At 37.7% G+C, this 144,179-nt stretch overlaps 3 protein-coding genes across 5 annotated transcripts; all 3 read left to right on the top strand.

Annotated features, from left to right (window-relative positions):
- The first annotated feature begins 2,919 nt into the window (after nt 1-2,919).
- On the top strand, nt 2,920-7,630 carry dusp5 (dual specificity phosphatase 5). The gene is made up of 4 exons (XM_038291233.1): nt 2,920-3,429; nt 4,363-4,502; nt 5,026-5,245; nt 6,877-7,630. Exons 1-4 carry the CDS (start codon nt 3,066-3,068, stop codon nt 7,281-7,283), a joined length of 1,131 nt encoding a protein of 376 aa, XP_038147161.1. The 5' UTR covers nt 2,920-3,065; the 3' UTR covers nt 7,284-7,630.
- A 2,574-nt stretch (nt 7,631-10,204) lies between these two features.
- On the top strand, nt 10,205-51,697 carry smc3 (structural maintenance of chromosomes 3). Its single transcript, XM_038291221.1, has 29 exons — nt 10,205-10,219; nt 10,776-10,851; nt 11,149-11,187; nt 11,264-11,331; nt 11,536-11,607; nt 11,997-12,076; nt 12,186-12,264; nt 12,479-12,596; nt 12,866-13,041; nt 13,149-13,229; nt 13,766-13,930; nt 17,284-17,405; nt 17,676-17,889; nt 18,064-18,167; nt 20,671-20,770; nt 21,829-21,989; nt 23,833-23,974; nt 24,203-24,353; nt 24,528-24,680; nt 30,515-30,666; nt 31,540-31,698; nt 33,802-33,909; nt 34,440-34,548; nt 35,945-36,192; nt 39,453-39,665; nt 39,782-39,970; nt 40,473-40,650; nt 45,565-45,671; nt 50,744-51,697. The coding sequence occupies exons 1-29, from the start codon at nt 10,205-10,207 to the stop codon at nt 50,813-50,815; spliced, it is 3,651 nt and encodes a 1,216-aa protein (XP_038147149.1). The 3' UTR covers nt 50,816-51,697.
- A 27,650-nt stretch (nt 51,698-79,347) lies between these two features.
- On the top strand, nt 79,348-141,906 carry rbm20 (RNA binding motif protein 20). Of its 3 annotated transcripts, XM_038291192.1 has the most exons (15): nt 79,348-80,014; nt 117,344-118,355; nt 120,314-120,378; nt 120,647-120,756; nt 122,830-122,930; nt 130,692-130,838; nt 132,151-132,282; nt 132,366-132,445; nt 132,544-133,216; nt 133,293-133,379; nt 135,318-135,903; nt 137,396-137,461; nt 139,025-139,146; nt 140,503-140,609; nt 140,658-141,906. In XM_038291192.1, exons 1-14 carry the CDS (start codon nt 79,899-79,901, stop codon nt 140,569-140,571), a joined length of 3,366 nt encoding a protein of 1,121 aa, XP_038147120.1. In that variant the 5' UTR covers nt 79,348-79,898; the 3' UTR covers nt 140,572-140,609; nt 140,658-141,906. The 3 variants fall into 3 exon arrangements, with proteins under 3 accessions (XP_038147120.1, XP_038147128.1, XP_038147135.1); XM_038291200.1 differs by lacking the exon at nt 140,658-141,906 and having other exon boundaries at nt 79,349-80,014; nt 135,321-135,903; nt 140,503-140,623; XM_038291207.1 differs by lacking the exons at nt 79,348-80,014; nt 140,658-141,906 and adding an exon at nt 107,189-107,437 and having other exon boundaries at nt 140,503-140,623.
- The last annotated feature ends 2,273 nt before the right edge of the window (nt 141,907-144,179 follow it).

Genomic DNA, 144,179 nt, shown 5'->3' with positions numbered 1-144,179 from the left:
AAATCCATTATTTTCACATTTTATTGTTTTATATTTTACCTGAAAACAGATTTTTTGTTTTTCAGCTGAACTGAACCGCATGTTCTTTATCTTAATGCTAGAAAGGCTTTCAAGCAAGCGCGTTTTATCTCAACTTTGGTAGGGACACTATTGGTCTTAAGTTGAATTGATCTGATGTCGTTGGTCCTACGCATTATGTATGCTCCTATTTTTTTTATGCTTGACGTGAGCATCAGGGCGCATTTCTTTTAAAGAGAAAATAGCATTTTTCTGCTACATTTATACAAATATTATAAGCACTACACACACAAGATGCTGTTTATCAATGTTTGAAGCATCAGTGGCTCGGAATAATGTAAAATTAGGACAACTTAACTTAAGGTTACATTTGAACTTACCAGTGACTAAGTCGGAAGGTAAATACATGCCTTTTTAACCAAAAATAATCTGAATATGTCTGTTGTATGTGTATACATCCGGTGTTTTCTTTTGAAGAAATAGAATTGTGCATAGGTAAACAAAGGTAAAACCCACTCTTATTTTTTTTTATCTGATTGGCTGATATTCTCTATATTTTAAAACAAAGCAAAATAACATATTCAAGGGACTGCAAATAGATTTATTGTATTTACATAGGTGTGGGAACTATAAGAGGAACTGATACTGAGCATTTAAAATATTGACTTCAATATACAAGTTGTGAGAAAAGAAGCGACTGCTGCAACAACACTGTATTGTAAATTATAAACATGCTGTTCACATAGAATTATTGGTAGGGACAAGTAGTTTTGGGCCAAAATTTGGTAGGGACATATTCCTATGGTCTCTATGCAAACCTACGCAGAGGAATAGCCAGAACATTTTTATAAGGGTGCCCAGGCAATACCCAATATACAATGAAGGGTGGCCGAAAGCAGATCAGCACCAGAACCTTAGGGTCAATCTATACTGATCCAACAGGAAAATGAACAATCACATCATTCATATTTTCCAAATAAAGACTAATTATACCTTCCTACAGCTTTTGCTAACAGACAGACACATAGGCTATATTTAAACATTCATCTAGATTAAAGGTACAGTGGATAAAGTTCTTTCAGGTTTGAGTTCTAGGTCCAACATCTTTTTCATTGTCATTACTTACCTACTTTTATCAATAATCATCCTGCATAAAATAGATATTTACAAGTATCAATATCTACAAAAGTTTCCTTATTTACTAAGTTTTTATTAAAATAGTTATTTATCGATGATTTAACTAAAGACTCTTATATGACTTGATTTCTCTTTACCCCATAAAACAAAATCCAGCTCTGAAAAGAGCATGAATTCTATCATCTATAATGTTTGTATATTTATGTGCATAATTAACCACAGTGTTTTGTTGTCAGGTAATTGTTAATCTATGAAAAATGTAAATTTTTTGAATATTGAGAACATTACTGTAGTATTACTTGAGAGTATTACTGCTGCCACTGTCAGTATTATGGGGTGGCCACAGAGATAGTCAACGATTGGGTAAGGGTGGCCATGGCATATTAACCCTTTAGCTTTACTTTCTAACTTTCAATCAGCTTTTTACCTTTTTTTCTTGACTTGTAATTCTTTTTTCCAACTTAATTTACAGTAGGTAATATATCATTCACTGGCTCATCTAATTGGTCAAATGCAAAAATAAGATGTACAGCCATGTAGCAGTATCTGCTGAATGTCTGGATATAGATCTTTTCCTTCTAGACCTCACTGAGGGACAGGAGGGGGCTCCATTTCCAAGGGGAATGCAAGCAGAGGCGTAGCCAGAAAATCCTAATAGGGGTGTCCAGTCAATAACCAATGTACATTGAGGGGTGGCTGAAAGGCACCAGAACCTCGGGGTCAATCTACACTGTTCCAACAGGAACGAACACAACATCCATCCATCCATCATCTGATACGCTTGTCCCAATTGGGGTTGCGAGGGGTGCTGGTGCCTATCTCCAGCAGTCAATGGGAGAGAGGCGGGGTACACCCTGGACAGGTCACCAGTGCAGGACAATGCACCATTCATGCTTACACTCACCTAAAGACAATTTAGAGAAGACAATTAACCTAACAGTCATGTTTTTGGACTGTGGGAGGAAAGCGGAGTACCTGGAGAGAACCCATGCATGCTCAGGGAGAACATGCAAACTCCATGCAGAAAGACCCTGAGCCAGGAATCAAACCCAGAACCTTCTTGCTGCAAGGCAGCAGTGCTACCCACTGTTCCACTGAGCAGCCCTCACAACATCCATATGTTCTAAATAAAGACAAAATATACGTTCCTGCATTTTATCTTTACCGCAAATAATTAAAAATTTAGTTCTGAAAAGAGCATGAATTCTGTATCTATCATCTTTAATGTTTGTATATTCATGTGCATAATTAACCACAAAGTTTCTGTTGTCAAGTAGCTGTTAATATATGAACAATTTTAATGTTTAATAAGTTTAAACATTCCCCTTCAGAGTATTACTGATGCCACAGTCTGTATTAGAGGGGAAAATGTTAGGGGTGGTCAATGATTGGCTAAGGGTGGCCATGGCCACCCCTGGCCCCCCATCTAGCTCCGCCCCTGACGATCAAAAACGTTAACTTGCCCAATAAAGGGTTAAGATTATTCTTGCAGGAATGTACACAAACAACAGCATGCTGCAATGGCTCTATATTTTAATATCAAAAACGCTGTCTGTCTGAATCATATTTAGAAATCGTTGCACTGAGAGCTTTCAACATGAAGGAGCCGCAGATGAAAACACCAGCCAGTGAATAATGGCTGGATCAGTGGTAGTTTCTGCACCAGGGCCGCGGGCGGAGTCACATCGGAGTCACGGACGTGGGCGGGATTTTTCCTGCCAACACGCCAACGTCGATGTCCATATATGGTTCGCAGCGTCACGCGCCGGAGGTCCCATTCACATAAAACCGATCGGCCGGAATCCCCTTGGAGGAAATGTAGACACAGACGCGACCGGGGCTCGTTACTCGCCCGCTTTCAAACACGACCGACTTTTTTGAGGCAATAATAAGAACAATAAGTGTTCGGGATGAAGGTCTCCAGCATCGACTGCCGGCGTCTTAAGAAGATCATCAGGAAGGAGTGCGGCAGCTGCCTTATAGTGGACTGTCGGCCCTATTTCTCTTTCACCAACTCCAGCATTAAAGGCTCCGTCAACGTCAATCTGAACTCTCTGGTGGTCCGGAGGTCCCGAGGAGGACCGGTTCCTCTGCAGTTTGTCATTCCGGACGAGAGAGCTTTGTTTCGGCTCAGGGAAGGCAGCATATCGGCCATCGTGGCTCTGGATGACCGGACGTCCCACCTGCAGAAACTGAAAAAGGACAGTGTAGCACAGATAGTAATAAACACCCTGTCGCATCTAGCGAGTGGGGCCAGCATCTGCTTCCTAAAAGGTAAGAAATAAATCAGAACATTAATAATATTAACCTTCTTCTGCATTTGAATTAGTAAAAATGATTTGTTTTTTTTCAGTTGTGCGCCTCAAAAATAATTAAAATTTTACAATAATTTCAGAATAAATACATTTCTGAATATAGCCTATGATATCCATATTTTTTTTTACTTTTTTTTTTAGTAAATATCCTCTATGTGCTTTAACATATTTAAATTATATGCGGGGATTGTCTGAAAAAAAATCAATAAAATGCAATGTTCCCATAATATATATATATATATATATATATATATTTTTTTTTTTTTTTTCTTATGGACATAGTCTTTAATTTTGGTAACGTCACCATCACTTCATAGCATCGATTTTAAATATTATTCTCATGCCATCCCTGGTTTTCTCTCACTTCTTCTTGGAGAGATAAATGTCCTGCATGCGTCAGTGGCTCGCATGAGTCAGATACACTGAAAAAAAAATGGCATTTACTTAAACATATTTACTTACTTTAACACAATTGTTTCATGTTAGCAGGGTATGACATAAAACTATTGTGTTAAAGTAAATACATTTGATTAAGTAAATGCCGAATGCGGATGCATAATTTTTTTGAGTGTATCAAAATAATCTCTCAGTCCCCTCCATCCTTTATTATAGTAATCGCAGGTTTATCTGAGGTGGGGAAAATGTCTGTCAGGATGTTGGCCCTAACGAATTACCGGTTGGTCCCCCTAAGTGCGGGCTCCAGAAATTAAATACGGGTCTATAATCAGGTTATAAACACTCAAATCCGGCGCTAAGACTGTTTCATAAACACTACCATTTCACAAGAGGTGCCGTCATGTGTGAATACTTAACCTCGTTAGAGGTTATAAGCCTCTTTTCTAAAAATGCGTATTCCTAACACCTATTTTCTCTCTCTCTTTGTCTCTCTCAGGAGGATATGAAAACTTCCACTCTCAATACCCAGAACTTTGCAATGAGGTGAAAACCATTGACCAGAGCGGAACTGAAACCGAGAAAAGAGTCAACAGCCACAGCGAGAAGCTTTCTCACCACAAACCAGATTATGATCAGGTATGGAAACACCCCTTCCCACGCAGCTGTAGGCTTTAACACTGCAACTGTCGCACGGCGCATGCACCCAAACCACTCTGGGATTCAGAGAGGTTTATATTTGGCATCAAAGGCACATTCACGATATTCCCTGACCTTACCTGCTCCCTAGTTCTTTTTATATCAACCAAAGAAAAAAAAAAGAAGAGCAGCCTCTCAGTCAGGCTTTTATCTGTGACCTTTTCTCTTATCATGTCAACCATAAATAGAAAACCTGAGAAAGATTCGGATCTCAATGAGGACCTGTGTCTCTAATTGACACATTGTATATAACTGCCCCTAATGGACCCATCCCTCCATTTTCCAGAGCACTAAATGGACGTAATGTTCACCGCTGCTGTAGCTTGGACAATAAGTGCATTTTCTCAGCTTTAGGTGTGGGTAAAAGCAGATGAAATAGGCTTGCGACTGTTGTTTTGTCTCCTCCGAGAATGTTCTTGCCCTTTTACTCTAGACTCATGTCTCTGTTTTCTCTGTCCTCCAGGGCAAACCTGTGGAGATCCTGCCTTTCCTCTACCTTGGCAGTGCCTACCACGCTTCTAGACAGGACTATCTCAGTGACCTTCACATCACGGCCTTGCTCAACGTGTCGCGCCGGGATCTCCATCCGACCAAGGGTCACTACGACTACAAGTGGATCCCGGTTGAGGATAGCCCCATGGCCGATATAAGCTCACACTTCCAGGAGGCTATCGAGTTTATAGGTGAGTGAGGAATTCTGCATATCATCGTAAACATAGAGGTTTAATCATCAAAGCCTGCAAGGATACTAAACTGAGGTGCTGTACAGGTTTAATCCCCATTTCATTCAAGTGTTAAAACTTATACATAGCCATGACCTATACATAGACATGGCTATTTTTGAATAGCATCTACAAATAAGTCTTGCTCTGTCTCAGCCTGCTGCCATTCACAAATAGAAAGCTCTCAAGAACCCTGCTGTAATCAGTTTAAGTTCATCACAAGCCTTCAATCCCTCACCAACATAAGCGAGCCAGGCTTCTGTCAGTCAGGATTTCCTCCCTTATCCCCCACCAATCTCCGTCCCTCCCCCTTCGCTTTAATGCATAGAGAGCTCTCCGATGTCGTCATCAGATCTTTGTGAGAACGGTGTCGGCTGTGGTCAGTCCGTGTGAAAACTAGGTAAGCCTTAGCAAAGGGGTCAGAGTTTGGAGGGTGGCTGAGAACACAAAAAGCAGGTATTTATGATGATTAGTATATACTAGGTGACTAATGCATAATAACAGCGGGGTGTTTGCCTGCAGGAGATGAAAATTACTGATTGGCCTGAGGCCAGGAGGGCAGCAGATTTGCTACATAGGAAGAGACAGTGTGTGGGATAGGTAATGGGGATGCTGTTTAATAACATCAGAAAAGATTATAAAAAAAAAAACAATGAGATATTTATAGCCAGGAATATCCAAAGATGGAGCCAGCTATTGTTGTTTGATGTGCATTGTTTGGGGTTGCAGATTATGTTTAAGCCCAATTGTTGCATAAGGTTGCAAAAGGGTTCCCGGAAGCAGGATTAGCCCATATTCAAACACAACTTCCGAAATCCATCGATCATCAGAGTGCTCAAATAGTCGCAGCTGCTGGTTTCGGATTAAAATCAATCAGCAAATCACAATCGTGTCTGACTGATGTAACGGTGAGAGGAGGGAGGAGAATGAATGTTGCTGACGTACTGAAATATATCCAGTGTATTCAAAACAAACACTGGTCATTAAAACTCGAACACGTCGTGAGCAGCGTGATTCAGACTGGTGCTGCTCTCTCTTTAGAGCAGCTCTCTGGAACAGACGGAAGTGGCCCTCATAGCCCCTGTGCTACACAGAGAGAGACGCGTAGGTGTCCGCGGTGCCTAATGAAACTAGCGTCTGCAACGTGGGTAGATAAGACCTACATGTGAAGCAGATGAAAATAAAGACTTGGAGGTGTTTGGAGAATTTCTAAGAATTCTTGAAGGGTTTTAAGGGGGACATTTACAAAGATGGGTGAAAGTAGATATGTGTGGAGGCGGTAGAAAGTACAGGTAAGCCTGTAGGAGGGTGGCACTTATAGCCTAGGACACACATCTGTGACTGTTGAGCGCCCCCACAGCGGTGCAGGAGCAGGTGTGCTTTGTGACTAATACCAGCCTCAGAAGTTTAGGTGTTTGCACCATGGAGCATGCTGCCTCTGTTTGTCTGCAATATCCTACAGTTATTGCTGGGTAGAGTACTCGGGGCCACTAGGATAATTACATGGCTAAGCTGTGATTCTGATGTGTTTTGATGTTAAGTGAAATTAAACCAGATTTTTAACAAGGATTTTCTTTTCTTTCACCTTTCAGATCAAGTGAAGCAATCTGGAGGGAAGGTTCTGGTACACTGCGAAGCAGGCATCTCACGCTCGCCTACCATCTGCATGGCGTACATCATGAGGACCCAGAAACTCCAGATAGACGAAGCCTTCGAGATCATCAAGCAGCGCCGGTCTGTCATTTCACCAAACTTCAGCTTTATGGGCCAGCTGCTGCAGTTTGAGTCTGAGGTCCTGTCCAACGCCCCGGCTCTCGCTACCACGCCCGAGCCAGCTACTCCTTGTGTCAAGGGGTCGGCCTCGTTTTTTGCCAATGACTTCTCCGCCGTTATCAGCACCAAAAACTTTGAGCCACCCATGTTCACCCTTCCTACCTCTTGCCTGCAGTCCCCAGTACACCACCCGTTGAAACTGAGCCCAATAACTGCACTGCCTTAAAAAATGAACTGTGACTGCTTGGTAGTATTACTTGAAACGTTAAGAATCAACGCTCTCTGTGTGCCTGGTGTTGAAACTAGCAGAGCAGGTAGAGACTGAGATCAGCAAGAGATGAAATGAAGAACTGGATTTAATTGAAGGGTTTTCCTATCGTCTTAGCTGCTGGGATGAAACAACACAGCACATTGATAAACTGCAATATACAAGCCTTAGGTTAATATTGTGATTCATTTGCCTATTCACAATTAAGGTTAGGCATTTAAACCTAATTTATTTAAAAACTATGGTCTGTTTTTTCAATAATGTGGGAAATGAAATGTGTTTAATAAATGTTTTCACTACTGAAACCTTGTTATGTTATAATTCTTTATGACTATTAAGTAACAAGTAAAAAACTAAAATCCGTCATATCTGAATGTTGCTTGGTTCTAATAATGCAGAATAAAAATACCACTTCCTTTGAACCAGCAACCATCTTATTTCAGCTGGTTTCAGATCTTTTGATACGTTAACTTTTCGTTGCTAAAGACTGTACACTTTTTTGCACATTGCAAAAACAATCTAGAAATAAGTAACATTTTCTTAAATTAAATTTATTTACCCTTAATTTGAACAGGTAATAAGATTATTTAGCAAATAAATTCCTATTTTTACTGTTAATTTATGATAATTAGATAATATTCACTTGAAATAAGAGAATGCTTTTTTTTCTTATTTTAAATGTAAATTGTCTTATTCCATTGGTCAAATGTCTCACCTCCTAAATTCAAGTAAAATGCACTTATTTTTAAGAAAAAATTACTTATTTAGATTTCAATTTTTTTGCAGTGCATCAATTAAGGATTTTTGTCAGATGAAAAAGAAAATCACATAAATTACTGCTGGTTGAATGCATTGATTGTCGTTTTTAGTACATTTTAGTAAAATGTTTTTAACCATCCAATGACCAACCAAAGCCATTTTCAAATGGCTGAGTTATAGGTGCATCCATAGCGTTACCGCAGTGAAAAAGTGTCAGAAGCTCAAAACAACTAAAGATCAATGAGTTGGATAAAAGAGCTAGCTGCGGAATAAGCTATATCTGAATATAAATCAATGAAAAAAAGGTTTTGTTTCTCCTGCAATACATATTTTTCTGTTTTATATTTAGCATTAATTATCTACGTACTATATCCTCAATTTTATTTTTTTCTTAGTCATAAAGACCTGTAAAAAAGGTCTCATTAGTTTCACTTCTTGTCCCAACTTAATATTCTTGGAGAGCAGAAGGTTTTGTGGATGAAAAAGATTTTTTCACTGGGTTCATTTTTTTGTTAGAAGTTGGGCTGAAATTCCTCATTGGAAAATGTGTGGATTCATGACTTCTAACAGTTAGTGAATACGTTGAGTTATACAAGCTGATTATAACATGTTTTTTTCATTTAATGACACCAAATAACCATAATCAGAAATACTATGTAAGCTGCTTTCTTTATGAAATAAAAAACAGAGGTTCCTATTAACAAATCACTCCTACTGATGTAATAATTTTTAACATGCATAGCTGTTAAAAAAGACTATTGAGCAGGAATTAGTTTTGGGACATCAAAATCACTGACTTTGGTATATGTTCTGTTTTCATTTTCCAGATTGCAATTTGGACCATCTCTCTTATAAATATATATCACAGTAGGTACCGTCCTGTACACATCCCTGTCACCATACAGTAGCTGTAAAACACATCTTTAACAAAGGTGTGGAATATTTTATTATCAATTCATACATTTCAGCTATTTCTACAAGCAGGTGTGGGTGGTAACTAGTTACATTTATAAAAAAAACTTACCCATTCTAAGTAACTTAATCTTACAAAGGTGTGGTCTATAATATAATTTTTCAAATTCTTTTATAGAACTATATATTTTTCACCAGGTGTTACTACTCTTACTTGAGTAATTTCTAGATGCCTAATTTTTATTTTTGCTTGAGTAAAATTTGAAGTAATGCTTCTCTCATTTGAGTACAATTTGTAGGTCCTCTGCCCAACTCTGTCTGCAGCTACATAGTTTGCCTTATAATTCTACTGTCATTAACTCATAACAGATTTGTTTGGGACTCCCATCACTCTATTTACTTTCCAGTTTTTGGACAAGATGACACAAATAGTTTGTATAGTTGGCATTTTATCTCTCTGGAAGATTTAAACAGCTATAAATGATCAGAGAAGCAGAAAAGTTTATTTTTTAAATTTAGTTATCACCAAACTGTCTTTTTGAAATACTTATTTAATTTCCCTATGGGATTAACAAGGTATATTTGAATTTTATTATAACTATTCTTGAATCCTACTTGTAATCTTTTTTTTAAGTCTCCATAATATGCAAACATTAACTGTTTCATGCAGGAATGTGTCACGATTCTTTAGTGAAATTACAAATTATAAAAATAATCTTTGTTAAATTTATAAAAGATCTTCAAGACACACACTAAGCATCTAGTTTTATGAACAGTACAGGAAGTACACTTCTAAGGATTTTGTTTGGCGCCCAGAGGAGAAAAGATGGATTGTACTAACTGTGCAAAGAACGACAAGTGAAAAACTGATACGGAATTTTGAACATTTCAAGGTACAAAAATGTCCTTGTTAGGATGCTACGGATATGAATGAGTTTTGTTTTCCCTTGTTAACAGCAAGGCTTTCCAAATAAACACAAAGTATAAATGATTTTTCAGTAGTCTGGACCCTGTTTTCATTTAATGGTATGACCCATGCTATCCCGCCCCCGCCGCCATTTTCCATGTTATTCTCTTTTAGCATAAACTCTGATTATTTTTCATTTGCAACAGTTATTCTATTTTTTTCTCCAATTAACAGGTCGAAATTAGTTTTGGGGGATATTTTTCTCCAAGTTTTACCCAGGAGACGCCCTGTTTAGGTTACAATGTACATAAAACAGGTAAGCTAAAGGCCTAAATGCATCTGCACGGGGAGCCGAACAAGGCTAGCTCAACGATATGCTTTTTCTAGTAACCGTTGTCGAGATATCCAAATAGTTTGATAATTGTACTAGAAATCCAGACTAACTGACTAAAAATGCTGCGTATTTTTTATATGCTAAGGTAGATTTTTCGATTTCCAAATGCTGCATGCACGCTTTTCAAAAAAGCTAAGCTAACGCTACAAGAATAACTGTGTTGAGTGTGTTTTTTATAATTTGCTTTACTATGACATACTGCTGGTAAACAGCGTTATGCTGATTAATAATGTGCAATTCGAGCTTGAGATTAGTAGTATTTTGCGTGTTATAACAACCAGGCTATTGTGTGTATAGATGACAATGTTCTGAATGAAATGTACCGTTAGCCCTAATGTCAGAAGGCCCAGTCCCGCTTTTAGGATAACCTATTTGGTGATAAAATCCCCACATTTAAGTTAAACATATTGCGTCCACTTTGCAAAATGCCTCTCTTGCTGTGGTCAGTTTATAATAATGGGTTTCTTGGAATTGGCAGGTTATTATCCAGGGGTTCAGAAGTTACAGGGATCAAACTGTTGTGGACCCCTTTAGTCCCAAGCATAATGTGATTGGTAAGGTTCTGCTATCATACTTAGATACAGAAATAAAAAATTTAACAGTTTTGAATAGTTGTTTGTGTGTCTTTCCTCTAACATTATAAAAAAAACTGCTTGGTATTGAGCAGAAACCTGTAGAAAATATAAATGTTACCTTTGTTATCGGGGAGCTTAGATGGTTGTTTTGAACAACTCTTAATGGTGGTGGTGTGGAATTAATGCTACAACATTAAAATATGTGTCTAAAATGTTTTACTTGTTTAGATTTGTTCTCTTCAATATTTTCACTTTACCTACCTTTTTTTGTTTCAGTCGGCAGAAATGGGTCCGGAAAAAGTAACTTTTTCTACGGTATGTGAGCCTTGAGTGAAACAGTCTCCAGCATGTGTTTAACATAATGGTTACAATGATCAATTGTCTTCTACAGCTATCCAGTTTGTGCTCAGTGATGAATTCAGCCACCTGCGACCTGAACAGCGCTTGGCCCTACTTCACGTAAGTTCGTACAACACTCCCCTGAATTTAGCTTCGTTGGGAATTTAACATGATATAATGAAAATAGTATAAAGTAAAGAAAAAAAAATCTACATCCCTGAATTTAACTATAAAGCATAAAAGTAAAAATTTGTGGATTTAAACTGTGAAGGTCTGAAATGTGATTGTTGTCTTGATTATGTTTATTTTCTTCTGTTGCTGTAGGAGGGAACTGGTCCACGCGTCATTTCAGCTTTTGTGGAGATTATATTTGATAACTCTGACAACCGGCTGCCGGTATTAAACATTTTCACTTTTTTTTCTTTCAATTCTCCTCAAATGTTTTTTTTTTGTCATTTCTCCTCAAATGTAAGCTCCTTTTATAGTTCTTTTTGGAACATAACCATTAATATTGTTTAGAATGAACAATGTTTTGCTATAATTATATTATGTATGACTCTTTGAATTTTGACAAAATCAAACAAACAGATCAGACTTTGTATATTTGGAAAGAAGCAGTATTCAGCCTGTGTGATTGTACTTTTCTTTAAAGTACAGCAGAAATCAGAGTGCAGCAGAGTTTTTTACTGGAGTCAGCCTTGTTGCATAATTGTATTGTAAAAGCACAATAAATCTGTTATGGGGGAGTTTTTAACATAATTAGTGAGAAATTTCTCTTCCCCCAGATCGACAAAGAGGAGGTCTCCCTTCGCCGTGTCATCGGTGCAAAGAAGGACCAGTACTTCTTGGACAAGAAGATGGTGACGTACGTATTGCTGTGGTTTGACTGTGTGTGTACCTGTAAATACCCCGTGTCCCACAGAAAATTCCATCCCTTCCTCCTTTATGGTTTTCATGCCCGTCTCTTTTTGCAGTAAGAATGACGTCATGAACCTTCTGGAGAGTGCCGGCTTCTCTCGCAGTAACCCGTACTACATTGTCAAGCAGGGAAAGGTGAGAAAACAGTGGGTGGTCTTGTTGCACTTGTGTACTTTCTTGTTTCATGTTTTTCCACAGTTCTTTACTGAGAATCACTGTTTTAAAGCAAGCAAAATGACAGGCACTACTTAACATTGTCATTTTCAGAATTATGATTATTATTTTTTTCTTTGCTTAAGTCACTATTTTGTTGTCCCGTCTTCATTGCATATTTTATTTCCTCAAACAGATCAACCAAATGGCCACAGCCCCTGATTCTCAGCGTCTCAAGCTTCTGAGAGAGGTGGCTGGAACACGAGTGTACGATGAACGAAAGGAGGAGAGTATTTCTCTCATGAAGGAGACAGGTCAGCCTAAAAAACATTGCTGTAATGAAATGTAATAAAGCTACAAAATCTAGAAATAGGGTTGGTGTTATGTTGTAGCAGTGAACCAACATCCTGCTGCTCTTTTAGATTATTCCACACAACATTTCTTTATAGCTGTGGTTATTTTATAATTGTTGGACATTTTGCGGCAACTAAAACAACAGTAAAATAATGGTAAAGTGGTGCATTTAGTGAATATTTTGACATATATCTTTTTGACTCACCAACCTGCTTTTTGTGTTTTCCAGAGGGGAAGCGAGAGAAGATCAATGAGCTTTTGAAGTACATCGAGGAGCGTCTGCATACCCTGGAAGATGAGAAGGAAGAGCTGGCTCAGTACCAGAAATGGGACAAGATGAGGAGAGCTCTGGAGTATACCATTTACAACCAGGAGCTCAACGAAACCCGGGCCAAACTGGATGAGGTGGTGTATTTCCACTGCTCTCAAACACTGCATAGTTAATTAGCTTAAATCTTTGAATGAGAGCCCCATAGGGAAAATATTATTGTACCTTTTTTTTTTTTTTCCAGTTGTCCAGCAAGAGGGAGACCTGTGGAGACAAATCCAGACAGCTGCGTGATGCTCAGCAAGATGCCCGAGACAAAGTGGAGGTAAAAATGTGAAGACTAGTGCTTAAAAACAACTTTTTTTTAATATATATATATATATATATATATATATATATATATATATATATATATATATATAAATGTAAAATCCCTTTCCAAGATGTTCAAATGTTTTTATTCTTTAGTTGTAAAATACATTTTTGATTTATAGGTCACAATAATTATTATGATCAACATCCTAAAACCATAATTGCTTGTGAGTCTTTTATTAATGTAAATTGATCTTAAGAGAATATCTGTAATATTGAAGATGTTTTTTTTCTTTTTATTGTGGGTGTTGAAAAGGAGAAAAATTATACATTTAAGCATTTATTTTTATATCCAAACTCCTTGTTTATTTTTTGGCAGCAGCTTCTATAATGTGTGATAAGTTGTTTATTTTTATGTCAATTAATTTAAGTCTGTGCAGTAACCTCATTTGATTAGATTTTTTTTAATCTGAGTGTTGAGTTAAAAAAACAAATTCCTCTGAAAAGAATCTCAAAGCCTGTTTCTGTGTTTTCATTTCCTCTTTGTAGGAGACGGAGCGCGTTGTGCGCGAGCTGAAGTCCAAGGTCTCTGCCATGAAGGAGGAGAGAGAGCAACTGTCGGCAGAGCGCCAGGAGCAGATCAAGCAGAGGACCAAGCTCGAGCTGAAGGCCAAGGACCTGCAGGATGAGCTGGCAGGCAACAGTGAACAGAGGGTACGGAAGCCTCCAATCTGCGTCACTCCGAATACGTGATGGTGCACCAACACCCCTCATATTCACCAGCATCACTGTGGGAAAGGAGGCAGGGTTGTTTCAGTCCTCTAACTCACTTTGCTCACACCAGATATTAATGGAGAACACAGCTACTTAGAAATGTAATTCAACCATTTGTGTTTGGCTTTTCTTTTCTATCGAACATTATCAGAAAAATAGTGACTAAGCATTTCACAGTATTTCTTTGTGTCTGGAAAAATATGGAATTAATTCAAGTATTTTCCAGATCTGGATGAGTGTGAAAAAGGAGATTATCTACGCTATTGCCAAAAACCTCCATATAGTTTTAAATTGAATCCTTGTAATTCTTTATCCATCCACAGATTTGTATTAATTTTTTACCATCACCCTACAACCTACATCCAGCCTTTCTTTATTGTGTTTTTTTTTTTTTATCTTTTATACTCCACCTTCCATCTCTACATTTTTTCATATCTCTGTATGTTTATACATTAGGACTAAACAATTAACTGTATTAATCAGTTTAATCAATATCGATGATTAGAATAATTTTAAGCAAATTTGGTAACTAATTGTTATCTGGAGTAGAGGGACTCTAAAATCTGCCTTCGGCTGACAGAGCAACCCACTTAGAGCAGGGATTATACCAAAATTGTACAAAAAAAAAAAGCTCTATGCAGAACTCCTCAAGTGGAAAAGTTTTCGTTTCACCTGGTTTAAATTCTGTAAAAAGTCTTTTAGGGACCCTTTTCTATCCGATTTATTAATCGAAAAATAATAGACAGATCAATCAATTTTCAAAATCATTGTTAGTTGCTGCCTTAGTTCTAGTGATGTGGTAACCGACACTATATGTTTCCCCATTGTTTGGACACCATGAAAGTCAGACCACAGCGCTGACATCGCTTCTCACAATCCTTTGCTGCATTAACGTCATTGTCACATGACCAAACAAACAACACATGACCCACTTTTTCCTCTGGAAACAAAAACAACAACAAGAAAATTAAGCATTGGCTCAGTTTTGCTTATCAGACCGATAACAATATGCTTAAAAATGACCAATAATGGAAGATAATAATGCTAATGGCGATATAATGCGCATCCACAATTTACATTCATTCATCATTTTGTCTTTCCTCCCATTTGCTTTTTCATCCTTTCTTTTCTGGTTCATGCAGGTCTGGTTTTGAAAGAATTTTACTGCCATGAAAATTAGTGTTGCGCCGATGCCATTTTTTGGCCCCGATACCGATACCCGATACCTGGCTGTGCAGTATCGGCCGATAGCGATACCATAATAATGTAAAATAATTGCCATCATGGCTTTGTCAAGCTGCTGCCTACCTTTGTGAAGCAGGAAAAAATCTAATACAAAGTGAATCCAGTAGAACTTTTTATTTCCTACCAGGAGTGGGTGACAATAGTTGAAGAAACTTATGGTTCTCAAAATGGTATCGGTGCCCTATTTGTTGGTACTCGCCGATACCGATACCACCATTTTAGGGCAGTATCGGGGCCCCGTCCGATACTGGTATCGGTATCGGTACAACTATAATGAAAATGCATGTTTAAGTTTAAAAAAATAATCATTATTTAGATTTAAAGATGATCATAACATAAGAGTGGAATAGATGGTGGGAAAATTGTTGATTCTTTTTATTATCTAATTGTTTTATCAATGTTTAGGGAAGTAGCAAATTGTTGCACATATGAAGTGATTAAATTATCACTTCATATGTGATCACTTCAATGATGATGACATAAAGTGAACAAATGATCAACCATTTGGTTGGTCGAGCAATTGCAGGTTTAATAATCTTTTATTTGTTTCTTTTATTGAAAAATAATTTATTTATATTCAGATTTCAATGTTTTTTTTTTTTTCTGTAAATGATTGAACCTAAAGCTAAAGTCAATGGAGCTAATTGAATCCCTTGGGTTTACCCCTGTAATCTAAGGGACTAACCATAATCCTAACATTTGTGGATGCAAATTGCAGTCATTCAGGTCATAGTCATTTCAAAAAAGTAAAACAAAATATCTTTTTCAATTCAAAATGTCAGAATTAGCGTTGAGTTTCTAGCTTTATAGAGTAGCCCAAACAAATGGCTTAGAAAACATGCAAATTGAACCGGAAGAACAGATCTACCCCTTAGGAATGTCCTTGAGTTAGCCTGTTAGCCTGCAATACCCAGTACTGGTCTATGCCCCTGAAAGGGGGTTGTTAGGGGGAATTGTTGGCCTGGCTGAACAGGCGGGATGTTCTGGTCCTCTGTATCGGGGTGGGGGTTGTGATGATGGTGGGAAGGAATCAACTCTGTTGTCTTCTTTGTCCGAAACGTGGACATTCTGGTCCTCAGACAAATGTCCTTTGTCCGTAAGGTGTAGATGTACAGCAGAGTCTTGTCCAGAAGAGGTAGCTCTGCTGTGTTGGGCCATGCATCTGTGCAGAGTTTGTTTGGTTGCTAAAATATAAAGATCAGAGCATTCCTCTCTGCTTTGAACTGCATACACCACTCTGCTCATCTTAGGTCCGGGGGTTTTGTCTCTCAATTTTGTCTTACAGTTTGCATGTTTTCTAAGCCAAAACTAGGCTTTGTTTGGGCTACCCTATAAAGATTGGAACTCCATGCTGATTCTGACATTTCGAATTAAAAAAGATTCCTGGATGGGAATGAAAAAGATCTTCAAACGTGAAAACAATCCAGTAGATTTTTTTTTTCTTACTTTTTTTTTAAATGGATGCAAAACCCAGAGCTTTATTAAGTTAATTTTATATATCTTCATTAAATTCTTGTTGGGACCAACTTCCAACATGTAATTCTGGGAATGACTGTTAAAATGGCATCGTCCTTTCTCTGTAGAAAGGCACTCTTTGAAATTTGTGTCCAATTTTTAAACTTTGTTCAGATAAAAGGCAAAAAAAATAAAACAAACAAATGTGAGCATCCATTTTGGGATGAGTTGAGAAGGGAAATGAGTTATCAGCAGAATCTATACATTCCTTTTGGCATAAATTGATGTATGCACAGTTGGCATTGATCACTCTCCATATGGCCTTGTGTAAAATGGTTGTGTAGTGTGAGAATAGGGATGGGAGTCATAGAAGAAGGGATTGTTGGCCCAGTCTTTGAAATGTGAGCTTCATGCTGGCTGTTGGTGCTTGGACTGAGCCCATCTGGCTATGGCAGGCTCAACACTCGTCTAAAGTGGTGGAAAAATAAAAAGCTTGTTAGTTTTCATGGTGGAAAACTGGGTCATGTATCTAAAGGCAGTTCACTAATAAAATTTGAAGGGAGTTTAACTTGCTTGAATGCTTTGTTTGTCAGAAACGTTTGCTGAAGGAGCGTCAGAAGCTGTTGGAGAAGATTGAGGAGAAACAAAAAGAGCTGCAGGAGACTGAACCCAAATTCAACATGGTGAAGGAAAAGGAGGAGCGGGGTATCTCTAGGTAGGGATGACTCATAACTATGCAGCTGATGATCAAGCATTGCTGGATGAGTAATTCAGCACACACTGAAAGCCTATAATAGAATATCTCTGCAAAACTTGGTTCAAGAAAATGTGGGTAGGACCTTTTTTTTCTATAAATCAGATCCATTTCAGTCAGTTGAATCCCAGCAACCAATTTTCAGGTTGATTTATCATTTATTTTGTGATTAATGTGATTTATTGGTTTGACAGAATTGTATCCTTGGTGTTTTTCTTTTCCTCTCTCTAGACTAGCTCAAGCTACCCAAGAGAGGACTGACTTGTATGCTAAGCAGGGCCGTGGTAGTCAGTTTACTTCAAAGGAGGAGAGGGATAAGTGGATCAAGAAAGAGTTAAAGTCCCTGGACCAGGCCATAAATGACAAGAAGAGGCAGATTGCAGCCATCCACAAAGACCTGGAGGACACAGAGATGAATAAGGAGAAGAACCTGGAGCAGTACGGCGTAAGACTGGTCTTATAAAGGCTACTAACTTCTGTGGTGCCTCTTGTCCTTTCACGTGTCTTTTAGTGTCAAAACATTTGATCTCTCTATATTAGTTGGAGTTTAAATGCTGTCTCTTTTATCTGAGCCCTCAACAAGGCATTGGTCTGAACTTTGATCAATTTGTGTCTTCAGAAACTTGATCAAGATTTAAATGAGGTCAAGACCCGCGTTGAGGAGCTGGACAAGAAATATTATGAAGTGAAGAACAGGAAAGATGAACTCCAAAGTGAAAGAAAGTAAGAAACTTCACCATTGTTCTGCCTTGCTCTGCATTTTGCTCTTATTTCGCACATAATTTTCTTCATGCTGTATAATCATATGAATATGCTATGGTTAATGATGTACAGACATATTCTACATAAGATATTATTGTACTACAAAAAATAGTTCTTTAGTTTTAATCTTTTCTCTCCTGTATTTTAGACCTCTCTCTCTTCTACATTTGCATCTTGTCCTTATCACAGCTGAACATACAGATCTGACTATTTTAAATATCAATTATAAATCATCACTGGTAAAGAAAATAAACCCCTTTGTTGTTATTCCAATAATATTTGCTGACAAGTAGCTTATTGCCTGTAACTTTTATGTTCAAATTGAAATATTCCTCCATTAAGCTATTACACTGTTATGCCGAAATATTTATCAGTTTTTATAGTTTACTGAAATCACCCCTCCTGATATGTTTTCCTTTCTGATACTATTCTGATATTGCAGCTTTGAGTATTGACCGATACTGATACTGATATTGACCTGATGAGATGTCAACATGAGTCATACGTGCTTATTTTTTATTTTATAGTGTGCATTGATAGAAAAGGCTTGATCAAGTGATATTTCTCAGAGAACAACACTTAACAACATCACGTACAAGAACTGACTCCTTTCTTATTCATCAAAGAGTTAAACTTTAAACAAAAGTGGATGAAAGTAAAGTCTTTCTGATAAGAGATTTTAAAGACAGACTGATATATTCCAATATTCATCTTTTGGCTTATATATATATCACCATTTTCTGTTATCAGTATTGCATCAGAACACCCCTAATTAAAACAGCAGATTTAGCTTTAATCAGAGGCCTCACTTTTGCAGAACAAAAATAATCTTTAAATTCACGTTTCTTGGAGAAGTAATATCCATGGAACAACTCACTGAATATAGATTTAAAAACAATGGTTTTAAAGATGCATATTCTAAATACTTTTTTTTTGTGAGGTGCATGTGACAGAAACTTTAACATTGATCTTTTTGTCACCTTAATAAAACCCCCAACCCTGACCAGATTTACTTTTATATGTGGTCGTATATTGGATTTGTATTCAGTACTTTTCAAAGCCTAAGCAGCCACCATCAAACTTTTTAGACTTCAGCATCACCACAGACTTCTCTGCTCCACCAAAGGCCTTGTTAATAAAATATGGGTGACCAAGCAACAAAATGTGTCTTCAGTAACTAAAAAAAATCGCAATATAGCACTAAGGCACGTGCTGTGTAAATGTAGCCTTAGACTTTAAGCAGATCTCTCAGCAGCCTTTGCTGCCTACAGTAACCTAACATTGAAGTAGAACCTTCCAAAGGATCTACTCTTCATCTTGTTTTCTCATTATTCATTCCTTCACAGTTTGGTTTGGCTCATCTGCAAAGCAGGACAGGCCTAAAGGGCTGGTTATCCTCCCACAGCAATGTGTCGCAGTGAGCTTGTCGCAGATATTTTTGATTTATGCCCAATATTGAGGCATGACGGATTGTATCCAAGGCGGACAATCAGGAACTAGCAGTGGGGCTAGATACGGCCGAGGTGGTGAGGAAGTGGGGACAAATTTGTGTGACCATGGAAGGACACAAGGCCAAAAAATAGGGAGGATCAAGGTGTAAAAAGGGACCCAGCATTCTAGCGCACCTCGCTGTTCTAGCTGGGCCAACTTTACGAGTCGTTTTCCACAATGGTGGTCATACAAACAAAACAAGCCACTAAGGTACGAAACAGGAAATGCGCATAGTGTAGAGTGGATGTAAATCTAACCAATCAGTAGCCTCCTGTCTTCGGCCACCTACAATTTTGGAGAGGTGCAGCAGAGTGTCTTCGGAAGGAGTGGGGGCGACACGCCCAGACGACCTGGTTTCTGAGCATAAACCAGCCTTTAGACTATAACGATCAATTAGGGATAGATGATCAGGACTGACCTTCTTTTCATCCAGGACTTGTAGAGGTTTAGGAAAACAGCTTCTAATGTCATCATCCTGGACAAAAACTGTTCAGACTTTTCAATTCAGTTTGGAAACACTTTATTGATCTCAAAGGGAAATGGACTATAGGTAAACGTGTTTTGCTAAATAGTGGTTTCTTCCTCAAGGCTGACAGTCTGATAAAAAAGATCTGTACAAGACTTTTTTGGATCGATCTAACCATGTCTTCCATTTTTATAGTGCAAATATTTATTAGGAAAATATTTTGTGTTGACCTTTTTTGTATATATTAGTACTTCAGATGTCTTCACTGACAGTGAAGAGAATCAGAAGTCAAATATCTTATTCTTTGGAGGAACGTTGCTGTAGGTTTCCAAGGTTTTGTTATGCAAATATTATTGTAATAGTTCCTAAGCAGTTTTCAATGAATGTAGAAAATAATTTGTTTCAAAGTCATGGCATTATTTTTACATCTCAGTGTCATTGCCGCAGTAGAGCCTGAATCTTTCTAGTGACATAAGTGTAACAGTGTGACTGTCTGTGTCCCTCCAGCTACCTGTGGCGTGAGGAGAACGCAGAGCAACAGGCCCTGGCAGCCAAGCGAGAGGACCTGGAGAAGAAGCAGCAGCTCCTCAGAGCAGCCACAGGCAAGGTGTGTCACTCTGCATGACTTAGTAATTATTGACTTGTATTATAGAAGTCAAGGCTAATTTTCCTATCTGACCACTTAGACTTGGCAGGGGATCTATTTTTGTCGTCTAAAACTGTCAGGTTACACGGTAATCTGTCCCAATCTTCACATTCTCTATGGAAAAAAAGCAAGCAAGGATATCAGCAAGGACTGATAATTTCAGATTGAAGTTCTTTGGCCTCTAAGTGAGCCCACCTGAATGCCGCCAAGAATTCACTTTGTGACTCACCCGCTTGTCAGGATAGGTATATCAAATGAAATCATTCATCTGCTTCAACAGTCACAACTTATGAAGGCTTGCTAAATTTACATATGACTCACTCGTCTGGCTCATCCAGTCATTTCTTCTGGATATATCCATCAATCAAATATCACCTCTGAATAATATCTGCTGAGATGAAAGGGGGCTGCTCAGAGCTTCACGGACAAATGTCATGCATTCATTTATTCCCTTCTCATTGGTCCCAGCTGATTCAGTCTCTTTCCTGTGTTTAATGGACTCGCCCTTATCTCATCTCTGCTCCAGCCTTTTAGATTTGCTGAGCATAGAGCAGTCTTTTTGTTTTTCACTGTATTGAATTGACATTTTTGTGTCTCTTTTTCATCAGGGCTTCACGTCATATATATATTATATTATATTATTTTGGCTGTTATTTATTTAAAAACAGGTTTTTATTTTTAAACTCATGCAAAATTCATAAAAAAGCTCCACAGCAAGAGATTTTTTGGGGGATTTCCTTGGTAAATAATGTAAAACATAATGGTGTAGAAAAACATTGTTGTTTCCAGACTTTTGCCTCCTCCATTTTTAGGAAATAGAAATTTGCATTGATTAAAAACCAACTGTTCACACTACAGTCACCGTTTGAGGCAGAAATCATTCTAAGCATGAACTGCTGGTTTAAGAGAAATTGTCTGGATAAAAACAATGAAAAAAAAAATTGGGACTCTGGGGAAAGTCTTGAATGGTTTTAAAACCTCTCATCTAGATACAATCATTCCTCTTTCTTCTCTTGCAGGCCATCCTGAATGGCATCGACAGCATAAACAAAGTTCTGGAGCATTTTAGGAGGAAGGGGATTAACCAGCATGTCATCAATGGTTACCATGGCATTGTCATGAATAATTTTGAGTGTGAGCCAGCTTTTTACACCTGCGTGGAAGTGACAGCAGGGACAAGGTGAGAAATGTTTCTTTTGAAAGAAATGTCCTACCATCAAATGTAGATTAATGTCAGGTATTCTTAGTTCCTCCAATGCTACTTGAATAGAGAGGTGGCTGATGGGGGAAAAAAACATCGCCTAAAGCCACATAAATCAGCATTAGAGTCTAGAAGCAAATGCTTTTGTTTTTTGCTGTTTTGTTGCCTGATTCTCTCCATTCTTTGTTAGTTAACATGCTTAGTGTGGCTTAACTTAAGGGGTTTAACCATATTTAGAAGCAGAAGTTCAACAAGGCTTGCTTTGCTTTAGAGATTCAGACGTTCACAGAACTTCCTCTACAAATCTGGTGTTTGGCCAGTTCTTTTGTTGTTATGGTTTATCTTGGCAAAAGGTTTTATGATATTACCCCGTTTATTTATCTCTAAAGGGACCTAGTTATGTACTACGACTATCAGAAACACTAATAACCTTAACATTTCTCTTTATATAAAAAAATATATGGCAAGCTTTCATTCTGATAGTGATTACTTTGTCCATTTTGATCCTGTAAAGAAAGTTTGCACTGGGACACATCAGCAGGCATCATGATTGTTGTGGCTTATATTATCAAACTGGAAATAATAATAAAAAAAAAAACTGTAAATAATGTACCCGTGACATTCCCTCACACAACCAGCTTTAAAGCTGCAGCTTTAACATAGCTCATGTGGTATACTGAGCGCTTTCTTATCCCTACTTACATCATATAATTAATTTTTCTTTTTTTTCCTTTTCAAACTTATTCTTAGACTTTTATCTTTTTGTAACTCACGTAAACCTCTCATTCAGATGATTGAAAAGTGCTTTGCAATGAACCTTTTTCATAGCAAAAAAAGAATCCATCAAACTCCCTTATTTTGGTTGCTAGTCTATAAAAGCCAGGTGAATGATAGTTGTCAATAAACTTCATGTGGTTTGCACTATACAGGGGTAACTTGGGTTTTTTAGTGATTATTATTATTTATTTATTTTTTGGTTTATGAATATTGAATAAAAAATGTTTTTGTTGTTTTCCCAACTAATGCATTTAATGGGCTTTCATTATTAAGGGTGACATTGATTGTAATATTTTGTTGTTAAATATAAATAAAACTTATAAACTATAAACTAACTTAGTGGGTAACACACCACTAGCATTTTGTCATTGACTATAATGGCAGGACCTAACAGCCATTATGTTTCATTTTCCACTTCATTCCCAGAAGGAATTTGTTAAAATTAAAGCACTTGTTTTAAAAGTTGTTTCTGTTATTTTTATTTTGCTCTCATAAAACAAATGGAAGAAGACAATAATCCATTGATTTGGTGTAATAAAATCTTTTATGCTAATTTCTATGCTACATTGCCCAGTCCTAGTTTTAGGTAATAAATATTTAGAGTTTAGAAAGTTTAAACTTTAATGGGAAATGCTGATAGCTAAATATTTTTACAGACAAATACAGATTTCAAGATGACTTAATACTCGTTTAGTCAATCTATTGGTGTTTGTTTACTTTTGTCATTGTTATTTCTTAAATGGTATGAAATATTTTAAGCTTGTTTTGCCCTATATATAATCATCTGAATAAAGGTTTTAATTGTATTTAGCATTAAAAGAATAAAAGTTGACATAACATTTGATGCTTTTCTTCCTTCGTTTTGGAGGTAATTTGTGTTCAGTTCTGCCCTAAATAAAATAAATGAAATATACACAGAAATAATTTCTGTTAGTCTTAATTCGTTTACCACATATTGTCATGACCTGAATCTAATTGGATTGTTTTTAATGGGATGTGTTTAATGTAGCGAGCAGTTTTAGTAAAATGATAACTTGTCTTCCAGACTGTTTTACCACATTGTGGAAACTGATGAGGTGAGCACAAAAATCCTGATGGAGTTCAACAAAATGAACTTACCTGGAGAAGTGACGTTCCTTCCCCTCAGCAAGCTGGACGTCAGAGACACGGCCTACCCAGAGACAAACGTGAGAGCCTCGCTTTATTTCCGACTTTTCATGTAGTTTCTGGGAAAAGATCCACTCCGAGTAGCTAATCCATAATTTAGCTGATTTTGCATTTGGTGGTGAAACGGCAATTAACACTTATCAGTCTACCTGGATCTACCTAGTGTATCATTTTTGTCTACAATGCATTTTTTGCTCAGGTGAAGATCCTTTTAGTTATGTTTCTGTCTACTTATCTTTTGCCTCAAGGATGCCATTCCCATGATCAGTAAGCTGCGCTACAGTCCCAACTTTGACAAGGCTTTTAAGCACGTTTTTGGAAAGACGCTGATTTGCCGTAGCATGGAGGTTTCCACCCAGCTGGCTCGAGCTTTCACCATGGATTGTATAACTTTGGAAGGTAAGCTAACCTTTAGCATAGCTTTGTAACTCTGAAGCTCTGTATTGGATGATCTGTGCAGTCGCTTAAATTTGGAACATCATGGTGCAATCATCCAATCTATTTCCCCCATTTATTGATAAATGAAAGGATCATATTGTGGTAGCCCTTCCTTATACTGTTAAATTTTTCTAGGGGACCAGGTAAGCCACAGAGGGGCTCTTACTGGAGGCTATTATGATACAAGAAAATCTCGCCTGGAGCTACAGAAAGACATGAGAAAGGCTGAGGAGGAGCTGGCAGAGCTGGAGGCGAAGCTCAACGAGAACCTGCGGAGGAACATCGAACATATCCTTGTTATTACAACAGTCGGAGGGTGAAAACAGGGTGATTTTATGGTTTTATCCTGAGGAAGAAATGAAGCAGAATAAAAAAAAAATAGAGGACTATACAGGATTACAGAAACAAAATGTGCTTGAGTGTCTGTTGACAGAAGTTCAAAAACATCTCATCCCCTTCCCATTGTTGACCAATCACTGGATGAGTTTACTGGAAAATGAGTCATGTAGTTTTGTAAAGTCTCCAGCAAATGGTTGCTTGATAAATCAGATGATACCCCATCCTCCACCCCACCCACATATTTATTGATTATAGTAAAATGACTCACGCTGGAATCCCGCTAATGGAGAGAGTGAATGAGATCAGCCCCTGTGTTTGTGTCTTTAGAAAGTGGATCTGTGACTAAAGCCAACTGAGATTGAATTACCCAGACTTTTAAAATCATAGATGCATTGTTTGTTTTTTTCAGCTGTCTCTTCCAGGACTTTTAAATAAATCACTGCTTTCCATGAAGCTGAAGTATTCCATGAAGCGACTGGCTCGCTCAAGTGGTAATTCACCCATCCTGCAAACAGGAAGCCGGTGTGGGTCCTTAGGAAAGACCCTTCATGCTTATACCTGCTTTGGGAAGTGGCTACCTAGTGGTTAGGGCAGTGCGCTTGGCATCCTGAGGTTCTGAGTTCAACTTCCCCACTCCCACAGACTGCCACTCTGGCTCCCTGAGTAAGAACCTTAACCCCACACTGCTCCCCGGGGGCCGAACAATGACAGCCCACTGCTCCAAAAGGGGTGGGTGAAATGCAGAGAGTTAGTCTTTTACAATGACTTCTTAAGGCGTAATAAAATGTCTCGTCCACCTCCTCCATTTTCAAATAGTAAGTGTCATTAATACGACTAAAATATATATTTTTAGCACATGCCTTCCTTTTGGGAATAAGTGAAAAATATCTATAAGCCCATCTAATCTCATATCTCCCTATTTCTAATATCTCTGTGATTTATTTCCACTTAAGATTTGCAAGAAAGAGCAGCTGGAAAGGATGCTTTACTCCTCTCCTCTTGTTGATAGAGCTACAGTAGGCAGCTTCCTCTACTTTTTAGTTAATTATGCTTTATAACAAGACTCAGTAAGACTTTGAGTGTTGGGTGATTGGTAAAACAGCTACAGGTCCAGTCTGAAGGATCTTAGGACCATGATTTGGGATTTTCATGGTATGAGTTTTTTTTTGTTTTTTTCTTCCCTGAACCTGATAGCATCATATCTGATTAAATGAATATTGAAAAGAGACCGTTTATGTAATAGTTTGAGTTCGATTTAGAAAATCAAAAATATAGGGTCAAATCTCTAATATTTAGTGTTGCAGCTTTCCATTGTTTTAATAAATAATCCACCAATTTTTTTTCAGCTGATTTAAAAAGAGATGCTCCTAGTGAATAAACATACCTCAATAAACAGTCACTTGTGCACGTTAAATACATTATAAATAGCCACTAAATCAGTGGCTATTTTAAATAGGACATTCTTTACATTAAAGAGTTTTCATCTTTAATGTTAAACCCAGAGATTTACTGTAGATCTTTTTTTTTAAATCTAATTACTGCTCTTAGCTCTTCTTTTAGCACATGGGTTTTTTTACTCTGTATGCTCCAGTTAAAGCTACAGTGTGTAATTTTCAGCGACATCTAACGTCCAGACTGCAGACCGCAGCAACATGAACATCTCCCCCCCACCGCTTCTCCCCCCCAACAGTACGGCGAGCGTTACGGGACAAAATGTCTTCCACGACGTCCGCATCACCTACCTTCTCAAGTGATGAGGTTTGTTTACATAGATAATTTTACAGATAGTATTTCATTAGTCTGTGTAGGGTATAGATTTCAGTACCGTCTCAGTTAATCTCTCTCAACTTGCCGTTGTTACTTTCGAGCGTAATGGGCGATCTCGCAATCGCTAGTTTGTTGGCTCTGCGCTGCCGTAGCGCAAAGATGTCTGCCTCCATGGCTGCGAGACCCGCTCCTATGTAATTATAAATAACGAATTCTAAGGCAACGCAAATATTAAGGTTAAGAGGCTGAGCTCGTAGATGATGATAAATAACATAGTTATGTATAATATATTACATTTCTGACTGTATATCCCTATAATTATTACACACTGTAGCTTTAAGTGTTTCAGATTGTAAATATACATAATTGATCAATTATCTTATTATTTGAGGTGTAATTAAATGGAAGATTTGCATCTTGACCATATGTGTTTTTAACCATCAAAACTTTTGTAATGGCTAAATAATTCTGGCGAAGCATTTGATCCAACTGCCCATTTATTTTTGTTGGGTCCATGGTTACGGTAAACTGGCTTCACTAGGTGGTGACACTGGTAATTCAACATCTTTTTAGCAGATTATAAGCATTTATATTTGAGTTCTGAGTGTGCTAGCATGCAAATGATCTACAAATACTTGGCAAAACTGGTTTTGGGTTAGACAAACAGGCTAACGGCTTTTAAAATTGCTCTTACTTATCCTCCTGTTAATAAAGCTGGGTCTTTGGCAGGTAACCAGCTGATCTAAATGAACCCTACTGGTTTTATCAGGAAAGACGGATGGACATCCTGCCAGAAATGGGTCAGAAGCTTGTTTACGGCTTCAAAAAAACCAAACAGCTCAAATCAAATCCAAATTTACTTCTAACAATACACTGCATTAACCATAAGGCTTTACAGTTAAAGAAAAAATAATACAAATATATAAACAAACAATATAAACAAATGTATAATAAATACAAAATGCTTTAAAATTAAAATAAAAAATGACGTTGAAAGCAAGAAATAAAAAGGATTCAAAAATAAAAACATCAAAATACTAAAAGATGATCCTAAAGGATTCTAAAGATCTTTTGTTATTATATTCCTTTTTTTTTTCTTACCAGTATTGGATGCCTTGTTTGATTAACTGCTGCATGAGATAGTAAATAAATTAAAAATCAGATTAGTATATGCTAAAAAAAAAAAAATAATTCTGATATGAGTTACTGTTTTGGAAGGCTGTGCATAAAAGCGTTTTTAATGAGTAGACAGCCTGTTTGGGGGGAAAGTGAGAACACTGGCTTCATTATAGTGGGATCTCACATGGCTGAGCCTATATTTTGGATGTGGAGATGCGGATTAAATCCACTGTGGACTTGTAGCTACCTCAGAGCCAGAAGGACCAGGGTTTAAGCAGGTCGTGAAGGATTAGTGTATATTGGGTCATATCTGCCAGAGCCATGACTCATTCACGACAGCACATGAAGGCATAACAAGCGGATTGGAGGGGATTTGAATGTGCAGTATGGTTGAATACGGTAACTTTATCTGCTGGTATAATTTAAAATGTGTGCTGTGTTTAAGCCTCACACAGGCAGTAATGGGGTATGGTGGGGGAAATCTGCTGTTGATTCTTAAGGTGTAGGTGTCGATAGGCAGGTTGTTGTCCTTTATCCCTGCAGTGAGTCAGAGTGGATCAATTATTTAAAAGCCTCTTGTTGTCCACTCTCCTCCTCCTGCCCTGTACAGGATTATAAAATGATGCACTTTGCTTTCTTTTCTGTTTCCTTTTCACTGCATCTTCCATTAGAGCTTGTCATGTTACTTCAGGGTTCCCGCAGGTCCTTAAAAAGTCTTAAAAGGCATTGAATTCTTCAAAATAAATCTAAGGCCTTAATTGGTATTAAAATGTCTTAAATCAGTCTTTCGTAGGTCTTAATTTTTAAAACATAAATAGGATTATTTTTATTACGATTAATTTTTGTAATCTAAATAAACTGTTAAAATTGACAATTTTCGTTTTTTTATAAATAAAAAAAAATAACGGCTCGCCATCATTATTGGTTCCGTCCCGATAGTGGAACCAATAAAAGCGTTGTTGCAGCCGGGACATTTGGGAGTTGCACCATTAACTTTTTGTCTGGAAAATATGAGCAAGTGTAAATGTAACCAAAATTGTCTATCCAGCCAAGAGTTTTCTCCATGGCTAAAACCAGTACCAGGGAACATACATGAGGCACAGTGCATTTTGTGCAAGAATTCATTCAAGCTCGGAATGATGGGAATTGTGGCAGTGGAGTCGCACATGCGAAGCATGAAACACAAATCGTCAAAATTGAGTTACAGAGAGACAGCCGGTATTTCTCAGTTTAGTTCCACCCTTGTCTCTGCAACGCCTCCACTTATCACCAAATCAAACATACTAAGAAAACCATACAAAGAAAAATGGCTGAAAAAAAGACTTAGCACTGGTTATGTTTTGGCTTTAAAACTGATTTGTTTTGTTCCCTGCTAAAACAAAGTTTGTGAATTCAGTTAAATAATTGTTAAATTATATCTGTCATTTGTCTGTTTTTTGCTTTCTTCCTGTATGGAAAGTTTTTCAAAATTTGAAACATTAGTGCAGTGGTTTATGTTAAAATAAACCTTTGGGTAAAATTTTTGCAAGCAGGTTTTTCTTGTGTTTCTTGTGAATTTGGTCTTAAATTTTTATTTCAAGTGGTATTAAAAAGTCTTAAAAAGTCTTGAATTTAACTTTCCTTATGCTGTAGGAACCCTGTACTTGCTGATACTGCTACAGCTCGGTAAAGTTAGCATGATAACTCGGTTTTATTTTTTCTCTCATATGATCTGTGTGGTCCTAAACCATAAATCAAAAACCTGCTTTCTTTACTATATCAGAGAAACACATTCTTAGTTTTAGTTTTTTACTGATTTGTTTGTTTAAATGGTTGGCTGCTGTTTAACCAAATGGGTTCAGCAGGTTAGTTAACCTCTGCTAATTTAGCCCAGTCAGGATGGTTTGTTGCTCTTTCTAATCTTTTGCCTTCATATCTCGTTTGAAAGTATCTCCCTTCAGAAGTCTGGTTGCTTTAAGTCTTGACGTGGCCCTAAAAAGCCCACAGTCTGCCCCTTTACTGCACCTGCTAATAAGATTAACTTCTGCAAATCAATGTCTGCCCTACTGCTGGACATAAATCTGATCAAAAGATGGCACATTATATTGAAATGTAAAAATAAAACATTTCATGATTGTGTTTTGATTACACATTTTCTTTTCATCTAAAATAATCTGTCAATCTTCAGGGGTCTAAAACATACAGCCCATGAAATTCGACAAAATTGAAAGATATACCGAATGGCTCCAACAGATATTGACAATTGGCAAGTAGACGAATTGTTTTAAAGGAGAGCAGCTGCAGAACCATTAGTCAGGAGTCCCATTGACCAAGTTCACTCCTGTTCCTGTAAAACGGGCTGAATGTTGCCATAGTAACCAGTTTTTACTATTTCAGGGCCCTTTTTGCATTAGTCCAGGAACCTGGGCTACATGTTTAAAATCCTCTTTCCCCTACATTCTGTCCAGCTATGATCATGTAGAGCACCCTCTAGATGATGTTTATACATATTTAAAAGCAAACCTAATGGTTCTTACACACTGGAAATACTGGAGGTTTGATACATGGGAGCCTTTTAGCAATAGCATAAAGAGAAAATTAATGATTTTTTTTTTTGTTTTTTAACAGAACTTTTCTATTCCTGAAATCTTAGAGCCTTGCTCTTACTTTAGTTCAAATAATAAGCTTAAAGTCTGTGTATTCACTTAATATCGTTTAGTTTTTTCCTGTTTTGTCAAAATGTTTTATATCATGTTGCAATAATTATTATAGGAGAAATAAATGGAGAGAGGTTTTTATTATCATTTTTACTATCAAGTTGAAAAATGCCTTTAGAAATATACCGATAACTGTTTAGCTCAGAAATGTATTAGACATATTAAAGACCGAGACGATTATCCCCTTAATGTCTGCTCCACGTATCAACAATGAGATCGACCAGCTGATGAACCAGATGCAGCAGATAGAAACCCAGCAGAGGAAGTTTAAGGCCTCCAGAGATAGTATTCTGTCAGAGATGAAGATGCTGAAGGAGAAGAGGCAACAGTCCGAGAAGACCTACATGCCCAAGGTTAATCATTCATTCATTTATCCTTTTTTATATCAAGTGCTTTACAAACCAAATCCAACCAAAAGGCTGCACAGCTAAATAAAACGTTTTTACCAGAATGATTTAAAGTGGCAGAGCATTTATTGTTTGATCCCACAACAGCTAGCTACTGCAGTCCAGTCTAGAAGTAAACAAAACATGAAAACCCCTCCTGGACAAAGGAAAATAATCTTAGATGTTATTTGGATTTTAATGATGTGTTTATTGAACTTTTTTTTTTTTTTTTTTATCAAGGATCATCCAAAGACTCCTGATAGAAATCCCATTTCACCCCTTGGCCCCTTTCCTCCATTTTACATGTTCATGTGTAGGGGTAGGGGTTTCCCAATACCCGTTAGGATGGAGGGATAGGGGTACTTTATACTCTCCTTCAAACAATGATCTTAGAGCAAGCTTCAATAGGAGCAGTAAGATTTTCATGCCAACGTAGTTAAACATCAGGTTTTTGGAGATGATGCCATAACATCACCAACATTTGTAAATTCTGTAAGATGACAAAGGAAGCAGCTCATTTGTAGTTTGTTTAAATACTTTTTTGTAGTAATATTTGGGATTCTGAGGAGCAAAAACATGTACTGAGCTTAACCACTGTTACTGATCTTACTACTTTTACTTTGCAAACCCTTCTCTCACATTAGTGCATCCATCTGATCTTGACTAAATAAATGACAATATATGTTAAGCAGAAACTAAATGTGTAAAATAGGTTGAAGATGCACTGAGATTTATGACTCAAAGTTGAGACTTTTGGAAAATGCGCAAGTAACAGTGCTGGAAAATGTCTGCCTTGTCTGTGAGTCTATGTGTTGATTGTCTGTTTTCTCATGTCTTCAGCAACGCAGTCTCCAAAGCTTGGAGGCCAGCCTCCACGCCATGGAGTCCACCAGGGAGTCGCTGAAGGCAGAGCTTGGCACTGATCTCCTCTCTCAGCTCAGCTTGGAGGATCAGAGACGTGTTGATGACCTCAACGACGAGATCCGTCAGTTACAGCAGGTCAGGAGAAAACATGATGTATAGCTGCACATAAAGCTGTGGAAACACTCATGCCTTCAATTAGCTGCCATGTCATAAACTCAGCCTGTTTTTTGACCTGTGTCTTTGAGCATTTTTAGTCACATTGATACTTTGTTACATCTGTAAATATTGGTGGGTTTCTCTTAAGCACATCTCAACCACTCAGCAGCCACTTAGCCTGAGCTGGAGTAGATCTCCCATGTTTGTTTACATGCATATCGTCCTGCTCCTTCTCAAACACACAGCTGGATGCACATCTGTGCCTCCGGTTTCCAGCGCTGTGGAAATTACTACAGGTGACGATTGATTGTTTTGAAGCCTGGTGGTTAATAGATTTTTTTTGTTTGTCCAGCATTTTTTGTATTGTCATTACACTGACACAGCAGTGGGCTGCCATTGTGTGGCCCCCAGAGAGCAGTGTGGGGGTTAAGGATCTTTTGCTCAGGGACCCACAGTGGCAGTCTGTGGAAGTTGGGTTTTAACCTCTGGATTCCAAGCACAATGCCCTAAGCACCAGGCCACCATTCCCCAGATCTACAGTACATTTGTCAAACTTTTAGCCTGGGTACCAATCCGAACTTAGTCCCCCCCACAACGTTTGAGGTCGGGAAGTTCGGTCTGGCATTGCTCAATAGTAGCGTGAGTATGCTTGCACAATATCTGCCGGGCCAATCAAATTGTCAGGGCGGGCTTTATACGATGATGGACAGATGATAAACAGTAACGTAATCAACCACGTGACCAAAGCGCGCTTTGGTGACAACAATAATGGCTGCCGCTGGAGAGTTGAGGTGTGTAGATTCTGCTATTAGGTCTGTTCTAGAAGATATCGACAGCAAATTAATTTTAAAAGAGGAACAGAGAAACGCGATCAAGGCTCATCTTCTTATTCTAGGCGTGCAACTGCACGCTTTGATTTTTGTTGACAACAGCTATGCGTTGCTTAACATACGTCACGCACTCCGTTGCTCTTATTGGTTGTAGGTCTATCCAATTGCGTGCAGAGGCATTTTTTTTTCCTGGTTCGTTCGAAACACACCCCATAATCACAGCTCTATGGAGCAGTATCAGACTCATATTCTGACTAGAATTGAGTAGGACTACGTCAGGCTATCAAACTGTAGGCCCGCAGGCAAAATACAACCCACCAAGGCAATTTATCTGACTTTCGTCGGATCTAAAAGTAGAGGCTTGTGTTCTTTTGAATGTGAATAGATGCTGAACAGCAAGTAAACGTATGATACTAGCAGTTTGCTCTTTGTAAATGAGATTTGAAATAAAAAGTTTAATTAAAAATACTTCTTTTTTTTTTTTTTTAAGAACCCTCGAATCAGTGTTAAAATGGGCCAGTTTTATCAATTGGTTTGCTAACAATGTCCTGATGTTTCATCTATATACTTGGTTTTGATCATATTACTATAAAAAGATGACTTTAAAATTTGAAACATGACATGATAATTGAATTCCAGTGTTTATTGTGTGAAATTGTTGTTATTGTTTTGTTTTTGTCTTTGATTGAAGCGCTTCTGACCTGAAATCAAAAAGCCCATTTAGAATGTAATTGTTGAATAGAAAATGGAGAGCTCCTCTTCTGATGGAGGGGATTCAGAACAACCATCTGTTTCCTCCAACTCTATTGTTTTCCACCATTGTTCTGGAGCTGCTGCTGCGGCTGCATTGAGATGATCGGGGTGAGGCTGCAGCTGTGTGTGGGATGCAGCTGTGATCTTTTTCCATCTCACTGCCTGCTGCTCACAGCTCTCACTGAGCTCCTCTTATCTCTGTACAACAACTCCGACTTCTCAATGGGAACCTTTTATCACGAATTTCACTGTTTGCAGCTGCCCAATTATATTTCCTGTGATATAACCCACAGTTTTTTTTAATAAAAGAACTATTTTTATCATGGCATTTAGCTGGACCTGATTTAAGGTTTACTGTGATGTTGTAGGGGTTGTTGATGAAGGCAAGTAGTTTCCTATAATACATAAAGGAAGCAAAGACTTTAACATAATTTATTGTAAATGAAACGACAGCCTAAATGACTAATGGATGAGCTCTGATCCCTTTGTTCTCCCTCAGGACAACAGGCAGCTGTTAAACGAGAGGATCAAGCTGGAGGGAATCATGACCAGAGTGGAAACGTATCTTAATGAGAACTTACGGAAACGTCTCGATCAAGTAGAGCAGGTAACCATGTTTGTTTCTCTTTAGCCTGTTTTCATGTGTACTTTGTTGTAATGCTGTATAAATATAATTCATTTGAAATTAAGGCTTTGTATAACGAAACATCTGCTGGAGTAAACTGAAGTTCTGGAATATCTGAAGATTCTGTCATCCAGGTCATGGTCAAGCTTGAAAAGTTCAGTTTAGACAACTGGATGTGAAGATGCAGAAGGTCTAACGACCATTAACCCTTTCAGGTGACCTCCATGCCCAATCCAGTAGGAGGGATCAGCGCCACCTTTTTTTCTCCCTAATTCTTGTTTCCACCTGCAGTATATTAACCTCAGTGCTCCTAACTCTAGTTAGAACTGAAGAAACCTCTTGGATGAGAGGTGAAACGTCTTCTAGAAAACTTCACATCCAGTTGCCTAGACTGAACCTTTTCAGGCCTCAAGTTCTTGAATTATTTTAATATTATTACTATTTCAGACCTGCAAAAATCAGAATGGTATAAAGGCTCCATGATTCTTTCTCCTTTGTTTTTGATAATACAGGAGCTGAATGAGCTGCGTGAGACAGAAGGAGGTACAGTGCTGACGGCGACTACATCTGAGCTGGATGGCATCAACAAACGAGTAAAAGATACCTTGGCTCGATCTGATGGTGGGTTTCATTGTAAAAGGTTTTTTAGACTTTTTTTCTTTAGTCCTATATAATTATTTTTTTTATTGGTAATAGTATCGGGTCTAATTAAAACCCAAGTACATTTTGAAATTGTATTTGGTTTTGTTAATTTTATTCTTAAAAAGGAAAGGCATCCACAGCAGCTTAGCTATGGAGGCCATCCCTCCAGAGGCAGAAGCCGCTGACGGTTCTGCTGGATGACACTTCCTGTTAGAAGGGAGGGTTTTCCTCTCCATTGTAGCCACATGCATGGTCAGTGTGAGGGATTGCTGCAAATACAACAACACATTGGGAGCGACTGACCACTACCATCCCATGGTCATCCAGGAGGAGTTAATTTTTTAACTTAATGCCATCAGCTTGGTTTCTTTTAATAGCCATTTTTTTTAACAATCTATCTTTAGGGTTTCATTACAGATTCTTAGATAATTGGCTTAAGAGGACATGTGTTTTCAACTTATATGAATAAACTGAACCACACTGAAAGAGAAATCCTAAATCATATTTATATTTAATCACTATTGGAAGAGGAATTATTTTCCAGGATGAGTGAATGTGGAAAAACTAACAATTTCTAAAATGAAAACTAAAGTTAAGAGGCCATCAATTTCCTACTAGGAAGTTAAGTGCATTTAACAAGGAGTTCATGCGGTGGATTAACAAAAGCAGCACATAACAGAAGTATCTAATAAAGGGTTTTCTCTCATATTCAGGGGATTTTACACCTAATGCCCCTCCTATCCTTACCTGATTCCAACCCGGACCCTCTGCATTACAGTTAAAGGGCTCAATCGACTCACCCTGGGGACTTGTAGATTTCCCATAGCATAGCATAGCATAGCATGCTTTTATATCTATTTCCTCTCCTCTGAAATAAAATCCAGTGTACTCACTGACCTTTGGAAGTCCCCTAAATAATGAGTAGTTCCACTGTGGGTTGCATAAAATCAACTGGTGTGAAAACAAGAAGAAAGTCATTGAGAGTCACAGTGGGTTTCTTCAACATTGGGAGATGTTGAGAGACACCCATAATAAAATCCCATCAGTAGCTCGTCAGAGACCATGTTGTAGACATAGATGATGGTGCCCTCTTCAGGTAGGACCAAACACCTCTCCCTGAACACATTTCCTACAGTAAAACATAGTGGTGGAAGCCTCATCCTGTGGGAATTATGCTGTGTGCAGTTTCGACAGGACAGCTGATCTGATGAGGATGCAGGAGATGTAAACCTGGAAACATTTAAGGGGCAATACATACCTTTTAAATCAACTATAGGAGTTGATCTGAGTTACTGTTCTGGAAACCCACTGAAAGAGTTTTCTAATCATGGTGCTTCTTCTCTAAATAAACTGTCAACCTATTTTCTGTTACCAGATCTGGACGGTCTCATCGACAAGACGGAAGCAGAGATCAAGGATCACATCAAGAGCATGGAGCGTTGGAAGAACATCGAGAAGGAGCAGAATGACGCCATCAACCACGACACCAAGGAGCTGGAGAAGATGACCAACAGGCAGGGAATGCTGCTGAAGAAGAAAGAGGAGTGCATGAAGAAAATCCGAGAACTGGGCTCCCTGCCTCAGGAGGCCTTTGAGAAGTACCAGACCCTCACACTCAAACAGGTACGCTCACACTCCTCTGTTATATGTTGTGAGGACTGTCTGTTGATTTTTAAGTCCCTGACAATAACCCTAACATTATCAGTAATACCTAACCTAAATTCAATTCATACCTTCGTCTTAAACCTAACTATAAGCAAAATGTCCTCACTTTGGTTCAAACGTTCCTCACTCTGATGCCAAGGCGGGAGCAAACACACACCGCCTTAGCGGCACATTTTCTGTAGACTTTAGTGCCTCTTGGTTTAAATGGGAGTTTTTCTAATGTTTATGTTAAAAATTAAATAATTATTTTCGTTGGATAGTCTTATAGTTTCAAAAATTATAGCGGATATTATTATTCTTTTCAGAGAAAACCCCTAGGTAAATGAGGAGACAAAGGTGAATGGAATTTAATAATTAACACAAGGCTTTGGCTGAGGGAGAAGTGATTAAAATGCGTAAAACATGGAAAATACATTGAATAAACCATGAGAACAAATCTAACAATACCAAAATAAGCATTTGAAAAGTAAAGGCAGAACCTTCTAAAAGCACTTTGTTTGAACCCCTGAGGGGCTTTAAAAACAAAAAGGCCTGTCTTTTTTTGCGCTTTATGAAACAAAGTAGCCTATATTTTGTGGATGTACAGCTACATTTCAGTTAATGAGCAACCTGTACTTGTGTGCTTGCTTGTTCTGTCTAAAATGTTTATTTTGGAATAAAGAGGTTAATATAAAAAAAATATTTTTTGTCCGATTCATCGATTAATCGAAAAAATAATCGGCCGATTCATAGATTTTTAAAATAATCGTTAGTTGCAGCCCTAATCTACACATTTAAATGAGAAAAGGCCTCCAACTGATATTAGCGTAATTTTTCTATTTCAGTTTTTTTCTTTTGTCTTTGCCTAGGTGTTTCATCACCTCAGGCCTCCATCAGTTTTCTTTGTTTCCACTATTTTAAAGGACACTGCAGTCTGTTAGTCACTAAAAAGCTTCATTTTTTTTTAGTTGTTCAGGATTTGTTTCTGAAAAAAGAGGGTTTTGCAGAGTACTATTTAAGATGATGAACAAAAAGAAGATTTGTCAAGGGGCCTAAAAATTTGCAGATAAACAGGATTGAGAGGACGAGTTTTTTTTTTTTTTTTTTTGAGACAGGCGGCTAGAAATAGAGAGAAACGATCTAAGATTGTTAGTTTTCAGTATGGGGGTGCAACAGTGACAGAACTCTGGGTTATCCCTTGAATTATGTCTGAATGACTCATACAGCCTGGTTTGATTAGCTTAACAAAGGAACTTATGGGGTGTTAGAGCACAGCTAAGTAAAAACAGAAAAACTTTGAAGGAATCTACAGACGGCAACCCATTTTGAACGTAACAAGAAAGCCTGAAACAAAATACAGGTTTTAAAACTGTAACTTTATTGACTGAGATTTCTAGGAATAGACTAGCATTAATGAGAGGTAAAAACTTGATTAATTTCTTACGAAATGGAAAAAAAAAAATGCTGACTTCATTAATTTACCCCTGATGTCTCTAAATATAATCCAATCAGACGTGTTAAATATATAGATATTTAAAGCCACAGTAGTTCTTTGGAGAAGATTAGTGAATAAACCGCTTCCTGGTTAGGGAGAAGGTTGTGGAGAAGTTAAAGCAGGTTTCAACTTGGATACAAAACATCCCAATCTTTGTTGATGTCACTGAGAGCTGTTTAGTCCATCATGAGAAAAGAGCTTTGTAGGACTGCAAACCTACCAGAATATGGACCGCTAACTAAACTAGCAGCACAGGCACTACAAAAAAAGTTAAGATTTATCAAAAGAATATTTACCCTTAATTTAAGGAGGTAAATAATATGCCAACCTACCAATGGAATTAGTATTTTTACTCTTAAAATAAGATGGTTAGATATTTTGTATGTGAAATATAATTGCCTTTGTTTTTAAATGTTGTCTTATTCAACTGACAAAGTGTCTCATTTACCAGCTTTATTCAAGAAGAAATGCTCTTATTTTAAGAAAATGTGACTATTTTTGCAGAGGGAAAGGAGGGCTTTGGTTAAAAGAAGCTTTAAAGAGGCACATGGTACATCTGTAGGAGCTGCAGAGATCCACAGCTCAATCAATCATGAACTGTTATTAGCAATGCTAACTGCTAATCCTGCCTCTTTTACAGAGTTTGCTCAAAAGAAAAGCACTGATGGGGGGGAAAAAACACAATAATACAGATATCATCTGCAGTTATTTACAAAATGTTTAAAATGCACAACAAACACTTGGAATTTGACCAAAAAGATCAAATGCTGGAACCATGACAGCGGTGCGACCGAAATTTAGGAGTAAAAAGTTCAAACCGGAAGTTTTCATATGGGAAACCTCATTTAATAACGGTTTAATTTGATTTTACTAATGACAACATTCAACGATAACTAACTGGCTGTGCTAGAGGGCTTGTTGTGTTTCCCCAAGTCTGACCTGGAAATGTGCGCAGAGACACAGGCTACAGCCACGTTTCTTTGGGAATAAAGTGGAGGACCATCACCTTCCACCCACCCACTCACCAGTGACTCAGACACAAGTGCTCTGTCTAATTTTTGCTCTCTGCCTTTGGGAGAAAAGTCTGTGATGAGTGGACTTGGCTGCGTCTTTCATAAGTGTCTGAGTGTCCGCTGTGTGTGTGTGTCTGTGTGTATCTTTACCCGCACACCCCCTTCAACAAAGCCCAGAATAGCTTCACACTTTCTCATAAACATTTCATCTCGTTAATGTTGCTCCTCAGGAAGCCACATCGGGGGCAGGATGCTACTGCTGATTGCACAAGTGGAGGAGAGGACTGAGCACTAATGGCAACTCGTGTCGCTTTGCCCGTCGGCTTTAAACTGACGGATTTATGGCTTGAGAGCTTAGAATAATTGTCTGCCTAAATAGCTGCTGCTTTAAAAATAAAAACTTCTCCTACTGAAATTAATAATTTCATGTAAACAGAATGTTTATGAGGAAATCAATGATTTTCTAGCACTAACAAATCAGAGTTTTTGTTGAGCTTCAGTAAAAGCTTTAGTTTTTTTTAGAATGATTGCAAAGAAGTGACTGAATTATTGCTCTTTTATGGAGTATATATGTGTTTTATACAACATTTATATCTTCTGTAAATGTATTAGAATAAAAGGAAGCAGAGCTTAAAAAGATAAACCATCATTAACCTGAGAAGACTTTTTACAGACTGCCAGTCTGCTCTGCTAATGGTGACAGGATGTGATGTGATGATCTGCCTCCACAGTTGTTCAGAAAGCTGGAGCAGTGCAACACGGAGCTGAAGAAGTACAGCCACGTCAACAAGAAGGCCCTGGATCAGTTTGTCAACTTCTCCGAGCAGAAGGAGAAACTAATCAAGCGTCAGGACGAGCTCGACCGAGGCTACAAATCCATCATGGAGCTCATGAACGTGTTGGAGCTGCGCAAGTACGAGGCCATCCAGCTCACCTTCAAACAGGTACGACCAGCTAGACTCCATGAAGGAGCAGACGCAAATATTCTGCTGCATTAAAAGCACAACCAGATCAGAGCCTGTTGTGACTCTCTTGTCATTTCCCCCCACCCGCCGTGAAGGTGTCCAAGAACTTCAGCGAGGTCTTCCAGAAACTGGTTCCTGGAGGCAAGGCTACACTGGTGATGAAGAAGGGCGATGCTGAAGGCGGCCAGTCCCAGGACGAGGAGGGGGGAGCGGACAGCGAGCGGGGATCTGGCTCCCAGAGCAGTGTCCCTTCAGTGGACCAGTTCACAGGAGTCGGCATCAGAGTAAGGATCCGCATCTCATCCTGGTTTACTGAGAGCCGATGTATCAGGTTATCTGATCCAGTAGAGACAAACATTTCTGGTTATCAGCATTAGCAGTCTAGAAATGTCTGATGTTGTCCATGTTTAGTATTTTCAGACTTAAAGCCTTTCCGTCTGTCCTGAAGGCTCACCACTGCAGAACTATCTCTCTTTAACCAGTAGATAAAACAATTTGTTTCTATGTCTATTAGAAATATATTACGTTTTCCCAAGAGATGTTGGAGGTGGATGTAGTTTTGTTTTTGTTAGAATAAAAATCCCCCCATCGCTGGATCCCTCCCCATCAACCAGAGCCAAGGTGAAGTTAGTCATGCACTGAGTAATACAGGCTAAATTTATCCTGACCAGAATGAAAGCTATCTTAACGGTTCCCATTCCTTAACTGAGCCCCCAGAGCCGATTAATGTGCTTTAACAATGAAGCCGTTTGGTAAGATGGATGGATCTGTGCGTCTGCCTGGCAGGTGTCTTTCACTGGGAAGCAAGGGGAGATGAGGGAGATGCAGCAACTGTCTGGAGGCCAGAAGTCTCTGGTGGCCTTGGCTCTGATCTTTGCCATCCAGAAGTGTGACCCAGCTCCTTTCTACCTGTTTGATGAGATCGACCAGGCCCTCGATGCCCAGCACAGGAAGGCCGTCTCAGGTAAACCACGTAAAAGGCTCAATCATTAGAAGGAGATAGAATCCAATCACATCATATTTTATCTGGGATTACTTTTGAGGTTACCTCAATATTGTTTTTACTACTTATTTCAAGCTAACTTAAAACTAACTGATTCTATTTTACACAAGTGGTGAATAAAACTGAATTAAATTGTACTCCTATCCTCCTGAGATGGACTTTAATTAAAGATTAGTTTTTTTTTTAGATTCAGATAAAGGATACTTAAAAATCATTAAAAGCCATTTTGTTTTAAAACTGTAATAAATAGCCATTTGACATCATGGATCCCAATATGGGACGAGCAAAGTGTTTGATGTTTATCGTTTTCAGGAAAAGAAATAATTTATGAAGATAATCAGAAACCTCTACTGGGTGTTTATTGCTCTCATAAAATCCAACAGCATAATTGGGATTTATCACTTTTCCGTGTTGAATTATATTTCCCCTCCTTTGGTTTTATGAGATATTCATGGATTCTGTAGATATGATTGGAGGCTGTGGTTTTAAAATGTGGGGCTGTTTATTAGCAGTACAGCTGCACGGAGGTGGCTGGATTAAAACAAAATGAACGCCATTTATCGCATCCGCTAAGTTACACGATCGTTTAAAGTCTGTAACAGTTTCTTTCTCAGGCACAAGAATTTAACTCTACATCAAGTTTAAGCAACTAGTTGAGAAACTAAAAATATGAGGCTTAAGGTTGCAGAATGCATCAGTTTGCAATCATAACCACAGTATTAGGTGAGTGCAGATTTTCATTAGTCATAGACTGTTGGATGTGTTTGATCATTTGGACGAAGTTTAATGTAACTAAAACTCACAGAGACGTTTAGGAGGATTGCCTAAATGAGAGAAAATTTTGGGTGAATCCAAACCAATATGCTAACTCTGTTCCTGGCAGCCTTAAATGTGTCGCAACCCTTCGATTAAGTCTGATGTTACTCCGACCCAAAGGGAACCTCACCAGCCACATTATTATTGACGGTCCTGACTTTCTGTATTTTTACACAACTGATTTGTTGTAGTTGTAGTTTAACACACATCTCTGCAGCTTCTCTACTGTTACCCACTCTTTACTCCATCCAGACAGTGTCTTGCCCACGACCAAAATCTAATAAATTAGCAAAGATTCCCAAAGGAGTAAATCATGATAATCTAATTAAAATCAAAATAACTCAAATTGGGGAAAAAGTTAAAACAATTAAATGCGGTCTGTTTAACATAAGATCGCTTTCCTCTAAAAGTCTACTAGTTAATGACTTGATTTGTGATAATCACATTGACTTGTTTTGCCTTACAGAAACCTGGCTGCAGCAAGAGGATTATGTGAGCATAAATGAGGCAACTCCTTCAAGCTATTTAAATTTTCACATCCCCAGAAGTTCTGGGCGAGGAGGAGGAGTAGCAACAATCTTCCAGTCTGACTTACTGATTACTCCCAAAACAGTTAATACCTACAACTCTTTTGAACATTTAACCCTTAATTTCCCTGATCCAAATTTCAAGGCAAGAAAACCTCTTCTTTTTGTAACTTTGTATCGTCCACCAGGTCCTTACTCTGAATTTTTAGATGAGTTTTCAGAGTTCCTTTCTGATTTGGTATTAAATACTGACAGGGTCATCATAGTGGGAGATTTTAACATCCATGCTGACATTGAAGGCGATAGCTTAAGAGCAGCCTTTAATGCTATCTTAGACACTATTGGCTTTGTTCAAAATGTGAATAGTCCCACGCATTCTCATCTTCATACTTTGGATCTTGTGCTGACATACGGCATAGAATGTGAAGAAATAACAGTATTTCCTCACAACCCTGTCCTCTCTGACCACTTTCTAATAACCTTCAGGATTACTTTAACAGAGTTCTCCTCCCCCAAAAGAAGGTTCAATTTTAGTAGATCTTTATCAGATAGTGCAGTTATAAATTTTAAAGAATCTGCTTCACTTTCTCTCTCCTCTGTGTCACTGAGCAGTGCTGCAGAGTGCAAAAGTTTAGCTTATTCCCCTTCACAGGTTGATGATTTTGTTGATGGGGTTGCTAGTTCTCTGCGTATTGCCTTAGACAACGCAGCTCCTTTGAAAATGAAAACCGTTAAAAATAGAAAGCTTGCTCCTTGGTTTAATGCAGAGCTGCGTACTTTGAAGCAAAATGCTAGGAAACTGGAGAGAAAATATCGCTCCACAGGCCTGCGAGAGTCCTTCCTAGTCTGGAAAAATGGTTTACTGCTGTATAAGAGGACCCTTTGTAAAGCAAGAGCAGCATACTTCTCCTCATTAATAGAGGAGAATAAGAATAATCCTAGATTTCTTTTTAATACAGTTGCCAAACTCACCCAGAGCCATAGCTCTGTTGAACCGTCCATTCCACCTGCTCTTAGCAGCAATGACTTTATGGGATTCTTTATAAATAAGATTGATCTTATTAAAAATAAGATCATAAGCACTCCTCTATCCGCGATTGTACCTGAGGTAGTCATGGAATCTGAACTGGGTTTAGACTGCTTTGATCCAGTTGAACTCTCTGAATTAGCAAAATTATTGTCTTCATCTAAGCCTTCAACTTGTATGTTAGATCCAGTTCCAACCAGGTTATTTAAGGAGGTATTCCCTTTGATCTCCTCCTCCATTTTAGATGTGATTAATCTATCTCTGTTACAGGGATATGTACCTAAAGCTTTTAAGGTTGCTGTAATTAAACCTCTGCTTAAGAAACCGTCTCTTGACCCAGATGACTTGGTCAATTATAGACCTATATCCAATCTTCCTTTCTTATCCAAAATTCTTGAGAAAGTAGTTGCCAAACAAGTTTGCGATCACTTCCACCATAATGAACTTTTTGAAGAGTTTCAGTCTGGCTTTAGAGCTCATCATAGCACTGAAACAGCTCTGGTGAAAGTCACTAATGATATTCTCATGGCCTCAGATAATGGACTTGTATCTGTGCTCGTCCTGTTGGATCTTAGTGCTGCATTTGATACAGTTGACCATAATATTCTTTTAGAAAGACTTGAATATTTTGTTGGAATTAAAGGAACAGCACTAGACTGGTTTAAATCTTATCTATCTGATCGAATTCAGTTTGTTCATGTTAATGATAGATCTTCAACACGCTCAAAGGTTACCTGTGGAGTACCACAGGGATCAGTGCTAGGACCAATTCTCTTTACTTTATACATGCTCCCAATTGGTAGAATTATTAGACAGCATGGGATTAATTTCCACTGTTATGCTGATGATACCCAGCTATATCTGTCTATAAATCCAGATGAAGCTAACCCATTACATAGATTACAGGCATGTCTTGAAGACATAAAAACCTGGATGACTCTTAACTTTCTGCTTCTGAATGCAGACAAAACAGAAGTTATAGTCTTTGGACCAGAGTCTCTGAAAAAGAAACTGATTAGCCAGTCACTTCATTTGGATGGGATTAAACTGATTTCAGATAATAAAGTAAAAAATCTTGGTGTTGTTTTTGATCAGGACCTGTCATTTAGGTCCCATATCAAGGAGGTTTCTAGAATTTCCTTCTTTCATCTGAGGAACATTGCAAAAATTAGAAATATCCTGTCCAGGGGTGATGCTGAGAAACTAGTCCATGCATTTGTTACTTCAAGGCTGGGCTATTGTAATTCTTTACTATCAGGAAGTCCACAAACTGTAGTTAAAAGCCTTCAGCTGATCCAAAATGCTGCAGCCAGAGTTCTAATGAAAATTAAAAAGAGAGATCATATCTCGCCTATCCTGGCTTCTCTTCATTGGCTTCCTGTTAAATCAAGAATAGAATTTAAAATCCTCCTTCTCACATATAAAGCCTTAAATGGCCAAGCTCCATCTTATATCAGAGATCTGATTGTTCCTTATGTTCCTAACAGAGCACTTCGCTCTCAATCTGCAGGTTTACTAGTGGTTCCTAGAATTTCTAAAAGTAGAATGGGAGGCAGATCTTTTAGTTATCAGGCTCCTCTCCTGTGGAACCAACTACCAGTTTTAGTCCGTGAGGCAGACACCCTGTCTACTTTTAAGGCTAGGCTTAAAACTTTCCTTTTTGATAAAGCTTATAGTTAGAGTGGCTCAGGTTATCCTGAGCTATCTCTATAGTTATGCTGCTATAGGCTTAGACTTCTGGAGGACATAGGGACCCCCATTTCATCATTCTGCTTCATTCTCTCTCTGTTCTCCTATTCTGCAGAATCTGTTAGTTCAATCTCTAACCTTCTGCTCTCTCTGCTTTTCCTCAGAGTAGCTTTGCCTCGTCTGTTCCTGTTTGGCTGTGACGTCATCCTGGAAAGAAACATCAGCTGTGCTGCTTCTATCAACACCCTTGTTTATAGATGTTGGAGATCGGCCTGTTTTCCAGTGTGGTCCTGTTTCTCTGACCGTGACTGAGTGGATGTGCTTTCTTCGTCCTCTGGCATGGGAGCTGCCTTGGAGCTCGTCTGCCTGGCTGTGTGTTTCCTGGACGGGGCCGCCTTTTACAGCTGCTTTTTGTATCTCTGCTTCTGTCTCCTTGAACCCCAGTCGGCCTCGGCAGATGGCCGCTCACACTGAGCCTGGTTCTGCTGGAGGTTTCTTCCTGTTAAAAGGGAGTTTTTCCTCTCCACTGTCGCTACAAGCATGCTTAGTGTGGGGGATTGTATTTGAGTCAATGAGTCAATGCAATCAACTGGTTTTCCTTAGATAGAAAACTTTGTATCAATTTGATCTGGTTGAACTGTAAAGTGCCTTGAGATGACATGTGTTGTGAATTTGGCGCTATATAAATAAACTGAATTGAATTGAATTGAATTTGCAAAAACAAATATAGCGATATTATTTTCCAAAAAAAGCAGCAGGAGTAGTAGCAGTTTTCCTGCTCTGGTTTATTCTTTTTTTCTCTCCTGTGTGTCTCAGACATGATCGTGGAGCTGGCCGGCCATGCTCAGTTCATCACCACCACCTTCAGGCCGGAGCTGCTCGAATCTGCAGACAAATTCTACGGCGTCAAATTCAGGAACAAGGTGAGCCTCTCCTCTCAACTTTGATTTTTTTTTTCCTGGGAGACATTGATTTTCAGGCAGATCTTTTCTGCTTGATGAAAAAAATAGACCAGATCATTAGGTTTATTTCATTCTAAATGCTGTTGAGCCAAATAAGCCAAGAAACGGGCCATAACACATGGGTTACTCAGGTGAAATTCTTTTATATATATATATATATATATATATATATATATATATATATATATATATATATATTAGGGCTGCAACAACGAATCGATAAAAATCGACTTTTAAAAGCGTTGGCAACGAATTTCATCATCGATTAGTTGTGTCGCGCGATTATTGCGTCATCCGCTGCGCCGTCATCACTGCCTCTTGACTGAAAGAGGAAGGAAAAAAAATACGGCAGAGCGAGTCAGCGCCGCAGGAGCAGTGTTGCCAACTCCACGACTTTTCAGACCCCTCCAGCGACTATTTTTCAAAAAAGCGACTAGCGACAAATCTGGCGACTTTTTTCGGTGTCACTGGTGGCTTTTGGAGACTCTTACGTGAAAGCATGTATCATTCCTACTCTGCCGTGGGGCGCCTCCCCCACCCCAACCGCGTTTTCCCGCAGGAGTCCCTCTCAGTCAGAGCCTCAGCGTCCAGACTGCAAATGAAGCACGCATGCACCGGGATTGACGGCGCAAATTGATCACAATAATTAAAATAGCCTGCGCTTTGTAAAGTGAAAAAAGTGATAACATGCAACTTTTTTCAAAAGAAATTAACATGGCACGGAACCACCATGTTTGTTTGGTTTTAAAGTGGGGAAACGTTACGTTAGTTTCTCAGGTAGCTCATCTGATGCTTTCCTTATCTTGTTAGTAGGTTACAGACAGTGATAAGGTTGGCTACTTATTTTACTTTAAATTTCATTTGAACTAGCGTAAGCAGCGTTTACATTTACTTTATAAATAAATTAACTTGCAAATTATGAGGGCAAGACTTTTAAAGTTTAAATCTGGCAAAGATAAAGTAAAGATGATCCTGCAATTTATAGAAGTAAAGCAGAATAAAATCCAGCAAGATCAGTAATATGTCAATTAATTATATGCCACATTCCCATGTAAATATCTGTCTTTGGAGGATGTGTTTTTTAGCACCCCTAGTTCTCTCATTTTTATTCCAAATACAATTTATAATTTGAATCACAGGGCTATTTTTATCTCTATGGTTCAGTATTTTCTCAAGTAGCAACTTTAACTGCTATACTTTCCTGTCTTAAAAGGCAGAACTCTTCTAGTCTAAAAAAAACTCATTTGTTGAAATGGGGGGGCCTATTGTTTGAACCCCTTAGAGGCTTTTAAAAACAAAAATGTCTTTTTTTGCGCTTTATGAAACAAAGTACCCTATATTTTGTGGATGTACATCTACATTTCTCATGTAAGTTTGCGTAGTTTTAACACAAACATTTATTTTTCATATTGCACCAGTACAGTTAATGAGCAACCTGTACTTGTGTGCTTGTTTGTTCTGTCTATAATGTTTATTTTGGAATAAAGAGGTTAATATAAAAAATATTTTTTGTCCGATTCATCGATTAATCGAAAAAATAATCGTCCGATTCATCGATTTTTAAAATAATCGTTAGTTGCAGCCCTAATATATATATAAAAAACTTGGTTTTATATTGTTTTTATACCTTTGATATTTACAAGTGAATATATGCTGATGAAGATTCTCAGTCATCCAGGTCATAGTCATTCCGTAAAAGTTTGAAAAAAACAATCCAGTGGATTCGATCCAAGGTTTGAAGACGTTTCGCTTCCCCTCCAGGAAGCTTTCTCAATTCAAATTTTGAATTGGGAAACGTCTTCAAACCTTGGAAACCAAGTCCAGTGGATTGTTTCTAAACTTTTACGGAACAAGTGAATATAGTTAATGTCTTTTTTTCCCCTGATTTTGGGACTTTGCTGCCTCTATCCTTCACCTTAGCAGCAGTTGGAAGCTTCAAAAGTTATAAAACATCTTTTATGATGTTTTATATGAACATAATACAAAAAAAAAAGCCCGGATTTCTGAAAGATCGTCCTGGATGTGATGTTGCTGATGTCCGAGCTTTAAGAGTCTTCAAAGGCTCTGATATTCCATACTAGCTCTGATGTTATGGTTTTAACCACATCCGAACATTTATTCTGTATTTTTTAAATCAGTTTTTAAGAGTTATAGCTTTTTATTTCTTTTTATATTTGTAATTGTTTTGTAAAATGCTTCCTGTTTTGATTTTTTTAGGTAGACAATTTTAAGATCTGTCCAGGGGCAACAGATGAAAAATAGCCTTTTGGGTAATTCTGGTGCATTTGCAGGAATGCTTTTTAATGTACACAGTCCCTTTCAAATAAATTAATGAATAAAATAAAAATTAAATCCACACTCCTGAGAGGCCAAATGAAACGGTTCAAGTCTGCATGTGTATATTTAACATTTGGCATGGAGGTGAGATTTAATTTATTCACAGCTGTTAAAATGTAGCATATTCTGTAAGAGGGCACTAAGGTGTAAAAAACAATGGAATCATAGCCTTGAACAAAAAGGATCAACTAAAACGGACACATTTCATTTTAATTAGCTTAATTCAGCAGTTTACTCTTAAATTAAAATGTCCTATAAAGCCTATCATATGGACCTGTTTGTTAGGACTAGGGCTGCAACTAACGATTATTTAAAAAATCGATGAATCGGCCGATTATTTTTTCGATTAATCGATGAATCGGACAAAAAATATTTTTTATATTAACCTCTTTATTCCAAAATAAACATTTTAGACAGAACAAACAAGCACACAAGTACAGGTTGCTCATTAACTGTACTGGTGCAATATGAAAAATAAATGTTTGTGTTAAAACTACACAAACTTACATGAGAAATGTAGCTGTACATCCACAAAATATAGGGTACTTTGTTTCATAAAGCGCAAAAAAAGACACTTTTGTTTTTTAAAGCCCCTAAGGGGTTCAAACAATAGGTCCCCCCATTTCAACAAATTAGTTTTTTTTAGACTAGAAGAGTTCTGCCTTTTAAGACAGGAAAGTATAGCAGTTAAAGGTGGTACTTGAGAAAATACTGAACCATAGAGATAAAAATAGCCCTGTGATTCAAATTATAAATTGTATTTGAAATAAAACTGAGAGAACTAGGGGTGTTAAAAAACCCATCCTCCAAAGACAGATATTTACATGGAAATGTGGCATATAATTAATTGACATATTACTGATCTTGCTGGATTTTATTCTGCTTTACTTCCATAAATTGCAGGATCTTCTTTACTTTATCTTTGCCAGAAGATTTAAACTCTAAAAGCCTTGCCCTCATAATTTGCAAGTTAATTGATTTATAAAGTAAATATAAACGCTGCTTAAGCTAATTCAAATGAAATTAAAAGTAAAATAAGTAGCCAACCGTATCACTGTCTGTAACCTACTAACACGGTAAGGAAAGCATCAGATGAGCTACCTGAGAAACTAACGTTACGTTTCCCCACTTTAAAACCAAACAAACATGGTGGTTCCGTGCCATGTTAATTTCTTTTGAAAAAAGTTGCATGTTATCACTTTTTTCACTTTACAAAGCGCAGGCTATTTTAATTATTGTGATCAATTTGCGCCTTCAATCCCGGCGCATGCGCGCTTCATTTGCAGTCTGGACGCTGAGGCTAAACATCCTGCTGCTCTGACTGCAGTGCTGAGAGGGACTCCTGCGGGAGGCGCCCCGCGGGAGAGTAGGAACGATGCATGCTTTCACTTAAAAGTCTCCAAAAGCCGCCAGTGACACCGTAAAAAGTCGCCAGATTTGTCACTAGTCGCTTTTTTTTTAAATAGTCGCTGGAGGGGTCTGAAAAGTCGCTGAGTTGGCAACACTGCGCCCTGCAGCGCTGGCTCGCTCTGCCGTATTTTTTTTTCTTCCCCCGTTTCAGTCAAGTGGATGTGATGACGGCGGCCGCGGATGACGCATTAATCACGCGACACAACTAATCGATGATAAAATTTGTTGCCAACGCTTTTAAAAATCGATTTTGTATCGATTTTATCGATTCGTTGTTGCAGCATACATAGAGTATTCATAATGAGTCCAGAACTTATGTCCAGCGACAGCCTAACTGATGCATAACGCCCAGCAGCGTGATGCCCATGAAATGCCACAAGCCAGTGTCCTGAGGGGGGCTATTAACCTAGCTGCTGTTTACCGCCTGTCAAAAAAAAATAAAGAGAAAAAGAAAGATGGTTTGTAGTCGCGGTAGATTCAGTGTCTTGTCTGCTAGGAAGTTTGTTGGTCGTGGGCGTTAATACAGCGAGGATCCATCACACTCATCTTCTCGCTCACCCTACGATGGGAACGCAGCCTGGAGAGGAATTGACGGTTTCTTCCTGTGAACCCCCTTTTATACCAAAACGCTGCCAATATGCCATTAAACATAAGCTGTAAGTTAGAAACATGTACAGCGGTCGTCTGGAACACGTCAAATACGTTGATATGCATCGGAGATAAGTTCTTCATTAGTAATGCACAAGTTACTTAGAGGTTTTGGATAGGCTAGGCACTACGACTTATGAGTAACTTACAATTAACTTATGTCAACCATAAGATAACTTACCTGGAACTTATGGCCCACGTATGGCAAATGCTGGCATACGTCGGGACATTTTTAGCATGCCAATGTTCTTCAGCGTGCTCATGACTTGTTCAAAACGTACCCATAACTTAATCCAACGTATGCCAGCATTTTTGGCAGATTTTCTGTACGTCAGGAATACACTGGTCTAAATCGTCAAGGTGTGACGGGCATTAAGAGCTTACATAAACCCTCCTTTATCCAGTCTCAGGCTGCATAACTAGCCTTATTCCGTATCCTGTTTTAATTGTCTGTCCAGAAGCAGCAAATAATTCACTATCAGCCGCAATGGCGTTAATTTCCCTCCATACACAAGGTTTTCCATCTGTTCATTTCAATAGACTCTTCATCTTTGAATGTTTCATAACCTGAATTATGGGTGCTTAGTCAGAGTGACATTGATTGGTTGTTAAGTGTCTGCATGTCTTTGTGTTTTAAGGTGAGTCACATTGATGTGATCACAGCAGAGCAGGCCAAAGACTTTGTGGAGGACGACACCACCCATGGTTAAAGCACTCTTCCTCCTCATCATCATCATCATCCTCCTCGTCCATTCCTCCTCTGCCTTCACAGAGAGCGCCGCTGAAAGCCTCCAAAGCTGAGGGTCACAGGCACAAAAAAATCCAACATACCTTAAAGCATAACTGCTTGGTTTTTAAAAGAAAAATGTCCATCAGGGTGGAAAAAAATGAAGAACGGGGAGTTCTTATTTCTTGTTTTCCTCAGTCCTGATTTCACACTGGATCTACGGCTTAATAGTTTGGTTTTAGGAGAGAATCTCAAGTTTCTGTTGCTGTGATAGATTTTCATTTAAGCTAAAGTTAGGTGACCTTTGTGATGCAGACGGAGTCAGGAAACCTGAGGGGTCTGACCAGAAAATAGCTCCTCTTTGTAAATATGAAGCCGTTTTTATACATCTTGTGTTAAAATAGTTGCTTTTGATAAGATGTGCTTGGAAGAGACGGGACAGGGGTTCGTTTTTGTTTGTTGTTGGCCTTGAAATAACAGCATTTTTTCTAAATTTTGTGTAATGTATATTGCTTGTACTCACAATGAGTGTTTATAGATTGTTGTTCTTTCCTCTGGTTGTTATTCTACTGTGCAACGTCTTGTTTTAGGTCATTGGAATAAAAGTTAATATTCCTCATCAACTAATTACCCTTTCTGGACTCAAAGTTCACCTTCTGAGTCATCTAAGCAGGGTTACTGAGTCCTGTAGGATTAGTTATGCAGTTAATGTTGCAACAAGTCCAAGTTTTCATTCACTGGCTGTTCATAATCAGACGTCTTATTTTGTTCTTCTTGTTTTACTTTTCTTCCACCGCAAACTTTAAGTTTCTTTTTACATAATTGAAAAACCTGGCTTATTAAATGAATAAAAGGTTTTAAAAATTACTTTCCGAGTTGTCATTTATTTTACCAATAGGTGGTGCTGCAGTTCACACCGGACTCCCTCACACAGTAGCTAAAGTAATGTTTCTGCATCATGAAGCTTTTCTCTTTAAGAAGAATTAGTTAAACCTGAAGATATTTTAGTTTGTTTTTCTTTTTTAATTCAAGAGAAAAATACATTTCTGAGTGTACTGTGTACTGTTTATTCAATATCCAAGTGGAAAGATGATCTAGTTTATTTTTCGACAATGAAATCTTAAATTTAACATGGATATAAATTCTTTACAAGCTAATAGTTATATATTATATAGATATATTTCCTCTAAATTCTACATGTAAATTAACTGCTTTAGTGAAGCTCTTCGATTCGTTGTATTGTCTGTGTTTAAGCAACATGGCGGTGTTTTTAAAAGCTTTCCCCCCTACTGTACTCGGGCCTAATTTGCTAATGTTTGAATTAAAACTTAGAAATGTCTTAACTGGCGAGAGACTTTTAAAACCTGAGATTTAAAATAAGAATCCAATCAATGAAAAACTGAGCTGTGGCTGCTGGTTGTTAACTCTTATCGGAGCTGTAGTCCTCCGGTGTTTGGAGGTGGCTATACTGTGACCTTCACTTCCTGCTCTCTCCATTCGCCTTCATTTCTTACACTTAACCTTTGTATTTAAACTCTATGTCATACTCATTTAATACAGTTAAAATAAAATGTAAAGTGTTAAACTCAACTAACTCTTTAAGATAAAAAAAATATATATATATATTCAGAAACCAATAACAAAAATTATTGGTCACAGCAATTCAGAAAATGACTGTAACCCAGCTGTGTTTAAAAATAAAACCCTGCGGTTTAACGTGAGTTGATTACAAATAAAACAAAATTTCCTTTACATCCCTGCTCTATAAACATTGACATTTTTTATGTTAAATAAAAGGACATATAGACAGTTGGAAAAAATTCTAAATTTAAAGAGCAAACATAATTTTTGAAGAGCACCGTGTTATAAAAATTTGTTTTCTTTGTTCTCCACTATTATCTGGAAAACAAAGTTTTTTTTATTATAGCTTTTTATTTGTATGAAGTTTAAATGAATAAATTTATTTAATAGAACCAAATTAAAACTGTTAGTTCTTTACATAGATATTTTAGCATGATGAGAAAGAAAAGGCGGTAAGCCTTCAGGTTCTGGTAAAAGCAGGAGAGTAACGCCTCACATGGTCTGCTGCAATGGCTGCTATAACTCCTGAAGGCTGCAATGTGACCGATGCTCCTCTGCATGAGGAGAATCCAGTCAGAACTCTTTTGTGACACTAAATCCTTTCTAGTAATGATTACAGCGGCTTCATGACTGCTTTCCATCTGATACTTGATACTGGAGGAAATGGAAGAGAAGTCGATGGCTGTCAATTCAGAATCAGAAATACTTTAATAATCCCAGAGGGAAATTGCTTTTGTTACACGCTCCAGTTACAGTTTTATATATATATATATATATATACACACATCCAACTACACAAGATAATAAAGATATATATATATATATATATATATATATATATATATATATATGCATATGTAAAACGAAATCCAAGTAAAGTTTTCAATTTAGCAACAGATTAGAGAAAAAGCAAAACTATGAAGCTTGATTTTATTTCCAAACAAAAATGAGCTTTTAACAGAGGATTTAATGGTCAGGGCAAGTTATCGTTTTTTGATAACTTTGATGACTTGCATCCTCCCACATCCCTCAGTGAAGTCTAGAAGCACAAGATCTATATCCAGTCATTCAGCAAATGTAGTTTTGGCATTAACCAATTAGATTAGACCTTGAATGATATATTACCTGCTGTAAATGAAGATGAAAAAAGTTAAGATAAATAGCTGAATGAAAAAGTTAAAAGTCGAAAATATAAGTGCCTGTATCAGCATTAATGCTCTTATGTTATAAAATAGAAAATGTGTTTCTTTCAATCTAACTTTCATGAATTTCTTTTATTTTTCTTTATTTATTAGGACAAGTAGCCGTTTCTTGTTATGACATTGAACTTATTTTTTCCCATCAAAATATACAATTTTTTTTATGTTAAAAAAGTAATAGGGTCTTGTCCTGTCATCAAATAACTCTTGGCTTGTAATTTTGATTTTCAAAGTATTTCACTAACTGCCCTATGATGGGTTAAAAAAAACACAAACTTATCTTCATACAGATATTGAGGCTAGATATGCATTCCTGCTAATTTTAGGAAATCCAAGAGATTTTGAAGTGAGTTTACTCTGAATACCTACATTGTATAACATAGTTAAAGATGGGTAGAGTACATAGAAATTTAACTTGAGTAAGAACAACACTACCTCATAATTTAACTCAAGTAAAAGGAAAAAGATGCCATCTGAGAAATTACTCAAGAGTAAAAAATGAATCTATAACCTGCAGTAATTACACAGTCCAGTTTCAGGTGGAAGAACACATTGAAAATATAAATTTCTATATTGTTTAGTTAAAAATTATGAAATCAATATTTATAGTATTTTTTTGTATATAGGTTAGAAAAGAATACGTTACTTCCAGTAACAGGATATAGTATATAGTTTACTGTATGCTCCCTTGAATTTTCAAATGAAAACATAATAAACAGATAAAAATAACCAGGGCTGCAACTAACGATAATTTTACAAAGCGATAAATTTGTTAATTTTTTTTCCTGATTAATTGATTAATAATCAGATAGCAAAAGTTTCCTTTTTAAACAATTTTAAGCAGGTGAAACTAAAGCTTTTCCACATGAGGAGTTCTGGAAAGAGAATATTGAAAGACAAAGGCATTTTTTTTTCATCTTAAATGCAAAATGTTTAGATATTCTTTTTACAATTTTAACATAATTACAGCTCTAAGTGAGCTGCTCTGTTAGTTAAAGGCATGTTTTAGAGTCTCTATTCTCCAGTTAACGATTACTCGATTACTAAATTAGATCGATGATTATTTCAATAATTGATTAATCACAACTAATCTTATAATTGTTTCAGCCCTAATACTAACATTAAATAAATATTGTCTACTTTGTGGGTCACTTTGGATAAAAAAGTGTCTACGAAATGCATGAACATAAATAGACCTTGAGCATGTAAAAAAAACTTAAAACTAAAGGTGTTCGTTTCTCAAACTTATTTCTTTTTTAGTAAAAATGCTCACATTATATAGAGCCGGCAGAAAGCTTACTCCAATAAGAGTAGTGACACTTCATCATATAAGTATATATTTAAAGTATATATAGAAGTAAAGCTTACTCTAAAAAGGGTTTTGTAAAAAGGAATAAAAAAAGTTAGTGAAGTAAATTTAACTTTTGATTCTGTGAAAGGTTCTGCAGATCCCGTTAGCAGGGTAGCCTTAAAAAATGAGTCCTGGGAAAAAAACTTCTGATGGATCAGGAGTGGCTCAATGCAAACTTCATGTCCTGTGTGTGTGTGTGTGTGTGTGTGTGTGTGCGTGCGCTGCTTCTCCAAACTCTCGCTCCAGCTGGGAAGTCTCTGATTACCTTCGCTTCTAGATCCTCTAAAGGCTGCAGTTTTTCTTTCCCATTTTTATGCCTTACCAGCAGTGTTGGGCACGTTACTTTGAAAAAGTAATTAGTTATAGTTACTAGTTACTTCTCCCAAAAAGTAACTGAGTTACTAACTGAGTTACTCCACAATAAAAGTAACTAGTTACTTGTAAAAGTAACTATTGCGTTACTTTTGCGTTTCTCGCCCCCGTAAACCTCACCACCCGGCCCCCACCTTCTCGCCATGTGTTTCCAAAGCCAGCTGAATAGAGCGGACGACAAAGACAAGAACCTGCAGACAGTTTAGCATTTATTGCAACTCAACGCAAATGACATCAGGGGGGAACGCGATGTAAAGTTTTATAACAGGACATTCAGATCCGGTGAGTATATGAAATTAATAACTGGGGATGTCTAATTCTGAAATCCTGTGTGTTTGGGTTGTTATAGATACTGCAACATCTATCTATCCATATCTATCTAGATGTATACTCTGTGTGTGACATAAAATATGGATCTCCATCCCTGCCACAAAGGCCATCAAATAATGTTTAAAATAAAAAATACAGTAGGTTGAGAAGGCAGAGTATCCATCCATCCATCCATCCATCCATCCATCCATCCATCCATCCATCCAGATTTCTCCCTTTCTCCATATAGGCTATCATTTCTGGCTGTTGTCAGGTTCATTTGATCGTTCACGCTCTCCATAGTTCTCCTGTGGCGCGAGCACAGGGCGACTGTTGCGCGCCTTTAGCGAGCATGCGCGTTTCCTGTCGCTTGCGCGGTGACTCTTGCCGCCTGCGCTGTGTGGAGATGCAGAGGAAACCGTTATGTGATGGGGAAACGCAGCTCTACGTAACACCGGTATTTCCATGTGGAAAACGCTGTTTTGCTGCTGGATCCTCCTCACTCTCCATCTCTCTGTGTGTGCTGTACGTTAACACCCACCAGCAGAAACACCCACCTATTCAACTGACAGACGGAATCTCATCCTCCCCTCTCTCATGACAAGGCGCGCACCTCTGGATGACTTAAAAAATAATCTTTAATATCTCTTAAACAAAAGTAGCACAAACAATATTTTTTTCTGCACAAATCTGCACTAACGTTGCACTAACCATTCAGTCTATTTGCAGAGTTTTTTGACGTGGGTGGGGTGTCAGCTTCACGCAGCTGCGCACGAGTCCTATCATGAAAAAAGGTTCATTGTGCGACCTGAGTAACGCGCAGTAACGGGGTGCCTGCAATGGTAACTGCGTTATAGTTACAGTCAAAGTAATTAGTTAGATTACTCGTTACTAAAACAAGGTAACGGCGTTAGTAACGCCGTTAGTTTCAACGCCGTTAGTCCCATCACTGCTTACCAGACCTTATTTTGAGCTTTTCAGAGGAGGTTTATTAACAGAAGAAGCATTAAAAGTGCATAAAATTGTCAGCTGATAGATATTCTGATATTTTTATGTTTACAGACTAATTCAAGCTGGAGGGACTGACACAGAGAAAAGCTGCAATTAGAAATATTTAATTCATTTATACAAGTAACACAATCATATTCTTCTAAATTTTTCTGTCAAAAGAATACAAGCTGATTGCATCGATTCATTGACTCTCTGCAATCCCTCCCACTGAGCATGCTTGTAGCGACAGTGGAGAGGAAAGACTCCCTTTCAACAGGAAGAAACCTCCAGCAGAACCAGGTTCAGTGTGAGCGACCTTCTGCCGAGGCTGACTGGGGTTCAAGGAGACATAAGCAGAGATACACATAAGTTCTTTGGCGCCCAGGACCCGGCAGAAGACTTTGATGCTGTAAATCAATGTATGCTTGGATGAGTAATCTGGAAAAGCATTACAGTAGAGTAGTGCGGCCCTGAGTTGATTGGCTGAAGCTGAATGAGGGACATTGCAGCTGGTTCAGGTGATGCTGATAAGAGTCTTCCTGATGGAATTTACACTTAGTGAAAAAGGGTATCTGTTACGCCTTTCACCATAGGGCAGAAATGATAGCATTTAACTTGACATTTTTCAGGAACAGGTAAATATCCACAGATTCAGTTTTCTTTCTTTCTTTCTTTGGCATTTACAGCCTTTGATAAATCACAGCTTTTTAAAATCAGTTTATCTGGTGATCAAACATTTCACATTATACATAGTAACTCTCTGCTTCATTTCTCATGGTGTTTCTATGTAGTTCACCTCACAGTATTTTTTTAAGAGTTGAGATTGACGACAGACAATCATGGGAAAGGTTTATTTTGTGTCGGAACGATCTTATCCTGACTCATCCTGACTTTGGGGCAATTTCCCTGCTGAAACGACCCAACGAGGATAATTTTTCTTTTTTCCACATTCATAATTTTGCTTCTTTATATTCTAAAGGCTCCTGTGATCCCTGTTTTAATGCCGTTTTCTTTCCAATCAAATTTTTATTAACATGCATTGATTCACTTTTTATCAGAGGCTTTTTTTAACCTTCTTATGGAGGTTGTCAGTGACCCTCTAATGGACAAGCACCTAGTCAGTTTTGGCCAAAACAGTTTTTAATCCTTTATAGGGCACTCAGTGAAATACTTGAAAATCAAAATGTCAATAGTGTTATTGGAATCCAGGACAAACCTTATTACCTTTGTAACAATAAAAAAAAAAATGGATATTTTGATGGAAAATGTGAATTTCAATCTAACAACAAAAAACTCCAACTTGCCCGAATATATTAAGAAAAATAACAAAAGTGCTTCTATAAGAAATTCATAAAAAAAACACTGAGAGTAAATTAAACAATTCTTTTGGTACAACATAACATTACAGGCCTTAATGCTGATACTGACACTTACATTTTTAAGTTTATAAACCTAAATATAATTGTTAACTAGGCTTATTAACTTTTTTACTTTACTTTGTAACTTTTCAACTAGCTTTTTACCTTTCTTTCTGGAGTTCACTTTGTTTTTTTTTTTACTTAATTTACAGTAGGTAATTTATTATTAAAGGGCTTATCTAATTGGTCAAATGCAAAATAAGATGTACAGCCATGTAGTAGCATCTTTGCTGAAGGACTGGACATAGATCTTGTGCTTCTAGATCTTACTGAGGGACGGGGGGGACTCCATTTGTAAGGGGTATGCAAGTGCTAAATAATGATAACTTGCCCTATTATTAGATGTAAGCCATGATTATTAAAAATAAACAGCTATCTATAAATTAATCTATGTAATCTGAGTTTCACTTTTTCAATTTATTACTTAAGCAAATTTTTTAAATGTTCTTAATTAACTGAGTTTCACTTGTGTTGCCTAAAATGTGTTAAAATTTAAACGGAGTTGGGTAGTGTGGATTTAAACTATGTACCTGCCTTCTCTAGCTTCACTTCTCAGGTTCTCATAGATATAATCCTATACTTTCACTGCCAGATGAATTTAATCTGAATGAAACTTGGTCCCCATTAGCCAGACTCACCATCAGGACTTTTTAAAATGTGTCCTGCGTCTGGTGCACATTTTGCAGCCTTTAAAGTGGTGTTATATTTTGATAATTAGTTCCATGATCCTGCTGACTCAAAGTGTGCCAGTGGAGATCCTTTCGCTCTAGTGTAACATCACCCTGCACTGGCAGCTGCTCTGAAAGGTTGTGACCTCCAGAGAGCTCTGCTGTTATACCACAGACCTTCAGATTATCTGGGCCTGCAGCGCACGCCAGAGTCTCCATAGAGTTTAAGGTGTGAAGGTAACCAGTGAACAAGGTTTGAATTTCATTATCCACCTGATGAAAACCTCTTAATGCACATTGATCATTATTTTACAAATATAAACTTTCTAGCCTTATACTGTCGGATAAACCAGGAAAGGGAAAAAAAAGGAAACTTTTTTTTTACTTTGTACCTTGTCATATTACACACATAAAAACAAACCTGGTCTCATCTGCCACTTCTTTACATATTATTGCTGTTTTTATATCTTTATCAATTACATTAGAGTCTTTTAAAACTACTTAAATTCAAATAGACTAAAATTATCTCATAATTTAATAAGAAATCAAGACAGGGAGACTTTTTATCCATGTCCAGCTGCCTAACATGGAATATGACTTAAAGGTATAGTGAATATAGCGAATAAAAAAAAAAAAAGAAGACCCGTGCTCTTACTTAAAAAAAAAAAGCACATGCACAACCCTGTACCCGCTCCCGAGAGGGAACGCCTATTAAATGCGTGCGAGAGCGTGAACGAACCCATTTCTCCTCGAGGAGGTACTGGGATGCACGCAATGATAAAACGGTCGCTCAGATGGATCTCATCTCACTCATATTTATATATAAAACTGTTTCCTTGCAAATAAGACTACTGATACATTAAAAAAATCATCACATGCTTGCAGTGGAAATTTGCACATGTTTGCAGGTTAAATAAGGATCTTTGGCCACCATTTGGCTACCAGCAATGCAAATTACAAAATAAATAAACTTATCTTCCCTGGGAAGTTACAATATAGAGAGGTAGATAACTTGTACCAGTAGTGATGTGAAATGGATTTCTACAAAAGCATGCCATACTTTACCTGTCGAGTAGACACTTTGCAACCGTTGTATCAGTAGGAAGCCGCCAGGCTTTTGCTTTCAATGACAATTAGGAGGACCACTTATTTAGATGATCCACCTGGAAATAAAACAAACAAAAAAAATCCTTTAAAGGTGAAGTCCTTTTAAGAAGATCTTAAATTTATCTTTAAAATGTCTTACCTGGAGTAGATGATTTGTATTTTCCTACAGGTCAAAGCAAACAGTAACTGATAGTGGGACCAAGAGCGAAGCAAATGCTATCGTTTTTATTAAAGTGAGGAATTATTACAGTTTGCAGTAGCTGTAAAAAATAAACCAAAGGAAAAAAACATTAGCTGCTTTGGTTTTAATCAGAGATGGCAAAAGTACTCACTTTCCGTACTTGAGTAAAAGTACAGATACTTGTGTTAAAAAATACTCTAGTAAAAGTGGAAGTACTGATTAAACTTATTTACTCAAGTAAAAGTAACAAAGTACAGGCTTGTAAATTTACTTAAAGTATAAAAGTAAAAGTAGAAACCACTTTTTTCATGCCGTTGCCTACATTTTAAATGGATGTCTGCCAATAGGACTAGATCTCCGTTGTGTTCATTTTCAATCATCTCGTCGTCCATACTACTATGCTAACACCACCGCCACCAACCTGCAATGATTTGCCGCGAATGAATACCGGTGAATCTGTCGATTCATCTTGTAGTGGTGCGTCAAATGCAACGTAGATTCCCATCCAATTAGATTGAATTTGGTATTGATGACGTGAAAAATAATAACGGTAACTCCATTGAAATGATTCAAAACTAAAGTAACGAGCCAATTTTTTAAAATGTAAGGAGTAGAAAGTACAGATATATGTGTAAAAATGTAAGGAGTAGAAGTAAAAAGTCGCCATAAAAATAAGTAGTAAAGTAAAGTAAAAATATCAGAAAAATCTACTTGAGTACAGTAACGAAGTATTTGTACCTCGTTACTTCCCATCTCTGGTTTTAATACACTAAGAAACAAACTAAAGCGACAATGTGATTGGGCTGCTGTTGAAATGTTACCGTATTCAAAACAAATAGAAGTTTATTTGAGTTAAAAACTAACACCTGCTAAACACTGTGCAGGCGGCGCAGTGTTTAACAGGCAGTACCCATGTACAGAGGCCTTAGTCCTCTACGCGGCCCACCTGGGTTCAAATCTGACCTGTGGTCCTTTGCTGCATTTCCCCCCCTCTCTCTCATACCCCTTTCCTGTCAGCCTACTGTCAAAAAAGCGAGCCACTAGTGCAGTAAAAACTCACGGCCAGAGTGGATTTCTCCTATTTAGGAATCATCCCTTATTCACATTATCCCTTGAAGAGTTGTGATATGATAGAATCAGCAGTAATGCATGTTGTTTTAGTACTGAAGTATCGGATAAGCAGCTCACCTAAGGGTGTTTATTTCTACCTGTTACAACAAACAAACACCTACAGCTCTGTCCTTTTGAATGTTGGACATTTCAGAACATGCCTCATTGTTGTGATGTCTGTGGTTACATCTTTGATTAGACGCTTATAATTTTTAGTATGTCTATTACTTTATAACAGAAGAACTAAAAAAATCAGTGCTGAAGATTATAGATTTAAAAGGAAGTCCTTGCAGGTGTGTATAAACTCGTAAATGAAATGTGCAAATAAATCCTAGCCCCACTGCTTGGGCTATGATGATTGGCAAACAAAAATATCCATAGAAGTATTTAGAATATTTTCAGCTAATCAGATATCTTTTCAGGTTTAAGAATCAATGAGGAATTCATTTTACAGAGACAATTCACTGAGATTATACGGTCAGAATGGTAACAAGTTGTTCTATCTAAGGAAACTCAGCTGACTGCATTTTGTATAAGTTAGTAAAACAGTAAAATAGCTGCGGCTCTGTCTAGGAAAGAAACAGGCAGACAAGCTCTGAGTTTTAATGCAAAAGGGATGAAAGAGAGCGCAAAGCTAGTCATAGAGGGTTTTGTTTCTATTTATGTCCAGGTGAATTTAGTTAGTTTGGAAGTTTGTGTTTGGTATGGTGGATGTTAACTAGTCTCTCTTGTGTGTATTTTGTTGATTCATTTATTGTTGTTTGTCAAATTGTCTGAAAGAAAATCCTACTCAAAATTTCCTATTGATTCATAGTAAAAGATGAGTGCATAGCTATGTATAGGAGAGAAACAGGACTAAGCACTGAAAAACAGGTCCAATTCTAGCCTAGCTGATGCCTCCTGGTGACAAGCCAGATGAAGCTGCTATGCAGAGAGAATATAAAGCTAAGGGTTAAACTAACAAGTAATGCAAAACTGGAAAATAGAAATATGTAGCTCACGGAGAAAACTGTTCCCTATGTCCTCCAGCAGTCTAAGCTTATAGCAGCAACTATAGAGATTGCTCTTCTCTAACTATAAGCTTTATTAAAAAGGACATTTTAAAGCCTTGGCTTAAAAGTAGACAGGGTGTCTGCCTCAAGGACTAAAACTGACGGACAAAAACACATCATATATCATGTGATCTAGGAATAAGGTGGACTACCACTTCATTCTGTTAACAGCCTATGATGACCAACAGCAAAATGTACAATTGGGAAAGAAGTTTGACCCAAAAGTAGGCAGTAAAATGGCAGTCTCAGTCTCATGTAGATGGTAACAATATGTCTCAATCTGAATACTACAAATTGGTAAGGAGACTTAAGCCAAAGTGTTGTCCAAACAGTTCTGGCAGTAATTTGGGAGGTCCGGAAATAAAGCAGGATACTTCCTATCATTAGTTCATTTCACATAGAGACTATATCAGAAATACCTTGTTAGATTGGTTAAAATGCTCCTCGGATCAAAAACATTTAATAAGAGCAGCAAAAAGATGGGACTATTTTCATAGCTCATACACATTTTGGGTAATTTATTGCCTTACATTTTGAAGAAACCATCTGGAATATCATTTTAGGTTACACATGATGTCTGGTATTGTGAGTCATAAATTCAGAACCAGTTTATATGTAGGCCTATGCTGGAGGAAATGGTGGAAACAGACTTTAAGGTTTGATCAGTGTAACTACAGAGAATCTGGCTGATATAAGAAAAAAACTTTAGAACAATAAGGAAATACTAACAGAATTTGGGCTGAAGCTTGACTGAGTTGAACCTTTTTCCTAATATTTCTAATCCCTTTAGACCTGCAGACAGAGTTTGGATGATCCTGAGGGTTGCCATGAACTTAAGAGGCGATCCTTGGCTGTAAACTCACTGCCGAAGGAACTAAGTCTGGTATGTCATCACCACCGACACTTCTAACATGTTCCACCATTAATAACTGGAAGGTTTTTATTTTGATATCAGTATGTTAAGCTCAGTGATGAACAGATAATGCCAAACCATAATCAAGCTGCTCATCCTGAACAAGGCATAAAACTGTCCTGATTTATGCAGCAACAAGTTAATTTGTTGTCTAACAGGTGCTGATTAATGGCCCTGGAGGGGAGGAGGAGGAGAAGCCAGGAGGAGGGGGGAGGCGTGTGAAAGGTTCTGTTCATGCTCTACATGGTGGTCCATCTGCTGTGCAGGCCTGAAACACTCACTGATTATATTTTTATTCCCCGTCAAAATCCACCCAAAACCATGCATCTGTTTTAAGTCCCCGTCTGCCGATCTGCCAGCCTGTCCTCCGTCTGCCTGTTACTTCACAACACAGAGATTTAACTGCAACCAATACAAACATGCAGCAGATCCAGAAGCTGATTTTGGGGTGTTAGTGTGCGGAGAGATGTTCAAACCCGATGAGATCAACATAATTAAATGTTGAATTTGTGAACAACCAGAGCAATCAGGTTCATAGGGGGCTAGCATCCATCTCCAGCAGGCTGTGGGTGAAATGCAGGGTCCACCTTGGACCGGTCGCTAGTTCTGTTATTCAAAAGGACTTCATTAAATCGAATCAAATCATGGGTAGTTAAATTACACATGATTGTATTGTTCTTTGTATCTCTTCTATTTGTCGTTGCATCTTTTCCTGCTGCTCTTTGTCTATGCACAAATATACATACATTTTGCCAATCAGGTGCTAATTTAATTGGTAGACTGTTTCTTTGATTGTTTATTTTTACCTGCTGCTAAAACACCAACATTTCCTCATTGTGGGACAATAATAAATAGTTGTATTCTAAGACTAGCCATCCAGAATGCTGCTGCCAGATTTCTGTCATGCTCCAGAAGGCCAGATCACACCACCCCCATGTTCTATTCATTGCACTGCCCACCAATAGATTTTAGTACCTGCTTTAAAATTATCACGCTTACATAGACCGTTAAAAAACCAGGCCCAAGATTACTCAAATGTACAGATTACATTTATTATAATGTATGAACTGTTTTAATCATAGATTGAATCAATTCATATCATATGGCAGATTGTTTTATTGCTTTTCTGTAAAACTCTGTGGTGGTTTTGTCTTTTCAAGGTGCTTAATAAATACACTTTATTATGCTCATAAAGCAAAATTAAAGTGTATCAGATTATTTGATCAAGACTAATGGACCTCATCCACAAGACTATGTAGTGGATGTGTTTCTGCTCTTTCACATGGAAAAATATTATATTCATTTAGGGCATAAAAAGAACAGGTTTTGATGTCAACAATAAAAAAAAAAAATAATAAAACAAAAAAACAAAACAGTCCTCTTCCTCCTGATCTTACTTGTGTGGCTGTTCTTTGAGCACCTTTAAACATTCAGGAATCCCTGTAAAAAAAATTATATTCAAAATAGGTTTCAACAATACTAAAATAAATAAATAAAAATCATTGCCCATCTAAAATGGTGAAAATAACTTAGTTATAAAAAAATCAGGTAGACAAGATGAGAACATGATTATTCAGGTTTGCTCAGTTTAAATCTCCAACATTTAGTTAGCTGAGATTTAAACTAAATAATGAACAGACAGATTCTTCATAATAGGATAAAATGAGCTGAGATAAAGACCAACAAGTGCACTACATACAGATACAAATCAAACAGTGTGTGGCCTGCTGACTTTAAATGTAAATAAAATTTATGCATGCCTTTCAAACTGGAAAGGCTCACAAGGAGACAAAAGGAAATTAGTTTATTAACATGCATGATTGAATATTTTGGCATTAATTCTGTGGCAGGAGACATAGAGATGGGGATTGCTTATCATGATAAGAAAGGGCAGATTTATGAACTTGGAGACGCCGTCCCTCCTGTACAGGACGATGAAGGAAGGGAGCTGGGGGGAGTCAAAGGTAGACTGGGGCTTTGAAGGCGATAGTTATCATACTTCACTTTTAAAATCTAAGCTAACCTCTTTGGATATTTAGATGTTAAATATTATATATATCTTTTTAACACACAAATTTGTTTCTTTTCTTCCTTTTATTATAGTCCTAAATATCAGTTCATTCAGGTAAATGTTATTGGGTTACTTTTTCTCTTGAAGAAATGTGTCCCCTCCATCCTACCTGTAAATGTTAGACTTATTAAGGCAAACGCATTCTGCAGAACGTATTAGAGTGGGCAGCGATTGAGCTATTTGGTTAGGAGCAGCCAAGGCAAGGCTTTTAAACCTGAAACACCGCTCAGTATGGTGGAGGCAGCATCATGCACTGGGTTGTTTTGCCAGCAGATTAAACATGTACTGCACAAAGTGGATGAAACAATGAGGCATGAGAGCCACTTCATTTTAAATAGGAAAAAAAAGATCTCTCAAATTTCACCAAGTCTAATGTTCAAACAGAATCATAATCAACTCTGCATTGTTTCTTTATTGTATTTTAATCTTACAAAGTGTAAATGCTTCTGTGTTTATTAAAATTTCGAAAAAAACTATTAAAAGGTATTTGAAAGAAAGGATAATAAACAGCACTATTAGGAACAGGTTTAAGGTCACATTTCTACAAGCAATTAGATTAATCAGTGTAAGCACCCTAGGTGCACTAAAAAGTGTTCCTGCTAACTTTTTAACATTCAATACTTTCAACAATCACAAGTTCTTTATGTCTCTGTGACTGTTTTTCATCATTTAGTACATTTTTTATCCATCCTTATTTGCTGAACATTTTATTTATTTGATCTGACTGTTTTTTAATAACTGTACTGGATTTTTTCTTCTTTTGTAAAATGATACCTTTGCTACTAAATTGTCTAAATTCTATTCTATTCTATTCTATTCTATTCTATTCTATTCTATTCTATTCTATTCTATTCTATTCTATTCTATTCTCATACTCTTTCCAACCTGTACACCTGTTTATTTGAGTGAGGTATTTTAATGCTTAAGTAATTGTTATTACAAATAAACGACAACTATGGGATTTTATATACATTCTTTTGCTTCCATTTATCTTTAGACAATTTAACAACAGCAAGCTGCTTGATTTTACTAGACTGACTGATTGCTCTCTGATGCCTGGACTGGTTGTGTGTGTAAAATGTGAGCGTGTTAAACTCCCTAATCTCAGCTGTTTAGAGCTTCTCAGGATTCATGGAGGATCTGTTGCTGGTGTCGGTGTCGTTCAGGTCCATAAAACCCTTGGGTGATCATAAACTCCTTTCTACTTTGGGCTGCTGGAAATGGACCCTCTGGTCTGTATAAAGGCAGCTATATGATTGGATGCGGGGCGACCTTGTGCGGTGACGTGGCTGTATGTTAATTTTAGTCCATCAATAAAATAATGTAACACCCGTCCTGCTGTGAAGGGCGAAATTTACAGGCTACGGTAGTCTCAGTCAGTTCCTTTTTTAAACCATGGTGTGTGAAGTCAGACGTTATATGTGTTCTTGGCCAAATGATCAAAGTAAAGCATTTAAATAAAGCCAAAATAAACCCTATGTAAATAAACTACCAGGTTTCAAAGTTTTGTCGTGGGTTTGAATAGATGTGTTTGGGTCTGGGGGGGATCTTTCGTTCATAGTTGTGAGGACTTGAAGTTTAGATGCAGGCTATATTGGAAAGAATATCATTAATGTTGGGCTTTTAATAGAGTTGGAGATTATATAATCAAGCTCAAATATGTGCACAAACATCAGATAATATGTTGTTGAATTTTTTTTCAACAGATGTCTTGGATATTCCTGGCAGAAGATTTAATCATTTTTCTTGGCAGAAAGTTGATATGATTTTTTTTTCCTGTTTCATAACACGCTGCTGAGGAATATATTTCAGTGGGGTCTATTTTATTCAGCTTCTCTGTGCAGCATGAGGAACTGTAATATTTTTTTGAATTTCTTCTTTTCTATTCATGTATTTACTTTCTTTAAAGTAATTTTTAACTTGTCACATTGTAGATTATGAACCGCGTCTGGCTGATTTTATAAAAAGCTGTCAAAATAACCCTCTGTAATCGTGTCCTGCAAGGAAAACTTTGGGTTAAGGAGTTAACCCCGGTTCTCTGAAACATGAGTGAGGTATCTCACTATGGGACACGCCCCCCAGCGCTGTCTCCAGAAGCACTATAACATTACGCCAGCCCTGACTGGCTCACAGAGGTGACGTCTGCTACTGGGGAGGGACTTATCCCCAGTATAGAAACAGACGTCACGCTGGTGATCCTCAGTCTCGTAAGCACACCTCTTCCTCGCTCCAGGCAAGGAGGGTGATCTGGTGAGATACCTCACTCATGTTTCAGAGAACCGGGGTTAACTCCTTAACCCAAAGTTCTCTTTCAACATTCGTTTCGGTATCTCACTATGGGATGTTGTAACTCCCGTATTGCCAGATAAGCTTACTCGAGGACCTAACTTATAAAGGTGAAGATCCTACACCCAGAACCGCGTGGGCCAGTGAGGGTGTAGTAACATCCAACCTATAGAACCTAGTGAAGGTGTGAGGAGTTGCCCAACTGGCAGCCCCACAAATGTCCTCCAAAGGTGTACCCTGAAACATTGCCTAGGATGATGCCATCCCACGAGTGGAATGAGCTCGCAGGCCTACAGGGGGTGGGAGGCCCTTAACCTCATAGGCCATGATAATAGCCCCCACTATCCAATGTGAGAGACGTTGTTTAGTGAGGGGCTTCCCTTTATGTGGCGGGGACCATGATACAAACAGCTGATCCGATTTGCGGAAACCAGCCGTTTTCTCCACATACACCCTCAGAGCTCGTACTGGGCAGAGTGAGTGGAGTCGCTCATGCTCCTGAGAGGCAAATGGTGGAGGGTAGAAAGCCACCAACTCAAGGGGGCGGCATGACAGAGCGGGGTTAATAACCTTTGGTATAAACGCAGGGTTAGGTTTCAGTACCACCTTAGAGTCCCCACTGAAGAACTGCATACAGGACGGATTCACTGAAAGCGCGTAGAGGTCGCTCACACGCTTAGCAGAGACCAGAGCAATTAACAGAGCCGTCTTAAACGACAGTATTTTAAGCTCAGCCTGATGCAATGGTTCGAACGGTGCACATGATAGGGCCTCAAGTACCACCGGTAGGTCCCATGGGGGAGTTAAGCTCCTTGACACTGGGCGGAGTCGTCGGGCGCCCTTCATAAACTGGCACACCAATGGGTGCTGCCCTACTGTTTTGTCACCAAAACCAATATGGCAAGCTGAGATAGCGGCAAGGTACACCTTCACAGTGGAAAATGCCAAGCCTTTATCCAGCAGCTCCTGCAGGAATGTCAGGATGAGTGGCACAGGGCTCTGCATGGCGCTCACCATGGTTTTTGTGCACCAGCTTTCAAATGCACGCCATTTACCTTCTTATGCGCTGTTCGTGGAAACAGCTCTTGCACTCTGAATAGTTTTAATGACGTTCGAAGGGAGCCCATTGGCAGTCAGATTCACCCTCTGACAGGCCAGGCCCAAAGAGCTAAACGTTCTGGATGAGGATGAAATATCTCTCCACGAGCCTGCGTCAGCAGATCTCTGCGAAGAGGAAGCCGCCATGGCTCGCCGTACAGTGACTGGAAGATCTCTGCTAGCCAGTGTTTCCCCGCCCAACGGGGGGCTATAAGAATGAGTACATGTTTCCCCGCCCGTACTCTGGCGAGTGTAGGAGTAATGAGCTCCAGTGGGGGAAAGGCATACAGTAGAGCCTGTGGCCACTTGTGTGCCAGTGCATCCAGTCCCAGGGGAGCACCTTCTCTGGTCAGGGAAAAAAACCTTGGACAGTGAGCATTCTCCTCCGATGCAAAGAGGTCGATCTCCGCATGGCCGTATCTCTCCCAAATTTGAGCTACAACCTCGCTGTGGAGTTTCCACTCCCTGTAGCGGGGATTGCCTCTTGATAGCAAGTCTGCGCCCCTGTTCATGACTCCTGGTACATGGATCGCTCTCAGTGACAGCAGGCGTGAGCTGGTCCAGACTATCAGTCTGTGTGCCAGCGTGTGTAACTGATGAGAGCGCAGACCACCCTGTCTGTTGATGTAAGCGACCACCGTTGTATTGTCTGTCCTCACTAAAACATGGTGCCCTCTGATGAAGGGCAGAAAGTGTCTTAGTGCCAGCATCACGGCCAGAAGCTCCAGACAATTTATGTGAGCTGTCTGTGTCAGAGAGCTCCATGTGCCATTCACCATCCTGCCCTCGTGCGTGGCACCCCAGCCTGTCAACGAGGCATCTGTGGTGATAACCTTCCTTGTTTGGATGGTTCCCATGGTAACCCCGGTATTGAGAAATGTGGGGCTTTTCCACGGGCTCAAAGCTCGTGCGCATGTTGGAGAAATCATCACCTTGCGGTGAGCGTGTCGGACCGGGTTCAGCCGAAGGGACGCAACCCAGCGTTGAAAAGGGCGCATATGCAAACGGCCTAACTGGATGACGGCCAGCGCTGACGCCATCAGACCCAACAGTCTGTGGCAGAGCCTGAGTTTCACATGCGCGCCTCTGCGAAAGAGTGCCAGACAAGCCCGAAAGGCTTCCTCTCTTTCCACCGAAAGGCGCGCTCTGAACTCGTTGGAGTTCAGGGACAGACCAATAAAAGTGATTGTTTGCACCGGGGTTAAAATGCTCTTTTCCCGGTTTATCGAGAAACCTAGAGCCGCCAGATGAGACGTAAGCATCTCTGTGTGCGTCATGAGCTCCGCTGGGGACTGAGCTGCAATAAGCCAGTCGTCTATATAAGTTGCCAGGCGTACGCCTTTCTCCCTCAGAGGAGCGACTGCAGGCTCGGTGCATTTTACAAACACCCGTGGGCTGAGCGACAGGCCAAAGGGAAGTACGAGATACTCGTACATCTTTCCCTGAAATGCAAACCTGAGATATTTTCTGTGAGGAGGGTATATAGGGATGTGAAAGTACGCGTCTTTTAAATCGACGGAGATAAACCAGTCTCCGCGGCGAACAAACCGTATCAGAGCTGCATGGGTCAGCATCCTGAACGTATACTTTCTCAGATATGTGTTCAGAGCTCGCAGATCCAATATAGGTCGCAGGCCCCTGTCCTTTTTCGGGACGAGGAAGTACCTGGAGTAAAATCCCTCCTCGCTTTCCTCCTGGGAAAGCAGCCGGATTGCGTTTTTGTTCTGCAGGGAAATTATCTCCTCCTGCAAGATGTGTGCATGTTCCCCCCGAGCATGAGATTGTACTATGCCCCTGAAACGGGGTGGGGCTGCGGCAAACTGGAGCCTGTATCCTCTGGACACAGTCTTTATTACCCAGTCCGATGCCCCGCACGCTCGCCACAGCTGGCTTTTGCCGGCTAGTGGGCCAAGGTGTGTTCCTGACCGAGCTCTTGGCGGTACTAGCTGAGGGAGCTGTGGTGTTCATCCGCGGCTGCCCTGAATCCGCTTCCTCTTTTGCAGAGATAGCGGCCGGTTGTGCCAAACGTGGAGCGAGGGCTCCACCTTGTGGCCTCATGTGCAGCCGCACGGCTGTGTTCTGTTCCTGTGTCATTTTCAATATGTTTCCCATATTTTTTGGTTGTGGCTGCACCCTCGGCTCTTGGCCTGGTTGTGCGCCAGGATATATTTTTATTAAACATTTTCTGAAGGGGGGAAAAAGAGTGTTTGGGCACTGGTGTGTGCTTGTAAACCACTGTGGCTCCAACGAGCTCTCCGGGTGGGTCACCTTCCTCCTCTTCAACCGGCTCTGAACTGTGAGCTCTAACTCTGGCTCTGCAGGCCGTTTCAGTAGCCCTGAACAAGGCTTCGTTAACGGGAACAGAACATCTCTGTGTGGGGTTGCAGGTGTCTGGCAGTGCCTGCTCCCCGACCCCAAAGCCAGCTCCCTAGGTAGCGCGCCTCTTTTTCTTTGCGCTTGTTGCGACGGGAGAGGCAGTTTGGTTGTCCGGTGCAGCCGGCGGAACGAAGGGTTTCCTTCCCCACGATCCTTTAGGCTCGATGTGCTTCACACGGTCGCGGTCAGCTGACTGCGACTGGGGTGTTCGCTTTGGAATGCGGTAAGCCGGACGGGCCGCTACCTGGGCGGAAGCTTGGCGGGGCATCGCTGCCGGAGGAGGCTGCGTTCTTCTGGGCAGGCAGAGTTTGAGCGCTTCGCCTTCTCTTTTTTTCTCCTCACAGCGCTTTTGCATGGCCGCAACGGTAGGACCGAACAATCCCTTCGGGTCCACCGGTGTGTCGAGGAGATGGTTTTTCTCTCTCTGTGACAGGCTGGACAGGTTGAGCCACCTGGCCCTCTCTTGGGTGACCATCAGGGCCATGGCTCTTCTGGAGGCCTGGACAGCGCTTCTGTGGAGGCGAAGGCATAGGTCTGTCACCACGCACACTTCTTCCCACAGACTTTCGCTCGGTGTCCCCGTCATCTGCTCCTGTAGCTCTGCTTGGTAAGCGAGAAGGAGAGATGAAGCGTTAAGCGCCTTCACCGATGCAGCCACCGCCTTGTAGCTCTTATCATTCAGAGCGGATTGAAAGGAATCTGCTTTGAAAGGGAAAGCGGGTCCTGCCGCTGCCACTGCAGGTTTCTGTGATGGGTGCAGGTGGGAAGCAAGCAGCGGTTCCACAGTAGGTAAATGTGAGAAGCCGCTGTCCTCCATGCCAACCCAATCCAGCGCTGACCCTCCCAGGACGGGGTTCTTAGCGGTGAGAGGTTTGGACCAGGACCGGGTCGCTTCTTCAATGCACTCCGGAAAAACCGGCAGGAGCTGCCTGGTGGAAGATTTGGCCTTGGGGAGCCTTTTCCCTTCATACCGGGATGTGGTGGTCTCCGTGAAGGTCTCAGGCCATTCAATGCCTAGCTTTACAGCCGCTCTTCTACAGACATCGTGTAGGTCCATTGCAGACGGGTTTGGGGAGCCGCTGCGAGTGTCACCCCCCTCCACTGGCTTTGCAGCCAGTGGGATGATGAAAGGCCCGCAGTCCTGCTCGTAGTCGTCAGACCCGAGGCTAACGGATTCCACCTCCGAGTCGGATTCTGCGCCCGCAGGGTCGCAAAGATCCGGGAGGGCGGCCTCATCTTCCTCCGGGTCAGTTAGTGGCGCGACAGCGTCGAGCTGGTCCGCCCAACTGGGTCCGGTGAATAGGGGCTCTCCCTCTTCGGTGACAGTGAGCACTGGTGGTGGGGGGTTGGCTACCTCCATCACAGGGTCCACCTCCGACAGGCTAGCTTGGCGCGCTAGCCTGCGCCGACGAGATTTGAGGGAGAGCCGAGCACAGTGCTCACAGCTAGCTGGCGACGTTATTCCGTCCCGGGCATGTTGCAGCCCCAGGCACGAAGCGCAGACAGGGTGGGTGTCTGCCCCAGCTATAAGGCTGCCGCATGTGCAAGCTCTAGCAGGTGGCTTGCCCTTGTCCATGGCGAGAACAAGTTCAACTGCCTCGTAAGCTCCGAAGATTAGAAAGCAGCTAGTTTGGTGACTAGTTGCCGCTGCTGCTGTTTGGTGACAGGCCAGCAGTGGAAAGGGAACTCGGAACAGCCGAATACTGTACTGAGTAGCGTTCGTTGACCGAGTTGTTAGCTCGCTCTGTGAACAGTTAAGCTAGCTCAATACTTGCTGTATTAGCCGTCCGAGTAAGCTTCTGGGAGCGAGAAGAGGCTTTAGACTGAGGATCACCAGCGTGACGTCTGTTTCTATACTGGGGATAAGTCCCTCCCCAGTAGCAGACGTCACCTCTGTGAGCCAGTCAGGGCTGGCGTAATGTTATAGTGCTTCTGGAGACAGCGCTGGGGGGCGTGTCCCATAGTGAGATACCGAAACGAATGTTGAAAGAGAACCATCTTCCTCTTCCTCAAGAGTAGGACATACAGAATGTTTTTGTTTACAGACAATAATTCCTTTGCAAATCAAACATTCTTCCCTCCGTGGAAGGCTCAGCTGCAGCTGCAGATGATGCTGCAACCTGTTTGCTTGGAAAAAGCTGCTTATTATTTAACACAACTTAGCTTCAGCACTTTCATAAACTTTAAAAGCCAGGATCCTGTTAAAGTTTGAACCCCTCTCCTTCTTTTCACAGGCATTGCTGTGTTGTATATCTAGGTTACATCGGAAAAAATGGAAATCTAGATAAGTCATTTTTTTCTTAAAATAAGTGCATTTGTTCTTGGATTAAGGAGGTAAAAGTGACATTTTGCCAATGTAACAAGATAATTTACACTTAAAATAAGAAAACACAATTGCATTGTCTTATTCCAAGTGCATTTTATCTAATTATCTTATTTAAGAGTAAAACGACTCATTCTAATGGCAAACTAGCTCATTTACCTGCTCAAATTAAGGATAAATACTCATAATTTTAGACATTTTTACATATTTCTAGATTGTTTTTCCAGTGTATTCTGACTGTGTTATTCAGACTATAGTTGTACAAAAAAACAACACTTTTATAGCTGCTTTTAATGACGAAAATGTTACACAATTAATATAAGTAGATGAATTAATATAAGTAGATGTAACTAAAGAAACTCTATTTATATTTCCACGAGTGGCATAGATATGTAATGTGTATTCAAACAACCCATCCTTCAATGTTATCACTGACAGAGCTTACTGTACTCTTACTATGTGTAGTGGCAAAACTAACCTTGCTTCATTTTTTTAGATACAATCCTTGTTTCAGTTTTTCTTTTGCAATTTTCAACTGTTGTGTCCATTGTTGGCATTGATACGTTTGTCCTAGCTATTGTTTTTGTATCCATTTGATAAGCAATCAGTCATTATATTACCAAAGCACTTTACATTTTGAAATCTCAAAGTCCTGGAGAATAAAATGAAAATGTTAAATGGCGTGTTTTTATATAGCACTTTTTTTAAGTCAGAGGACTTGACCAAAGAGCTTTACACTACATTCAGTCATTCACGCACACACTCACACACTCATGGTGGCAAACTTTAGCCAAAGCTGGCCTGCGGCTCACTGACAAAAGTGAGGCTGCCGTACACTGGCTCCACCAGTCCCTCTGACAACCATCAGTAGACAATGCAGGTGAAGTGTCTTGCTCAAGGACAGAACGACACTGAAAGCTGGAGCCGGGGTCGACAACCCTCCGGTTGCATGGCAAACTCCTGCATCTGATGCCACTGTCGATTGAAAGAGTAATAGAAATCAACACAACAACAATAAAATAAAATAAAAGTGGGCATAAAAGTATTTAACGCAAACATTTTTGAAAAAGGAATATTTTTAGTTCCTTCTTAAAGTTTTTAAAATTTGGTGGCCTCCTCAGTTTGTTAGGAGCGTTCCACAGCATGGTTAGCATAGTTGATATCTGGGAAATGAGATCTTTCAGCTATAAGGGAGCATTGCCATCTATACATTGATGGGTAAACAGAGGCACATTATATTCAGTCCAGAGTGATACAGGGAGCTGTCCAAGGGACCGAAGGATTGCAGTGATGTGGTCGGGTTTCCATTGTCTCATTAGGATGAAGGCTGCACTGTTTCATAAGTACTGAAGCTTTTGGATGTGCTTGGATGGTGTTCCATAGACAAGAGTGTTGCATTTCCTTATATATGAAGAATAACACGTCTGACTTGATTGACCTGCTCTCTTCTCGTCCCATTTTTGATGAGTGAATAGGAGAAATTTGTGTCTTTCAAACCTTTATTTAAAGACTTGCAAAACTCCCCAGTTTCTAATTAAAAGCTGCATCACATCCTATATCAGTTAAAAAAGTTACATTCCTGCAGTTGCATTTAATCTATAAGCATTATATAAGCATTAACATAAATAGACTGAGTGATTTTTATCTATAGTGTGACCAACATAGAAAGACTGTAAATTAAAACTAAATAGAAATATAGTAAATAATATAATGTATTGACATTCTTTCCATTTAGAAATGATCTCAAACTAAAAGGACGGATTTTGTAAAAATAATGTCTTAGATTATACACTTGTAAAGAAAAAGTGTATTCTGTGGGTGTTCTTATGTAGCCTTACTAGGAGCCAGTTAATACTGAAAATGCTTAAAACGATCTAGCTGCTGATTGATGGTAAAGCTAAAAAGTATGGATGTACTCCTGTGTAAATCTCCCTTTTGCAACCCCTGCCACGTATAACTGGGACAGAAACCCAGCCTCAGCATAATTCTGCCACAACCGTGCTTAAGAAGTAGCACAAATTTGTGACGGTTGAAAGCTCCACCTTGTTTCCTTCTTCCCATTTCTGCCATAGTTCTCAATTTATATCTCATTATAAAACCACAGTTTCCACCGTAGTTTCCTCCAAACATAAGTTTGGATGTGGGAGCTAAAACAATGAAGCATTTAAAAAGAAACCTAAATAAATAACCAGACAGGATTATAAAGCTTAGTGGAAACAACAATAAAGTTAATATCAACTTTTTAAGGACTGAATGTTGGCTGAGGTGTGTTTATATAAAGGTGACTGTTTGTATTATTTTGATTTCTTTTTGTATGAAACTGACTTGATAACAGCATAGATGAGTTGATCCAATGACTCCGCAACAGATACATCCTTAATATGTAAGAGTTTGTGACTCAGTCTTTCACATATTATAAACGTTCTCTATGAGGGCTCTTGTTGCCACTCTAGATCATCAAATCTGACTTCTAACCAGTCTCCCTTTAACCACAGCTGTCCACACTAAATTTGACAAATTACATTTCAGTGGGCTCTCGATTCACACAACCATGCTAATCTTAGATGCATCAGTGACTAATGAGAAATGTGGTTTTATTTTGACACTTTTAGAGCTGTGAGAATAAATTAACTCTAATAATCATGCAGGGAGGACGCTTGCAAAAACCACTTAGACACGCTTCTTTTGAGTTTGATTTGTAAAGACTGATTTAGAAGCAGGAGTGAAAATGCTTTTCAACAGGTTTCAGCTTTACTTACATACAGGCAAATATTCAGGATGTCATTCTCTATTTAGTCTAATGTATTTAGTATTTAAGTCATAACTTAAACATTGATTATAAAGTTCAGGTAAAGCAATATTGTGGCATCTGTTGCTGCTTCAGTTGTGCAGTTTGAAGAGATTGGCTACAGAAACATTTAAAATATAACTTCTGTGCTTAACACCAAGTTATCCAAACGGCACCATTATAGAAACCACTTCATGCTACAGTGGTATCTGTTTTCTCTCTGTGCCAAAAATAAACACTGCAGGGTGGGGGGATTGTTATGTAGAGTTGTCACATGAATATAGACACGTGTTCAGGAACAGGCAATGAGTGGCAGGCTGTCAGCAGGGATTGCTACAGGTTTGGTTTTTCTGCGGTTTCTTGTTTAAGGGATCAGATGGAGGATCAATGAGGTTTACGCGGTAATTCCTGCAGATGTGTGCTCTACATTTCTAGCTATGTCCAATTACAGAGCAGATCTATGCAATCAAAGGTTGAAGACAGTTGGGCAGGAGCTGAGACCCAGAAGCAGGATACTTCCTAGCGCCAGTTTGCTTAGCATAGGGACCTCCTGATGTCTCTAGCCACCACAAGGAGCTATGTTGGCCAACAATTATTTTGTTTTACAGACTGTATAGGAACAGCCCACCTAATGGAGTTGAACAAATAAAACACTATTTAAAGGAATAGTACACCCAAAACATGATTAGCCTTCATTTTCTACTCACCCCCATGCTGAACAACACTCTGGAGTACTTTTTTGATATCTCAAATGCATCTGGAGATCTGGGAGGCTTCTTGCTGTCTGCTGACATTCAAATAATGGAGGTCCATGGTGCCCGAGACAGAAAGGTCCATAAAAGTCCACAAAAAACGTGTCAATATTCCTCCATACTGCTCGTCCAATGTATTCCAAGTGTCCTGAGTGGGTAGCATCCAGAATTTACTCGAAACGAAGTCGTTTAGAATGTTTTTAGAGCATAAACAGTAGTGTATAGGATTTCCTAAAAGCGCGTTCACGACGCTATGGAAACCGCGGCAGACCAAACCAGACGAAAGTGCACATTCAGCTCGGCAAAGAACTCATGCTCTTCCTCAACACTGAAGTCCTCAGACATTTTTCTTTCGTTGTTTCTTTCTTTGCACAGGTAAACAGCACATTTCTTCTTCTACGCTTGCATTATCGGCAGAGCAGACGCTGAATGCGCACTTTCATCTGGTTTGGTCTGCCGGCTTCCGTAGCGTCGTGAACGCGCAGGCGCGCGTTTTCAGGAAATCCTATACACTACTGTTTATGCTCTAAAAACATTCTAAATGACTTCGTTTCGAGTAAATTCTGGATGCTACCCACTCAGGACACTTGGAATACATTGGACGAGCAGTATGGAGGAATATTGACACGTTTTTTGTGGACTTTTATGGACCTTTCTGTCTCGGGCACCATAGACCTCCATTATTTGAATGTCAGCAGACAGCAAGAAGCCTCCCAGATCTCCAGATGCATTTGAGATATCAAAAAAGTACTCCAGAGTATTGTTCAGCATGGGGGTGGGTAGAAAATGAAGGCTAATCATGTTTTGGGTGTACTATTCCTTTAATGACATGTGATGTGGTGATGTGAAGTGGAGGAAATGGGAATGAGCTCCTTCAAGTCTGAGGCCACGTTCTTGACTGGAAAAAGGTGACCTCTCCCCTTTAGCTTGGAGGAGATTTCCTGCTTCAGGTGGAGAAGTTTAACTATCCAGGGTTCCTGTTTACGGCTGAAGGGGAAAAATTGAGTGGGAGCTCAATGGGTGGATCCATAAAGGCAGCTATACGATTGGATATAATGCAGACGGATATAATGGTCTGTTGAGGTGAAGAGGGCTGAGCAAAAACGTAAAGCTCTTGTTTTACATTCCTAACTTCATCTATGGTCATTAAATCTGGATCATGACCAAAAGAACAAGATTCCGGATACAAGTGGCTGAAATTAGCTTTCTCTGTGGGTGGCTGGGCTCTCAATAGAGATAGGGTGAGGAGTTTTTTTCGTTCAGGAGAGGCTCGCAGAAGAGTCATCCCTCCTCCGCATCGAGAGGGGTCACCTGGTCAGGGCGACAGTGGCGCCGGATGTAGGAGTTTGCCCTGAAATTGAAGGATTGATGGTTCAAGCCCCGGCTCTGACTTTCAGTGACGTTGTCTCCTTGGGCAAGACACTTCTCCTGCATTGTCTACTGATGGTGGTCACAGGGCCCGGTGGCGTCAGTGTACGGCAACCCCGCTTCTGTCAGTGAGCCCCAGGGCAGCTGTGGCTACCATGTAGCTTGCTGCCGTGAGTGTGTGCATGCATGAATGGGTGAATGAATGTAGTGTAAACCGCTTTGGTCAAGTCTCCTGACTTGAAAAAAGGCGCTATATAAGTACAGGCCATTTACCATTTACCTGAGGTGGCTCGGACATCTTTTTCGGATGCTCCTGGATCTCTCGCTTGCGAGGTGTTCCTGGCATGTCACACCGGGAGGAGGCCAAGGGGACGATCAAGGACACATTGGAGGGACTATGTCTCTCGGCAGGCCTGGGAGCGCCTCAAGCTTCCCCCAGCAGAGCTGGAGGAGATATCTGTGAAGAGGGAAGTCTGGGAGCTTCTGCTGAGACTGCTGTCCCTGTGACCCGGTCCCAAACCAAGCACAAGACGACGAGTACAAGCACGAGTAAGTGGTACAACACATAATGTTAATGTTCTTACCTTCAAATGTTTTATGTTTTATGATGGAGAACTTTAGCTGGTCACTACATCTGAGTCCTTTTCAGGAAGGAGGTCGTTCCTTATTGATCAGTGTCATTCTTCTGTCTGTCCGCCCCCATAATGATTTCCATAATGCTCAACTTTTCCAACTCTTCATACCGATTTGACTAATTTTACTAACTTTACAAACCAAACTATAAGACTATTAGCTATTGTTTGTTGTTATTTAAAGTATGAATATTCCTTAATTGTTTTCTTCTGTCCTTTCCATTTTTAGACATAATCCCTGAGCCGGGTTGTGACACTGTCCAGTCAAAATAAACATTTACTGCTTCAACCCCCTGATGGCCCCCCCACCGTTTTCTCACTGTGTTGTGTATTAGGAGGTGCTTATGCGATCCTGCTCTGTGTATTCCTTCAGTAATGCTGATCTATTATCGGTTCTGCCCTACAATGCTGTTTGGGTCATAGCTGTGATCCCTCAGACTGTCAGACCATTACAAAATGTGAATAATCTGACACTGGGTTCCAGGACAGGAAACTGGAAACCTCAAATGATTCAGCAACCAAATTGATCTCGACATGGCTGAGTGACTGATGGCATTCCCAGGAGCGTGGTTCATCCCTTGGCTGGCCGCTCTCTGCCAGGCTGCGTGTGGGACAGCAGAGGTGATAATCAGCAGTGGCTGCAGGGACTTTCTTGTCCCTGTTGTTGTGCCTCGTGGAGCAGGGACTCCCATTTGGTCTCTGATAACTCAGCCCCCCTCTGCCATTGCTTGAGCCCACCTCCCTGTAATCCCCTTTTCTCTCAGTCAACCATTAGTTTCCTCCTGAACAGGAACTGCTCTCAATCCCCCGGCTTCTTGAGAACACATTGAGTGAAGAAAGTCTGGAGCATTCCCTGCAGGGACAGTAGGTCAAAGAGGCAAATCTGAAGGTGACTCTGCAGCTTTTGCAGCTGTCGATCAGGAGTTACTGAGGTCTCTGTGTCCGTCTCTTGCTGGCTACTGGTGTTGTTACTGTCTGTCCGTCCAGAGCGGAGAAAGCTGAACACAGAGGGCCAGAAAAAGTGGCCTTAACAGAGTTTGTTGTGTTTGGGTCACAGCTGGTTTTCTGCAGCCGGTTATAGGTGTAAAGGCTTCTGGTGGTGATTCCAAGTCCACCGTGTCATGCAAGCTTGGGATTGGACAAGAGCTACTGAGAGTGTAAAAACAAGCCAAACAAAAATGCTGGGAAAAGGACAGTGTAGCGGATACGTCCCTGAGATGAACGAAGCACTGCAGAGGTAAGAGAAAATACTTTAAAGACAAAAATCTGAAAGTGTCAGAATGTGTTTATGAAAAAGGAATGTAACCTTCATTTATTTAAATTTGTGTCATGTAGTCAAAAGTTGACAAGGAATTTAACAGGGAGATAAATTTGTGGCATTTTAAGGTAAATAAACTTCAATATTTCTTTTTAAGTAAAAATAAAGAAAATGTAAATAAAAATTAATTGAAAAAATATATGAAAATAATTAAAATTATTCACTCAAAATAGTCTTAAAAAAAAAAAAAGAAAACCATTTATTCTTTTTTTTTATTTTCTCGGGATTTAAATTGATTAAATGTAATACTAGCCTACCTTGATTTGACGAAATTATTTATGAAATCACTGTAAAATGTTTCTGAACCCAAAATATTGTGTTGTTTTAATACCTGTTATGCCTATATTTAACAAACATGCATAGAATCTTTCATTTATTTGTTTTTTACTTAGATTTTTGTCAGATTAATTCTGGAAGGAGCTGCACTTTAATCCAACATCAAAAAAGCAGTGAATACTGAAACTACAAGCATCAAGTCAGCATAATTTATTAGGATCTAGTCTCTATTGGCCTCGTTGCTAAAAAAAAGTGTGGTTTTCAGATATTTTTTTTCTCAATTTTTCTGTTTATTTGTGTAAATGGAAGATTTAAATTTATATCCAGCAAACCCCAACATGGGATCATTTCCTTCATCTTAATTTTGATCTACAGCAATTTAACGATGTACAGCTTCCTGATATTTGATGATTAAATGCCTTTTACTTTTCCTAAAAACAGCCATAACATTACATTTCTTTAGTTTGGAAAACTTTATAATCCTACTAGACCTTTATTTCTACTTTCCTCCAACTCCGTTATTTTTTATTATTCTGCACTCCATTCCACCGACAGAGTAATTCAATAATTACAATTAGTTTTTAGGTGATGTGTTTTTGTGTTTACCCTTCAATTATACACAATTCTAAGCTTTAAAATCTACAGAGTGACTTTCCTAAATGTCTGACTTTAAATGTAACAAATAAACCTTCTATTATCATTAAACTATTTAACAAACTGTTATTAGCAAAACTGTATTAAAATTTTAAAGCCAAAGCAGATAATTATATATATATATAATTATATATATATATATAAAAACTTGAACACATCATTTCAATATAAATTTTAATACTTAAAAGTTTTACAATTATTGTTATAGAATAGGGAAATAAAAAATTGGAAAAAAAGTCTATTTTTCTGATGAAGCTTTACTTACTAAACCTTTCAGTAATTAGAATTACAGTCAGAAGCTTCTCTTTCATTATAAACTAAATTTACTGTGTAAATCTTTCTGGACGCAGATTAGTACAGTTTGTTCATTCAAGTATTAACAAAGTTTGTCAGTTTAATTTTTCTTACTAGAGAGGAAGAAGATGCTTGCATATCTCTAATTGACCATTTACATTAATGTATTAATTTTCTCTCAGAAGTAAGAGCTGGGATGCTTCTGCAAGGTCTGTACTTTTGTTTTCAGTTTGGTGCTGATATGTCCGTTTTTTCTGGTTTAAGGATTAGGGAAGCATGGTAAACATGTTTGGTCACATATTTCTCCCATTAGTGTTCATATCTCTGCTTGTTTTTCTTGTTCCGTTTGCTCATCTTACCGCTCTGCCAGCTGTATATCACTGAAACACGGTGGGCTTGAATTATACCTGCACAAACTCTGCAGGTCCTGATCAGCTCACTGACATGTGACAGTGCCACAGATCATCTTATGCACATTTATTAGTGTCACTTACTTAATTTTAAACTTTGTTTTTGTTAATGTTGCATATTTTTTTAATCATGTTATAATTTTCAAGACAAAGCTGCTTATTATGTAATTTATGACTGGATTTTTTTTGCCTGAGGCCACTCAGTTTGGAAGAAGTCGCTAAACTAAAGGCAGAATTAAAAAAGAGATCATAGTTTCCAAACACGTTCATACATTTTCATTTTGGGAGACATGTCCTGTGCTCGGATGGATGTTTAATAATTATGACTTAAATCTGAAGGGAAAAGGATGAAGCTTGAAATCTAGGAAGTTTGGTGTAGCGTCATGGTGAGTGAGAGCAGCAGGAGCGACTAGTTCACTTTGCAAAATAGAATTTAATATGCAAATATTAAAGCAGCCTGCTGATAGCTAGAAATTTAAAGCTGCAGAAAACTTCGGCAAGAGACCCAAAGCACACAATCACAATGGTTCAAGGAAAGAAAAAGTCAATGTTTTAGAACAGGCATCACAAACCTCTGTCCTACTGAAAGCTTGTTGAACAGGATAAGTTTATTTTGATTTCATTTTAAATATGGAGCAGTTACTAAATTGCTTGTGTCATGTAGAATTGCTTCATGCTGCATTCATCTGCTCAGATGTCTTTCTATTCTAATACGCTTTATTTCTAACACTCCAAATATGTTTACATGTGCATCACTCTCCTTTCTATGTCATCATATTAATCCCTACTATATTGCAAAAATGACCACGGAGATTTTTTGTATGCACTTTGCATCTGACTTTTACAGGTACTAAATTTAAGTGCAAATACTGAGAGTTTCAGAAAAAAGAGAGTTTCAAATAAAAAATCTCAAAATTCTTTAATTGTGGTCAATATGCAGCTACATTAGAGGATTTTCCACCCATACATTTGTTCAGTTTGGTCAATAGAATATTTTTTTGCAAATTGATGAATCTGTGCATTGTCAGCTCAAATGAAAGTGCACTGCATGAGCAAAGAAGCTTGTGTGTTATTTAATGGTACCTTTTGAAGTTCAGTCCCTTAGTATAAATATCTGCCATATAAGAATCTTAAGTCTTCTCAGAACTCTTCAAAGAAAATAGGAAGCCCTATAGGCAGAATCTGAACCAGAATTTGAACTATAGGATCCATATTCAGTTACCGCAACCCTGCTTGCTTCACTATGTTTGTTTGCACCTTATGAAGGGCAAATAGTTTTATTTCTTTCTGTTGATTCAGCAATGATTTCTTGACAGATTATCTTTTGTCTAACATCCCACACTGGAAAAAAAACAACAAATCTAGATAAGTCGTTTTTTCTTAAAATAAGTGCATTTGTTCTTGGATTGAGGAGATAAAAGAGACATTTTGCCAATGGAACAAGACAATTTAGATTAAAAATAAGAAAAACACAATTGCGTTTTCTTATTTCAAGTGCATATTATCTAATTATCTTATTTTAAGACTAAAAACACTCATTCCATTGGCAAACTATCGCATTTACCTACTCAAATTAAGGGTAAAAACACTTAATATAAGACATTTTTACTTCTTTCTAGATTTTTGCAGTGCAAAGATTTAGTTTGTGAGATAATTCAAATACAGCTCACTGCTTCACTTGGGATCCTTAGCAGCAGGTTGTTGTACTTAAGACATGGGCTTGACCTTCTTACAGCAAACAAACTACAGGAACCCGGATGAAGGAAAAAGTCAGAACAGGAGTGATTACAGAGAAAGTAATGAAGGAATGACAAGCAAACCAGAAGAGCTAAGAAGACAAAAAAGGAGCAGCTGAGGAAGGATGAAGCAGGGCAGCTGAAAGTACTAATTAACCCCTAAACAGTAACAGAAACAAAAGTCACCCTAGGAAGTATCTAACAGAAATCAAATAAGAAATACAAAATGTATAAAACAAATAAGCTAAACACAAAATGATGCACTAATATGGAAAGCACCTCTTAAATACGTAATAAAAAGAGTGAAGTGATTAAATTATTGATGCCTTCATGTGGTATCACATGAGTACTTTCGTAATTTCCACTGGAAAGCTAGGAAGATTCTGTGAAAATCGACTTGTCGAGATTAGGTAAACTTTGACCTTTCAACATGGCGGAGAGCAGAGAAACTATTCTGTATGCTAAATACTAAACCATTAAATGACCTCTCCCATTGTCTTGTCAACACTCTGAAAATTACAGCTTTTTACCTTTCACTTTTCAACCAAAAGTAGACGGCGTTTGGACATAAATCACATAATCTTTTCTATGTCTTTTCAATCAGTTTTTGCTTGGTGGGATGCAAAGTCACATATAAAAAACAGTTATGTCATGCTTATTTATGCAATGTCTTAAAAACTAAACCAATGTAAGTAGGTCAGCTCTTTTTAGAGAGTCAGACTAAATACACAATAGAACATTTATCTATTCAACTTTAATTGGCCTATTCCTGAAGCTCACCTACAGCAATCAGTTAGGGGGAAAAGCAGGTCATACTATTGACAGGTTGCCTGATTTGAAAAAAAAAAAAAGATTGTTTGTTCATTATCTTTTTGTCATCTGCAAAATTACTTATAGGCTTTTAGACTTATCTGGGGAATTATGTTACATCACCTTTTGTTTTCATTGTCAAAAGATCTGCTCAATCAGTTTCCTCCTTATCAAAAACTATTCACAATTATGGCCAGCTTTCCTATGGCTTAATGTGTTTTAGCATTAGCAAAGCTACGTTTCCTGTATTATAGGCTTATTTTTATTACACCAACAATTTTCCAGCAATAACTTATAGGAAAAAATGCACATTATCAGCTCGCATGTGATTGTTTAATTATAATTACAGAATTAAATTACATAATATAATAGAATAGAAATACGCATTACTGTCCAGCCGAAAGGGAAATGTAGGTGTATCAAGAGTATAGCGGAATAATGCAGATTTAAACAATGGTAAAAAAAAATAATAATAATAAAAATTAAAAAATGATAAGCATATAAGGCCAAATTTACAATAGAATAAGAACATACTACACAATTCTCGAAAATAGCATACTCAGAACAAAGAAACTTCCATTTAAATTAAGCCTTCTTGCAAGTTAAATTCTCGTGGTTTTGTCTCTAGAACTATGGAAATACATTTTCAAATTCCAACATTTAATAATGTAATAATAAATAAAGTTTACAATTCCTCTATAATAGTTCAATGTAAAATGAGTAATTTTCTTTAATAGTTTTCACATTGGTTTCCAAAATTCCTAAATGTTTAAATGTTTGTAAATGTTTCATTTCTAATGGCTTATTTTTCTTTTCAGTTAATCTAGGCCGTCCGCATAAAACCCATCTCGTACCGCTTCAGCTTTAATCATTCGATGCAGACCTGAAACAGGTTGTCCAATCATGTTAGAGTATTGCGGTTTAAAACGGGAAACATGGCCGTGACTAACCCAAGAGGTACGGAGCCACTGCACCAAAATAAACCTGACAGAGCAGGATGATGTACAGCTGCTGCTAACACATCTGTTTTGTCAGAATTGGTCTTTGATAGAGGAACAGCAAAAGTGTAAAAGCGTAAATTGTTGTGGTTTTTAATCTAGTCTGCTAATTCAGTTGTTAGGTGTTGCTGCACCCAATAAGCTCAGCAGATTCTGCTGAAAATCCCTCCTTTCTTCAAAAAGATTCAACGGAAGCAGTCCTAGGTTAATAATGTGTAAGTTAACCTGATTGCAGCACATTATCAGTTTAACTTACCATGTAACAGCTGAGTAATGTAAATAAAAGAAATCTACAAAATAATTTTAGTGCAACAATAAACAAAAGCTGTTGTAAAAAATATCAACTTTTGGTATATAAAGTCTGAAATCATCACTATACCTGAGACCAGCTTTAACCGTTAACAACAACGATTTGTCTTAACTTGTAGATAATATAATTCATTCTTTGGTTGCTTAGAGGAATCACATTTTTATGGTGCAGCTATCTGTAATCTTAAAGCCATCTCCTTCCTCTTGCTTCCACCTTAAGCATGTGTTCATTGCTGTGTTGACATGCAGCAACAACTGTAAGTTATCTAAATATTAAATGGCTGACAGTTGTGTGGCACAAGAGCGGGCCCTGTGTTGCTGGGCACATACCGGGGCCAGGTTGGAGTCCGCTTGTCAGGTTGGGGTAAATCTGAAGTGACAGAGACAACCGCCTGATGAGAAAACTCTCCACCTGGTCTTCAACATCAACATTTCTGGCTGCAGATTAATAGGAAGTCTGTGACAAAATGTATAAAGGTTTGTCACACATTGCAGACTGTACTACATATGTTTTTGTTCTAGTCTATTCTAGTCTAGTCTATTTAGAAAATGTGGAGATTTACTCCAAATTGTCATCGACAAGCCCTTGTTTTGAGCTTTCCACTTATAACTCAGTGCCCTGGATTTATAAAACTTTTAACGGCTTGTTTGACATTGATTAATAAATGATTTTCCATGCAGTTCACCTCACAGCTTTAAACTAAACATCAGCATTGAGGACACCTGGAGGAAAAAAAAGCACTTTTTATTTGTATTAATTGTTTTGTATTTTGCTTTTCTGTGGCTGATAAAGGTTGAAAATGTAAAATAAAATGTGAAACTTTATGTCAAGTATGAAGTCAAAATCCTAGAGAAATAAATGTATTGTCAGAGCAGTAAGTAATGCTATAATGGAAATAAATTCTTGATGAATATTTACATTTTAAAACTGCTGTGCTCCTTCCAATCAGGTTTGGTCTGTGACTGGATAGCTCTCATGCCAACTTAAATTTTAAACGGAAAAGATGAATATAATAGAGTTAATTTTGGTTAACCCTTCAGTAAAGCAATAATAAAATAAAACCTAGAAAATTAACAAGTTTATTTACAAAAGGCAGGGCTGACCTAGATATTTGTACCTATGTTGTTTGGTTTAAATGGTACAATTTAAACCAAACAACACATTAGAGTTACACCATTGGTTTGCTTAGTCAAAAAGCATATGGCATAGAGAGCAGAAGATACTTTTTTATTCTCAATAGTTTGACTTTACAATTGAAACACATAAGAAAAATATACATTAAACAGAAAAGCACTCTAAGAGCCCAGACCTCTACAAAGCAGCAGGTTTTGCCCCATATTGTGATATAAACCTGTAGCTAAAACTCACCCATGATCTGGATCATTACCAAATTTGAATTAATTCCTCCTTGGCATGATGCGCACCTCTGATAAAAAATTTACCATAAAATCTGTTCATAACTTTTCAATTGATCCAACTAGCAAACCAACAACTTTCCTTTTTCTCGTGTTTTTGTCTTCAGTAAAATACCTCCGGACTTTTTGAGTCCGATGCTGAGGCTGTCCACTGCTGCCACCATCTGGTTTAGTGGGGAACTGCTAGTTCTGCCAAATATCCCTATCTCGCAATGTTGGAGAATCTTTTAATAGATTCTAGATTATGACCTGGATCATGACTAAAATATTATGAATTGTTCCTTGGCATGAAAGACATCTCTAATAAAAATGGCATTAAATCAGACAGACAGACAGACAGACAGACAGACAGAAACCCTCCAAAAAACATAACCTCCTTTGCGGCGGTTATAAACATACCTCTTCATTTCTTTCTCTACTGTTGACCCTTATACTCCATCGTGGAATAGGACTTATAATAATAATACAATCACATATTCTAAAAAGTCATGACCTCATTGATCTCTTCAGCTGAGCAACCTTTCTTATTCTGGGAGCACATCCAAGATTTTGTCTGAGTGAAGCATCTCTTCCAGGGATTTACTTACTTGGTAGAGCTGGCAGAGATTAGTGAGGTTAAACACCTTTATGCCCCCAATTTAACTTTAAAATACAGCAATAACAAAAGAGAGCCTTCAAAATTCTTTCTCTGTTTATATTTACCAAAAAGATTTGCACCTGTCTTTGACAGGCTCTTCATTTAATCCTGAAATTGTCACAGTTTCAGGGTTCGCTTCCAGTGTTTCTATTAATGAAGCTGTGATGTGGCTCAACTGGCATGAAGGTTCTCTGATATGAACCTGGGTTGGAGTACTTTAAAATATCTAATGTGTACTAATCAGCTTTTGGTGAACATGATACAAACATCATCAAATATATTTTAAGTTTTATTCCTGCCTCATCTTTAACACCACAGGAGAAAAACCTGTTGGCAGCTTTAGTCACAGTAATAGTCATCATTAGTGCTGTTAGTAGAAATCGATCAGCAGTTTTTTGTAATGAACAGTCCGTTTGTAGAAACAACATTTCATACTGCTTAAAAGATGTTACGGAACACATAATGTGGAAAGGAAATCATACTGATATGGTTTAGGTTATGTTAAAAAGAAAAGGAGGCAATTTCACTGGTTAAATTAAAAGGAAATATCCACTCACAGCTGGTCTAAATCAAAAGTCAGAGAAAAAGTGAAAACTGACATGGCAGGCTAGGCCTATTTGCTTCAGTGTCACTGCATCATCTGAGTGTGGTACTCAGTAGTATGTATGGGCCCCACATGTCTGACAATGCCGGGCAGGCTCCTTTTGAGATGACAGATGGTTTCCTCCTTCTCCTCCTAGCAATGGCACCACTGAGCTCCTAGTCAATCTGCTGGTGTCTGATGGACCTAAACATGATGTCCAAGTGATGTTCTCTTGGATTTATGTCAGGGGAGCATAGAGGTGAGCCAATAGTATCAGTTTCCTCATGCTTTAGGAACTGCTTGCATACTCTTGCACCAGAAAAAAACCCAGGACCCTATGCAGCGCCGAATGATCTAACTGTACCAACATTTATCCTGAGAAGTCCTGTATATCCTCCATGATCTGTCCTCAGAACTGACCCACCACCCAACCGATCATGTCGGTCAATGCTTCAAGCAGCATAATGTTCACCACAGCTTCTCTGAGCCATTTAAGGTCTGTCCTATAGGCTTAGATTGATCTTGCTCTCATCTCTGAAAAGATTAAAGAGGTGTAGGCAAATGTACTTTGCGCCCCATGCAATCCCATGCTGGCTCGGCTTCGTACTTTGCCTGCTGATGTTATGTAGCTTTATAAAACCATCAAAGCTCTTTGGGTGACCTTGAACATATTTGTTGTACAGATATTTGTTGTACAATGTGGGGGTAAATGACAAAAGAAAAAAATAACTTCCTATATAGGGTTTTTTGTATTAGTATTAGAACAAGTGGGCCCTTTGCTTGGATGCAGTGCCATTAAGCTCCATGCTTCATGTCATGATGAGTCATTCAGTGAGTGAGTAAGGCACTGTTTTAGGAGGATGTTGTCAGTGCTGCTCCTGCGGCTTCTAAGTTATTTTCTTTTGCTAAGGGAACATTAGTAGTTAGTATCCAGGTTAAAATCACCATTTCAGAGTTATTTGTTCAAGATGCACACAGTGAATGAGGAGAAGTAAAGGCTGGGAGCATGTGACATGAAAACAGATATTTTCAGCTTTGCAGACTCTGTAAGCTTCCTCTCTAGATGAACTGACCAACTTTCTAAATATTCCCTTTTATATGGAATTTATTTAGTTTTATGTTTCACTCTTAACTTTTTGAATGGCATAAAAGATGAAAGCTTATTGTAAAAAAGCGATGAGTCAGAAACTGCGTTGCAGATACAGAAATAAACACCTTTACCATTGTGCGTCAGCCTGTGTGTGCATTTGAACAAGGTCATACATCACACATACAGATCAATATGTGACGTATGTGAGCAATGAATTTGCAGTATGTACTGAATGCGTGTTGCTCCAAAGGTGTGACAGTAGGAGGGTATGGGTTTCCAGATAACATGCTCTCCCACCCCTCTGTATTAAGCCCCACTAGGCTTCTCTTGGTGAAGCCGGCCCCAACAGCTGAGCCTCGAGAGAGGGGGGTTACAGCATGTGTTTCATATGTTGAAAAGTTTGGATCCAAGTGCAGGACGTCAAACTCTCACTGCTTCCTTCATGAGAACGTTTCACTGATTTGCAAAAAAAATAAGATTAAGAGACACTAGTAATTAAGGTACCTCACTGTTCATAATAACAGGGACAAATTGTTCCAGTTTCATCATTCCTTTAAATCTGTCTTTAAATACTCTATTCTCTCTTATTTTGGTAAAGGAATGATTGACTGTATATAGAAGTCGCAAAGGTCTTGAGCAATGAAAGGATCCTCAGATTGTTATCAGCTATTTTACAAGCATTTTTCAGTCCTCAAATATACTTGTAATGCTTAAATAACTCATTCACATGAGTCATAGTTTGAAAAGCCAAACCCCAAGAATGATTTATTTTCACAAATTAAAATATATCCTCTGATTCTGTTATTGGGGTTATATTTTGTTAAATTAAGTAAAGTCTCTCTGAACTCTATGGAAATACATAACTCTGGCAAATCTCAATACCTACAGTGGCAAAACTTTACCACTGTAGGTATTGTAGCTTTATAACCGGTGGCTGTGAGATTCATAGCCCTTTAAAAAAAGTTTTATGTCCTCTAGATAATTGTGATCAAGGCTACCAGCCTTTAACGAATATAATGAACAACTTAGATTATTAATAAACTAATCTAATCTAAATTTACTAAATTAGAGACTGCCAATCATTCATGTAAAACAACCAGAAAACACAATTTTATCAATGATGAAATTTTTCAATAAAATTTTGCTGTAACAGCAAATGGAAAACAAACTCAGCTTTAGGTGAATTTGGAATGTGGGAAAAAAGATATAATGAATGAAAGCAGCTTCTAGCATCAGGATTCTACATTCCTAAAGATAATAGGCCATACACTACAAATGGTCCCAACAAGGGGAATCTTGTCACTACCCGAGCTGTCCCGGAAGCAGGATCCGTCCTGCTCCATCAGTTCATTTGCGCGTCTGGGTATCCTTCGATTTTATTTTGTTAAAAGACCTAAATGACGTCCTACCCAAAAAATAGTATGCGTACTAAACTATAATGTGTTAAAAGGTTAATAATGCATTTCCTGAGAAAATTAATGCCTTCAAATCCTTTCTGTTTTATCACTCTGTGCCCGATGTGCACCGGAAATGGGATCCTATGCTGCTTCTGGGAGCAGCGGAGCTTTTATAAATCTAGCATTTTTGAGCTTTTATGTTTTCCTTTCATGTTAACAATATGGTATGGTGCGTATTCTAAAGAAAAAAACAAGTAACATGCATGTAACATGGTTTAACCATATTTTGGCGGACCGCTCTGAGCATATCCAATGATGACATCAGAGAAGCAGTTTAATAGAGAAAATGTAAAAAGCTTCAAAACTGTCTCTTAAAAGTCATACAACTTTTTTTTAAAGACGTCTACTAGCATTCTTTAGAGACTTAAGGATAGAAAAAATTATAAATTTTAGTACCATAATTACATTATTTATCGACAACCAGAAGTATATCTGTTCGCGCGTGCGCAGGACGGATCGTGCTTCCGGGACGGATCAAGTATTGAGAAGCACAATGAAAGGCTAGCAGCTGTACTAACTAAAATATTAGAAAAAAGTGCTAATAATGTCTGAGTTTTGCTATTGGTGGGAGTAACAATAAGGGGCAAAACTGGCTGCTTGTTGGAGGTCTGCGCTTTTCATATAAAAGCAGTCAGCTCTCTACATACAGTAAGCTTTAAATGTATAGATGATTTATGTCCTTTCTACAATTTACAGTAAGGTCCTTAGATAACTTGTACTAACTGTCCTCATTTTAAAAGGTTGGCTTTTTCTACAAATGTTATAGAGAGACCATGCTGCTACAGCAAAAGATATATCTACTTTTTATATAATTTCAACCAAGAGGATCAATTATTGTTCACGCCAAGGGCGGAGAAAACTTGAAGTTTCTATTTTAACTGCTTCCTTATATATTTTTATATATATGTTTTTTGTTATGTAAAATAAATAATTGATAAATGGAACTGTAAGGCTTTCCTCTGTTATAAACTTTTTTTCTACAAGTCCAAAATGGCTAAAAATATATTTTCAAAAACGCTTTGAAGTGGGACTTCATCTTCGAGCAACCATCCTCTTTCAGAACTTTGTTTTATCTAAAACTTCAAGTCTTATGTCTTTTTTTCCTTTGACCTTTGACCTTTGATACGAAGAGGCCTGATAGAGTTGGACATAGAATGTTGGATTTTTTACCCATTTCTTTGCTTTACTCCCGATTCGTAAAAATGGGGAACACAAGGTAACGTTTTAGAGCTCAGTCTGGTCCAGTCAGCTCTGCAAGACCAGGTGGAGGATTAATAAATGATCAAATTTGCCATATTTCCAGCTTAACCCTTTCAGCCACCTGGTGCTGCCCAGCCATGGAATGGGTCTTGATATTGGGGGGCAGGGAATGAAGGGAAGCTCAGAGTTAGTGCTGATATATAACTTAACAACTCAGCAATTGTAATAGAGTCTGCAGCGGTGGTAATGGATAGCCATGCATGATATTCGGAGTGCAGCAGTGTGCCTCGATTGTGCGATCCTTCTGTGCCAGCAGTGGAAGCAGCAGCACAGCTGACAGTTTGAGGGCTTATTGACAGCTGAGAACTGGCTGCTTCATGGCCCGTGTCAAGATAAATGAAGGTTGTGGCTACCGTGTGGAAAGGTGGAAGCATGGTGGCAAATTTTTCTTTGCTTGAATTGTGTCCTTTTTTGACAAAGACTTTTCCATCGAGGAAAAATTGGTTGAAAAGAGATTGAAAGGACGACATAATTAACATCCAAACCACGCCTACATTTGGTTGAAAAGTGAAAGGTGAAAAGCCGTAATTTTCAGATTGTTGAAAAGACGTGGAAAACTGGGTTTGCCACATCTTTTCAACGTCTATTAGTGGATTTAGGTGGCACAAAAGCAGACTGACCAAACCGCCCAATTTTCAACAACTATTTCTGACTAAATCAAGACTATGACAGGCCGACCAAATTTAGCCTAAAAACCAACTTCAAAATGACGTTATGGAGTAAAGTATAGATACCAAAAAAGTGTACTTAAGTACAGTAATGAAGTATTTGTACTTCTTTACTTGACACCTCTGCCTTGGAGTAAGGTCTAGGTGACAAAAGGGTGTAACAAAATATATTAAATCCTGCAACTACAAAACTTGAAACCACTGATAAGTATCTGACAGTATAAATTTTTCTAAACACTTCATAATAACTAACCTGACTCCTCAAGATGGATTTGCTCCGCATATCCATCTGGAAACCTTCCGTTGAATCAGCCAACGCTGATTGGACGTTCGTTTGGTGAACGACTCCAAATTTTCTTCAACGGAGAGTGTCCAGACTGATTAGCGAGTGAAATCTTGAAAGCTCACTAGATCAGGATGGTCTCACGAGGCTACATAATTACATCTCCACAGAAAAGATCTGGTATATATTGGCTGCATATTAAACACCTTAAACACTTTTAAATTGGCTAACATGAAATACAACATTAGTGGTATACATCACTATAATTATTATTATTATATGTAAAATCCCAAACAGATCTCATCTGCATCCAGTTTGAGGCATTTATTTTAACATGTTTTTCTTATTTTTCAAAAGAACACCTTAAGCATTTGAAACAAAGAATGAAATAGTTTATGAAATAGTATTCTCTATGGGAATATAAATAATACCAGTTTTTTTTTTTTTTTTTTATCTTAAGTTTTAGTATTACCTCTGTTACTTTTCCCATTTTTCTTAATATGAAGTATTGTTTATTTTGGGTAGTTTTCTTAATGCCAGCTTAAATATCTCCCTTGGTAACAAATCCAGCTCACATTCAGTGCACCATGGTATGACCTTCATCAGTGGTGGAAAATAAAGTAAATTTACCTGATTACTGTGTAGGTAGTATTACTTAAGTAATTTTTTCTTTACATTACTTGAGTTATTTTTGAGGGGGCACTTATAACTTTCATTTAGAAGAAGCTGCTACTTACTTGTTACTTTTGGCTCCTTAGCTATTTAATCCTCTGTTGCTGTTTTTCTTTTTTAAAATGCAATTTCAACAGAGATATCAGCCCTTGGGGCTGAATCTGGACACCTGTTTTAGAGATTTGCATGACATTCCATAAATGTGAGAAACTAAGGGCACAAATTATTTGCAGTTTATACATGTTATTAAGGCGTTAGTTGTTGCCATGTGGCCAAGTTGTTCAGTAGGATGAGTTCTCAATTCAGAGTGGCGGTTTCTTTGTGGTAATAGATTCAACCTGAACACTCCTATTTTCTTTCTGGCTAGTTTTCAAATAAGACATAATAACGCCTTAAAATAATAATGAAAAATTAAAATATTAGTCCTTATTTTTTTGTGGTATTTCAATACTGAAGTTCTTTACAGGTGTTGTAGAATCTGTAGCAGCGGTTCTATGCATCAATACATCAGGTGGTTTCTGAAAGTTACAGGTTTTTTTTTTTTTTATTACTCTCAAAATTAGACATAAATGTACTGATATTAGAAAATGTAATTTCTATTTTTTTTTATACTTAATTACTTTTAGATGTATGCACATTTGAATATTGGCATATTTTCAAAGGCGAGTACTTCAGTACTTTAACTTGACTAGATGTTTGACTGAATAACTTTTGTAGTTGAGTAAGATTTGACTATGAGTATTAATTAACTTCCACTCATGTACTACTGTTGAGTACCTCGTGCACCACTGACCTGCATGCAGGCTCCAAAATGTGTTCAAAAATTAACCATGGTTTAAGCACACGAAAAAATTAAGTCTTTTATAATCAAACTTACGTAAAATGAAATGGTAAGGTTATATCATTCATATTAATATACAAGGGTGAAAAAATCCATTGAGGTGTGATACAGTGTATAATTTGTTATAGTTTTGTTTTGTTTATCTATTTATATGAAAAGTCCAAAAGTCCATATTACACAAATGTATCATTGTAAAATATTGTATCCATTTAAATTAATTTTCACAAATATAGCACCTGTCTACAACACATCACCTCCAGGCGCTTTGCAAACACAGTCCAATCAAATCCAGACACATTGGTTAAAAGGTTTCTATTTAAGGAAACCCAGCTAATTGCATTATTTATTAACTTTGCACAATTTGCAATAGTGGACATTTTCTTGCAGCAATGCATGCTTGGTGTGAAGGATTATGAATGTCTCAGTCAAAGATAACATGCAACATGTGACATCCATTTCCAAAATACTGTATTTGCTTAAAAGTATTTAAAATTTCAAATAAATTAAATTTTCTTTACAGGGATTAGAAAATACAGCATTGAACATTTCTATTCTTTGGGCTTTAATATGTCATTCTTTATTCTGAATCTTCTTGTGTGTAACATTAGTGTGAATCATAGCTCTGGTTTTATGGTTTGGAGCTGATGTTTGCTACTAAAATGTTAATGGTTTTTCTGTAAAATCTCCCCTTCACTACGAAGCAGTCATTGTCCTGAATGTGGGATGATCAGAATGAGACGCAGGATTTTGGGATCTAGCGATGAGTCGTGTGAAGGTGTGTGGGTCTGCCTGGAAATGCTGTCTGACAGGGTAAAACTTACACAACAGATACATTATAAATGTGGGTCAGGTCATGCATCATAACTGTGCTGATGTAACACATCTGCATGGATTGTGTTTTTCATTTCATTATAACATGGCCGGTGCCTTGGATACAGAGACTCGTAGTGGAGTAACAGCAGAAAATCCTCATGATTTATCGTTTACTTCATGATTACCACGCAACACATCTCTTTAGCTGTGAAGATGTGTGTTAACAAAATTTAGGTGGAAATGCAAATATCACCCCATACATTGTAAAGAAAAAAAAAAAAAGAACAACTTTTACTTCTGACCAGTTTGTTTATTTGTGTGTGTTTTTTTTAATCATTTACGAGGGCCGTTCAATAAGTAATGCCTTGACCCAGTTCCAGTTGTTTTATCCAGCTGAAATTTTGCATGTGCAATTATTTATATCTCTATAGATTAAGCAGCAAATTACAGCTCTGAGCTAATTGTGGTTTCTCAGGTATTTGAACAGAGTCAAGTAAGAAATAGAGCCTGTTGAGTGTTGAGCAATGATCTGGTTTTTGTAAAGCCTTGTATGCCTGATCATATGGCCTTGTAAGGCCATATGATGGGGCACCACAAGTTACCTTAATTTCATCAAAAGTCTCTCATGGTGTCGTCCTCTCAAATACAAAACTGGATCACTGTTCAACACTCAACAGGCTCCAAATCAGATTTGGAGCAGTTCAAACCCTTGTAAATGATAAACCACAATTAGCTAAGAACTGTAATTTGCTGCTTAATCTATAGAGATATAAGTAATTAAGAAATAAGTAAGATAAATAATTACACATGCAAAATTTCATCTAGATCAAACAACTGGAAGTGGGTCAGGGGCATTACTTATTGAACGCCCCTTGGCACTTATTTGGCATCTACTTTCTCAAGAATTTTAGATAAGAAAGGAAGATTAGATATAGGTCTATAATTGACCAAGTCATCTGGGTCAAAAGAAAGTTTCTTAAGTAAAGGTTTAATTACTGCAACCTTAAAAGCCTTTGGTTGTTAGGACAAGTCCATCAGGTTACCCTCTGTTACCACAGCAGCTTTGAACCAAAGGAGTCTTGGGGCCCAGGTGTCTCCACACACCCTGGAGGATAAGTCTTTACCTGTGTTACCAGCAGTATCACATAGAGGTAGAAGGAAACAGAGCGTCAAAGAAGGTGTTCCTCTCTTCAAGAGGAATGTCATATTTAAATATTAATCTGCTCAGAGCACAGGATTGTACTCTGACTTGCTTCTGCGTTCCCAAAAGTCGGCAATTCACAGTTCCTGAAAATGCTGAATTCGACTCCACTTCCTCCATGCAAAGTGTCCAGCTATAGCCCACTGAAAATATTCTCCAAAAAAAAGTGCTCCGATGGAATTTGGAAGTGGAATGAGAGCAGCGTCCTTAAGCTAAGAAGGAAGTGTTATATTTGATAAGGCTGGGGCCATGGATGTCTAATCAGCTGCTAATGTGTATGATGTAAATATGATGATATGACTGGAGATGTAAAAAATGCCTTTTTAACTGTTAATCGGGGCCACTTCCTGAGAGGTGAGCCCGGAGGTGAGCAGCTGCTTTCTGTAAACTGTAAGCAATTTCTCTGATCTGAGTAAGATTACAGTTTCTATCAGAATCTGTTGTCATGTCCCCTGGTTATTTAATACATATAAGTTATGAAATGTTATTTAAAGAGTTTGTCCCAAGTGATCTCTTTTCAGGGAAAAGAACAGGAGAGATAGAGCTTCAAGGTGCATACACAGAGCCGATCGTTAACATGGTACATATCCCTGTAACAGGGAGAGATTAATCATACTTTTTTGTGTTTCTATATCACTTTTTTACCACGTATGCAAACTTCTGTTAAATTTTATGTAAAACGTAATTTAGAAATTTCAGCAGGGAGATAGGAAACAGTGTGACAGTAGCTAAAAAAACGTCCTCATTGGCCTCCCAGGGCAAATAAGATAAATTTCTTAACGTGAAGTTTTCATTTCCTGTGCTATGTCATGGCAGAAACAATGATCCAGTGACTTGCTATTCCTGGCTTCTGCTATCAGAGCCTCTGGCAAAGTTATCGTCTGGTGTCAGGCATGGATGGCGAAGAGATGCCCACGTGGGTGGAGGAGGAAAACAAAGTGAATCACTCAAAGTAACAGCATAATGTAGATAGGGATGAACAAACAGGAGATATCTCCAGAGCAAGGCAGACATGCGTGATAGGTTAAGGAAGAGATTAGAAATCAGGCACGCTAATGGAGCCCCTAAAATATCCAGTGTGTTGATGGAGGAGGACCTGAAGGCCTATTTGTTAGTCATCACCAGGTTAGACTCCATTCCAGAGTTTCCTGTCAAATCAAATCCCGGATAATCGATTGCTCCACGGGGAGCTTGGAGGAGACATCACAGGTCACTTCCTTTGCACCCTGCTGATGGTGATATGCGTGGTAGATTCTTAATTGTATGTTTTGTGTCTCCGGATCAAATAGTTTCAGATGTAACGTCTGGCATGACAGATTTCAAAGCACTGTGAAAAATGAAAATTGCAGGCGTATGTTTGTGTGGGGGTCTGGTAAAGCTCAGGGACAGCTGTCATTGACTGTCATCAGGAAGTTAGGGAGGAGAAATGCAGCTTCCTCTCCTTGGGCAATCATCTGAAGGAAAAACTTCCTGGTTTCTTACTAAGAAATCTTTTTTTTTTTTTTATGGAATAGGATTCATATGAAATAAAGCCGGACGATCTATTTATCCTCGTTGGATATCACGTGGGGAAAAAAAACGTCCAACAGTGTAGCTTTGAGATCCTGCAAGTTAAAGAAGTTAAAAGAAAACAAAGCCAGTTAATCCTTGTTTTATAGCATACATTTTAGGCATGTGTAATGATTCAGTGACTATCCTCCAAGAGAATCCCCTGGTAGTGATCACACAGGGCATATCCAACCCATTCTGCTCACTGGCTCTCAAAGGGATTTCTCCTTCCTCTGTGCTGTTTTTTTTTATTTATTTTTCATGCATTGAGAATTTGAGACCATCTACCGAGCAGCTGTTGGAAAAGTTGTGAAGTTCCCTGGCCCTTGCTGTTTGGGCTCATTTAATATAATTGTTATTTGAGCGGCATGCGATGCCAGCAGCTCCCTGGAATAAGACAAGTTGAGCCATATGGTTACCATGCCTCTGCTTTTCACTTTTGTTCCTTGTCCACCATGTGTTGATGTGTCCAGGGCTGACCATTCCCTCCCTAATGTTTTTTCCTTGTGCTGATCCCTGAAACAGCCTAACATCCAAACTGCTGTGGGTTGTCTCTTCAACAACATCTGAGACAACCATACCAATCAATTTTCATCAATGAAAAAAAAAATTTAGTTTTTGCATGAAATGCATCTTATGTGACATCTTGCTTGTAGTGAATATTTGCACATATTAACAAAGGGAAATCTATTCATATAGGGAGATAAGCATTTAGTATTATTTATTTAATTGCTTATTTTTCTTTTCTAACATATTATAATTTCTGATAATTTAGTAAGCTACTGACACTAATTTGAAAATGTCAGAAAATGCTAATCATTATATCAGCAATATTATTCATGCAGCAATCATATAGTAATTTATTTAGCTTTTAAATCAGTTTTTTTTTTTATTTACTTTATTTTTAGAAACCCTGTAGATATTTTTGTTTTTCTGAGTTTGTAGATGACTGTCTTGTCCTCCTCTGGAAAATATTATTCATGTTAATTGCATTGCAATTTTGCATCTTTATATATGTATATAAGCTTCTGGAATAATTAAGATGTTTTAAAGCCATGCCTCCGTTCTAGATGCTTTAATTTAATCATTTTTTTTTTTTTTCGCTTCCTGGAAGATTTCTTATTGGACAGACATTGGGTTATGTCAGAGAGCTTTGTTAATCCCTTGATGGTCACTGAGTTGACAGGTGGTTAACCATAGTAAAATGAGAACAAAAGGACACCATCTGTTGAATATCCTTTCTCAGAATCTAAACCTAATTAAAAACATATACGGTAGTTTAAATCAAACTTTTAATAAATTTTTTTAGAGCATTGTTGGTTCTTGTCAAGTAGTTTTTGATTATAAATCCCAAAAGGTGCTATTTATAAAAAGGTTTACTTACTTAATGATTAAAAATGATTATATGTTATACTGCAGGAACAAATCTTAGATTTGACAGAAAATAGAAAAAAAATATTTAGGCCAAAATGTATTCCTACCCAATAATAATTTTCTGAAATTTTTCTTTCTAATAAATTTAACAAAATTTCTAAGTTGCTTCAAACAAAGAAAGACAGGATAATTAGTTTGGAAGGGGATGCCAAGTTTTATTTGTGATAAACATTTAGTTCAAAATTCAAAGACTGGGAATGGCAGAAAGTTTATATATTCATATATATTTATATATATTTATATACATTTCTAATAATAACTGCATTTTACTTTTTATCAATGTTTTTCTCACTGGCATTTTTAGTAAATCTATAGATTAAAAATTAAACTTTAGCTCATAAATAACAGCTACACTGTTCTGCGTGGTTTGGTGCCCTTTTCCGGTGTTCTGACCTGAAAATAAAATTCAGAAAATGTAAACAGCAACCTGCTGCCAGAGGTGGTAAGGCAGAGGGAGGGCAAACTTTTAACACTTGCACTACCCTGTGACCGCTCCCAAGAGAGAATGCCTATTAAATGCGTGCGAGAGCATGCACGAGGCCATTTCTCCTCAGGCACGCTCTGTTTAAAAGTTGCTGTTTGCATTGCTCATACAAGCTTTCCAAAAGATGGTTTGCAATTTTTTTCACTATGTGAGACTCACAACCAGTTAGTGAAAATGAGGACGAGAGCAGCATTAAGTAAACACATCACCAGAACGATTAACAGTTAGGAGTACCACTCATTTTGATGATCCACTTGGAAAAAAGAACATCCCCCACTATTCCTTTAACTAAAATAAAGCAGTTGCCTTGTTAGATGCAGTGCTAAACTAAACAGACAATGCAACTTCCTTTATCTAAATCCATAATATTAACACAATATTTTGGACAGCAAAGTAATCTACTGCTGCAACATATTTTGCTTTTACCATTTAGCAACTGTTAAATCTATGATGGAAATGTTAGCCATGTCTATGCACACATGGAGGCGGTAAAAACCCATTTTTACAGCACCAATTAAATTTATTGAACCTACAAAGTTTCTTCCATTGAAATAGAAAACATTGTTAACTGTGTTCGCCAGGCAGGTTTACATTTTCTTTTGCAATTCACTTTAATTTGATTTTCTTAAACAGAGTTAGAAAACCAAAAGCATTTGTAAAAAGGTAGAAATTCCTCTCAAAGGGCAACTTGGTGAGAATGATGGGAGGCTGGAGCACAGCTGAGCTTCGATTGGTCGGTAAGTCACTGAGCAAGACCCTCCTTTTGGGTGTGGTTGGTATTTGTGAGCCTGACAGTAGTGACAGATGGTGAAAAGCAGTGCCTGCTTCAAGCAGAATGAGAGTGAGGTAAGAGCAGAGAGAGAGAGAGGCTAAGTTCAAATGAAAGAAGGAATAGAGGCTGGGCTGAAGGAGGGGTTGTGGCAATAATTGCTACGTCACCTTGTGCACCGATATAGCTCAGATGTTGCTGACCACGACGCGGGAAGACTTCCCTCAGATGCTCTTTGGTCTGCTGATGCTCTTTAGCAAACTTTAAACCAATGCCTCTGGAAATCAGGACTTGTACTGTATCTTTCTAAGGATTTAAAGAAAACATTTACACTTTGAAGGTGTCCCTGCACAGCAGCCGTCAGTAGAATAAAAGGAAAAGAGAGAAAAATGTGTCATCCAAACCCGTGCAGCAGCTATAAATATCGTTTTCAGAGCAGGAGGCAAAACGGGTTGGTCGGCCTCAGTTGTCAAAGCCAACACAACCACCCCGGCTTCTCATCTTACTTCACCTCTGAGTCTTGTGACAGATCTGGCATTTGAATTCCCTCCTCCCATGAATTTCTTTTGAATTACCCCGGACCGGATTTTTTAAAGCTGAAAACACGTCTAGTTCCGGCTGGATTTGTCATTGCTGTCATTATTATTACCATAGGTCAACACCTTTGTAATTCAAAGTCACATACATCTGTGATGTCTCTCTCTGATCTGGGTGGAGTCTCTGGGGGCCCAGCTCTCAGCACCCAGTTTGACACTCAGCGTCAGCAGATCCCAGGTAACCCGGGGGCTTTTCTTAGCTCATGTGCTTACATTAAAACCAACTGCAAAACATATGATAGGCCAGAAAGGAGGGACGAGTGTTGATAAACTGTTAAACCGGTTAAATGGTTTTAGCGACAATATGAGATACTCTCTTTTTAACCCCTATATTCCACCAAGCTTTTAAAAGTGTCCACACTCCATGGGCTCTTTAACTGTTCTTGCATTCCAACGATAGAAAAATAAATCTCCCTATTCTTTAAGATACCTTAAGCAAAGAGGGGAACTAATTGCCTTTGGAAGCCAGTAGTGATTTAGCTGTATGCATTTTAATCTCAGTGTAAATTATATGTGCTATGAAAGCTGTAGAGGTTTGTTGTAAAACACAAAACACATCATGAGATTAAGGAAAACAGCAGACAGTTTAAATCAGGAATGGATAAAAAAGAAGGAAAAAATCCCAAGCTGTGAGCTACAGACAGAACTCCATTCAGTTCATCTTATAGAAATGAATAAAGTGGTGGGAGGATTTTTATTTAAATGTTATTTTTACAAGTTTAACCCCTCCTAACCAGTAAAAGGCGCTCTTGCTCCCTCTCACCAATTTAAGGCTCCAGTCTTATCAAAATATTACACTTCGTTTTTTGCTGAAGGAAACCGCTCTCATTCCATTTCCAAATCTTTACTATGTGCAGAAGGATAATACTGTATATCCAGATAGAGGAACTGACCTAATTAGATTAAAACATCAGTTCTGACACGCAACAGGCAGCCAATTCCAAGATGTAATAAACTCACACATCTTCAATAATAATATCCTAACACTACCTATTATGTTCAGTAAAATTTATTTATTATTCTCTAGTCCAGATGTTATTTGGATGTATTATCTTTGAAAGAAACTGTTGTTTTGGTGAAAAAAAGATTTAGTTATGACCTTTGAAAATGTATAGCTGTGTAATCTACGGAAAACAGCTGCTAAAATAAAAGCACAGGTGATGTAGCAAACATGGAAGAACGTGCTCCAGCCAAAGTTAAACATATAAAATGCTCTGAAAACTAACACTACACATCATACTGAACACACCACCCCCAAGGTGAAACATGGTGGTGGCAGCATAATGCAGTTTTCACCAGAGGCAGCTGGTTGGACCCAAGCAAAGTGAGGACCTAGATTGAATCAGAAATCTGCAAAGGAATTGTGGCTGTAAGTGCTGAGAATAATTAATACAAAAATACACAGAGTTTAGAGTTGCATTTGGCAAAGAAAAGAAACCTTCATTTTAGTTCAGCTTCACTTTTATATCTAGTTTATGTTGATCTATCACAAAAAATAACTAATAAACTAATGAAATCAATTTACCTTTGTGGTTCAATGACGGAAAAAAATACTCACCACCAAAGCTCATCAAGTGAGACTTTCCCACAAAATATAATCTAAGCACCCAATGTCGTTTTTGTCAAGTGCATGAAAAAAAGTTTCATTTTAATACAAACTTGTGGTGAGAAATATGCATTATTTCCCAGCTGGTGTTTAAAACAGGTGTGGGTCAGAAAATCTCCCATGGGCGCCGTGTCAGCAGGACGTATACGACTAATCTCTGTTTTCCTGCTCAGGGATATCTTTGGTGGAATGCCTTGAAATATTTTCCTGATTAGAAGGCAGCTGTCCAGTCGAAATTTCCTCCTCTGACCTTAACGTTTTGCTGTGACCTCATGGCGCACCTTCTTTAAAAGTAGAAACCTGAGGTACAATCGTTAAATATGCACCTCCCGAATTTAGAAAACATCACTGGTTTTAGTGTTTTGTGTGCAAATCATAAAAAAAAATCTTATTTTACATGAGATGTGATGTTTCTGTTTTATCTGACACTGAAATGCCTGAGATTTATCTTCTGATGTTACTCCTAATGCCCTTCAACTTGCCTTGAGCATAAATCTGACCGTTTTAGTGTCATATAAGACATGGCGTGAATCAAAATGACGACTTTGACCTGGTGGGCATCATGAGGGGCCAGATCCCATGTCCCCGGGGCCAAGATACCTCACCCTCCGCTACGGTGCCGTAAATTATAGGCCGCCCCCTTTGCAAATGTGCCAAATGTAGAACGAGGGAAGCTGAGCCCTCTTTCCGCCCATGCTCTGCCCTGGCTGAGGGTCTCATGGCTTGATGGGGAATATGTGTTAAGTTTGCAGTCAGTGTCTCGTTTCTTAAAAAGTTAAATCAAGGCTCAGGGATGTCACGACTTGTTTATACCTCGTTATGGTCTTGCTCTTTGACTAATGTAATTTCTTATCTGTGTTTACCATTATAAATATTGTATTTGTGTAGAGTCTACATAAGCACTTAGAGGACAAGTCTCAAACCCATTTTTTTCCCTTTCATGAATACTTGCACGTCACCTAATAGATTTTCTCTATGAGTCACTCAATTCAAAACACCGCCTGCAAATGTAAACACTTTAACTTTCTGTTCTAGAGACTGCATGAGTCCATTGAACCTTTATGAAAGAGCAGAGTGCCCTCCTAAGGCGGGCTGAGGCCTACCTGCTGTTCTATTGGGGACTGCTCTCTGGCGCCATCTAGTGGGATCATAAAAACCCAGAAAATAAATGTGTGATCTGAGCTGCTTTTTTCTGTCTGTGGTTCTAAAGGTTTTAAAGGCTGAACTCCTTTTAGAGAAGCAAAATGGTTGATTTAAATTTTAGCTAAATAACAAAAGGAGGAAATAATCTGGATCACTGTCTTCTACAAAAAAATGTATCTTCTTGTGTTAAAATAAAAGTAACTTAGTTATTTCGATTGTGTGTTTTTCAAAATAAAGTGGTAGTAAGTAAACTCTTATTTACCATAAAAATACCATCCTTCACCTTTCAGAAATAAACTTTTGCTTAATGAGCAGTTAATCCTTAGGTTCCCTTTAGGGGGGATTGCGACAATTAATACTCAATAGTTTATTGGATTCAAGAAAAGCAAAATGTATCCATGAATATTAGCATTAAATTGATATTAAAATTTAATGGATCATGATTCTGACTCAAACAATAATTTTTTTTTTTGCATTTGTTTTAACAATTCCAAGAGAATGTCAATTCCCTATCATACCCCCTGTGCAAAAATGTGTTTTATGTTCTTCTGTATTTGATGTTTCGAAAAAAGAAAAACAATCACAAACAAATTTATATTTAATAACATAATAAAAAATTATTCAAGCAAAAAAAAATCCTAAATGAGTCTAACTAGTTATCTTTCAATGTTTTTTAATTAAGCTGCTGATCACTTCATTTTTGTTAGCACAACAGTCTGCTTTCTATTAATACTTTCATTACAATGTTTGTTGTTTTTCTTAATGATTTGATTATCATAAGGTTTACTTTAGTAGTTGAAGGACAGAAAAGCATCTCTTCATATTTTCTAAATTTTTAATTGTAAGTTTAAAATCAAAGTACTCATCTCAACCTTTATAAGATGTGAAACAAAGTAAATCATTGCTTTCCATGTGGATTCAGTATTAAATAACGGTCTAGACATACTTATCCTGTGAGAACCCATTAGAGGCAGCACTTTCAGGTTGTGCAGGAATGTGCTCCTATACCTTCTTGTGTGTTTTTTGTTCATCATGGAAGCAAAGGTTTGTTGAAAACGTAACGAGGAAACAAGTCTTAGTCATGATATAAAAAAAAAATAAAAAAATAGTCTTTAAATGGTATTTTGAGTATTTGATTCTATTTTGATGATGATTTTGCTCCTGTTATTAAACCTTTAACGATTAGAATGGATTGGACTTTTTATTAAAGACATTTAAGAGCAACACAAATTTAAAAAGTCAGGCAAACACCAGCATTTCATGAAAGAGATAAACATGCTGGTCAAAGAGAGAAGAAATGCAACGAGACGCCAAAGAAAACCTGCAACGTTTCTTTAAAGACTTCCAGGCTTTGAATCCACATTCAGCTTTAGTTGTGAAACAGGAACTCCTGCCTCCACCAGCACACCCACCTAACCCACGCCTAACCCCCCACCACCTAAAGGCATTTGCAGCTGCTTAACAAGGCTGAATGGTGCCACAGTTTTCACAAAACTAGAGAAAACATTCAACATATTTCTGTCATAAATACTGTAAGTTATACCAGTTGTAATTATTTCCACAAGGAAAGTATTTATATAATGCTTTTTTTGCTCTGTTAAATTGTAAGATATCTCTAGAGATGCAGTTTTAAATAGTTCATGAACTGGACTTCAACTTATAACTTAGTAGGATTTTAAGTACTAAAGTGACATTTATCATAAAAAATTTAATCAGTTTGGAGTTTCCCTTTTCTTTATATACATTTTTTCTCAGTTAGTTTTTTGTTTTTAGCTTATTTTAACGTGATGGGTTGACGTCATTTGCAGTTTACAATCCTTGGCTTATTTAAAAAAAAAGCTGAGTTGGACTGCAGCAGGTCCAGTGTGTACTATAAATAAAATCTAAATGTCTTTTTTTATTTTGTTTCTTTTTGTTTTGCTTTTAAGGACAATGCAGAGTACAAAATAAATGAAGCATTTTATTAGTTTTGGCACACGATAAAAAGGCCTGCATGTCTTTTATTTTGCTTTTGGGATTGTAAAAAATAAGGATTATTATATAAAAAAAATTTAATAGCAAAAGTCTTAATTAGGGGTGGGCCTTTATTGTATTTTTTATTTTTATCGTGATACATTTTTGTTATGATAAGAATTTTGATTTATTATGATAAATAAATTTGAATCAATGATGAATAAAAACTCTCAGTATTTTCCTTTTTCTTTCTTTTTTTTCCACTGAGCCATTGATCATTTGAAAAACATTAAATAAATGCGGTTACTTTAAGACATTTAGTGATATAGATCATACATTTTTATGTAACTGGTGTCCTGAGGAACCAAATCTATTTGTGTTTATTATCAGTGCTTGTAGGGCCATGATTGCTGTGGTAAACAGACACAGAGGCAGCTGAGAAACACTGCACAGATGTAATGTCATTTTTAAATTCTAATTTGCATAATTATCATGATGATATAATCCAATATCGTGATAAGATTTTAGCTCTTTATTATCCGTCCTATTAGTTTTTTTTTTTTTGGTGCCATTTAATTAAATTAATTCAATCTAAGATTAAAGATCATTAAAGCTTAAATCACTCTATTTTTATCATTTGGAGAAAAAAAAAAGCCAGAAATTTGCATTCTCTATCATATATACCAAAGATAGATGAATTTGAGCATGAAAATGAAGAACAAATAAATAAATAAATGAAATTAGAGGGGCTTAACCTCTGAGTTGTGATATGTTGATGTTAGATTTCTGCCAAATTTGATTTTTATTTAAATTCTTTGGCCTGTCAAATGTGTCTTCAGATACATTTCCATAAACATTTATTTAATTGAGGCAAACCTAGACAAAAAAAACTCTACCTGTTATGAGTATAATCCCCTCTGAGTGTGGGGCTGTTTTTGACCCGTAGGGATTAAAGGTCAATCGTAATCCGGGGGCGTTAACTTTCTGCCACCTTGAACCTGACAAGCGACTCTTCTTTGATTTTACTGCCTCCATGAAAGCAGTGTTACCCAAAGGCCAAATAGTTTAGCTCCCGTGGTCTGGTCTAACCTCGCCCCTACACACACACACACATGCACACACCCCCATACAAACACACAAAAGCACTCAACACTTGTGACTTTTCATCACAAGCGTCCCTGGCTGTCCGTTTAACACAGTAAAGCTCTGTCACTGGCCTCAGGGTAAGGACCGCTGGCCGGGATGTTATTCTAGAGTACATGTGTGAGCATTAGTGGTCGTGTCAAAGGGTATGGGGGTCCATCCGTCTCAGATGCGGGGCAGATGTCAGAACATGAAGGAGCGACGGAGTGTTTAGCGTTGGACGTGAGACCTGGATCTCAGTGGAGTGACTTCTCTAAGGTTTGTGTTTGTTTTCCGTGGCTGTGTGTCAGAGATTCAGGCTGATCTGCTCACTGTCCAGCTGGATGTTACAGTGAAAGTCGATGCTTCGGCCTGAACTGAACCAAATCCTTCCTCTAATTTGTCACTTCCACCCTATGAGGCCCTGCTGAGCGATACGGTCCATACGTTGTGTTGATTTGGCTGCTGAGCTCTGATTTATCCTTTAAAAAAACTGTGATCTATTTGAAAGAAAAGTTTAGCCTTAAAGCAGAACAGCTGTCATGTCAAGTTATATTAATATGTGACGGGACATTTTCAAGCAAAGCTTAAGATTTTTCTAGATTGTAAGATTTTTTGTTTGTTTGTTTGTTTTAAGTTTGTTATTTTTTTCATGATGTTTTATTATTTTGTCATGTTTCTTCGTTAGTAGTGCTTTAAATCTGTCTTATTTGTGACAGCTGCTGCTTGCTGTAGAAACTCTTTGTCCTGTGCTCTGCTTGTTTAAAACATAATCGCCCACAAAAAACTTCTGAAAATAATTCTAAAACAATTCTTTTAGCTTAGCTACTAATCTACATAATCTCACTGCATGAAGAGAAAATAAGAGGCAATAATGTTTTAATGTAATTTAGATCATATTGATTTATATATTATCAGACAGTAATACTGTATTGAACATCTCCATTTATTTTTTTTAGATATTTAAGTTTTTCTAGATTTTTTTTGTTATTTCTTCAACAGAGAGTGTATTCTTTTGTTCTGTTATGTGCAGAAAAATATTTTATGACAGATGACAGACCCTCTTTCTTTGTAGATATTGAAATTAGGATTTAAATTGACACAATCAGTAGCAACAAAATCCTTTTCAGTCTTATATATACATATATATATATATATATAAACTGAAAAGGATTTTGTTTACAAACTTTACAAACAGCACCCATATATATCTATATCTATATCTATATATATATATATATATATATATATATATATATATATATATATATATATATATATATATATATATATATATATATATATATATATATATATATATATATATATATATATATATATATATATATATATAAAAATATAAAAATATATAAAAATATAAAAATATTATGTAGATAGATAGATAGATAGATAGATAGATAGATAGATAGATAGATAGATAGATAGATAGATAGATAGATAGATAGATAGATAGATAGATAGATAGATATTATTATTAGGATATTATTAGGAGAAATATTTATGGTTATTTAGCGTGTTTAAGACGAAAAATAAGGGGTTATTTTTTTCACTATGTCATTCATTCATTTATAAAAATATTACTTTGTTAAATAAATATTTAGTTTAGAGACTTTTTTTTCTAAATGTTAAATGCTCCATTTCACAGAAATATTAAAGACTTCTTGCTGCTGTTTTGTTTTTTTTTACTTGTCAGTTTACCATTAATTCCTCATTGGTTTAGTCTCAATGTAAAATCTACCCTTCTCATCAGCTGCATCAGTGCACTGAACACTGTATTTGTTCAGAGCATCCCAGACAGTGTACATGAAGCTGCCTGTGGCATAATATCATATAACCACAAAGTTTGTGATACAGTGAGGGCCGCTCTGCCAACACACGGTTCAAAGATCTGGTATATAGATGCTGGAAGAACCTGTATCGCTCACATTTTCATGCCAGGGGTGTATAAGGACTGTGCTCTGATTTTAATTTTAAATCTTATAAATTTAGCTTTATTTACCAATTGTACAAGAAACAAGTGAATGCCAGGGTTGTAATAAAGACATTATATGGGGGGAAACAAATACAGAATAGTTAAAGGTTTGTATGTCAAAAAGGAAGAAAAACTAAAATAAATTAATAAATTGCAAACTATACAATTAGCTAGTTAAGAATAGCCTATGTTTATTTTTAACCACTTTTTGATTTTCAAGCTCCTTTATTGTTATTTTGCTTTGTTCTTTTTGCTCTGAATTAAATCAGGTCTTCAATGAAAGAGCATGTTTCACGAACAGTTGATTGGCTGAGGGGTTTAGCGTTTTTTTAGGTTTCAGATCAATCCTGAAATCCTGTCATTGAGCAGGTTTGCCGGTCAGAGTACGTTACCATTGTGACTAGCCTCGCTATGAATGGATCCATCTTCGTGGTACTGTAAAGTCAGGGTAAAACCTGAAGTTGACTCGCTAACCCAGTAATGCTGGTTTGCGTTGCAGTCCTCTGTCTGATTCCTGAACCTGTTCACTCTGGATTTGTACTGCTCTTGCCATTTCCACCAATAAGTCTCCAATACATCAGCTGCCTCCGTCTTTATCTAACCTCACCAAACCTTTCAGAGCCATGTTTTAACAGAATATCGATAATCTCTAAAATGTGTAAAGATACTAACCTTCCAAAGCATAATAACAAATGGATAAGTGCAGGGTAATTTAAAGGATGCCTTTTGGTTATGCTTTAGGGGAAAGTTAAAGACCATAGCATATGCAATGCTATGTTTTTGTGAATTGGTGTAACATTTCTGTGAGAGTTTATTCTTAATATGTTCTTTAAATCACCCAATTCCAAATCCAAACTGGTTCAGCAGCCAATAAATAAAGACTAACTGAACTAACGGTGCTAGAATCTACCAGCAGCTACTCTGAGAAATGAGACTGTGGAAGGAGAATTAACAGAAGTCCAGCTCAGTCCTTTAAGTGAGCTAACAAGCCGAGACCAGAGTAAGCCACCCATTTCCTTCCTTAGTGGTGGTTTGGGGTTGGACGGTAACAAATTAAAGGGAAATCTGCTCTCTTTTCTCTCTTAAGCTTTATCCTCAAATAAATATACATAATATAATAATATACAAATATATAATATATAAAATATATATTATATTATATTATATTATAATATATATAAACTATATAATAATATATAAAAATATATATAAACTCTTGATGATGGTGAGATTTTTAATCAGATTAGATAATACTCTAAGCTTCTTTCCCTCTTAGCTTTAAAAGGTAGATATTAGAATAGACGGGCTTGTGGCGCTTGTGCGGCCCTTGTTCTGTGTCTGGGGGCCCGGGCCTGGAGTGCTGTCCTAGGGGGCCACAGCCCTATGCTCTTTGGGGGGCTCTATTGGAGGGCTTGTTTTGTGACCCTCTGGGTGCGGGCCCAGTTTACCATGTGGTGGTCCAGTCCACCGGCAGATGGCCGCTGGTGGACTGGGTGTGAGGTTGATAGATGGATGCTGTGAAGTGGGTGCTGTACCGTTCTGTTGTGGTGAAGAGAGATCTGAGCCAAAAGGCAAAGCTCTCGCTTTACCGGTCAATCTACATTCCTACCCTCATTTATAGTCATCAGCTTTGGGTCATAACCGAAAGAACAAGTGACCAAATTTAGTTTTCTCCGTAGAGTGAGTGGGCTCTCCCTGGAAGATGGTGTGTAGGGTGAGGACTCAGAGTAGAGCCGCTGTTCCTCCATGTTGAGAGGAGCCAGTGAAGGTTGCTTGGGCATCTTGTTAGGATGCCTCCTGGACTTCTCCCTGGTGAGGTGTTCCAGGCACGTCCCACCGGGAGGAGGCCCAGGACACGCTGGAGGGACTATGTTTCTCGGCTGGCCTGGGAGCGCCTTGAGATTTCCCCAAAGGAGCTGGCTTTAGTGGCTGGGGAGCGGGACGTCTGGGCCTCCCTCCTGAAGCTGCTACCCCCACGACCCGACCCCGGATAAGCGGCAGAATAATGGATGGATGGATGGATGGATGGATGGATGGATGGATGGATGGGTAAATCATTTGCAATAGACATCTTATTCAAACCAAAAGAAGGCAAAAAATGTATCCTGTCTAGATTTTAAGAAGGGTAGTGAGATTTATGGGGTTAAATACATTGAAATGGATTAAAGTTGCTAATTGGCTGTATGTTATGAGATCTATCAATCCAGAAGCCACTAAACTAGGATTAGAACTGGCAATGGGCTGGACTGACCCACAAACAGTGATCCAGTTTACTGCCTTGACCCTATACATAAATACACCTATACATACTGGATTATACGTTTGGCAGACGCTTGAAATAAATCTAGATGAATATGTATCCAAATGAATGCATTGATGTAGCTTCAATTGAAGAGTAAGAAAACTAGAAATATTATTAAAGAGGAGATCTCTGCTGTGCCCTTGAACAGAAACTTAAATGTGAGACCAAGGCGCCCAACTGGACTTTTTTTCATAGTTTGACCCAAAAAGTGGATCCATATCCTCCCTAGATCTATTTGCCATTACTGGCTAGCTATTTATGCCCCAAACACTGAATGTAAATATTTCTGCTGCAATTTACCCCAGTTTTCTATTCTAGGAACATTTTGGTCATAAAGCAATTGTGTGCATGAGAATAAAAACATTAACGTAACTGCTGATTCCAACCTGTTTATAATGTGAATTACCTCAATATTGCTCTTTAAGGAACAGTAATTTAATCACCATGAAGGATGACAAATTGTTCTCAGCCATTACCCACTCCCACGGGATTGTCTGTGTTTCTCTTTTTTAAACTCTTCCCTTCCACACCTGGTTGATGTGTATTTGACACCTATATTGAAGATCCTCATTGCAAGATTAGCCTGAAGTGTTTCACACGCTGTGCCAGCTGCTCAAGAGACCATATTAGTCTTTTAAGGACACAGTGTATGAGGACGGCTGTGTGGGCGACTCCTGTATTTATAGCTTTGAGTCATTGGCTGGAATGGTGTAAGTCTATCTCTCCATCAGCATGCTTGTTCACTTAAGAGGGTAATCCATTAGAAAAACGTTTCACAACTAATAAGTATAATAAACACACAAGTTATTAAAGGCCTGATATTTACATAGACCATAAAAGAGACATAACCTTTTTTTTTCCTTTACTGTCACCATAGCAAACCAAATTTCCTTGTGTAAGTTAAAACGGATCAACAAAATAATTCGTTTTTGCTAAATACCTCAACAGTGATGGAAAATATGTTTTTCAGAGATTTACACAGGTCTTTGTTATTTATTAGAATGTCTTTGAGGTATACCACTTGGGTTAAACAGTTTATATATTATCTTCACAAGCTTCTCATTATATTCTACCCTCATATTTGCTATGGGATTGAGATCAGGACTGGCATATGATCATTCTAAATCTAAATCATTCTATTTTTTTGTGCCTCTGCCACTTTTCAACTAATTTGGAAGAATGGTAAGGGTCTGTTAGATATGGGTTTTAACTAAATTCTGAGCAAGCTTGCTGAATTGTGGGTTGATCTTCAGCACCATCTCATAGTCATAATTAACTTTAATCATGTGTTTTAAGTCACTTTTCAAACTTAAAAGTATATACAAGTGTATATGAATTGTGCAGTTACATCTAGAGTACCTTCATCTTTCACTTAAAAGCCGCACCCACTAAGTAAAAAAAAAAAAGAAAAAAGAAATGGAAATGTACTGTATAAGCCACATCGGACTATAAGCTGCTGATATCTACTAAAGTGTCTCCCACAAAAACCTGCAGGGGGAGCTCTACATACCGTTACGTACCCCTAGAGAGTAGGGGCAAAGAAGAATGCTAGATTCTGTTAGCCTGTTGGGGCTTTGCCAGCTCTTTATTTCAGTTCTGTGAGAGTTACACACAGTCTCTTCATTGGTTCGACAGCTTTAATGGGGCAAATAAATGTCAAAATGTTTGAATTTGGAACATTTGTTCTCCGTCATGCCTGCCGATAGCATTTGTTTGTGCTTAATGAGGATTACCCCCTTGTTCTTTGATTTACGTAGTCTGACGGTTATGAAAAATCAACAGAAAAGCTGCACCTTCTTTTAAGCCTCGTGGTTCAAAGCATAGGAAAAAGGGGGCGGTGTATAGTCCAGAAAATACTGTATTAAATACATTATCCAGAAACTTAAAGACATGCTGGTGTCATGATCTTGGCACTGATGGCTGGCCTAATTACTCACTCCTTTCCTGTCTTTCTCTGCCTGGTTGTTCATTACTGCTCATCTAATCCACCTGCTCCCGCTGATATTTATATGGCTCAGACCCAGCCATTGGGGAAAGATTATTGCTCTTGTTCTCATTCTCGGGGGCCAGTGGAGAGGGTTTTTGGCGTTCCGTAGTGTTTCTAATTGCTTGACCCTGATCTGCCTCTCATCACTGAGCATCCCTGTTCCCTTCTGAACGTTCTGCCTGAACTGTCTCTGGACTCCTGGAACCTTGAACCAGCCTGTTCATTTGGGTCGGTATCCCTGACCAGGCTTCGGACTCTTGGACCTCTAAGCCTTCCTGTTCTGATGTGTTTCCCTGACCTGGCCCGGATTTCTGAACTACATCAAATCATAAGCTGAAAATTGTGCTTTTTTAACAAAGTGGGTTTTTTTTCACATTCAAACCTAAAACACTTTACTGTTGAAGCAATAATTCTATTCAATTCAGTTTATTCATATAAATAGTACCAATTCACAACACCTTATCTCAAACTTTCTTTTAAAGAGAATGAAGTGTGCACATCACGTCATTAAATTGTAGGACATGCTCCACCTGGATGAGCTTGAGGTGAATATATTGACTCCTCAGCAATGCCTCACACTGAGAGATTAAAAATGTTAAATATAATGAAGTTGTTGAGAATAATGGCTCATCTGCAGAAACAGGTCAGTTTGTATTCCCTGCTTGGATTGAGCCACAAAGAGATTTCCCTTTTTTTCAAGATTATAATAATCATTAGGGGTGTCCTGATTCGATATTAATATACGATTTTGGTCTGATATTAGAAAAAAAATTATAACAAATTATATCGGCAAGCATCTTAATCTCCAATATTATCATGCTGATAGAAAAACCCGGCTTTTGTTCAAAGGATGCTGTAACCCAATGGTTAATATTTCAGCAGTCAGTTGTTGTCATAACTATTATTGTTGACTATTATAATAGCACTCTATCAAGCCTTTAATTAGATTATAAAGTCCAAGATAGGTTAATAAAAGCATGTATGATTCATGCTCATATAGTATTAGGTCAATATTGCCATTGGTCAATTCTCAAACCTTCAATATCGGTGTCGTATCAGAAATAGAAAAAGTTGCATCAGGACACTCCTTTATAATCATGCGTACACTGAGAAGTTACTCAGAACACATGGAGCTTTAAAGAGGAAAAAAATTTCACTGATCAGCAGGAGATGGAGGGGGATCCATGCAGGCCAAGCAAAGTTACATGAGATATTTATAGATATAACTGGATCCATAAAGCAGAGTAAAGATACATTTCCAGAAAAATCACATTAAATAAGGCATCTTGGCATCTATGACAAACTGAAACCTTTTCAATATATGCTGATGGAGCATTTGACAGCATTTCTAAATGGGAAATGTTTGGACAAACAATGTCATTATTAATTTGTCATACAGGTAAGACAATTGGAATGATGCAGTATTATATTGATTAGATATTGAGAGTATATTATATTATTAATAAGTCAAGCCTCTGAATCCTCAGGTAAAGATGGTTATTCAGACAGAAGGTTTAGAGTATCTTAAGTCACTGAGGTACAGTTTGTCCTTTCAAATACATGCTGACATGATTTGTAATAAAGCCCTACAGCGCCTCCATCTCTCTGGAAGTTGAGGTATTTTAGAGTTGGCACAGAGATGCTATTTATGCTTTAGTACAACTTCATCACAAGCAAACAGAAAATCAAACATTCATGAATGACAATCACATTATCACCACCCCAGCTTTATATATATATATATATATATATATATATATATATATATATATATATATATATATATATATATATATATATATATATATATATATATATATATATATATATATATATATAAAGCAAATCTAAAAAAGAAGTCTTGTACTGAGAATATCAACCCTGTGTTTTTTGATCCTCCAAAATAAAAACTCTGGATGTTTGTTTTCAGTATCGAATATACATTATCTAGATTATAATGGTTCTTATGAAGAGATTATGAAGAGATTAAGTTAACCTCTAATGCAAAGCAAGCTTACAAGGTTTTGCTGAGTGTCAGTTTTCCACCTCAGAGGTGTGATTTCAAGGCCTAGACCTTGTGTGAGAGTTTATATTTCAGTGGGTGGAGAAGTGATAGTCACGATATGATGGGTTTATGAAGTGGCAACGTAATCACAAGGTCAAATCCTAACTAGTGAATGCATCCATTCCAAAGATGTGTAGAGCTGATAATCCCTTATGATTTAGAGGTATGAATATATTTTAGAAACATCTCTGCAAAAAAGGAAAAATCTATCCTATTTGACCGCTGTCTATATCTGTTTTATATATTACGTATTGCATATTTAAAAATCCCTTTTCAGCTAATTTTGTCTCATGTAAATTCCTTTAAATTTAGTTTGGCACTATCTGTATGTGCTGTATTTTTTATGGCTCCCTAAGCTTTGTCTCAAACCAGTGAGACAGGAGCTCTGGCCAGACAAGGCGGTGTCAGGTGCTTCACATTTCTGACGTGATGTGTGGCTGAGGAGACTAAGTTTAGACAGTGAGTGCATTCATCAGAAACTGAAGAGGCAGCTCAGCCTTTCAGGGTCAGAGCAACCAGCAGGAGCTTTCCACACTGAGAAGCAGATTTGTAAAAAAAAACAAAAAGCCTCAAAATAAGATTCCTCATTGATTCCAGCCACATTGAATCATTATGTTTTTTGTTTTTTTCTTTCCCCCAAAGATCCAATCGTTGATTTTAGGCCTTTTATTGTAGAGAAAAAACAAATACAGATTAAGAAATAATTTCAGCATAATCTCCAGTTAGTGGCGTGATTATTGATTTCATTACTCACAGTCTAATGCTTCTTTAAAAATAAAGAACCATTGGAGTTAAGTAATTGTGGTCTCATCATATCTAATAATGAAGTTCAATATACAGATTAATAATGATCTGATAGATTATTTTATTCAGGAGGTCCTATTCCACCATTGGCTTTTCAAAACCTAAAAGCAGACACCTTTATGTCAATGTTTACAAGTTTTAACTGAAAATAGAGTAACAGGAAGGATTGCACCCAATCTGTTTTTTAAACTAGGGTCTTCTATTAACATATTGACAAATGAAAATAAAATAAAATAAAATGTCAACTGGCACATAGTTTTAATTTATATTATTTGTCATACGTTTCCAACATTTTTTAATCTATGAGCACATGGTCACATCATTATTAATTATTTTGTTTTGCTGTTGTTACATTTCACAATAGTTGTTTAAGTTCAATAAAAAGAAAAGTTTTGAAAAAACTGTTATTAATTCATTCATAAACCATCCTTAAATTTTTTATTTATTTTTTTGATAAATTAACATTAAATCCAGAATTTATTAGATATGTCATATTAATATTATTTAATATTTCAGTTGCTTTATGTGCTTTTCTTTTTCCCATTTTGTTTTAACCTTTTTTTTTGGATAATATTATTATTACTAGGGATGTCCCAATATATAAACATCGGATATCGGTCCAATATTAGCCAAAAGAAATATGATCGGATTTTATTGGCCAGTATCTAAAATCTAAAATATTTTCATACTAATAGAAAATATCTGCTTCTTTTGAAAGTTTCTACTTTAGTAACATTACTTGTTTAAGCCTTTCCGAGCATTCTAAAATATAAAATAAGTGATAAAAGCAGGTATTATTTGTGCTAATATTGTATCGGGTAAATATCGGTATTGTATCAGAAAGTAGAAAGTTGTATCAGGACATTCCTTATTATTACAGTTATTTCTGTAAGAGATGTTTTTTTTACAGCGCTGCAGAGCATAAACATATGACAAAATCCCCAGACAGTCAACTTTAGGGAGGTTTTGAAAATTCCCTCACTTGCAGACTTATTGGGAGCTCCATTAATGTGTCTTATTTTCCCACCATACAGCATAAGAGCACCATCACTGGACAGCACAGAGAAAAAGGGCCATCAGGCAGGTGTTCAGCTACCAGGCAATGTGCAGACTGGACCTCAGCAGCAGAACCAGCTCCTCCTGACGCCAGCAAGCCTCCAGCTCGCTCAGCTCCAGGCCCAGCTCACCCTCCATCGACTCAAACTGGCTCAGGAGGGAAACACGGCCAACGCTGCGAGCATCCTCAATCAGTTAATCTCCAATGTCAACATGTCACAGCCTATGTTAAATCAATTAAGGAATTCATCTCTGGTCGGTATTCCACAGGGGGCTTTCCCCACTAGGATGATTGGTTTCCCTTCTTCAAACTCAGTTGTTGGGACCTTGGTGGGTGGGGGATTCAACCAAAACTCAGGGAATGTGAGACTGGATCATCCTGGTGGAGGGGGGGGTAAAGGTCAACACGGTGGGGAGTATGGAAAAAAGCCTGGATCAGCTTACTCCTCTGGCACGGACAGATGTGTTCAGTACAGCTTACCTGGAGGAACGTCTGCTGAAGAACAGTACACAGGGATTCAATCTCAGGCCAAAAACATGAACAACGTTGGCTTTCACAGAGACTTTTATGGGCAGGACATGCAGGCAGAGCATGGGTTTATCTCCAACGAGCAAATGAACTCCACTGCACACAAGGAGCAATGGAAAGGCCATAACAACTTAAACCAGACTGGGACGGTGAACATGCCTTCAAGCAATGCGACAGCACGGCCTTCAGCTGGGCAGCCGATTTGGCTCAGGACAGAACTATACAACCCAGAAGAGCCGACCCCTGAACCCAAGCTAAACTGCTACGGCGGGGTTTCCTCTTTTGGCTCCAGCAGCACTCAGGGCTTCGGAATCTACCAGGCTCTGCACGGAGCTCAGGAATCCTTACCGTCAGCTACTAGGACCCTACAGCCCCATCAAGTCAGCGATTATTGCGGCGTCACACCCTCTCAGCTGCCACATCAGTGCAGCATCTGCGACAAAAAGGTCTATAACCTCAAGGTGAGCATAGGTGTACTGTAATGGTGTACTGTGGGGATTTAATTTCCAATTATTAAATAAATCTGCTCTTTCTAAACAATGTGAAGCAACTTAAGAAAGATATGCTTTCTTAAACCACAATGGAAGATTTTATTGAATTAATTTTTTGAGATAAATTCAAGTTACGTAGAAGTGGAAACATATTTTATTGTTTTGTGAAAAATGTCCACTTTTGTTTTTACAGCTTTAAGCTTTCATAGTAAGAACAGAAAACCTAATGCTTGAAAAAATTATTTGTCTATATTATATATAGTTATAGATATTATAACGTATTATTTGGTTGTAATCTCTTTGTTTAGACTCCATAGAAATGTTAGATAAACCTTTGTTTAAAAATTAAAATTCCTTTATCACCTTAGATAATATTTTCAGTGTTCTTTGCTGCTTGATTTAAATTTAACATAGAGAATTAGTGTTTTTTTATACTTAATAAAATCAGTATTAGACAGACCTTGGTGTGAGGAGCAATAAATATAACCACTGGTTATATGTGCATATTTTAACTAGAAAATTAAAATCCTACATTTGAAAATTATTCAAATATATTATTACTGGAGACAGAATTATTTACAGTTCATGTGTGATTTTTGAAGGACTTTGACCAATTTTCATTTAATCTATAATAATCTGAAACAGTTATCAGATCTGCAACATAACTCAAAAAACCTGGGATTAAAAATTGGGAATCTGGATGCAACAGTGCAGAAAAAAAAATGATCACATTGATGATCAGTTTTAAACAGAATAATGTGTCTGTTAATATTTAATCAAAACATGGTACTTCTTTGTTCATTCTCAACAAGAGGTTGATAGAAAAAAATATGCATGCAATGAAACCCTCCATAATTGTTTAGTGTTTCTACTAATGTTGAATGCATCTGTTCAATGTATCTTTAATGATGAGCTCCAATTGTAGAAGTTTGCAAGGCCTCCCTGCCATCACCCTAATCTGTAGCTCCATCAAGATTCTCCGCCAGATTTATGGCTCAATGCAAAGCATTAAAGTTGATTCCACTCAGAAGAATAGTGCTTATAAAAATAAAAGTCTACTCTAAACTGTAATCTTTCATAGGTATGAATAATATTATTCTTAACTGTAAAATTATTAACCTCTTACACCCTAAGGGTGTATAAATAAATTTCTGCCTGACAAAAACACACAAAAGTAAATCACTTATAGCCTCACAGCTATTAGATTTAAGAAGAAACTTTTGGTACCTCTGTAAAGGTAAGATGTCATAGAATGGTTTTCTGGTGTCAGCACCATTGTAGCTTTGACCCTGCCTGAAATATTAGGGACAAAATACAAAATATTTAGCATTTTTTGAATCTCGCCAAAATTTTCTTTGAAATAAACATTGCAAAACACTACCAAAATATTATTTATAGCACAAAAAAGTAGTACAGACTTTTAAATCTAAATATTGTGTAAAAATATACCAAATTTGGACTCAATCAGATGAATCATATTTATTTTAGAATGGTATTAGTGAGAAATTTCTTAGGCGGAGAGGCCATTTTGGCACGTTTATCCAAAAATGTCACCAAACTGTGCCAAATGTGTTTTTTACATCAATACTGGGGGTTTGTTAAAATTACGAGGTCATGTAGCAGCTGGACCCGCCGGTGGGTCCGTAGGGTTCTATGGGTTAAAGCTAAAAAGACATTTTTGGACATATTAAGGCCAGCAGACTCTTAAATCTTGACCCTAAGCCTCTGATTACTGATTACATTTTAAATGTTAATTTTAATCTTTCTGATGTATTCGAAAAAAATCTTTAACACTGAAGCAGGTTAGTTAGTGAAAAACAAAGAACTCTAAACAGCTTTCCTCCTGGCCATGAAGGGCAAACAGTGTTCATCCAGCGAGCTTTAAGACTATGTTTGGACACAGTATGAGTGTTTTTGTGTCTTTTCAGGACTGGGACCAGCATGTGAAGGGAAAACTGCACCTGCAGAATCGAACTTTGTATGCTGCTGACAGGTGAGTTTTCACCCAAACACGTTTTATTTCCTACATTTATAACCAATATTCACTTGCAAAGCATTTCTATTCTATAATAGCATTCTTCTTTGCCTCTTTGTAGCAATAAACACTGCAGTATTTTTTACTGTTAGGGGTATTTCTTCTTCTTCGCTTTTGCTCTGCGAACAGCTGTCTGAATCTTTCTACATTATGAGCTCTGTCACCAGATATGAGTGAGCAAGGCAGGGGAGAGGCAGCTAAAATCAGCCTTGTGTGATTGTTGCAGCTCAACAGCAGCATCGGCCGGAGCCCCTCAGTATGCCGTCGGCAGGTCATCTGAGGGAAGTCTGAACACTGGAGGGACGAATGCCACAACCTGCCCCAAAGCAGGCCAAGGTAGGTTCTAACTTCATCATCAACGCTTCAATCTTAGTTTTATTTATGCTGATATGGGAGCAATGCTTTTTTTTCAAAATCTAGTTTATAGATTATTGCTTGCAAATAGATTTCAAAACCAAAAACAACCCAAAATAATGATCATAATTATTGATATCATTAATTTATAGAAAGAAACCTCACTAAAGAGCTGAGGAGTACCCCCTATTTCCTTCAGCGTTCCGTATTATATGCTTTATGTTATACAGACCACTGGTGGCTGGTCCAGACGGCATGACAGACGGCTTGTGCCAAACTATTAATGTTGACAATATCCAAGGGACATGACTTTGAGGAGGCTCAGTTTCACTCAGACAACACGTGATACCTGAGCCTGACTGCATGTCGGCTGCAAATAAGTTATTAAAAAGTATCCTGAACAACTCCTCTGGTCATTTGAAGATACTGTGCCTTCTAAAACTATTGACACCCCGTTTCCCTACTGGGTTACATTTCATTAGGTTAGAAAACAAAACCAATAATATATTTTAATTGGATTTTATGTGAAAGGCTATCCAAGTAGTGTTTATACCTAGAGTAGAAGGAAAGGATACCAGAATTATTAACGTTTGAAACATGCACCCCGCATTTGCAGACCCATTTACTCTGATATCCCAAAATAAAATGAAATGACTAATTTCCTTTATGAGTCACCAGATTAGTGAGCAGTATCCTAAGTGCAAATGCAGCTGTTCTGTGAAAGCTTCAGAGGTTTCTAAGAGAACATTAGTGAACACAGAGCATCATTAAGAATAATAAATACAGGTCAGGAACAAACTTGTAGGCTGGTTGATGTTACAATACTGTAACTTAATTTTTAAACCAAACCAAAATCAAACTCTTTGGTCTTCATAGAAAACACTAGCTGAAGTTTAAGACTAAAAATGCAGATCAGCTGTTTGGACACAGCCTGCATGGTGGTGGCCTGATCATGCTGTGGGTACCTGTGTTGTTCAGCAAGACAACAAATCTGGTTGGATATGATGGAACCAGTCTGGTGGGAGAACAGGCAAGGCAAGAGTGGAGGAAAGTGTTTTAAAGCACAAAGACTTGAAATGTGAAATTTGACCATCCAGCAGGATCCAGCTAATAAACAAACAGCTAGAGCTACAGCAGAATGGTTTGGATCAGAGCATCTTCATCTATGACAATTACCCCAAATCCACTCTAAAAAGAAAATGCTGCTTTAACTTAATTGGGTTGCTTCAATTGGTAACAAGTAATTGAATCAAGTTGATCCAACTTATTGTTTTAAGCCTACAAGTTGAATACTTAAATAAATTAAGTTTTGGAAACTTAATTCAGTTACTTGTTAATAAATTCTGTTAAGTTGGCAATTACTTTATGTTGGAGCTTAAATTAATTGAACTAAGATTAAGACAACCAGGAATTAAAAAAAAAAAAAATTCTCTTTTGGCACATGTACTCATAATTACTGGCTATCCCAGGCATGTCCAAAGTCGGTCCTCAAGGTCTGCTGTCCTGCAGCTTTTAGAGGTTTCCCTGCTTCAGCACAGCTGATTTCCATTGATAGCTGATTAACAGACTTCTGCTGAACTGCAATCATCAGAATCAGCTGTGTTGAAGCAGAGAAACATCTAAAACCTGCAAGACAGCTGCCCTCGAAGACTCATTTTGGACATGCCTGTGTTTTCCCTACAGGGACCAAAACTGCTCAGAAACAATAAAACAGTAACAGAATTTTGCCTCCTCCTTAAGATATCTATTCATACTCATATTTTAACTGTGGTTGGAAAATTCTGAATTTTAAATCTATTTCTAAAAGGTATTATTTCTTACTTTGTTGATTTTGTTCTCGAGCTTGAATATTTGAATAAATTTGTCCAAAAAAACAATTCCACCTTTTTTCTCTTCAAGGGACTAAAAGGTCCTTTAAACTCCAGAGATAGTCATACTCAGAAAAAAACTCAAGTTGCTGCTAAAAGATTAATACAGAGAACAGAATCAATTTGTGATGTTTACGAGACTCCTGACTGATTCCTGACATCTATCTTTGATATGTTCCTTTAACAGATGTTTGCTCAGAAACCAACGTGCAATACTTGCCAGCTGGAGCAATGAAAACTTATCCTTCATCAGACGGAGTATTTGCCTCCCACCAGCCCGACTCAACGGTCAGATGAATGTTTTAGTTTAAGCTATTTCTTAAAAATTATTAATGGTTTTTGATGAGCTATTCATTTGTTTTGGTGTTTGGTGGTAGAAGAGACATAAGGGAACAGCTGTTATTCACCAAGATAAAACCTGTATTTTTCTTTTCTATTAAAAAATCCACCAAAATAACAAAACAATTATACTAATATGATCTGATATCTGACAAATAAAACACATAAACAGTAAGCAGGTAATGTTCTCCATAAGTAATACACAAGGTTTTTTTTTTATAATTCGAGGCATGCAGCTTTGTTCATTCTTTTTTTCTCTCCATTTTGAGGAGGATCAATTTTTTTGTTAAATTAAAATCTAAAATTGCAAAATGATTGACTTTATTTTAAAAGAATTAATGAATAATTATTTAACTTTAAATTTTGCACGTAAACCCCAACATCTCTGAATCTCCAGTAATTTTCTCCAGAGCAAAGCTGCAAACAAGTATTGCTTTTTAAGCAGTGTCACAGTCGGCTGGCTTCTTCTTTAAAACTGTTGGACCAGGACTGGGGAAAAACTGCTGTTGATAGATGTTCATCATGCAGACGGATGTCTGAATAAGCACGCAGCAGATGATCGGTGAGGTGAAAGGAGCCCAGAATGAGCCCTGCCTAACTTGTAGACAGAGTAAATTCGAGCGCAGCGTGGAGCTGTCCACAGTCTGTGGACTGACATATGCACACAATGACAGGCTGCTTATTCTGACACCAACACACAATACAAATACAACTGAATGGTCTTTATTTAGTTTTCCTAAATGTTTTTGTTGAGAAAAACTGCCTTCTACAGAGTATTTTCTATTAATGTATGGGAAATTCCTTATTTTATTATTCTTTTTAAATATTTGGTTAAGAAAAAGCAGTTGAATATTTACTTCTCAGACTCGAGATAAAACATAATCTATCCATTCTTGACTTTTTCAGGCATTTTAGGTATCTGCTGAACTTGTTGCCATAGTTTAGTGTTTGAAGTGAGCTTTTTCTATTCTAGAACTATTTTCTATTTTCAAAGATGACCAAGATGCCTGTGGGTGTTTTTGATGTGGGTGATTTGACTCACTGCCCAGAGCCGTAAGCTGTGAAGAAAGGACATTTCTCAATTTGTTTCACTTTGAACAAACACTATATTGATTTATATTGCATGTTCAGTATTCAGTAGGGATTGCTCCTCCTATGGTTTGCAGTGGAGAACAGTGGAGTTTAAGCACTGCAAAAAAGTGTCCATACTTCACAAATGAGTTAGCATGCTAACCTTGGTCTGATATTGGTATTAAAATTGTTTTGTTTGTTTTTTCCAAATAGGAACCACCACTAAATGGTGGTAGAAACAATATTACAATGGGAACCCCTAACAAGTGCTGTTTCAACAGAGTAGTTTTTTTTCTTCACTGCATTTGCCTTCAATCAGATGTTCAGTCATGTTCAATAAACTAGAATATACAATGATGCTTGATTGTTGGATTAAAGCACATTTTGCTACCTTAATTGATCTGATGTAATATTATAATCCTGAATGCCCTAAAATCAACATAATTAACTCAAAAGAAGTCTTCAATTAACACAAAACGTCGATTTAACTGTTACTCTAACAGGTAGCAATAATTCAGACCAACTTGGTCTTTATTATGTATAAAAACAAAAAACATAAAACAACAAAATATAGATATAGATAAGGATAGAGGAGAGAACATTTTGTTTTTTGTACCACTAAAGCAACGTTTAAATTTTATTTGTTTGAAGTCAACCCAGAGAATATTTTCCTTACAAGTAAATTCAAGTATTTTTGTGGGAATCAGAAAACCCTCCATGAGGGATTTTTATTTTTCATTGCATCCTTAACCCTTCCCCAGATGCTGCACTTATGATTTTTGGGGGTGTTTTTTGTCACTTTTTTGTATGTTTTTCTTTTTTTAACTGAAGATTAGATACCATCTACTGACAACAGCTTTGCTTACTAAAAAGTCTCTTGCACAGATTTACTCTGTCATCAAGCACAAATAACATTTCTACATAAAAAGCAGTCATTGTGGGTAATATGCATATGATAGACTAGACTTCCTCTTTTCATGTCTCATTTAGGACAATGTATGGGAAGATATTTTAACAAGTATAAAAATAAATCTGTAGATTACATGTAGATTATGGCTATTTTCCATCTGCACACTCACTTGTATGTTTCCTTAAGACTGTTGGAACCATAACTTTATCAAATATAAACAAAATATTTACATTTATTTTATGAAACCAAAAATAATAAGAAAAAAATATAGTAGATATGTGATGGACCTTTCCAGGGTGGGCCCCCTTTTTCCACAGAGACTGTATATAGGCCTTCTTTGATGAACACATGGAAGAAAATAGATGAATGAAAAATAAATCTGCAAAAAACACATGTTGGGAAAACATTTAAACTAATGGACAAGCCATATAGATAAAAATAAGGCAAATAACTGTGAAACTGATCTAGACTCAAATCAATATTATCTACGTTGAAATAGTTATATTATGAAACCACAGCTTCCTTTTTCCTGGTCTGATTCATATTATTGGATCACTTGATTTTTGTTTTATTGTAAAGGTTTTATTGTACATGTGGGACAAAATGTACAAGCTGCGCTGCTAAGGCTAATGTTAGTTCACTGGAATGCCACCCGTCTGAGGCAGAGGCAGGATTTTACTGCCTTGAAAGCTTTTCTTCTTACAAAACATTTGCACACACACACAAACAAAGTACAACCAACCTAGAGGGTAGATATTTTACTCTTTTTTTAGAAATGCACATAGATTTTAAAGGTAAAGGTTATATTTTTTTCATAATAAATTAGTTGTTTTTTTTTACATCTTCAATCACATTTAGTGCTAAACATGTGTTTATTGGCATTGCGGTGTCTATTGGTCTATGCCGAAGTAACACAGAAGCTTCTGTAGCTTCTTGAAACAGAGCAGCGATAAACACTGGATTACATCTAACCACTGTTTGAAAGACCAACCTGGAGACTTCTGGGTCGCACCCTCGTACCGCGGTATAAAGTTTCAGACCCGTGAGAGACTGGTAAAGCAATCAGAGGAGCTGGCATATGAGCAGTGTGTGTATGAGCGTAAGGGAGAAACTGCAAAAGTAAAGAGATTTTCTCCCTGGATCAACCAACACAGATGGTCTATACCAGGGGTGTGCAAAGCGCGTCCTCTGGACTGATTTACGTGGCTCCCTGGCTGCAGTTCAAAAACGGCGCAAAATTATTAAAGATAAATTCAAATATTTTTACAAAGGAAACTGTTGGGATCCACACACAGAATTGTTTCCCTTCCTTTAAATTTCATAGTAAATTGTTTTTTTTTATTATTATTTTATACCCAAAACATACTTTGCAAACCAAAACCTGCTTTAAATAAATATTTTAACCTCAGCTAAGCTGAATACAGCATGTGTGTTTGAAGAAAGAGAGGCTCAAATCCGGTTCCTTTTGCCGAGAAAAGACTAATTTCTTCCAATTGAAGAAGATAACCTAAATGCCTGTAAAGCAAACAGGGAATCCTTTTTAAAGGTTTGGATCTGCAATGATTTACATTAGTTTACCTCTAGTCGGTTGGTGACAAATGTCTTTTCGCACTGAGCCTTACTCTGGTTCTGCTTGAGTTTTCTTCCTGTTCAGGGAGGAGTTTTCCTTTCCATTGACCGTAAATGCATCCTCACTGCAAAATGCTGCAGTCAATAACTTTTTTTTATCTTTTTTTAAATATGTTTAATGGAATATTAAAGGGACAAAACAGGCATGCAAATAACAATCAGACAAACAGAGGTATTTCTCTTTAAATAACAAAAACAATTGTTTCAAGTGTTTAAATTGCCTTGAGTGTTTCTAAACTAGACAATAATTATGAAACAATTTTCCACATCAAATCTAAATATCACTTGGTGAGAAATGTTGTATTACCTCTCAAAAAACAGCAATGTTTTAAAACTAGGATTAAATGGAAATTTATTAAATTAATTTGGTTTGAGTGAATTTAAAGGCAGCTGTGACAGAGTGTGGAACGAGAAACGAGGTAACTTAACTGTAATGGTCGACAGTTTATGGGATCAGCTACTGTTTAAACACTAAGCCAACAGTGACTGTACTCCCACTGATCACTCTGATCAAACTCTGTAAGCTTTTCAAGACTTTTGATCTCGCTTATATATTTAACCAGCCTATTCTTGGATGTGTTTATTAAGCTCAGCCTGCACTGACCTTTATGTTTTCTGCTGCAGAGGGAGAGCTGGCGAACACTGCTAATAGAATTATCACTCCTACATCTAGAGCTGTTTATTTCATAACAGTTTCAACCGACCAGTAACTGTTAAGTCACCCTACAGACCTCTAATATTACAGATCATCCATTCAACCTTCTGGTTTAAGCTTTGTCAAAAACAATATCATCTCTTTTAAAGGTTTTGATCCTAAATAAATGTTCAATAAAAAATGCCTGTCCAAAGTTAAACATGTCAGGATTTACTATTAGAGGAACGTTATTGATCTGTGAGTCAATCTGTTGCACTGGAAATAAATTCCTTCTTTATTATGGGTGACTTTGAAAGGACAGAGCTGTGCTCATATTCCCTTTGGGCCTCCTACTCTTGATCGGAGTAAAGTCTGTGTTATTGTTTGGTATTCCTTGAACAAATTCCCTGTAAAACCCGAGACCCTGGCGTCTGATCCAAAGTGGGATTAAGACCACCGCCTGTGCCGCACATGGAGCTGTCTGTCAGGTTGTGTGACTATAGGAGGGCAAGAGAGGGGGTGAGGAAACTGCAGCTGGTTACAGAAACAGGACACATTTATACGCTGAGCTAAATTTACAAGCAATTTATCATTATTTCAGTAGTTGTAGATTTTATTTCAGAACTTATTATGTTGAAGAGGAGGCATTTAGTGATGTGTGAAAACAGCCCTGAATAGTGTTTGTGTAAATATGCAGGAGTTGGCAAGATGGCTAATTTCCACCTGACTACTCAGAACAGGAAACAACAGTTAAAATCTATGTTTTTGTTTTCGTGTCCTATCTTTGCAGTCATAGCTGCACCATTTTATTAAAAATAGAAAAGAAAAAAGGAAAAAGAATTTAGACATATATCCTAAAACCAAAAGTTCTTTAAAAAGAAAACCTTAATTCCCTGTTCAATTAGTTGTTCTCAGTTCAAATTTAAGAGAAGATGCTTTGCCAAAATTACATTGACCTTTCTCACAATTTTATTTTGTAACCACAAACCTAATTTAGGTTTAATTGGGAGTTATTGTTGTATAATAAGAAGAAGTTCACAATTTTTAAACTTTAGAATAGAAAACTGGAAATGTGAGTCATGCATTTGCATGACTAGGCTCAATATGGACAGAAATATTCTATCAGCAGTAATAATTTGAGCACATCTTTTCTTGATCTGCTAATTAAAGACAAAAAAGAAAAAAAGCTTTTTTAATATTTACAACAATTATTAACACTAACCTATAATATATCACTAACCGATTACAGGGCAGAAATAGTGATGTTACCGATTTATAACAATTAATTTTGCACTATAAAAAGATCAGGTTTATTACTTTAGAGCGGAGGTCCGCGACCCCTAGGGGGTCCACAGAGAACTGCATAGGGGTCGTGAAAGTTTTGGTTGATGAGACTTTTTTTTATATTCCCCCCTGCAATTTTTGTCACAAATTGAAATGTCTTTAAATCCACATTAACATGAATTCAACACACTGTAGTAAAGAAATAAACGGAGGCAGAAGATGTATTTCAGTCATCAATGCACACATTCTGTGACACACAGGAGCTCTTTCAAGCTGGACACCGTTTCATTCACAACACCTGTCCCATCAACCAGGAATCAGAATCAGAAATTCTTTAATAATCAAAGGGCAAAATTACTTTCGTTACATTAGTCCATATGTAATGGTGACTATAGCACCAGTTTGATATAACAGAATTTCATACAATATATGTAATTAGGGGGTCCCTGTCAGTCCCTATCAGTTTGGGGGTCCTTGGCCTGGAAAACGTTGAAGAACCCTGCTTTAGAGCATGAGATTTTACTACTGATGACAGCAAAGATGAATGTTTTTTATTTTTTCCATTAAACATGATAGTTCAACTCATTAGATTTAGCTGGAAACTAGTGTTGCACTGATCAACCAACACATGGGGCCCCGATTGAGGACTAAAATGGTGGTATTGGTATCAGCGAGTACCAACAAATAGGGCACCAAAACCATTTTGAGAGCCAGAAGTTTATTCAACTATTGTCACCCATTCCAGGTAGGCAATAAAAACTTCTACTGGATTCACTTTGTATTAGTCTTTTTCCTGCTTCACAAAGGTAGGCAGCGGCTTGACAAAGCCATGATGGCAATTATTTTACATCCAAGTAGTATGCAGTTCTTCATATATACAAACACACATCAATTTCATTCCGTAAAAGTTTAAAAAACAATCCACTGGACTTGGTTTCCAAGAAAGCTTCTGAATCCGCAGTGAGTTTTCTCAATTCAAGCTTTCCTAATTCAAATGTCTGGATCTGCAGTGAGTTTTCTCAGTGCTGATCCAGACATTTAAATTGAGAAAGCTTCCTGGAGGGGAAGCGAAATGTCTTCAAACCTTGGAAGCCAAGTCCAGTGGATTGCTTTTTAAACTTTTACGGAATGACTTTGACCTGAATGACTGAGAATCTTCATCCACACATCAATTTCAAACAGATGGTATTTTCAAACAGATGGTAACAGATATTAGGCCAATACTGCACAACCAAGTATTGGGCGTCGGTATTGGGGCCAAAAACTAGCATCGCCGCAAAACTACTTGAATCCAAACCTTCCTGTGTGCTTGGGAATTTCTTTTTTTAATGATCAGATTTTTTACAATATTTCAACACATTACCCAAATGACTAAATGATTTAAAAAAAAAAGTTATCTTGTAAATCAGTATGAAAACATGTGGTTTGTTTTGCTTATCTTCTAAAGGTTCAGTTCTGTTTCATCTGAAAAGAACATCTTTCTCTCTATGTTTGGTGCTTTTCCCTCCTGCATGCCTCATGGTAAACAGCAAATAGGACTGGTGACTTTGCTGTTCACTTTGCCGCTCTTCTATTGAGGCCAAAATTGCTGAGAGGTGAGAGCACAGCAAATGCTTGTCCTGTCAACAGGATTTCCCACCTGAGTTGTGGACCTCTGCAGCTCCTCCAGAGCAACCCTTCTCTATATATCTGATTAATGCTCTCCGTTCTCCGGCAGTTAGTTAAGATGAACCTCCAAACCTTGGTAGGTTTGCAGTTGACTGTCAAACGTGAGAGATGTTGCAGACCTTTCAAGTGACATGTCTCTAAATCCAAACAAGAAACTTTCATTATCACCACAGCACTACTGCCAATGAGCTAATAATAATTGGAATCGTGCTGTATAATGTTGCACATAGTTAGACAGCCAGGTTTACCACACTATGCTTGACTTTTATATCCTGCATTTATATAGACATTAGGCAAGACCGCTTCTATCTGTGAAAACCTTGTCAATAGTAAGCCGGCTTCTAAAAGCTTTGAAAAAATCAGAAGTAAAAGAAACAATTGCAGCAAAACTCTACAAGAAAGACCAACCCTTGTTATTACAAGTAATTTGTACTGCCAAGCAGCTACGGTATTTGAGATTTTGATCAGATTTTTTCAAATGTTTGAATTATGTCTGTTTGTTTTCTATTTCTAGCCCTTTCCACCAAGAAAAGCCTCTGCAGGCCGAGTCGTTCACATCTGCAACCTGCCTGAGGGCAGCTGTACAGAGAATGATGTCATCAACCTGGGAATACCGTTTGGAAAAGTCACCAACTACATTCTAATGCGCTCCACCCATCAGGTACAAGACCTGCTTTTTTAAAGTGCGCTTATAATTGCCTACATTATGTTGATTCATAATTTTTCACGTTTTCATTTTTATGGGACATACATTTTCTTATGTTCGTTGTTTTAGGTGCAATGCAGATAAATCCATCCCCAAAATTAACTTGTAAATGTCCCAAAATGTGTAAATTCCTGTTGATCTGCTCTATTTTCTTAATAATACCACATAAAAAAAGAAAGTTAAACCAAAAAATGTACTTTAAACAAGAAATTTGATATGTAATATATAACCTCAGAGGATTTTAATCCATTATGTAAAGGTGAATCCGAAACTCAGGCAGAGAAATAAGTGATTGATTTTAGGCAAAGGAAAGACAATTTTCATTTAAAATATCTTTATTCAGAAACATGTTTTCTATAGACATCGGTCATTTGATGTGGTTTAGAATAAAGAAAACTAATACGTTTAATATCTGAATTTACTCGCAAATACATTGTAATATTAAAATAAATTTAATGAAATAAAGAAAACGTTTATGTTCATAATAGTATGTTTTAGGCATAGTTTGACTTTTAAGAAACTGTCTCCTATTATAGTACATTCTAATAGAGAAATATTGCCCTAATGGTAACCTCTTCTAGTGGAGCTGTAACACCAGCAGCAGCAGTTGTAGATTACCTGAGGAAGCGGAGGGCATAGCTGCTGTGTTTTAAAGCCATGACTGCGTGAGTATATATATATATATATATATATATATACAGTATACAATTTTTATAACAACAGAATCTTCAAGTTTCAAGCCAGTAAACCGATGAAGCCAAAAAATTATTTCTGAATTTTTTTCCTCCAAATTACTTTGGGATCCGTTTTAAATACTCTGAATTTCCTCAGGACTCATTATTTAATCTTTAAAAGCTTTTGTTGTAAAGTATTTAGAAAATCAGCTAAAGGTTAACAGTTAACAGAATAATTACATTTAAAGAATTCATATTAAAATCCCACCTTTGGTTATTTAAAACTGTGGTAAATATGATGTGTTAAGGCAATGTGATTAGATATCCTAAAATAAAAAGCCTGAATTAAGTTTCCCACTAAGGATGAAAATTAAGGGGTGATAATATTTTGAAAATATGATAACCTTAAGTAAAAAAGCCATCCAGGGAAAGCACTGCATTACTATGTTCCAAACAGCTATAAAAACATCTCACGGATGTGATATTTATTTCCGTTTATAAACAAAAACTATTTTAAACTTTGTATATCCTGTAACTGGCCGATTGTCACTCTTGTTGTTTTTCTTAATGGAAGCTCTCTCCTCATTAAACAGGCCTTTCTGGAGATGGCCTATGTTGAGGCAGCTAAGGCCATGGTTCAGTACTATCAGCTAAATCCTGCCACCATTAACAATCAGAAACTCCTCATACGAATGTCTAAGAGATACAAGGAGCTGCAGCTTAAGGTGAATTATATAACATAGAAAGTGTTAAAATTTATGGCATGTTAGACAGGTGCTAAGCCTGAATATATGTATATATTTTTCAGAAGCCAGGTAAAGATGTTCAATCAATCATCCAGGATATTACCTCACAGCAGGAAAGGGATAAGATGCAAGAGTTTGAACAGTAAGAAAATGCTTTGTTTTACTTGCATCAATTCTGAGGAATTAACATTTAAAAAACATTTAGAGATTTTAGAAACATTGAAAGGTTGTTTTTTTCAGCTATCTTCCAGACAGAGCACGCTCTCGCAGCCCCATCAGCCGCTCTCTGAGTCCTCATTCCCACAGTCCCAGTTTTACATCATGCAGCTCTGCCCACAGTCCCCCAGTGGCACCATGCAGGGGTCCGGACAGGGGCAGTAACGGCCTAAGCCCTCACCGGGGTTCAAGAGACTGGCCATCCCATATGAGAAGGGGAGAGGAAGAAAGGGAGCGTGACGATCCATGGAGGAATGGTGGCAATATGGGTGACAATCAACCTAATGGGAGGACAGCAGACCGTCGGAGGAACTACCACAAACACCTGGGTCATCCCGGCTTCAGATCTGCAGATGGACATGGAAGTGGTGAAGCACCAAGGAGCAGCAGAGAGTGGCACCAACGGGACAGTCCTCTGGGATCATCCTTCAGCTCTTACAGGAACATGGAGGATGATTTATTCATGGAGTCATCATACAAGTCAGGTAAACCACCGAGGACGTCTCATCATAGACATGACACAAAGTCCAGGCGAAGGGATGGGGACCACTCTGGTCGGTCAAGGCATTCTGAGTTTGAGACAACGGATGGGCCTCGGTGTCGAACACCAGAGGACAAGAGGCAGAGTTCATCTGGAAGAGACAGGAGCAAAAACCCAAGCAAGAGACACACTGAGAAACAGGGGAAAGAAAATGGTGTAAGTACTTATTGCTTTGGCATTGCCTCATAATTGCTTTGCATCTATCAGCTAACAAAGTATTTTCACATTTTAGGACGACAAGTTCAAAGAAAACTCTGTTTTGCCTCAACAAGGCAGCAAGTCAAAAGAGGCTACTGAAAGTGACAAAAACACAGAGACTGTGAGTAAATGCTGAAGTAATTCATAATACTATTGACATGACTGCAATATGTGTTGTAAAATTTAATCTGACTGTGGCTGATAAAAAGTTGGATAAATTCACACTTTGAAATTACTTTGAAATACTTTAATATTACCGTATTACTATAACAGTTCAGAGCACAAGTAAACATAGGCGTCATTAGAAATTGTTTTTTTATGCCTTCTTGAAATGAAACCATAAAAATGGAAAGATGAATTTGGGACACAAGATTAAGTGATCATATGTCTTCTTGAGTACAGTCAATGACAATATTACACACAGGCTTAAATCTATACATATAGTTCCCCCTAATTTTTGGTTAAATGTTTTGAGCATCAGAAAGCTTCTGGCATAATTGTGAAAGTCTGTTTGAATATTTTTTAGAGGAAATTTTGTAGAATTCATTTAAACTGGTTTAAATCATAGAAAAACATAAGTAATATGGTTGAGTATTGGACTATTGCAGGAGCCTTAGTCTGCTTTATACATTTAAAAACAGTTTTGATGTTTATTGTCTTATTAGACCTAATAAATTGGAAAATGTTGGTAAATCCATGTGAAAATAAATTAGTAAAATAAATACATTTAGTGGATAGCAAGATCTGAGACGTCACCATAGGAACTGTCCGTATGATGGTGGTAGCACTATGCTTTGGAGGACTAATTTTAAATTCTTTGATGTCACCCAATACTGAACCCAAACTGAAGCTTGCACACAAATAAGTAAACCAATAGAAAACTGATTGCGAGCACACAGCATTAAAGGTAGAGTGGAGGATTTTTGCAAATTTTAAATTCTTAAAAAAGTGAACATGGACAAGCCTGTAACCCTGTAAGGGAACACCTATCAAACGTGTGCGAGTACATGTAGGAGCCTATTTCTCCTCGTGCACGCTCTGTTTAAAAGTTGCTGTTTGCATCACTCATACAAGCTTACTTTCCAAAAGAAGATTTGCAATTTTTCCACTATGTCAGCCTCACCACCGGTAAGTGAAAATGGGGACGTGCACATAGTACGGCCTTATGTAAACATATCACCAGAAAGATTGACAATTAGAAGGACCACTTATTTCGATGATCCACCCGGAAAAAGAACATCCTCCACTATACCTTTAACTGGCTGAACGATGACCAACACAATAGTCGGCCACTGGCTTACTCTTCCATTAACTCAAAATTAGCTTAAACAAACCAATGTAAAGAGTTGCTATTGTACCAGAAACTTGTTGTAGGCTACAAAAAGCCTATTGTACAGATTCATCTTTTTAAAACAAGTAATAATTTAACTTTATTAATCTCACAATGGAGAAGTTTACGTCTGTATTTAACCCATCCCCTTGGGGAGCAGTGGGCTGCCATTGTGCGGCGCCTGGGGAGCAATCGGGGGTTAAGGGTCTTGCTCAGAGACCCAGAGTGGCAGTCTATGGGAATTGGATTCGAAGTCACAACCTCAAGATTCCAAGCTTTACTCCCTAACCAGTAGGTCAACACTCCCCTCCAAGAATAGTTGGGTGCGTGTATCTACATATGTTAGGTCGTACTTATGCATTCAATCTTGTGTTAATTTGAGTAATTTCTAGTGTTTGAAATAGTAGAAGTGATTTGTTACGTAATCATTCCCCACAGAAACTTATTTACTTGAAATACATATTTAAAAGTTAAGAGATTTATGTTAATCATGAACAGATGTATTTTAACAGATATGTCATACAATGTACTACATTTTTAAGTGACTTACTTTGGGACCTTTGGATAGACTTTAAAACTGTGTCCGTATCCAGCATTGGTTACGGTCACAATTCGATGAAACTGTGACCAAAATTTCACCAACTTCCTTGTCCATACTCCAACTCTGAAGATTTCTGTATCCTGTTAGGTGATGCAACTGTTAAATATTTTCTTCATCTATGTCCTCAGCAGAATGTTGTGGAAAGTGTTGAAGATACAGATGAAGAATGCTGGTACCCGAAAAACATGGAGGAGCTAGTCACTGTCGATGAAGTGGGAGGAGAAGATGATAACATCGTTGAGCCAGATATCTCTGAGCTTGAAGAGTTTACTTCATGCCATAAAAAGCCTACAGTTGAAGAACTAGAAGAGAAGCATGTTTCACCATCAACGCCCCCAGCAGAGTTACAGGAGCCAGTTGACCATGCACCTAAACTGGAGGAGTCTTCAGAGGATAAAGGAGTGGAAGCATCGAAAGCTGAAGCTGACAAAGCAGCAGATATAACCGCTTTAACCAGTCTTGACAGCAAGAAAGCAAATTCAGAAACAACCGATCATAAAGTTGCTGAGCTCAGCAGCTTCCCCAATGAAGAGTTTAAAGCAGCACTCGAGGAAACTTGCTCAGAGGACACCAAATTCCCCAACAACGAGGCACCAGATGAACCAATGGAAAATCATGTATGTTTAGCAAAGGACAATGAATGCCAGGATGAAAGAGACACCTCAGAAAAAATACCATTGGAAGTTCAACTGCAAGATGCCAATCTAAAAAGAGGTACTTTCCTTAATGTTTTTTTTTTTATCTTTAGTGTCTTCCTTTATTGGTGTCAGATTTGACCTGCATTTTATGCCAAGTTGACACATTTTGAACAATAGTTGATGCTGAGAGCCTTTCAGAAGCTTAATATCAGAAAGCTTTGTCAATTCTAAGGCCAGTTTTAATGTGTACTTGAGATCTTTGTCCTTTCCTGGAACACCTGACCTGTGTCTGTCCAAAGCAAAGGTTTAATATCAACATAGATTTTTTGCATAATGCAGCCTTTAATCTCCAGAAACATAGAGGCTTCATTCAAAAACTTTATAAGAAGCTAGCCGAAACCTTTTGAAACTCTCAGGGAACTTTCCAAAACACTTAGTAAACGTATGTACAGTAGTACTCTCCAAAACCTCACAGACCTTACCTGGTATTTTACATAACTTTCACAGAATATACCTTGTACTTCCCAAGAATCTTCATTGAGGTATTTTTGGGTAATGGGCTGGATTATGTAAAAGCTTTTATACAAATACAGTGGAACTTTAATGCTTTGAAAAGTTGCTTTAAAGTTCTTTCTTTGAAGTACCAGCTAAAGTTTTTGACACTAGGGACTAGCTCTCTAAAGTATTTCAGCCAAAGCTCCATGAAGGTTCCCTCACTATACAGATGAATATTTCAATTGCGGCCCCTAAAATCAATATATTTGCTTTGTTTTTTTTGTTTTTTTCTTCTTTTGATTTTCAGTCCATCTTTTAGGTTTTCGTGATTTTTTCTGTTCATGGATGTGAAAGGATCGCAAAGATGTAGCCATTGCAGTCAAGGTTTAAATCAGTTTGACAGACATTGCACAATTCCTAAAAAGAAAGTGAGGGTCAAGGAAAATAAAGTGGTGGATGCAAAGAAACTTTCCTTGTGCTGTTGGGTGGTAATGAAAAAACAGGCTAATCTACCACCGGAGCTATGGAGGCTAATGTAAACATCTGAGCTGAATCCCACTGAAACCATTTCAGAATGGATGGAAAAGGAGGTTCTTAGCGAAACATTTTTTAACACATGGAGGAGCAACTTGCTCCAATAAGTTGCTCAGATTTTTCTGAGCAAAAAAAACATACAAGATTTTTCTTCCTCTTGTATGTTTTTTGTGCTTTGTATCTAATCTCTCATCTTACAAGAGAGTAAATGTGAATGCTTCTAACTCTTGGTCTTAAGATTTTAATCAGCGAAATTTTACACTTGAGACATATGTGTGAATAAGAGAACATCCATAAAAATATTTGCAGAGTTCTTCCTTAACAAAATAACTAAAGCACAGAAATTTCCTGTTCAAAAAATTCCTTAAATATCAGTAACAGTTTTATGTAGAAACCAGAAAACAGACCTGAGGAATTTTCCTCTCTTCACATCTCTTGGAGGGAAAAAAATATCCAGAAAGAACAAAATTCTGTGAATAACTAACCAAAAAGAAGCTCCTTTTTCTATTACTTTCCTAATATATAAATGTATTTCACAGAAATAGAAGCTCCCTCACCGTCTCTGCATCAAGACAAAGCTGTCAGTGAACTCAGTATACCTTTGGGTAAGTACATTATAACACATTAACATCAATTTTATTAACATGAATAGAAAACATGAAAAAAACTTCTGCCATGTGGTCAGTTATGTGATGCCATCTCAGCAGAAGCTAAATCGGTACAGTTTCATATTTGAGAGGGTGGAACATTTATATGTAGTTATGTCTGTGAGGTTCCACGCATTTTAAATGAAAGTCAAAACTCTTGTCTGTTGTTTGAGGTCTGACTTGATTCTCATGCACTGCCACTTGGGAAAAGCCTAATCTGGGACATAAAGATTTAAATTATCACAGAAATATTCTTGTGCTCCAGTTTGGTCTGATGAATAAATACCTGTTCAAATATCGCCCTGTTAAAGTTTACCTGTAGATTTTGTGCTTTAAATAAAAAGATTGCTCTGCTGAATGAGTTACAAACAGTTGGTGTAGGTCTAAGACTATGTCCCATTTAGTTAAAAAAAAAAAAAAAACCCAACAACATAAATCCTTTAAACCCTGATACTGGAGTCAAAACTTCCACCAACAAGTATGACTGGTTTTCAGTTAGACTACAATGCTCAAACACTAAAGGAGTGCTAAATATAAATCAATCACATTAAGACAGAAGCAATGCGTGAAGGACCAACCTTTTACTTTATATAATACCTAAAAGGCTTGTTGATGTCAACTAGATGCAAAAAGCAGGATCTGTATTATCTCTGGGGTTAAATTGCAAGACTGAGCACATGGTTTATAGCATCCGTAGCCTGGTGAGGGGCTTTGCTGACTGGTGCTACAGGAAACACTTGCAGCTCAAAGTCTTGAAAACCAAAAAGCTGGTCATTGACTTCAGGAGGCCCTGACCAAGGTCACAGCCTCTTCTGATAGAGGGAGTCGAGGTGGCGAATGTGGATTCCTCCAACTACTAAGAGCTGTGGCTGGACAGCAAGCCGGACTGCACTATGAACACTGACCACATGTACAGGAAAGGTCAGAGCCGGTTGTATCTCCTGAGAAGGCTACGGTCATTCAACATCTGCAAGAACTCCTATCGATCTTTGACCAGTCTGTTGTTGCCAGTGTCCTTTTACACCGTGGTGTACTCGGGGAAAAGCACGCCTAAGAAAGACACTTACAGGTGGGACAAACTGATCAAGCGGGCCGGCTCGGCGGTCGGCATGAAATTGGACTCGGTTATGATGTTGGCAGAGAGAAGGACTGTGACTCTGGGGTGCCAGTAGTGGTTTATTTCATTAAGTTATCGGGTACTTTAGTATTTGTTCACTCGGTTGCAGTGCAATATTACTTACATGATGAATAGCACCTCTAACTGTGTTTTGTATTTTTTTGTTAATTTATTGTTATTTGATCAATTTTTTTAATTCTCCATATTTCCCTTAAGGAAATTAAAATTCTTTCTATCTATCTATCTATCTATCTATCTATCTATCTATCTATCTATCTATCTATCTGTCTGTCTGTCTGTCTGTCTGTCTGTCTGTCTGTCTGTCTGTCTGTCTGTCTGTCTGTCTGTCTGTCTGTCTGTCTGTCTAAACCAATAGTATCTGAATCTAGTTGTCTCTCTGACAGGGGTGGAGTTCATTGAGCCAAGGACAGGCTTTTACTGTAAACTCTGTGGGCTGTTTTACACAAGCGAGGATGCAGCAAAAACGACTCACTGCCGCAGCACCGTACACTACAGGAACCTGCAGGTTTGTGTCTTACTCCAGCCGATCACGTTGCTGTTTCTTTTTCTTTGTTTTGCTAATAGAGGGTAGGGAAAACCTCATTAAACATTGACCGTCCCACACCCTTTCTCTATTTTTTTATTTCATTATTTATTTTTGCACAGCAAATTGTAATTATATTAGTATTTTTATTTTAATATTGTTTGTTTATTTATTATTACTTGCTGTAGTATTTTATGTGAGTGAACTGGAATGCAAAAAAAAAAAAAAAAAAACACGCGTATCACTCAAATAGTATTGCATTCAATAAGTTGATGTGGCCCTTAACGTGAAGTAGTTTAAGTCTTTTTCTGCAATGCAAGGGAAACTCAATTACATATTGAGAAACTAAGAAGGTTAATTTATGATTGTGACAAAAAAAAAAAATGATTGCAAGGTTTTTGTTTCACTTTCTCAGCTTTAACATTTGACTATTACTACTTGTGGATTAGCTTTACTGGTAGGGTTTAGTTTTTACTGTAGGTGGTAAAGAAAGTAATTGAAATATGCCTATATTTGTTTTTATAAGATATTTAGCTATGTATTTTCATAAAGGATAAAAAAGTTAAAGTGGAATAGTTCCTATTCCACTTTCTGTTTTATTTTTTGTATCTAATTACACAAATTATCAACAGATATACATAAAATAAAGAAGTATACAGATATTTTACAGCAAACACTCAACTGTGTTAAGTGTCTACAGTAGTGCTGCCACTATCAGCCATTGGGTTTGTGAGATAATTTCTAACAATAAGTGTGAAGACTAAGCAAAATAAATAAGTCATATTATATCTATACCCCAAAATGGTTTAGGGTTCCTTGACACTTAATATTTACATTAGTACAAATGTTAAATAGCGTATTAGAAGGGAGTGTTTTACATGGACAATCATTTTTTGGGTCAATCATTTGAAAATAATCTTATGTGTTTTAAAAATACACAGGATTTTTTTTATTTATCAAATTGTTTTAGCTACATTTGGAGTTGGAGTTTTGTAAAATGTCCAGTGCAATATTATGATACTTTAATTTAAAAAAAGTTTAATTAAAGAGTGTTTTTTTTTTTTTTTACATTTTCTTAGAGTGTCTTTGTTACTTGTTGCCATCCCAGCATTAACAGGAGTCAGATAGTCCTTACATAGGAGGGATACTAGATCAGAAAGGGACAGGGTGTTGGATGACATGCTAGAGCGGTGGACAACGGCTCCTGGTGGTCTTGTTAGTTTAGTTAAACCTAGATGTCACCACTGCATAAGTCTCAACTAACATTAAAAAGGTCTTGGTCAGTGTAATTAGTTGTATAAATTGAGGTTAAATCCATTTAATTCATTATTTTGACAGAAATATCTGTCCCAGCTGGCGGAGACGTGCCTATCGAGTGCTCTGACTGAAGCCCCTGCAGCTCACTAACACCAGCTGAACTCTTCACCTCTGGAACAGCACACAGCATAGGGGGGGGGGGGGGGGGGGGGGGGGGAGCTGTAAACATGTGCAGTATGTGTGAAGCTACACAGAGAGAAAAAACAAAACAAAAGCAACGTGAAAAAAGAAAAGCTTGAATTTATTTCTGGACTGTTGTGGTAGTTTTTAATTATGTTTTAAATTATACTAAAATGTCTTGAATTGTTCTGTTTGTACATACTTAAACTGAAATGTAAAGGAGGTTTACACTATGCACTGCTCTTTAATAACTACTGCCTTCCATACAGATTTATTATAGAGTTTTATGAGAAAAAAAATTTTTTTAAACTATTTATATGACAAAAGCAAATTATTTTAAGTACATCTGAAATTATGTCAATTTATCTTAAATAAAATAACAGAATTAAGATTGAGAAAAAAATGATCTACACATGAAATAAAAGTTATTTGACTAAAACCTTTATATTTTTAGCTTGCTTAAAGTGGCTTTAAAGAAATCTGACTGAAAAGACTACTGTCTAAACATTCTCTGTAGAGAGAGCGAGACTTATGATGGATAGAGAAACATCCTCTACTAAAGGAATTAAAGTACTTTTTTTTATTCTCTTTTTTTTTTTTTTTTTTTTTTTTACTTTATGGGATTTCAGTGCACTATTCAACCTCCAGAGGGTGCTCCAATGTAAATCCAGGTCTCTTTATTGGTTTATTATCTGTCTAAAACTGTAATACTGAGGTTTTTTTTTATTTTATTTTTGTCAACAAATGGCTGTGGAATGGGATTCCCTGAAACACAGGATGCCTCTAAACTTTAAAAGATATCCAAAGCTTCGTAAACAAATAGGGGAAGTTCTTGTTTTCATTCTAACATCATAGTCTGTTGTTTGGGGAAGGCTGTCATAATTCTCACCTCCAGCTTTTCTCCTGCAATGGGAAAAAATGTCTTTTCATTTATGACACGATAATTGTTGAGCCCCAGAAAAATACTGTGTATAACGAATCGTGTATATTAAGTAAATACACTGAGTTTAATCAGAAATTGTGTGACATTAAAGGCAACGCTAATCTAATTAAATGTAAAAAAAAAAAAAAAAAAAAAAGCTACTATAATGTTCTGCCTGTCAACACAATACCTAAAATAAACATGTTTTTTATTTTATGCCTCAGATGGTCCAACTTTCTCAACCGCTTTCTAGAGTACAATGTACTAAATTAAAGACCGTTCATTACAGAATTAAAGAAGAAACGTAGTTTACAGTAGAAAAAAAAACCATTTGGCAGAGGTGCATCCTAAAGAAACAAAGAAAATCTACATGAAATGAACTATCATTAAGGTTAGTGTGAGGTGTCATGTATTCAATTAGCACAGCATCTAATGGGACATACTTTTCAGCATTTTTTATTTTAATCATTTGCAAAAATAGTGATATTTTTTTCAGGAAATAGAACAGGTTATATTCAAGTCCTCATTTGTTTAGAAAATATTTGAAAAAAATTATCAATTTGTTAATACATAAGGGCATTTTTGTGTTCATAATATTAAGGTCAAATGGTTGCATGTGTACTGTCCAAAGATTAGTTTTGTCCAGCAGTTATACCATGGTCTGAGGAATATGTTCAAAATAAGAGCTAATCATTTCTACTAAAAGAGCAACTCCTGTACAGGTACAATGGCATCTGGGTTTGGTTGAAAAAATTTAAAATTGCTTCAATCCAGAGCTGATGGCTAGGTTTCGATAAGGACTTCCCCAAAGCAAATCCAAAGTCAATAACAGATTCACAGTAAATGTCTGTATTCAGTTTGTTATTTTTATTTATTTATTTTTTTTTTTTGGGGGGGGGGGGGGGGTCTAAATGATATGCAACTCTTATCCAATTGACATGTTTTTTAAGGTTGTTTTAGATTTCTGTCCATTTGATTTGTGTCACAACCTGAGCTCTCAGGGACAAAATGTTTTTTTCTCAGTTAAAAGAACTCATGTGCTCAGGCTTGTTATACTTATCAAAACAGTTTCATTGTGTATAATAGTTGACAGTGATATCTGTGGCTTGTGCCTTCTGTTGTTGCCTTTCTCTGCTGCCGAGTGTAAATCTATCAGGTAAACTCACATTGCATTACTAATAATAATGCAATGAAATTGCTGTTTTATTTTTCAATAAATTTTGGTAAAACTTTTGCTTCTTAATGTATTATGTTTTTACACAATGCAATGTCAAAAGCATCAAACGTCACAGCGCATTTTAGAATCTGTTTTACTGTGAATATTGCTCTTGTTACTTCATTGCTAGTTTTGTTTTCACACATTTGTGATGCAAATAGAGGGAAAAATAGCTAATGTCTTAATGTGAGCCATTATTTAATGCAAACAAATAATAAAATATGTTCTTTGGTGTCGGTTTTGTGTTTAAACGCCTAAATAAAATTGGCACCTTCCTTTTTTAGAAGTCAGCAAATGAGTTAATAAATTCTGTTCTTAACTCAGTGTGAACCCTAACATTAGTGAAAAAAAGAGCATTATGGAGACAAGGGAAGGCAGCTGAAGTGGCAGGAATAAAGTTGTTGGGAAGTAATATTTTGGCATCTCAGTGCACAGTTCAATCAATCATCTAAAGAAGGAGAATTATCATTCATTATGCATTTTGGATTTTCTTTAAGAGTGTAACAAAAAGAAAACTATTTGTAAAAGAAAGTCATTGGAAGGACAAACCTGGACAACATCCTACAGAGAATCTGCAGCAAAAATCATTGTTTACAGGTGTTAACCATCTTGTTTGATTAAACCTCAGCGAATTTGTCAAGAAAAATGTGCACAAAGTTCAGTGACTTAATTAGCATAGTAAGTAGAAAGATATATTTAATATTAGAGACTAGACTTTTATCTCAATGATGGCGTCCTTAAAAAGAGAGACCAGTAACAAGGATTTTAAGTACATCACTATAATCATATAGTATCGTATTTTCTTTCCTTGAAAGAGGGAAAAGAGATTTAAAAAATTAACAACAGGTTTAAAATGATTCTTTTTCAGTTTAATTTAACACATATACTGAAAATGCCAACATTCCAACAACTTGTCAGCTGCTGTACGAGAGAAAACAAAAACATTTTATACAAAGATATCAAGAACTCCTACGTTTCTGAAGTAAGACCTCCTCTTGGGAAATCAAATCACCATCTTGTTTTTCTCTGCTCAGATTATCTCCCTTTATAGGAAACAACCTGCATTAAAAAGGACTGTAAAAGTTGGTCAAAGGAAGCTGAAGAAGCCCTATAAGAAAGCCTAGTAAACTAACCCCACCCGCCAAAATCATTTTTGCCTGCAAGTTACACACTGCGAGTCATAACAATTACACATTTAATCTCACATTTAGTCTGGTTTATCAGGCTACCTATAAAGTTGTTTTCAGGCCAAAGACTGGGATGTACTGTTTCAGCCACATGGAGAGGACATCAATGCAATGAATGAGTGTCTGACTGACTACATAAACTTCTGCGTAGATTTTTATTTTTTTTTTCCTTTATTTAATTAGGTGAACCCCGGATCTCATTTTCAAGGGGGACCTGGGCAGAGATCTGCAATACACTGCAAACTGGTTACAA

This window comes from Cyprinodon tularosa, unplaced genomic scaffold (assembly GCF_016077235.1).
Source record: "Cyprinodon tularosa strain WSP-4 unplaced genomic scaffold, ASM1607723v1 ctg108, whole genome shotgun sequence".
Lineage (NCBI taxonomy): Eukaryota > Metazoa > Chordata > Actinopteri > Cyprinodontiformes > Cyprinodontidae > Cyprinodon > Cyprinodon tularosa.
The sequence above is the reverse complement of the archived record's forward strand: the minus strand, read 5'-3'. Positions and strand labels throughout refer to the sequence as shown.

What these genes read in the sequence shown, in the direction of transcription:
- smc3 (XM_038291221.1), top strand. An exon ending in AGATCCGTCAGTTACAGCAG is followed by an intron (nt 31,699 to 33,801) that starts GTCAGGAGAAAA and finishes GTTCTCCCTCAG; the next exon opens with GACAACAGGCAGCTGTTAAA. An exon ending in AGACCCTCACACTCAAACAG is followed by an intron (nt 36,193 to 39,452) that starts GTACGCTCACAC and finishes CTGCCTCCACAG; the next exon opens with TTGTTCAGAAAGCTGGAGCA.
- dusp5 (XM_038291233.1), top strand. Translation starts at nt 3,066, where the DNA reads ATGAAGGTCTCCAGCATCGACTGCCGGCGTCTTAAGAAGATCATCAGG. An exon ending in ACAAACCAGATTATGATCAG is followed by an intron (nt 4,503 to 5,025) that starts GTATGGAAACAC and finishes TCTGTCCTCCAG; the next exon opens with GGCAAACCTGTGGAGATCCT. An exon ending in GGAGGCTATCGAGTTTATAG is followed by an intron (nt 5,246 to 6,876) that starts GTGAGTGAGGAA and finishes TTCACCTTTCAG; the next exon opens with ATCAAGTGAAGCAATCTGGA.
- rbm20 (XM_038291192.1), top strand. Translation starts at nt 79,899, where the DNA reads ATGCAAGCTTGGGATTGGACAAGAGCTACTGAGAGTGTAAAAACAAGC. An exon ending in ACAAGGAGCTGCAGCTTAAG is followed by an intron (nt 132,283 to 132,365) that starts GTGAATTATATA and finishes TATATTTTTCAG; the next exon opens with AAGCCAGGTAAAGATGTTCA. An exon ending in AACAGGGGAAAGAAAATGGT is followed by an intron (nt 133,217 to 133,292) that starts GTAAGTACTTAT and finishes TTCACATTTTAG; the next exon opens with GACGACAAGTTCAAAGAAAA.